The sequence below is a fragment of the Eriocheir sinensis genome, unplaced genomic scaffold, assembly GCF_024679095.1.
Source record: "Eriocheir sinensis breed Jianghai 21 unplaced genomic scaffold, ASM2467909v1 Scaffold584, whole genome shotgun sequence".
In the NCBI taxonomy this organism is placed as follows: Eukaryota; Metazoa; Arthropoda; class Malacostraca; order Decapoda; family Varunidae; genus Eriocheir; species Eriocheir sinensis.
Window position 1 is genome coordinate 152,669 of NW_026111925.1, and position 134,775 is coordinate 287,443.

The 134,775-nt window shown below is 44.5% G+C and overlaps 5 protein-coding genes and 1 pseudogene across 5 annotated transcripts; 1 reads left to right on the top strand and 5 right to left on the bottom strand.

Moving 5' to 3' along the window:
- Positions 1-10,938: 10,938 nt before the first annotated feature.
- LOC126993217 (actin-related protein 8-like) lies at positions 10,939-30,412 on the bottom strand (annotated as a pseudogene).
- Positions 30,413-33,788: 3,376 nt separating this feature from the next.
- On the top strand, positions 33,789-54,100 carry LOC126993214 (zinc finger protein 39-like). The gene is made up of 4 exons (XM_050852086.1): positions 33,789-34,297; positions 40,894-41,217; positions 49,049-50,078; positions 50,576-54,100. The coding sequence occupies exons 3-4, from the start codon at positions 49,408-49,410 to the stop codon at positions 50,877-50,879; spliced, it is 975 nt and encodes a 324-aa protein (XP_050708043.1). The 5' UTR covers positions 33,789-34,297; positions 40,894-41,217; positions 49,049-49,407; the 3' UTR covers positions 50,880-54,100.
- Positions 54,101-63,644: 9,544 nt separating this feature from the next.
- LOC126993219 (bile salt-activated lipase-like) lies at positions 63,645-67,087 on the bottom strand. The gene is made up of 4 exons (XM_050852091.1): positions 66,985-67,087; positions 65,738-65,781; positions 65,573-65,671; positions 63,645-65,539 (listed from the first exon to the last, which is right to left on the bottom strand). The coding sequence occupies exons 1-4, from the start codon at positions 67,085-67,087 to the stop codon at positions 65,054-65,056; spliced, it is 732 nt and encodes a 243-aa protein (XP_050708048.1). The 3' UTR covers positions 63,645-65,053.
- On the bottom strand, positions 63,645-71,465 carry LOC126993212 (zinc finger protein 585B-like). The gene is made up of 3 exons (XM_050852083.1): positions 69,742-71,465; positions 65,996-66,200; positions 63,645-65,783 (listed from the first exon to the last, which is right to left on the bottom strand). The coding sequence occupies exon 1, from the start codon at positions 71,318-71,320 to the stop codon at positions 69,947-69,949; it is 1,374 nt and encodes a 457-aa protein (XP_050708040.1). The 5' UTR covers positions 71,321-71,465; the 3' UTR covers positions 63,645-65,783; positions 65,996-66,200; positions 69,742-69,946.
- Positions 71,466-107,787: 36,322 nt separating this feature from the next.
- On the bottom strand, positions 107,788-128,849 carry LOC126993215 (xanthine dehydrogenase/oxidase-like). The gene is made up of 23 exons (XM_050852087.1): positions 128,635-128,849; positions 128,363-128,465; positions 128,019-128,152; positions 127,763-127,891; positions 127,373-127,540; positions 127,088-127,253; positions 126,587-126,702; positions 125,509-125,610; positions 124,776-124,980; positions 124,525-124,604; positions 124,212-124,321; positions 123,658-123,841; positions 122,753-122,948; positions 120,967-121,131; positions 120,423-120,544; positions 119,203-119,367; positions 116,335-116,463; positions 113,348-113,484; positions 112,530-112,617; positions 110,247-110,408; positions 109,527-109,623; positions 108,568-108,675; positions 107,788-108,254 (listed from the first exon to the last, which is right to left on the bottom strand). The coding sequence occupies exons 1-23, from the start codon at positions 128,800-128,802 to the stop codon at positions 108,184-108,186; spliced, it is 3,105 nt and encodes a 1,034-aa protein (XP_050708044.1). The 5' UTR covers positions 128,803-128,849; the 3' UTR covers positions 107,788-108,183.
- A 67-nt stretch (positions 128,850-128,916) lies between these two features.
- On the bottom strand, positions 128,917-134,459 carry LOC126993220 (xanthine dehydrogenase-like). The gene is made up of 8 exons (XM_050852092.1): positions 134,419-134,459; positions 133,710-133,786; positions 132,664-132,827; positions 131,972-132,132; positions 130,024-130,153; positions 129,858-129,920; positions 129,435-129,518; positions 128,917-129,097 (listed from the first exon to the last, which is right to left on the bottom strand). The coding sequence occupies exons 1-8, from the start codon at positions 134,457-134,459 to the stop codon at positions 128,960-128,962; spliced, it is 858 nt and encodes a 285-aa protein (XP_050708049.1). The 3' UTR covers positions 128,917-128,959.
- Between the last annotated feature and the right edge of the window lie 316 nt (positions 134,460-134,775).

Genomic DNA, 134,775 nt, shown 5'->3' on the forward strand with positions numbered 1-134,775 from the left:
CTATGCCCTCTCTGGCCTCAACTCTCAGAGGGCTTATGGACCTGATGGAGTGCCTCCTATTGTCTTTAAAAACTGTGCTTCCGTGCTGACACCCTGCCTGGTCAAACTCTTTCATCTCTGTCTATCAACATCTACCTTTCCTTCCTGCTGGAAGTATGCCTTTGTACAGCCTGTGCCTAAGAAGGGTGACCGTTCCATTCCCTTAAACTACCGCCCTATAGCTTTACTTTCCTGTCTATCTAAAGCTTTTGAATCAATCACTTAATCCTTAACCGGAAGATTCAAAAGCACCTTTCCACTTCTAACCTTCTACCTGATCGCCAGTATGGGTTCAGCAAGGGGCATTCTACTGGTGATCTTCTTGCCTTCCTAACTAACTCTTGGTCATCCTCTCTTAGCCGTTTCGGTGAAACCTTTGCTATTGCGCTGGACATATCAAAAGCTTTTGATAGGGTCTGGCACAAATCTTTGCTTTCCAAACTACCCTCCTACGGTTTCTATCCTTCTCTCTGTACCTTTATCTCCAGTTTCCTTTCTGACCGTTCTATTTCTGCTGTGGTGGACGGTCACTGTTCTTCCCCTAAACCTACTAACACTGGTGTCCCACAGGGTTCTGTCCTATCTCCCACTCTCTTTCTGTTGTTCACTGATGATCTTCTTTCCAAAACGAACTGTCCTATCCATTCTTACGCCGATGACTCCTCTCTGCATTACTCAACTTCTTTTAATAGAAGACCCACCCTACAGGAACTTAACGATTCAAGGCTGGAGGCAATAGAACGCTTAGGCTCAGACCTTACTATTATTTCCGATTGGGGCAAGAGGAACCTGGTGTCCTTCAACGCCTCAAAAACATAGTTTCTCCACCTATCCACTCGACACAATCTTCCAAACAACTATCCCCTATTCTTTGACAACACACAGCTATCACCTTCTTCAACACTAAACATTCTCGGTCTATCCTTAACTCAAAATCTCAACTGGAAACTTCATATCTCATCTCTTACTAAATCAGCTTCCTCTAGGCTGGGCGTTCTGTACCGTCTCTGCCAGTTCTTCTCCCCCACACAGTTGCTATCCATTTACAGGGGCCTTGTCTGCCCTCGTATGGAGTATGTTTCTCATGTGTGGGGGAGGTCCACTCACACAGCTCTCCTTGACAGAGTGGAGTCAAAGGCTCTTCGTCTCATCAGCTCTCCTCCTCATACTGATAGTCTTCTACCTCTCAAATTCCGCCGCCATGTTGCCTCTCTTTCTATCTTCTATTTATATTTTCATGCTGACTGCTCTTCTGTACTTGTTAACTGCATGCCTCCCCACCTCCCGTGGCCCCGCTGCAAACGACTTTCTACTCATGCTCATCCCTATACTGTCCAAACCCCTTATGCAAGAGTCAACCAGCATCTTCACTCTTTCATCCCTCATGCTGGTACTCTGGAACAATATTCCTTCATCTGTATTTCCTCCTGCCTACGACTTGAACTCTTTCAAGAGGAGGGTATCAGGACACCTCTCCTCCCAAAATTGACCTCTCTTTTTGGACACTCCTTTGACCTCTATTCAGGAACAGTGAGTAGCGGCCTTTTTTTTATATTTTTCTTTGCACCCTTGAGCTGTCTCCTTAGCTGTAAAAACACACACACACACACACACACACATATATATATATATATATATATATATATATATATATATATATATATATATATATATATATATATATATATATATATATATATATATATATATATATATATATATATATATATATATATATATATATATATATATATATATATATATATATATATATATATATATATATATATTTTTTTTTTCGCAGTGGCGGGGGGGGTCCCCCCCTAGGACCTAGATTGCGCCCTTTCAAAGAATCACCGAGATCTTGGGGGGTATCATTCCTGTGAACACTACTACTAGCCTACTAATTATAATGATAATAATAATAACAATACTACTACTACTACTACTACTACTATTACTATTATTACTACTACTACTACTACTACTACTACTACTGCTAATAATAATAATAATAATAATAATAATAATAATAATAATAATAATAAAAACCTTCTATCTGATTGCCAGTATGGGTTCCGCAAGGGGCGTTCTACTGGAGATCTTCTTGCTCTCTTAACTGACTCTTGGTCATACTCTCTTAGCCGTTTCGGTGAAACTTTCTCAGTTGCGCTAGACATATTGAAAGCTTTGGATAGAGTCTGGCACAAGTCTTTACTTTCTAAACTGCCCTCTTTCGGATTCTATCCTTCTCTCTGTTCCTTTATCTCCAGTTTCCTTTCTGGCCGTTCTATCTCTGCGGTGGTAGACGGTCACTGTTCTTCCCCTAAACCTATCAACAGTGGTGTTCCACAGGGCTCTGTCCTATCACCCACTCTCTTCCTGTTATTCATCAATGATCTTCTTCCCATAATAAAACTGTCCAATCCACTCATACGCTGATGACTCCACTCTGCATTATTCAACTTTTTTCAACAGAAGACCCTCTCAACAAGAATTACAAGACTCCAGGCTGGAGGCTGCAGAACGCTTAACCTCAGACCTTGCTATCATTTCTGATTGGGGTAAAAGGTACCTTGCGTCCTTCAATATCTCAAAAACCCAATTTCTCCACCTATCAACTCGACACAATCTTCCAAACAACTATCCCCTATTCTTTGACAACACCCAGCTGTCACCTTCTTCAACACTAAATATCCTCGGTCTATCCTTAGCTCAAAATCTCAAGTGGAAACTTCACATCTCATCTCTTACTAAATCAGCTTCCTCGAGGTTAGGGGTTCTGTATCGTCTCCGCCAGTTCTGCTTCCCCGCACAGATGCTTTCCATATATAGGGACCTTGTTCGCCCTCGTATGGAGTATGCATCTCACGTGTTGGGGGGCTCCACTCACACAGCTCTTCTGGACAGAGTGGAGTTTAACAGCCGTAGTATTAGTCTTCCCCATTCCCTTTCCGTCCCCAACCCCATACGCGGGTCAGGGGTATGTATAAACTGCCCTGTCCCCGGCAGGCCAGACAAGACCAATCTGCACATCATAATAATGTTGGCAGCACTTTCAAACCAATAATTACAGAAAACAAAATAAATAATGCATTTTTCAGACACCATTGTATTCATATACATTATATATCATAAAACAAAACAATAGAGTAGTTGATCTACAGGTAAATAACAAGTAACACGGGCAAGTTAATTTATGAGACAGGTTGGTATCCATGACTGGTCGGTCACACACACCTGGCCAGCCACACTAGGGTTGCCAGGTCATGTCATTTGTAGCATTTTTGTCTTAAATCAAGGTGGTCGCTAAGAAATGCCCTTTATTATGGTATATGTTAAGTATTGCCATAATAATGCCACATTTAGTCATCAATCAGCCGCCTTTTGCCATTCTTGGGGACAATTATAAAGGAATCTTCAGGAATAGCTGTATGTTTACAATCAAATGGAAAGACCAGAGTCTTTACAAACTATAAGAAATATATTAACTTCAGCAAAGTTTGCAATGTAATAACAGTCATAAATATATTCTGATACTTTTCAATATATTTCCTTCAATAATAACAAATAGAACACTATTTATTCATGAAATATACGAAGGGAAAGCCGAAGATGTCTTGCTTCTGACCCAGTGGAGTCAACACTTCGACCCCATCCGCTCTCCCTCGAGGTAGTGTTAATCATTTCCATCTCCACGGGGACGTTTAAAACTGCAGTTTACAGCCAAGAGAAAGGGTAGGGAAGGGAATGGGAATGGGGCAGAATAATACTACGGCCAAAAGGCTCTTCGTCTCATCAGCTCTCCTCCTCTTACTGACAGCCTTCTACCTCTTAAATTCTGCCACCATGTTGCTTCTCTTTCTATCTTCTATCGATATTTTCATGCTGACTGCTCTTCTGAACTTGCTAACTGCATGCCTCCCCCCCTCCCGCGGCCACGCTGCACACGACTTTACTCATGCTCACCCCTATACTGTCCAAACCCCTTATGCAAGAGTTAACCAGCATCTCCATTCTTTCATCCCCTTCACTGGTAAACGCTGGAACAGTCTTCCTTCGTCTGTATTTCCTCCTACCTATGACTTGACCTCTTTCAAGAAGAGTGTATCAGGATACCTCTTCACCCGAAATTGACCTTTCTTTTGGCTACTCTTTACTTTTTACTTTTGTGGGAGCGGCGAGTAGGAGGCTTTTTTTGTACTCTTTTTGTTGCCCTTGAGCCGCATTCTTTGATGTAAAAAAAAATTATAACAATAATAACAATAAAAGAAATAATAAACATACAAAACAAATAAAATAAATTGCGAACATTATTGTACTTGTATTTGTAAAAAAAAAAAAAAAAAATAAAGTAAATAAGTAAAAAATGTGCCAAGCGGCACAGATGGGTTTGGTTGATTCAGATCCGGTAACGGATCCTGCCCACCCCTACTGTACTGTACTCCCAGCGCCCCAGCCACGCAGCACATCACTTGTCGCCTCATGGCCGTTGTGGGCTCTTGGCAGCCTGGGCAGGTCACTGAGGTCAATACACTTCACAAATAGGCAAATATATATATATATATATATATATATATATATATATATATATATATATATATATATATATATATATATATATATATATATATATATATATATATATATATATATATATATAAATATAATGTGGTATGGTATGGCACCCATCTTGTATATCAGCCCCCCCCTTCACCTGGAGCTGGATCCACCACTGGTATTTTGCATAAAAAAATGCCTGAAAGTTTGCCCCTGCGCGTTATATGCTGAAGGTACAAATTTTTATTGATTTTTTTCTTGTTTGGGGTGTTTTAAGGGTCTTTTTTTTTTTTTTGACTCGTCCAATAACAAATGTAAACTTACCTTTATTATTGTTTATGATCCTTCGTAGTCCATAGCTGTCTTATAATATGTTACCCTAGAGTACAGGGAGATCAAATAACTACTATACAAAAATGAAATCGGTGGAGGATCGCCTATGCCTTGTTGTTATCCCGTTTTTCTGTCGGGTGCCGACACGACCCGGCCGCCATTTGCATTGTTTTGTATGATTAAGGAGCACTGTTGCCAATTCGAGCAGTACAAGCTACATAAAAAATCATATTGGAAAAAAATATCCATATGTTCATTATTAATCATTAATATTAGTGAGAATAATGGGGTAAATATGATATCAGAAACTGTACATCATGAGTCTTGTACGAGGAGTTATTTCGCGCAACACCAACCCGGCCGCCATTTGCATTATTTGAAAAACACACAACTACACTCATACGACAAACAGCTGCATACCGCTTGTCACCAGAACCACGTGAATTGTGTCTTGCCTAGTTGTCTGCCATAACCTACGAGTGATGGTGAGAATAATATGCTAATTATGATATCATCAGTATGTACGTGGATGTATTTCTCACAACACCAGCCCGGCCACCATTTTCATTGCTTTACTCAAGGACACTGTTGTCAATTCAAGCAGTACAGGTTACACACACACAAAAAGAAAAAAAAAAAACTGTAGGGGAGAGCAGTGATGATTCGGACAGTGGGATGGTCCGGCCATAGCACTTATTGTATAGTGTATTGGAGTGAGTGCCGCGAGATTTTGTGTGAATGTGCAAAACTTTGTTGCCGTGGCCCACAAAGTGACAACCCCGCCCTCAGAGCTGTTCTTTTCGATGCAAGTCCAATTTTATGTTTTTTTGCATCTCGTATGTAATATTTTCAGGGTGTATCGTAAGCTCTCACTTCAAAACATGGCAATTAGTGAAATGTAAATTATTTCGGTGACCTTGGCGATGCGCACGAAGGTATTGCTGTATAACACAATCACCCAGCTCTCGTGCTGGAAAAGGAGTGTGACCACACATTTGCTTTTTATAGTCGTGATGATTCGGACAGTTGATTTTTTCATGATTTTTATTAAATTTATATCAATTTAAACATTATAGGTGTTGCAACGGTTATAAAAAGGTTAATTTGGTTGATTTATATTCAGATATTATGCTTGTGAGGAGAGAAGGAAGCCATATGGGGAGGCGGTGGCTGAGTCGTCAAAGTAACAGCCTCGTGTTCAGGAGGACGCGAGTTCAATCCCCGCCCGGTGCCACCAAGCTGGGATTTTTCAGCCGCCGCCGAGTGGCTTAAAACTACCCACATGCTGTCCAGAAGACCACCTATCAACCCGGACTCTAGATTCAAGGATCAAAAATGAGCTCTGGGAGGGCAGCATGAGCCAATGCAAGATGGCGCCACTATAAACACTCGCCTGCGCCAGAAAAGGGCTGGGCCGACCATCAGGACCCACCGGAATGAAGCCTTGGACCGACCATCAGGATCCACCGGGAAGAAGCCTACCGGCGCAATAGGCAGCAATGTAAAAAAAAAAAAAAAAAAAAAAAAAAAAATATTACCAAAAATTTTGAGATATTTCTTGTAGTTCTCCTTTTATTTTTTCCCCTATAAATATTGAGAGGATACTTTTGTCCTTATACAAATATTTTGTAGTAGATATAATCTTGTTTATTAGCCAATCAATCTTAAGTTATATTAGCATTATGGCGAGTATTATGAGTGTCCGTATCAACCCACCCCCCTGGCCAAACCATCACCACGGGTGGGGATGGTTCGGACGATTTAGAAACTTTTTTTTCTTTTTTACAACAAAGGAGACAGCTCAAGGGCACAAAAAAAGGAAACAATAATAAAAAAAAAGCCTGCTGCTCGCTGCTCCTAAAAAAGAATCAAAAGAGGTGGCCGAAAGAGAGATCAATTTCGGGAGGAGAGGTGTCCTGATACCCTCCTCTTGAAAGAGTTCAAGTCGTAGGCAGGAGGAAATACAGATGAAGGAAGATTGTTCCAGAGTTTCCCAGCATGAGGGATGAAAGAGTTAAGATGCTGGTTAACTCTTGCATAAGGGGTTTGGACAGTATAGGGATGAGCATGAGTAGAAAGTCGTGTGCAGCGGGGCCGCGGGAGGGGGGGAGGCATGCAGTTAGCAAGTTCAGAAGAGCAGTCAGCGTGGAAATATCGATAGAAGATAGAAAGAGAGGCAACATCGCAACAGAGTTTAAGAGGTAGAAGACTATCAGTAGGAGGAGGAGAGCTGATGAGACGAAAAGCCTTAGACTTCACTCTATCCAGAAGAGCTGTGTGAGTGGAGCCCCCCACACGTGAGATGCATACTCCATACGAGGGCGGCAGAGCTGGGCGCGTTACTGGATATCGGGTAGTCCGGTACCGCTCCTCCGCACCTCGAAACACATATAGTCCGTACCTGTACTTCCGCGCCTAAAATTTTTCACTTTCGTTCGCACCTCCGCACCTCCGGTGCACCCAAAACTATTAAAGCGCCTGAAAAATCTAGTCCATTAAAAAAAAGAAATACAAGGCAATACTGCAGCAGCATTATTATTATCATTATTATTATTATTATTATTACCATTATTTTTGTTATCATTATTGTCATTTTAACGCATAGAATCTCCACCACCTGAAGTAAAGTAACTACTTTTACGCTCATCATAATTATCATACCTCAGTACACATGCAACACAGAAAATTCTGGTTAATATCATTCAAAAGAGGAAGAGAAGATATGGGAATAAGGAAAGATATGTTGCTGATTCAGTTTACTATATGTATCTTTCACAAATGACTAGGTATAAAAATGTGGAATGCGGACTTAAAATACTGCCGTTCCGCACCTGTTACTTCCGCACTTTTGAAAAACTTTCCGCACTTCGGACCTCCGCACCTCGTTTAAAGGTCCGCAGGTCCGGAGGAGCGGAGGTGCGGACAGAGGTACGGAAGTGCCCAGCTCTGGAGGGCGGACAAGGCCCCTGTATATGGATAGCAACTGTGCGGGGGAGAAAAACTGGCGGAGACGATACAAAGCGCCCAACCTCGAGGAAGCTGATTTAGCGAGAGAGGAGATGTGAAGTTTCCAGTTGAGATTTTGAGTTAAGGATAGACCGAGGATGTTGAATGTTGAAGATGGTGATAGCTGAGTGTTGTCGAAGAAAAGGGGATAGGTGTTTGGAAGATTGTGTCGAGTTGAAAGGTAGAGAAATTAAGTTTTTGAGGCATTGAAGGACACAAGGTTCCTTCTGCCCCAATCGGAAATGATAGCAAGGTCTGAGGTTAAGCGTTCTGCAGCCTCCAGTCTGTGTTTCATCACCTACATCTGAAAACTGGAAATAGCTACAAGTGTCATATTAGCAGCCTAAAAGGCCAAATGATGGAGGAACATTTTGAGATCAACAAAATTACACTACTTCTTAAACTTTTTTTTCGAAAAATATTTTTCTAAAAAGTGGCCGAATTATCACCGCTCTCCCCTACATCGTCAATGTTCTTTAATCATACATATTTCTGAGCATTTTAAGAACTATTGTTTTTCCAAAATTGTTGCCTTCCAGTTTGGGGTGCGAGTTATACGCCACGAAATACGGTATACATGTTCATGTTGGCATTATGAAGCCTCAGTGCAACATCCCTTTTGGTTACCTTTGGGACATATCTATTTTCGGCTTCCTTGTATAGCTTTAAAAACTCCTCCCACTTATGCTGTGTACTCTTGGCTTTGTACAGCCCACTCCAATTTGCATATTCAAAAAAAGTTTTCATGCTAACAAAATCTGCCTTACAGTAGTTACTTCTCCCAATTTTGTGATCCTCTTTTCAGTCAATCGTTCTCTTTTCTGTTACTTCAAATTCCACAACCGCATGGTCACTCTTTGCTATTGGACAATCTACTTTAAGACTTTCTATTATTTCCGGCTCCTTGCTAAATACCAAAGGCTAGATTCACAAAGGCTTAGTGCATAGTTTTGGGCCCTTAGTGAGTAGTTTTGAGAACATTGGGATACACAAAGCTCGCACGGTAATAACTACCAACTAATCAATGACGTCACGGGTTAGCGCACCGATTTACAAAGGTTTAACGCGCTCTGTGGACGCTAAATATGTCATTAAATGGAAAAAGAGAATGGGTTCTTTTGAAGCCCTAGCTGGAGGGGCCTCCCTATGATTGGCTACTGGTTTTGTGAACATGCTTGTGATTTGCTGCAAGGCCAATGACGTCATCAACCAGTCAGTAGCCTCGCTGACTTAGTGCGCCTCTAACTACCATCTAAGGTTTGCTTTGTGAATCTGATGCTAACGTCGGTCGCTAAATCAATAGTGCGTAGTTATGTTAGTTCGTAGTTAGTGAGTATGTTTGTGAATTCTGCCCCAGGTCTAGTCTTGATGCCTTGCCTTCTTTCTCGAATCTGGCATGTTCCTTAATCCACTGAGTCAGTACATGTTCCATTGCCAGTTGCAGGAGTCTTCCTCCCCACGACTTTTCTGTTCCCTGCATCTGCCAATCCTCCCATTCTACCTCTTTTCAATTGAAATCACCCATTATAATTATTCTCTCACACTCCCTCAACATTCCATCCAGGCAACTCACCGTGTCTTGTATCATTTGTTCATATTCATGTTGTTGTTCATGTGTGTGTGTGTGTGTGTGTGTGTGTGTGTGTGTGTGTGTGTGTGTGTGTGTGTGTGAGAGAGAGAGAGAGATATAATGCACAAGAAAAAGTGTCATTTTAAGCCTTGAGAAGTGCACAATCAGACATATGTTTCTCGTTCTCATTCGATCGCCCGACTGTTTGCTAAAATAAACTTTGATGTGTTCTACAAATTGAAGAGAGAGAGAGAGAGAGAGAGAGAGAGAGAGAGAGAGAATGCTGTTCTCTCCTTCTCTCTCTCTCTTCGTATCAGTGAGGTGTCAATCTTTTGAACCCCCCCCCCTTCTCTCTCTCTTTCTCTCTCTCTCTCTCTCTACGAAGAAAGGCTTTCCACCCTTAACATGCTCTCTCTTGAGAAACGTCGCCTCCGAGGAAAACTGATGGAATGTTTTAAAATACTTAATGGTTTCACGAATGTAGACAGATCAAAATTGTTTATGATCAATGACACTTTGCGAACGAGGAACAATGGCATAAAACTCAAAAGTAGACAAGTAAATTCAGACTTCACCAAATTTTTCTAAACCAACATTGTAGTGCAAGAATGGAATAAGCTCCCACCTTCAGTGGTCCAATGTAACACGATTGACTTCTTCAAAAACAAGCTCAACCGTCACTTCCTTGAACTTAATATTAACTAGAGTTGAAATGCACTGTTTTGGAGCCATCTGATTAATGTAGAATCACTTAGTTTAAGGACAGACCACCTAGTCTGGACCATGGAGTCTGTGTGGTCTGATTTTCTATGTAAATCTATGTAACTCTCTCTCTCTCTCTCTCTCTCTCTCTCTCTCTCTCTCTCTCTCTCTCTCTCACACACACACATACACACACACACACACAAGACCCACCTCCAGGAGGACGGCCTATCAGCTTTTTATTCTGTGAAATTTGTGAGTATTGCCGGTGAATCAGTGGGATATTTTCCATGATCTTACTTACGTCTGTGTCCTTCCCTTCCCTCTCCTCCACTTTCCTCCACAAATCTATTTCTTTATGACAACTAACATAAGGAAATACAAATCAGCAGATACACGTCATCTACACATAACGCAAATTTCTCTGTATATTTATGCATACATCTCAAAATCATCAATTATGTTTCTTTATGTGCACCATTTAATTTTGCATAATTTTATATATAATTCATGATGATTATGTTGAGTTTATGGCTTAAAACTTGTTATATTCAGCAGCGATGTTTGATTTGGCGCACGCGACCAGCCTGAGTCAATTACCTGTATCCAGTATTCTAACTCTTAGTCTGTCCTGTGATACCCATTTAATTTTTCACAAAAGACATGTTCATATATGATTTGCATGTACCTGGGTATACTGAAGCTATTTTTACCATAAAATCAAAACCTTCATAATGTAACTTATTATTCAGTAAGTAAGTATGAACAGTATAGCAAAGGACCTGCCAAATTATCATCACCTCCAACTTGAAAAACAATATTATTACCGACCACAGGCTTGAGGGCCAATGGGATGGAGATGAGCACTGAGGCCATGTGCAGCTGTAGCACATGCCCCAACTTTACCTTATCACTGAAATAGTAAAGTAATCCCGCTGGTTGTGACTCAACTTGTGGGGGCAATCAGCTAGGGAATAAATTGCTAGGTAACTTAAGTTTTAACACTCAACTTCAAATAATTTTCAAATGACAAATTTGGACTGTGAAATACAATCATGTATAACTTCCAAATAAACAATCAGTCAATCAGTCAAATGGGATATATTCAAGTAGAATTTATATAAAGGTCAATCCCATAAACTTGACCTTATGTTTTTTTTAAATTGTGGCTTTTATGAGTCTTCACAGCATGCACAGCACTTATTTTACTATTGATGCTATAAAAATATTCATAACTTTTCAAGGGTAAAACTTCAAATGCAATTAAGTTTAAAACTTTGGGTTTATTTATAATTTAAGACATGAGATGCTTCCCTTTATCTCTCCTACACAGCCTTTCAGCAACACACACCTACCAAATAAAGGGACACTTTTCCCGCAGTATCTTGACCCCATACTTGTTCCACTCTGACTGCTGGATCCACAGCTCGTTGCTGCCCTCAAGGCAGGTCATGAGAGCCGCGCCCTTCCAGGAGGTCATGCATGGGTCCATGTCTTTGTACAGTGATCACTTCAATTTGTTCTGCAGGAGAAACAAAAGCAGTTTTCATTTATAGTTCCTATTTGTTTAGAAAAAAAAAAGTGTTCTGATAACAGTTGACAAAGATAAATGACATAACCAGAGATGGAGAAAATATGTGAACTACATAATATATATATATATATATATATATATATATATATATATATATATATATATATATATATATATATATATATATATATATATATATATATATATATATATATATATATATATATATATATATATATATATATATATATATATATATATATATATATATATATATATATATATATATATATATATATATTTGTGTGTGTGTGTGTGTGTGTGCAAAATATACTATTTTATGATTTCTTCTGGAAATGTACCTAAAATGATCTAAAATTAATATTTTTTATCAAAGTTATCTTTACAGATAACTTTGCATCCTGTCTGTCTACTGATGGCTCAGACTGACAGTGGTAGTGTTTCAGTTTTCAGATTTTTTACTACTGATTGGAAATCATTTAAAAGTTAAGGATTTTGGTGAATGATGCTGCACAGAATGGCCATATACCTTGTACTGCATCCCTGAGAGGAAAGCAAAATCACCTTTATGCAACCAAATACTGAAATCATTTTTATCTGAAATACATAATACATACATTTCAGAAACTTGGCCCCTCACAAAAAGATTAAGAGAGAAATATAAGAACAATAAGAAGACTGGAGAAAAAAATGCTAGGTATAACATGGAGAGACAAAGCAAGCATAATGACAGGGGTTGAGGATATTTTAATGATGATAAGAATAAGAAATAAATCTGGGCTTGTCATATCCTGAACAATGGCCAAGCCAAGCAAAGTAACAGAGTGGCATCTCATGAACTGTTGAGGTCAGGGCAGACAGAAGACCAGGAGGAGAGATGAGGTCAAAACATTTGCCAGGGAAGGAGGGAGTACACCAACACCACACAGAGAGCACAGGAGTGTTGGGAAAGGCTTCTGTCCTGCAGTGGAGTAGTAATGACTGAAGGAGGTGAGGATCTCACTTTCCATCTGAGAAGGATCTTCAACTTTTTTTTCACCCACTTGAATCTGGCAAACTATTAGTTGCCAGCACTGGATGTGCAAGAAACCTCTTACTTCATATTCACCAACATCCATTTTCTTGTTTTGTTTAGTGTTAGAAAATGGAATTTAGGAGAAGAAATGTCTCAGGAGACCAACACAAATGCTTGCTATATTCTTACCTGGTCTGTAGGCAACTGGGATTTGCAGAGCTAATCGACTTTGCAGCCACTTCCCAAGGCTTTTGAATTTAGCTCCTCCTCCAACAATCAAAATGCTGCTGTACATTTTTCTCTTCATTTCATCATTTTCTGCAAAAGACAAAAACATGCTTGGTGCTGCTTCACTGGAAATCCATCCCGTCTGTTGCATCCTAACACAGCTCTGTAGCTAACATGCCTAACTATGAATCTGTGGGACTTGGTTTGATTCCAGCCTGGGCAGCCACCCCACAGTCCACCCAGCTGTTCAGCTACACTTTCTGGTGCCTGGGGAATCTTTGGGAAGGTAAACTGTGGTAACCCAGATGTCACACTGGGCCTGTGTCATGAGTAATGAGCTCTCACCCAGCACAAGCTCAAGGGCTGAGGCCATGGAGATGAGCTCTATGGCAACACACAGCTAGTCAATGCTACCACCTTCACCTTAAAGCGGGGTCCACATTATGGGTGACCAGGCCTGGAAACAGGCGGACTGATGAGGGGGTGAGCATCCACACTATAACAAGCGACAGGCGAGGCACGACTGGTGAGCAGCCCGCACCCGTCATTCTCCGCCATGAGTGATGGGAAGGCATGACGTGAATGACCCCTCTCACCAGGGCCGGCCCTATGCCAATGCAACCGATGCAACTGCATCGGGGCCTGCACCTTTAAGGGCCCCGCGGGGATGACATCACTCACGTTACGAGGTGAAGTTGCAGGTCAATTGGACTTTAGTCAGCTTATAAATGACTTTGCATTTGCCAAGTCACGTAAGATATTCCTATAAAATTAGCATTTTTCATCAAAACTGTGACAACTACATTGGCAACATTTCTCATTTATATACCTCAGTTTCAATTGTTTGACTGCACTAAATGGCAGTAAGATGGATTTTTGCATTGGGCCCTGCCTCTCGCTATTAATAGACAACTGGGTGTCGCGCGCTGGGTCACCCACCAAATACCTCTCGTTCGACGCTCGCTGCCGCTCCGCATAGCCCCGTCCACTTTACCATATATGGGAGTTATGTGGAGCCAAAGACGGAATTCCGGGCCTGGTCACGCATAGCGTGGACGCTGCTTAACACCATTCACTTACCGGTAACATATGGGTTGAGTTTCTTCCAAGACTCTGTATATCATAGTTTAGCTTACCTCATAAAAACATTTCCTTCTGCATCACATCACATCATTTAATTTTCAAGGTTTTATTTATTTATTCTATCATACCATCTAATATGAAAGGCTCAAATATTTCTTACCACTAAATGATCTATGTCCCTGTCTTGGTTTTAGGGTGTTACGCCTCACAAAAATGATCAATGAAGAGAAATATAACTGACTATAGCTGACTTGAGAACAGTAATCAACTAACCAATTAATGTGGACGCAAGCATTCTCACTTGAATCATACACCAAGAGTGCTGCTTAGTATCTCACTGGTGTCACATGTTTTCATGTATACTTTTACAATCAAAGCTATGACACATATAGTCATATACTGGTTAGGCCACTTTTCTGTCAGTATATTTTACTTTTATTCTGCCTTTCACTTAATGCTGGTGATGAAGATTAGGGTGGCTGGGGAGTTTATCCTCTCAGGGGTTCTGTGTCCCTGCCCACGGCCAGCAGTAAGTCCAACACATGGTCTGGGCTGGGTGGGTTGGGGCATGGTAAAATCACCAAACCAGTTAAAATAAAAATACAGGTAACTCTCGATTTACACGAGTATTGCGTCCTTGAAGAGGTCACGTAAATCAAAAACAATGTAAATCAAACAAGAGGTAGGTTTCTATCGAAAAATAAATATTCATTCAGTGGAGAGAGAGAGAGAGAGAGAATATCCATATCACCGAGATATCCACTCAGGCACTCAGTCTCAGCCTCACTTGTGTGAGGAAGAAATGAGGGACACCATGAGCAATTGGCTAGTATTGATACCGGTATCGAGCAGTCTGGTACCAGTACCGTACCATATAGCTGGTACTGGTACCTGCGCACCCCTATTGTTGAGTAGCGTGGCAGCATGGGTACTGTATTGTTGTTCAAGTGGCGCGCAGGAAGAACTGAGCTCAGCTGTGTGGCCACGGCGCCGTAAGAGTCCAGTTGCATGAGATATCTAGTTGCCACTCCATAAAATATCGTGTATGTGAAAAAAACGTGTAAATTAAACATTTATTTGGATTTTGGACCCCGCGTTATTTCAAAAATGCGTAAACCAAACTCGCATAAATCGAGAGTTACCTGTACAAAGTAGAAGTTAAGGCTCATGCCCCAACCTGGGCCTGGTTCTGCTGGGGTACTTAAGGGTGCCCAACCCCATGGTGGGCTCCCTCAATTCATCTGCAACGGGTGAGCCTACCACCTACAATAGGTGCAGGGCTGTGGAAAGTGACTGCTCACTTTGGAGGTCCACCATGACTTGCAGAGCATGGCCGATGACCAAGAACAAGACTTGGTAGAGGGAGTGTGTGGTTTAACCTCACATTACCAATGGAATATCCTGTATGTATTACCTGTTTTACTACAACCTTTTTTTATTACCACACGAACATGACAAACCATACAAATGACGATATGAATAACACCCAGGAGTTGGTGACTCCCACACCAAGACCAAGAATAAGATCAATACTGAAATAATAACAATAGTTGCTGTCTCATCATCACAGGACATTGCCAGGACAAGTAGGGTCTGCTGGGCCATAACAGCCTGTCAACAACATCTTATCTGATCTCTACACTTCCTACAGGCCAAGGTTACACCTGCAGCTAATGCAACATTCAGCATCCAAGACGCATGATAAAATTTAGTCGTCTTACGTTGAGAAGAAAAGTGCTTCTTCGAAGCCACAAAAAAAGTAATCTCAAGATGATCCAGAGTAACTGATAATGTATGTATAAAGATGTTAAATGAAAAGATAAGTGTGTAGGTTATAAGCAAGTACTTTGCCACTTTATGTATAAAGGACTTGAGCATCTGCAGAGCTTGGTACCTGCAAGGAATCCTTGAACCAATCCCCAACAGATGCTGAGAGTAGACTGCATAGTCAATTTCTGTCAAATTATTAATATGAATGAAAAGTCACAGCCAAGGCAAATAACTCACGACATCTGTCTATGCTGGTAAGAATGGCTTGCTCCAGGGAGAGCAGCTTGTCAGAGCTGGTGAAGGCTGAGTTATCATTTCTTGATGATGGGGCAGGAACAATCTGGGCTGGAGGGAGAGGCTGGTCGTCAACAACAATGTCTTCTTCCCCTCCATCACCTCCTTCCCCTCCTCCCACCTCCATGGCCTCGGCTGCCTCTCGACCACCTCTCCTCTGAAGAGAATGAGGCAGTGCTCATTATATTTAATCATTCATTACATTAAATCATTCATTTGCCAAAGTTTTACATCAGCACAATGTACTCACACTAGTTTCTCTGAGGTAGTTTTCATCAAAGGGATCGTCTGGGTCTCCTGGGTTAGGCTTCTGTGTGATGGTGTTCTTGGGGCCGGTTATCTTGAGAAGGTCGGGGTAGAAGAGGCTGAGAGCTGCTACTATGAGCTCATCCCCCATCTGGATTGTGTAGGTGGAGGATATCTCACCTGGACTATGCACGGTGAAAGTCTTCTCTTGGGCGCCACATTCATTCTGCAAAGTTCAGTTGGTCCGTTGCAGAACAAAATACGTGTAAACTGAGACAAGCTACACGCTGATCATATATACAAATATTTTTTTGTGAACAACACAAAACAAAATTAGATTTTCTTTGTAATTATGGACCAAATCAAGAGACGTTTGTCCTCCTAAATCATTCTATTTCAGGAGAGGTGTCAGGGAATGTCTTGAACCAAAATTCATCTTTGCTGTTTAAAATCCTCCTATGTCTACTTTTTGTTGGGGCAGCATGTAGTAGGCCTATTTCTGGCCCTTAGCCTGCCTCCTATTCCACAGAAAATTTATAAATATGTGAATAAATAAATAGAAAGAGAAACAAGGTGGTAGACATCTTGTTAGTTCTCAAAAAAGGTGGTGAGGGAATGAATGTAGTAAACCATTCTTTGCGCCAGATGAACCTTTGTCCCAGGCCACTGCTTCCCGGCTGGTGGACAGACTGTACACTTCATTCTCAAGCCACTTTGCCTGAGGAGGAAGTTCAGTCCCTGGCCCACACTTCTTCCTATATAATAAAGGCATAGATGCTTCCAGCGAGACATGATGGTGACTTAAGGGGCTATTACACTGGGCAAATTTTCCGTGGACCTTCAGTCAAACCCCGATTTTCGCTGGCGTGGTTCTTATATTTCCGTGGTTTTCTGACTTGTCCACGATCTTCCAAAGCTACGGTAGATTTCACCGAAGGACGACGGTATTACTCACCAACATCACCAGCAGCAATAACAAGAAACAAATGAGAACCACGCCAGCAGAAATCGTGGTACGGAAAATTTGCCCAGTGTAATAGCCCTTTTACTATACCTTGTTCCCAGTTCTAGAAATACTTACCAAGTTAACATGACAAAATTCGTGTTTCAGTTTGTTGAGCAGCATTGCATCAAGCTTCTTGCTGAGGTTTACTGAGTGTGGGAAGCCAGATTTCTTCAGCAGCCAATAGAACACTTGGGTGACATCTCCTCCTCCATAGTCCAATCGCAGCTGCCAGTGTGTCGGAAAAGAAGTAATAATGTCAGACCCTTGGAGAGGAAAATACTGGCAGTACATGTAGGGGTGTGAAGTCGGATGTAAAAAATTCCTACTCTGACTCCAACTCCGACTGCATCCCTCCCCTCCCCATTCCCCTCTTCTGCAGTACAGTGGCAGGCAAATCAAACCTCCCCACACCACGCCCAGCCACACAACATCACACATATCATAAAGGAGTTGGAGTTGGAGATATTTTTACCGACTCCGGCGACTCTGACTCCACACCCCTGGATACACATCAAGTGGTGGGACACGCTGCACATTTCTATAAGGCTAAATCTATGGGGTTAACTTTTAAGAGTATCGGCAAGTCACGCTAGTGCTCGTTGCGAGCGTTTAGCTACGAAAGGGTTAATCAATAAAACACAAAGTAATGCCAGCAACTGTCCATTCGCTTCATGTCATGTATATAATATATATATATATTATATATATATATATATATATATATATATATATATATATATATATATATATATATATATATATATATATATGTATACATACATATATATATATATATATATATATATATATATATATATATATATACACACACACATATATATATATATATATATATATATATATATATATATATATATATATATATATATATATATATATATATATATATATATATATTTATATATATATATATATATATATATATATATATATATATATATATATATATATATATATATATATATATATATATATATATATATATATATATATATATATATCTTTGTCACCAATACCATGGGTAGTCAAAGGAAGAGGAAGGAGGCAAGTGAGGCGGAGTGGCAAAGGTGAAGGGGAGCGGCTGGTGACGGGAACGCTGGGTAAATGTAAGAAGTCTGACAGAGAGAGAACGAAGATGATGCAGGTGTTTCTGAGTGAGATGGGACGTGAGGTGAATGGGAGGACTGGAAGGGAGTGGATGGTGCTGCTGCTGGGGCTTAGTGGAGAGATGAATGGACGAGTGATTGAGGCAGTGAAAGAGTTCCTGGAGAGCATGTGGCGTGCAAGATGTAGGGAATGAATGATACCTTGCCCCAAGTAGAACATAGACTTTCTGCATGTTTTTGTTTTCTTTCACAGGAGCTGCCGATACAAAGGCCTGGCTGGGGAGAAATCCCAAGCCATCTGTGACATCAAGAGCAAGATCGAGGAGGGACGGTGGCCGACGCAGGTGAAGAACAAATTTAAATAAAATGAGAACGTATTTTTGTTGTTTCCGTGACCTACTAATGTATTAATAATGTTTTTTTAAGGTTAAAGTATCAAAATCCCCAAAATAGGCAGACTTTCACTGTGTCCAGGAACGTAACCCCCCCTATTACCATTGTTTCCTATGGGGAAATTATGTTTGAATAACGCGATTTTAACCCTTAGATTACTGTGATCATATATATAAGTGCGCTACCACACGCCCCACCCATACGGGGATCATATATATAATCATCACACTCTACGCTCCCTACGTTTCAAATATACTGCCAGTTCTTGACTCAGAAGAATGGTGGATTCATCTGGCACCCATACACTCTCATTCGTCTCAGTGCGCGCCCTACCGAAGGCCACAGATCATTTTTCACTTTTGTTCAGAATACATCTGGCATGTCTCGTGACGCGTCAAGCAGTTCCTCTGCTCCGGGCGGAAGTAGAGTGTGGGCAAATCAAGGTGACAGTGACTCTGATGACTGATATGGTAGTGACATTGAAAGAGAGAGAGAGAGAGAGAGAGAGAGAGAGAGAGAGAGAGAGAGAGAGTGGGGTGCTTCCACTCAACAGGTCACGGCCATGAGAAAATGCGCAATATTTTCGGCTGTCATAACTTTTTTATTATTATTAGGAGAGAAGTTTTATTACATCGCCATATATACTAGATGATTATACAATTATTGCAAAGACACTATTTCCACCTCTTTTAAATATCTAAATTTTCCCCATGCACAGCATCCAGAGAAATATCTTGCCACCCGTACTTTAAGGGTTAACCCTTAAACTGTGGAGGACTAAATGCCGGATATTTTTCCTTCGCGAGTTAATATTAACACTATAATAAAAAGCAAAAATATAAATCTAATAGTATGTCATGAATGAGAAAAATGTAATTTGATGTATTACAGCAGTTCAGAGTGGTACATGAATAATTAGAGCAAATAATAGGCCATAAAAATTTGCGCGCTTTCCAAAGTGCAGGAAAAATGTGACATGTCGGGTAGAATGAGGTGGAGCGGGTGGAAGCGGTGGACATCTGCCTGCGCGGCTTCTCTCTCTCTCTCTCTGCATTTTTTTTTTCTGCTCAATGTGTTCTCTCTCTCTCTCTCTCTCTCTCTCTCAATGCGTGTGTATACACGCATTGAGAGAGAGTGATTGTGATGGTCTTACACATATAGGACACACACACACACACACACACACACACACACACACACACACACACACACACACTGAGTGTTCGGATGAGTAAAGGAAGGGAGGGAAAGAGGGTGGGATGGAGTGTGTGCGTGTGTGTGTTCCACTACAGGCCTGTCGTATCTTTTGCCAGCTCTCTCTCTCTCTCTCTCTCTCAATCAGGTAATGAACTATAATGATGTAAAAAAAATCTGATTTACACCATGGACCAACACACACACACACACACACACACACACCTGTGTGCAAAGAGGCTTACTGTTACATATTATATCCAAGTTATAATGAATTACACATGACATAATTCCTTCCTCCAAGTTTCAGCTTTAAGTAAACATTAAAAATTTGTAATCTAGTCTGCCTTGACAACCTCCATTTTCTCTTCCACTACCACGTTTTTTATTATGTTAGGGTAGATTAATACCCGGCGGGTCAGGAGAGTTTCCAGGCGCCTCCTACATTTCCACAAACACTCGAATGAGAGCCTTATCGTAGAATTTCAGGCTCTGGTGAAGGTATGACTAAGTTGCCAGCGATCGCAAGAACACATTTGAAAGGAAGCGCGCCAGGAAAATTCAAAACATATGGCGCGAAAATTCATGATTATATAAGCGATCACAGCGTCACGGGATCGGAGAGGCTTGATTATATGAGGGATTGCAGCGATTTAAGGGTTAAATAACACAATCTAAATAACGCAACATCTCCAGGAACGTAACCCTAGCATTAATCGAGAGGTGACTGTACTAGCACCTACTACCCTGTACCTACTACTCTGTATTATGGGGAGGCAGTGGCTGAGTGGTTAGCGTGCTGGTCCCGTATTCACTGCGTTCTGGACGATGTGGGTTCCAATCCACAGCTACTACCTGGGATTTTTCAGTCACCACCAAGTGGCCTAAGACTACCCACATGCTATCCTCAAGACCACTTATCAACCCAGACTTTAGAAGAACTGTCCAAGTAAATCAAGAATGAGCTCCGGGGGGCAGCATGAGCCAAGAATAATATGGCGTCACTATAAACACTTGCCTGTGCCATGACAGGCTTGAGCTGAACACCAGGCCCCTGAAGAAAGCATACCAACACTACAGGCCACAACGAGAAAAAATAAATAAAATAAAATAAAATTAACCAGTCTTCTCAGTCTGAGTAAAGCAAAAAATAGAGCCCTAAGTATATACACAATAGTAGTGAAGGATATTTGTTCAAGTGAGGGAGTAGTTGGTGATGAGAAATTGGTGCATTTACCATTGATGATGAGGTTTCAGGCCCCAGTCCACCGTCGTAGCAACGCTTCACAGGGCAATTAAATCACTGTGGCCTAGCAGAGAGGTGCTATGTGTACTTGGATGCCCAAACTAGGCTTTGCAATACTAAATGTTGAGCCGTACCCTTGTGGCTGTGTGGGAGATGGCATCCTCCACGCACGACACTGAAGTCTTCTGGTCGCCAACATCCACCACACAGGCGTAGCCCAGCCCGGCTCCAAATGTGGCTGCCACATGATCCTGAGAACAATTCAACAAAGCAATATTTTGCAACATTCAACATTAAATTTCCCAAGAAGGCAACATGATTAAAAACATTTATAAACTGTAGGAGAATGAAGAGTTATATGACACAGCATGTCATGAACACGAGTTTACAAGCAGCTACACCATTAATAATCACAAATGACCTTAGAAGAAATTAGTTTGAATGCCACCCTTTACACATCCCAGCTACATAAGACCCACTCAAGCTCATCTCCATGCAAAATTTAACCAGACTTCTTCATTCCGGTAAACTCTGCAGCAGCCTTTGCAGCCCTTCATTGGTAACTCTGCCTGTGCCTAACTAAATCCCCCCGAGGTAATCAATTGTGTTCTTTCATTCATAATCCTGCCATCAAGTTTCCCTGCTACACACAAGAAACTGATCCTGTAATTTTCACACTTAATTGCATGATCTATATCAAGTTGGTTTACACCAAGATTTAAATCAAATTATTTGTTTATAACTCACTGATTTAGGTCTAGCAGTCTGGTGGGCAGTGACTGAGTGATTAAGAACCAACTACTCCACACTAGCACAGTCAGGACATGTCCAAACCTTCAAAAGTGAACATGCCAGTTAACTCCTGTAGCAAGCTCAGAAGAGCACTGCATGAAAAGTGATAAAAGATAGCAAGGGAAGCAAAACTGTGGGGTGATGAGGGTTACCCTGAGCTGTTCACTCACCTGCAGCACAAAGCAACCCCCAAAGCCGAGTCCATTTAGAAGTAAATTGGTTAACTTCTTAAAGTGTTCACGGTTGTATGTCAGGGATGATCACTGCTCGATAAAACTGAAAAAAAAGTATAAAGTCACTTACGGACTGTACACTAATAAATACGATGAGACCCACACACTTGTAAGAAATGATGGGAAAGCCTGATGTTAAACAGAAGATGACCATGATTTTTCATTATTGAAGGAAAGATTGATTACAGACTCTGGAGCTTGGAACAGAATCAAAATATTATTGCCTATTAACCCCTACAGGGCAGGCGACAGGTTTTTCCCGCTGCCAGGTGAAGGGCGGGCGACAGGTTTTTCCAGCTGCCAGGTGAAGGGTGGGCGACAGGTTTTTCCAGCTGCCAGGTGAAGGGTGGGTGACAGGTTTTTCCAGCTGCCAGGTGAAGGGCGGGTGACAGGTTTTTCCAGCTGCCAGGTGAAGGGTGGGTGACAGGTTTTTCCAGCTGCCAGGTGAAGGGTGGGTGACAGGTTTTTCCAGCTGCCAGGTAAATCGGGGGTGACAGGTTTTCCAGCTGCCAGGTGAAGGGTGGGCGACAGGATTCGCCAGCTGCCAGGTGAAGGGTGGGTGACAGGTTTTTCCAGCTGCCAGGTGAAGGGCGGGTGACAGGTTTTTCCAGCTGCCAGGTGAAGGGTGGGTGACAGGTTTTTCCAGCTGCCAGGTGAAGGGCGGGTGACAGGTTTTTCCAGCTGCCAGGTGAAGGGTGGGTGACAGGTTTTTCCAGCTGCCAGGTGAAGGGTGGGTGACAGGTTTTTCCAGCTGCCAGGTGAAGGGCGGGTGACAGGTTTTCCAGCTGCCAGGTGAAGGGTGGGTGACAGGTTTTTCCAGCTGCCAGGTGAAGGGCGGGTGACAGGTTTTCCAGCTGCCAGGTGAAGGCGGGTGACAGGTTTTCCAGCTGCCAGGTGAAGGGTGGGTGACAGGTTTTCCAGCTGCCAGGTGAAGGCGGCGACAGGTTTTCAGCTGCCAGGTGAAGGGCGGGTGACAGGTTTTCCAGCTGCCAGGTGAAGGGTGGGTGACAGGTTTTTCCAGCTGCCAGGTGAAGGGCGGGTGACAGGTTTTTCCAGCTGCCAGGTGAAGGGCGGGTGACAGGTTTTTCCAGCTGCCAGGTGAAGGGCGGGTGACAGGTTTTTCCAGCTGCCAGGTGAAGGGCGGGTGACAGGTTTTTCCAGCTGCCAGGTGAAGGGCGGGTGACAGGTTTTTCCAGCTGCCAGGTGAAGGGCGGGTGACAGGTTTTTCCAGCTGCCAGGTGAAGGGCGGGTGACAGGTTTTTCCAGCTGCCAGGTGAAGGGCGGGTGACAGGTTTTTCCAGCTGCCAGGTGAAGGGCGGGTGACAGGTTTTTCCAGCTGCCAGGTGAAGGGCGGGTGACAGGTTTTTCCGGTCTGCTTTTTTCCGCCACAATTTGCATGGGTAGTTATGGGTCAGCGTGACTCCTAGACTGCCACACAACTCCTCCGTGCCATTCTCAGTGTTTCAGTGACTGTAACAATGGCAGGAGAGTTTTTTGTATCCTCCTTGTCTGATTCCATGCCCGAGTGTCCACAGCCAGCGACCTCGACTCCTCATAAGCCTCCTCTTGCTCCCAAGTGAGCTCTCAGTGTGAGCGCAATTGGGAAAGAGCTGAAAGTGACTCTTGCTTAAAAACCCTGTAATAGTATATTATTACTATTATTTTGACCATTCCCCTCTGTCTGACAATATCTGCTCCTCTTTTCTTTCACTGATTTTGTAACTTCATAATAGAACACGAGCATGTATGGAAAACTTAAGATGCATTGTCATGCAAGGTAAAGGTAAAGTTGGGAGCACATGCTGTGACTGCATGTGGCGGCGGTGCTCATCTCTGTACTATTGTCCCTTTCAGCCTGTGAGGCGAGAGAACCCATCACCTCCAGGACACAGGGCCAGTGTGACATCCAGGTTACTAGGGTTTATCTTCCCCAAGTTTCCTATCCACCATTACCAAAGGAAGGATGAACAGCTGAGTGAGCTGCATGCCACTGCCCAGGCCAGGATTCAAACCCAGCCCTGCAAATTCATCATCAGGGATGCCAACCACTGCACTGCAGATGCCATGTCAAGAAATTAATTCATAGAGTTAGCTTAGCATATCCTAGACAGCATAAAGCAATAGAGGTTAAGCGATAGAGTATCACTTTCAAATTGTACCCAAATCCATCCTATCAATCCTCAGTTAATGGGGCATACGCTGGGGGGCGCGTCGCCTCGCCCACCCTACGACACACAGTCCAGGGGTCCCTAAGGGAGAGTCTCCATGAAGGCCCCATCCCCATCATGAGTACCTCTTGGCGTGATCCATCGACTTGCTCAAGCCATGAACTCCTTAGTCCTTGGGCGTCCCCTTGGCCTCCTTCATTCAGGATTGTCTCTTACAGAAACAACCCGACGAGCAGGATCAGTTTCTGGGTAGTGTGCCACATGCCCGTATAGCCGGAGTTGCCGTTGCCGGACTATGCAAGTAATATATGTTGAGTCAGCCTCATGGAGTAGTCACTTGTTTGACACAGTCATTCCAGCGGTATCACATGATTCTGTGAAGACATTTATTACCAAAGGCATCAATCCACCTCTCCAGGTCCCCATTCAGTGTCCATGTCCCACAGCCATCCATCCTAGACAGGGATATTTTGGGAGGGGATCATCCCCATAACCCACAACTTAAATGCACCCCTGGTCCCCAGCTAAGATGTCTGCTTGTGTAAGGGAATGTAAAACACTAACTACAAACACAAACCTTGAGGTCTTTCAGAGGAACATTCAGAATGGTGGAGATGCAGTGGCCCCAAATGGTTTCCAGGTCAGCCAGCACTGCACTTATTGAGCCCCCCAGCCCATTGTGGAGGTTGAGGTCCCCACGCACCAGAGGAAAGTGCACATTATACTCCAAACTGGGGTGCAGCGACAGGATCTGAAAAATTTATGCATTATGATAGGACAACAATTTAATGTGAGAAACTCTAGTAAATTCACATTGTGCTAAGCCAAGTGTATCTATGATGGAATTTATCAGTATGGTAATGGACAAAAATATACAATACTGAATACACAGTTAACTGATGGCAGAAAGGAGCAGACAAGGGCCTTCAAGACATGAAAGACAGTGGCATGATGGGGCAGGGCTTCTGGGGACAAAGTGCTGCGGCTACATGCTGCGCGGTGGCCTGCGCCGTGCCTGCCAAGTCACTGTTGGATGCTGTTACCTGTGGACTTCTGTGCCAAAAACACTCCCCTAAAAGCTCCCTCACAAAAAATAGAATCAAGGAAAACAATGCCATTATATGACCCACAACTTGTGACTCAAATATTTCCTGAGAAACCTCTAAGATTACCTGACATGGAAAAATACTCAAGTTGTGTCTCAAAGACAAATATTTACGCAAGGCTAATAAGCAGGTCAAGAAATAACATTTGGAGAAAGAACCGAGACATTTCCAAATCCCTGTACATGATGACTACGTTAAAATCAAAATGAATGAATATTAATTTACCTCAGTAGGAAGACCAAGGAGAACATGGAGAGGAACATTGAAACAAAACTTGTAAGCAATATAAATAGAGGAAGACCTAGCACTGGATCCAGCAAGATGAAGGAGGATCATCACATCCAGCCCCAAGAATGGGAGAAGATGGACTAGAAAAGAAGAGGAAAAAAATCATTAATTTACCTCATCACCAACAATATAATCCTTGTCGGTAAACACCCACGGAGGAGATGTTTCCGTGTCCTCCCCTTTGACTGGCTGGATCCTCTTGTTGTACACGGCTATCTGCTGAGGTGGCGTGGCAAACCGTCGCGAGCCGTCCGACATGAGGGAGGACTGCAGGATGTGGCTGACTTTAAGGCGGCACTCTTCCAGCTCCTGCACTGTGTCTCCATCCTGAAACACAAACATTACTGCTGACTCAGAGACATGATTATTTGTTTCACACTGAAGGAAGCAGCTCAAGAGCAAATATAAATGAGAGCAAAAAAGACTGCTACTCACTGCTCCTATAAAAGACAATAAAGATGAGTGGCCAAAAGAGAGGTCCATTTTGGGTGGAGAGATGTCTTGTGGTAGGCAGGAGGAAATACAGACCAAGGACGGCTGTTCCAGAGTTCATCAGTGAAAGGGATGAAGATGCTGCTTAACTCTTGCATAAGGGATTTGGATGGTATAGGGATGAGCTAGAGTAGAAAGTCAAGTGCACCGGGGTCACGGGAGGGGGTGAGGCATACAGTTAACAAGTTCAGAAAAGCAGTCAATATGAAGCTAACACCTAAACCTAATTTGTGCAATAAGAAGTATCACAGAAAATAGGATAATGAAGATGATGATGGTGAGGAGGAGGAAGACTATTTGGGGGAGGAACAGAGAATGCAGAGGAAAAGGAGGAAGAGGAGAAGAACGGGAGAGCAAAACGCATGGAAAATGGAGAGAAAATAGAATAGCTAGTAAGACAAGGGAGGAGGAAGAAGAATCAGAAGAAGACTGTAGCAGGAGTACTCCAAGGAGAGTGGATGATGAGGAGGGGGAGGGAGGAATAAGAAGAGGAGGAGGAGGCGGAGGAGGAGGAGGAGGTCTGTATGTATTAAAAAAAGACACAAGAAAAAAACATCCTTGACTTTGGTTGGCATTTATTTAATCTTGAATATCTGTAAGGTAATGATTGGCAGTGTGGTAATGACACAAAACATGGACTAGCAGGCAGCAGAAAGCCTGTTGGTTCATTACTAGGCTGCCTGCTTTCAGTGATTTAATCAATCCGTTTGGCATAGGAGTGGCTTGCAGGGAAGGATTAAAGCACTTGTGTATCTACTCTTGGATACGTTCAGTTCACTCCTGATGCAACAAAGTGGCGATCAATGCGATTCTTGAATGAGTTGATGCTCTCTGCGCTAACTACTTCTGCAGGGAGGCTGTTCCAGTGGCGAACCACTCTATTCGAGAAATAACTCCTGCCGATGTCAGTATTGCATCGCTTTGCTTGAATTGTTTTACCGTTGTTTCTTGTTCTCAGGTTAGTTTGTAGTGTGAAGAGCTTGGAGTGATCAACGTTGCTGAGCTTGTTCAGGTACTTAAAGACTTGTATCATGTCTCCCAGCAGTCGTCTCTTTTCCAACGTGAAGAGGTTGAGTCGCTCGAGTCGCTCTTCATAGGGCTTGACATGAAGCAGAGATCAAGTGAACTTTGGCCTCAACCTATGAAGAGCAAAATGACCACTGCCTGTCTGGAGAACATCCAATAGAAGAACAAAACTACTGTATATATATCAACCATGTAGCAATCAGCCTCCGAAAACTACCTTAAAAAGTGAGAAAAAAAAACTTACACACAAGGCTAGCACGGTAAAAATAAGATAAAATAGAAGGGAGTCTGCGAGAGAGTGAGGCATTAGCAACATGGCCACATTAGCTTACCAACTTGACATGAGGAATGAGGAAAGGGTCGCTGTGGGCCGGCATGCCACTCCGCCTCCGCCGAGCAATGGCATGGAGAATGGTGTGCGGAACGCTGTCTGAGGGCCGGCCTATGCGCAGGTAGCGGGAGCCTGGATGCAGTATTATGCTTGCTTGAGCCTCCAGGTGCTAGAAAAATAAATACCAAAATCACGGCACAGTTATGAGCATCCAAAAAGCCGGTCAATAAAATTACATGATAAAACGTAATGCATCTAAGCTTGACAAAATTAAAGCAATCTGCAAAGAATGAGCTAGAGCGAGCTGTATCAAAGTTTTATCCCTCACCCCCTACTGGACTGAGGCTGTGCTGGTGAGTGTGTCATGGCCTGTGTACTAGTAATAACAGAATGTGAAGGTTGTGAATGTGAGACGCTACAAGATGTTTCAAGGGCAGAAAAATGTATCAGTGACAGTGGGGTCTTTTACTTTTGGCAGCGTTACAGGAACTGATACAAGTGCAGCGCCAGATCACAACATTAACACTGGCGCTCCATGGAAGACTTATCATGCTAACTACCTAGCTATCTGAAGGCTCAGGGCACACAACAACAACTGTCCACCTATCCAGTACACATGAACAAGACAGACAAGTGGCACAAATGACTGGATGAGAGGAGCTGGAGGAAAGGAAGGAGGGGAGGACAGGGGACTAAAAACTATACTGGGACTGACAGAAGACAAAGACACAATGACTGACAATATAACAGTGAGCCACATGGCCAAATGTTTCCTTTGTTGCCACTTCCTATTTTTGGTGTCATCATTTGTTGTGTAAATGAATAATAACCATAACATAACCATCACAGCTGGGTAAAGATTGGTAGTATTCACCCGCTAATATCTCGGTCCCTACTTAACCTTCTGTTGTCGTGTAGCTATATTTTCTTCCTACCTTCAAACTTCCCAGAAAACCATAGGAAAGAGTGTAGAGATCAAATTAACTATGAAAACCATGAAATGTGTAATCAACCACAGGTGGTATAACCCCGTGGCTCACCACCGTCGCCTACTCCACCACCAGCGACAACAACAGTGTGCCACAAACCACATCACACATATTCATGCTAAAAAGATAACTCAACAAACCTAACTAAACTAAATCTAATCTAACCTAACCTGACCTAACCTAACCAAACCTACCTAACCTTACCTATTTAGAGTAAAAGTTTGACATGATCATATTACCGTTATTATTAGTTTACACAACAAATGATGCCTCAAAACACTCAAAAGAACTTAAAAACTATCAAAGTCAACAGGATATCACCCATATTTTTGGTGTATGTGATATATGTACAGCTAATCACCATGGAAAATATAATACTCATTCAGAAAACCAGATACATGCACCACCACACCATATCACACAGGCAATATATACTCATCACCAGAATTCAAAAATCCTATCACCAAGATGTGCTGAAAGAGAGGATTTGAAGGTCTCCAGAGTAGATACAGGCAATACAGGGCCATGTTCTGTAACCTCTCGGTGTCCGGGCTCTCATATATTTGACGAGGCTTTCCTAGGTGTTTAGAGCACTTCCATGGGTAGTTTAATGAACCTGGTGGTAGACTGACCCTTCTTCTGTACCATGGACCTAAGGGAACACTCACGACAACCTGACCGATCTCCTTTTCGGCCTTTGGAAATGGTTGATGCGAGAGGCAGAAACTCTAAGAATACCAACTATAGTAACAATGACACAATGACACCCCAGTGTTCCCCAAATGGTAGCCCTGTGTACCCAATGGTAGCCCTGTGTACCTCAATGGTAGCCCTGTGTACCCCAATGCTACCCCAGTGTACCCCAAATGGTAGCCCTGTGTACCCAATGGTAGCCTTGTGTGCCCAATGGTAGCCCTGTGTACCCCAATGGTAGCCCTGTGTACCCCAATGCTACCCCAGTGTACCCCAATGGTAGCCCTGTGTACCCCAACGGTAGCCCTGTGTACCCCAATGCTACCCCTGTATACCCCAATGCTACTCCAGTGTACCCCAATGGTAGCCCTGTGTACCCCAATGGTAGCCCTGTGTACCCCAATGGTAGCCCTGTGTACCCCAATGGTAGCCCAGTGTTAAGGCCTATACAAAGCATCAGACAACCACACTGAAGGTCATGCTTGCCCACCTCCGAGAAGGGTTCCGGCATGGTGCACGAGACACTGGCTGTGCTAATGTGTGGCTGCAGGGAAGATGGGGACACTTTTCCTCACGAGTCGACGTTGGTGGAAGCAAACATCTTCCTCGTCCCTGCCTCGGCCGCTGGTGCGAGAAATATCTCCTCCAAGAAATAAGTCGCTCTGCCTCCCACTATGCCTGCACACTAGGGAATACGCAGCAGGAAAACACATTAATTTGCCAGGTTTTGTTCTAGTTTTGTCCACTGGTGATCTCTGTGACGGCTGACATTGCCTGCGAGACACAACACACCAGACCAACAGACTAGACATGCAAGAACAGAGTGCATGTCGACATATGCTAATTCTTTCTAAAATCTGCCCAATTCGTTTGTTATAAAGCCTTGTCTTGATTATAAGTGTTGCTCTGATGCTTTTGCTGTGTATTGGAGCCGAAACAGGACAAGTAAACCATAGCGGGGAGTGAGATGTAGAAAAAGTATTAAGTAAGCAAGTTCAACCTCTCCCTGCGAGGTATTTTGCGGCTGCGAGCTGATTCCTACAACAGCGGCGAGTTGGATCATCGTCGTCAACAGATATTAATGCCTTCTCAACGGCAGACTTACATTCATCCGGCTCTATTATTGAGAATCAGATATATTTTTTTCCCGTTCATGGCTCAGAAACCTTGCAAAACTACCGCCAGACTCATGAAACCACCCCTGGAAAGCCTTACACAGGCCTATGTCGGGGCTCACTCTATCAAGGGACTCTAGACTAGGCTTTCGTAGGCGTTTCCAGGGGTAGCCTTATAACCCTGATTTTCTTACCTAGATTTTTTACCTAGATGGGGAGAACCCCATCTAGAATCAGGTGACGCCTCCAACCAAGACAGCAAGTAGATTGTCCTTTAAGCCCCAAATACACTGCCGAATTTTGGCCACGAACTTGACGCCGAATCAGTTCGTGAAAAAATTCGGCGACCGGTTCACCGACATGACCAAGATTCTTACAGTTCGTGCCCATTCGGCGACATGTCGGCGACATGTCGGCGAATGCTCAAGACAATTCGGGGACAGTTCGGAGACATGTCGCCGACTATTCGGCGTCCATGTCGCCGAGCTCAAAATCTGAAATTTTAAAGTTTCTTTTTTTTTTGTCGCGGAATAACTGGCGACAAGTCTCCGAATTGTCTTCGCATGTCCCCGAAGTGTCGGCGACATGTCGGGGACAATTCTCCGACAGTGCCAAGATTTCTGACAGCTGATCATCTGATGCCCATGTGGCATAAAAAAGCACGGGATTCCGCGCCTACCGACATGGACTACTACAACACCCGGGGAGCAGCTAGTGGCCTGGCAGGACAGAATTGTGGGCGAGTAAATATCATGTGTGGTAATATGTGTGGTAATATGTATGATAGTATGTGTAATAAAATGTATAAATGTGACTTGTTTTTGTTTTGCTCTCCAATAAATATTTTAGAATGAATAAATGTTTACGTAATATCAGTAAACATAACTGAAAGAATAAATAAATCTAAATAACTGAAAATGAAACAAAGGTTAAATAATGGCAGAATAATGATATTAAGAAATAAATAGTAAATTAATTATGAAATAAATGAAAATGTTAGTTCCATAGATCTACCTATTTTATGTATTCATGATTCTTCTTGTTTTTCATATTTTCTTGTTTACTATTTATTATTATAGTATTATTTTATTCCGGATATATATATATATATATATATATATATATATATATATATATATATATATATATATATATATAGATATAGATAGATAGATAGATAGATAGATAGATAGATAGATACAGATATAGATAGATAGATAGATAGAAAGATAATACATAAGTAGATAGATAGATAGATAGATAGACAGACCCCCGCGTACACCTCCCACCAGTGGAACGCCAGCACTCCTCGGGCGAGTAGCCGGGTGGCCACTCTACGGAGGCGAGGTGGACCCGTGGGGTCATCGTTTAGGGCCACCCCTCCGTGGTCAAGTTGACCAGTCGGCTGCTCGCACGTGTCAGCTACGGGTGTCTGCTGGGCGCCTGCCCAGAGACTGGCAGAGAGCCCGTGCCTCCGTCGCTGCTCGCCGGCTACTCGTGGCTGTAGCGGCGGCGGAGGCTTCCCCACACCCGCCGCACGCCAGCGGCGGGTTCCCCCCTGCGACGGGCCGTCGAACCGACAAAGGCCCGTTCCCCCTTTTTTAGGGGGAGAATCCTAAAAGAAGAAGAACCTCCCACCGCGACCCGTTTGCCGTGTCGTGATTAATTCGCCGAATATTCGGGGACATGTCCCCGAATAGTCTTGGCCATTCGGCGACATGTCGGCGACAAATTTGCCAATGAAATTTAAATTTCAATGGTCAAAATTCGGCGACAATTCGCCGAACACCGCGAATCGGACGTCGCATTGTCTGCGACATGTCGGCGACATTTCGGCGACAATTCGGTGTCCATTTTGCATTCATGCACATTCGGTGAACGGCCGCGAATTTTTCATGCAACATGAAACTTTCGTGGCGGTCGTGACCAACTGTCAAAAGTCGCGTGGTGGACGCAGACATGTCCCCGAACGGCCAAGAACAGGCAAGAAAGATGCCGAACTTGTTCGCGACACAGGATGACTTGCATATTCGCGCACATTCGTGAGTCAAAATTCGGCAGTGTATTTGGGTCTTTAGATAGACAGTCACTTTACCAATCAGCCAGCCAATCAACCCACCAGGCAACCATGCAGTCAACCCACCAGTCAACCAGCCAGCCAGCTATAGACAGCCAGTCTACCAGTCTCCTCCTCCAAAAGTGTAATGCCCCGACGAGTTTATTTTCTAGCCTTCCTATTTCTCAACACGGCCTCTGCGTGTATCGAAATAACACGAGAAATTAATCAAGACAAGGAGAGGGTATTCCCCGGCTGCCTGGGATTGAACCCGCGACCAGCGTGACGGGAGAGCTGGACTCCTTACCGAGTCGGCCAAAGAGGTACCCCACTGGCTAAGTGGGTTATGGGAGGCTCGTTCATCAGGCCGTCGCCGCAGTACACGGCTTTCCCCCCTATGTAGATTAATTTATGTGTGTTGACAATGTCCCTTTGAGACATAACTCCACAATGTCCCTTTGAGACATACCTCCAACTCCCATTTTCTATCAACCTCGGAGCATGGGCCATCCTACTTGTTACCCCTTCGGGGAAACTCAACAGAACTGCAGGAGAGGATGCCCACCGCTATGCCACCAGTGTAATGCCCCGCGACAAGCTTATTTTCTATCCTTCCTATTTCTCAACACGGCCTCTGCGTGTATCGAAATAACACGAGAAATTAATCAAGACAAGGAGGGTATTCCCCGGCTGCCTGGGATTGAACCCGCGACCAGCGTGACGGGAGAGCCACTCCTTACCGAGTCGGCCAAAGAGGTACCCCACTGGCTAAGTGGGTTATGGAAGGCTCGTTCATCAGGCCGTCGCCGCACTACAAAAGCACTGATTTTTTCGATGTATTTAGCTTCGCAGCATTCTCAAGCGATCTCGCGTAATCAACACAAATGATGCTGAAGGTCCTGCCATTTGCCCACGGGACTTAGGGATGGGGCACACGTGGTGCGTCTGCTCACTCTGCTGGGTAGGTGACCACCAGCGGGTTTGCAGACGACGCACAAGGTGCAGACGACGCTATTTCGTGACGTCACTGCAAAACCGGTAACGACATCGCCGACGCCGCCGCCAAGATGAGCCTTGCGGAGGTAAACATCACGCCGCTCCCCCTCACACTCCCCACCAAAGAGACTATTCTATAGTCTCCTTGCTCCCCACGGCCAAACGCCTCATCTCCCGCACCTGCCACGCCTCCTGGGACGGCACACTTGTCAACACCCTCCGCATCACCTCCATGGGCCAGTACCGCACGAACTCCTCCCCACAGCCGTGGGTGAGGAAAACGTCCCGCGTCCTAGACGTGGCCTTGACGCGCCTCCGCCTGGGCCACACACGCCTCGGCGCTCACCTCCACCGCCAGCGCCTCGTCCCCGACCCTCACTGCCCTGGTGCAGGACCGTCGAAGACACCATTTAGCACCTGCTGCTGCACTGCCCACGCCACCACTCCCAGCGAGTGCTGCTCCGACACCAACTTCGCACCCTGGACGTGCCCACCTTCGACCTGCCCACTCTGCTGGCGGCGGCAGGCGTCCACCCCTCACGACAGGAAGCTGTCATCCGCCTCACCTGCGCCTTCCTCAGGAAGACGAGGCAGCAGACGCGCCTGTGAAGACCTCACAGGACGACACCACGAAGAAGAACTGAGGTAATAAAAACATAATTTTACCTATTTTGGAAGCGGATTCGGCTGCTTTTTAATGTAACAATGCCTTGCTGCCTAGCCTTCGGCTGTAGCAACATGCCACAGAGGGGATACAAAGTGTATAATTTAACTGCAAGGCCGCTGAGAAGACAGACAGAGGTGTGCTAACAGTCGTCTTGGGAGGAAACCATCGGTTATGACAGCAAGACACACACACTGCCATTGTGTGTGTCTTGCTGTCATAACCTCCCTCCCTTTGTACTGTCTATGGAAATCATTGTGAGAGAGGCACAGCTTCAAGGACTGAAACAATTGTTCACCTCAGATCCAGACATCGAAGCTGATGAGGGAAGCTGTGGCCCGTATGGCCAAAATTATTAGATGTGATCCCTCCCACAGGGCTCTAGCTGTTATTACAGACTCACAATGGATATTTCAGTCTCATGAAAGCCACAGTCTAATAGACTGGACGTGTTACAAGAGTATAATGAACAGAAGCTAGCTTTTGCTGAGCCATACCTGTCTTGGTAAAACTCTAGAATCAGACCCAACTCACCCTAAAAGTTAATACATTATTTTTCTTTATATTGTATTTGCTAATCATCACTCTGGTAGCCGTTTTCATTATTATTACTCGTTTATGAGATTCTAAAATGCAGGGAAATATTACTATTTCAGCGGTGATAGGTTAGGTTACTATTTGCTCATGTGAAGGCTCTTCAGCTAGAAACTCCTTTAGGTTGGGTTATAAAGGTAAAGGTAAAGTTGTGGGTATTATTCTATATTGTCACCACTTTCACACCCATGAACGCCTTGGTGCTCTATGAAGGGTTCAGTGTCCATACAACACATTGCCGTATTGCTTTACCATTGGAAATCACTCGTTCTTGTGATATAAAGGCATATACATACATTTGTTTTGGTGGCGGCGGCAGCCATTGGCAATGGTTCGCTAGGTTAGCAATTAGCCCACACATGTGAGACCAGGTCCACCACGCGTGGTAATTTATTTTTTTAGAACACGCACCTTTACCTAATACTATATCCGGCCCAAACCTTCACAAAACCCTTTGGGTAAAGGTGCGTGTTCTAAAAAAAAAAAATAATAACCACGCGTGGTGGACCTGGTCTCATGCGTGGGCTAAACGCTAACCAAGCGTTGGATCGTTGGCAACACTTCTCACCTCTCAATGGCCGCCGCCGCAACCAAAATAAATGTATGTATATGCCTTTTCACTTCCTTTACCACTTTTTTTTATTTCCGATGGCAAAGCAATACGGCAATGTGTTGTATGGACACTGAACCCTTCATAGAGCACCAAGGCGTTCGTGGGTGTGAAAGTGGTGACAATATAGAATAATACCCTTTGGGGGCAAACGCTGTAGCAGCGCGTGGCCTCGGTGCCCATCTCCGTGACATTGGCCCTTGAGCCTGTGGTGGGAGGGAGCCCATAACCCCAGGACACAGGGCCAGTGTGACATCTGGGTTACCACAGTTTACCTTCCCCAGGTTTCCCCAGGTACCCATTTATCGACCAGCCCGAGAGGGAGGATGCTGGGTGAGCTGCACGCCGACTGCCCGGGCCGGGATTCGAACCTGGGCCCGCGGAGTAAAACCAGGCACACTGACCACTAGACCACGGAGGTGTTGGGTTATAATTAAGTCCATCTTTATTTAATAGCCTAATGTATAAGGTTACAAAGTCTTCATTTTCATTGGTACCAATGTCATTATAATATGTTGAAGACATTTTCCCACAATATTCTCTGAACCTATTTTGACCCTCAAGCAAAATGAAACACATTTACGTGGCCTTAGTATTTTACTGTATTATTTTTCAATCAACAATAAGTATTTCAATAAAATTAAATTTTATTAAATGTTATTGAACTCATTGATAACTTATCTTCACAATACCTTGGAATCGCACAGAAAGTTTATTGCAGCAACTACATCCTAGTGTGTATGTGTGTGTGTGTGTGTGTGTGTGTGTGTGTGTGTGTGTGTGTGTGTGTGTATTTACCTAGTTGTAGTTTTACAGGGCCTGGGCTTTACGCTCGTGTGGTCCCGTCTCCGTATCTGCATTTATCCAAATTTTCTTTAAAACTTTGCACACTCCTCGCCGATACTACATCCTCACTTAGTCTGTTCCAAACTTCTATATTTCTTTGTGGGAAGCTATATTTCTTTATGTCCCTCAAGCGTCTTCCCTTCCTCAATTTTACTATGTCCTCTTGTGTTCCTGGTGGTAATTCCTTCTGTTAGTAGTAACTCCTCGTTGTCTACTTCATCTATTTTGTTCAATAATTTATAGATTTGTATTAGGTTTCCCCTTTCTCTTCTTTGTTCTAGTGTTAGTAAGGCCATTTCCTTAAGTCTTTCCTCATATGTTAATCCCTCCAGCTCTGGAACCATTTTTGTTGCCATCCTTTGTATTCTTTCTAGTTTCTTTATGTGTTTCTTCTTATGGGGAGACCACACTGCCTCCGCATATTCCAATTTTGGTCTGATGATAGTGTTAATTAATTTTTTCATCATATCCTTATCCATGTAGTGGAATGCTATTCCTACATTTCTCACCATGTTATACGTATCACCGAATATCCGATTAACATGACTCTCTGGCTGGTCATTATCTTGCATTATTACTCCCAGATATCTCTCTTCGTGTACTTTCTTTGATATTTCACCATCTCCCATTTTATATGTCCATTTTGGTCTTGCTTCACTTTTTCCCATTTCCATAACATGACATTTCTTCACATTGAATTTCATCCCATTCCATACCCTATTTCCAAATCTTGTTTAGGTCTTCATGCAGAATTTCTGTCTTTACTGTTTCTTATATGTCTTAGCAGTTTTGCATCGTCTGCAAACAGGCTCATATAGCTATTTACTCCCTCAGTCATATCATTAAAATATACTAGGAAAAGTATTGGTGCCAATACCGATCCCTGAGGCACTGCACTTTCTACAGTTCTCAATTCCGATTTTATGTCTTTAACCACTGTTCTCATCTCCCTTCCCCTTAGGTAGCTTTCCATCCAGCTCTTCATTTTCCCTTTCAATCCGCAGTCTTATATGTGGAACTTTGTCGAACGCCTTTTTTAAGGTGGTAGTTCAGGTTTTCCAAGAAATATTTGTCAGAAATAAACTATTGGAAATATAGAGTTCAAACTTTACAGCTAACTTGCACTTTTGGGTATCTTTGTTCCCCCTGGATTAGAATGCTGTCGGTATGTCATGTCATGTCATACTCATGACATGACATGTCAGGCAAAATAATTGTTCTATATAAAATATTTTTCATCTTAGATGTACAAAATTATAGGTGGTAATGGTTTAATGGTTGCCTAAACAAGTTACGGTGTCAGTTTTTAAAAATTATAATTTATCTATTTTTTTTTAAATTATATCTGAACTCAGTATGGTTCCGTATCCACGTTTTACATAATAAATTTATTTTTCTTTATTTTACGTTAAGAGATGTTTCAAATTAAAGACCGTAACTTTCAACAGCATGAAATTATCCATGTATACACACAGTTTCATGGAAATATCATCTGATTTGGAATGTACAAAATTTTTTGAAGCTGAATATTCATGTTTTGAGATATTGGCCATCAAACACTTTGGTTTGTAGTAACTTATTTTTATTCTCTCTGAATTAGCTTTTTCCACTATATAGTGATATTTACACAATAAACAAAAAGTAAACACTTCCTCATAGAAATATAGAAAAATAAATATATCCATTGTAAAAAAAAAAAAAAAAAAACACGGGTCGTGTCGCACGTGTCAGCTACAGGTCACCTCCTCCTGCCTCATAGGTGATGCCTTCTTGTCTTTTCTTGCTCTGCTCTTCTTCTTCTGCCTTCTTTTTTCCTTCTTAGCTTCATACACTTCATAGCCAGCGCCGCGCGACACTTGCACGTCGCTATGTCAGCAAGCACTGGCCTTGAGGAGTGACTGTGTGCCTCCACCCCTCCCCTGTCAACGTGCCATAAGTAGGATAACTTGTAAAAGTTTCACTGTTCAGTTATCACCCTTCTGGAGCGAGTAAATAAGAGCTAAAACGCCTCACACTCTGACATCCAGGGCATACGTCCTTCTCGTATACTGCTGATGTTGCCACCCCAAGATTTTTTTCTACCATTTTCATTACTCATAACATGTTTTTAAGAGTTTATAGAACAACTTTAAATGGTTTTTGAAATTTTTTTTTTGTCATTCCTGAACCCGAACCCTGGCCTCAAGTCTACATAAACGCAGTCAACCCATCTGTCCCTTTCCTGTACTTTATCTGTCACTCTTGAGTAAAAGCTCAGTAAGTTTGTTACACATGAGCGCCCTTTTCTAAATCCATACTGTTTACTTGTGATTAAATTATGCTCTTCTAGAAATCTCGTCCATTGTTTCTTTATCACTTTCTCACTTATTTTACATAGTACGCTGGTCAATGATACAGGTCTGTAGTTCAAGGGTTCTTCTTTCCTTTCACTTTTGTATATTGGGACCACTTCGGCCCTCCGCCACTCCTTAGGCACTGTACCAGTTGTTATTGAGCATCTAATGATGTCATATATCGGTTCAACCAAATCATTTCTACATTCTTTCAATATATACCCTGAGACTCCATCCAGTTCTACCGCTTTCCTCTCTTCCAGCTCCCCCAACAATTTATATATCTCCTCTTTGTTTACTGAGACTGCTTCCATATGAACATTTATCTTGTTTTCTTGTGGCTCTTTAAATATTGATTCTTTTGTAAAAACTTGCTGGAACTCTTTGTTTAGTAACTCTGCCATGCCTTTAGGATCATCGATTATCACATTTCTGTCGCTCAGTCTTTCAATTGTTTCTCTTGGTTTAATCTTTCCATTTATGAATCTGTTTATAGTTTAGGTTACTCCTTGTACTTTTCAACAATGTCCTTTTCATATCACTTTTCTTTTTCCTTTCTTATTTTCACGTATTCGTTTCTCTCTACCTTAAAATCTTATTTGTTTCTTTGGTTTTATTTCTTTTAAATCTTTTCCATGCTTTCTCTTTTTTTTCTTTTGCATCAAACCAGTCCTTTTTTCCCTTTTCTTTTGGTCTGTATTCTGGTACAAATTTTGTAACCCCTGTTTTATACGCCTCCATGAAAATATCATACTTTTCTTGCACTTTACTTGTTCTCATTAGCTCATCCCAGTCCAACTCTCCATAAAATTTCCTAAGGTTTTCCACGTCTGCCTTCATATAGTTTAACCTGTTTCTTTTATATGATTCATCCTCTTCCTTCCTCTTTCGTTTCTATCTCTATGATCACATGGTCACTCTTTCCCAGAGGGCATCCATACCTTAATTCATCCTTCAAGTTTATTCCTTTTGTTAACACCAGGTTCAGTCTCGCCGGTTCGTCATCACTTCTATATCTTGTGTTTTCCTTCACCCTTTGCATCATCAAGTTTTCCATCATCAATCTTAAAAATCTGTTCTCCAATGCCATATCGCCACCACTGCTTTCAAACGTCTCCCAATCTACCTCTTTACAATTAAAATCACCAACTAAAAGTACTGTTTTGTTTGCCTTGAGTATTCTACTTAAGCTCTGTATGATATCTTCAATCACGATTTCATATTCCTCTTTACTCCATGAGTTTGTTCTAGGTGGTACATAGGTTGTTGTAATCATCATCCTTTCTCTGTTTTTGTTCTTCAGATTTACACTCACTATTTCTGCTTTTCCTTCTCCATATACTACTGATTTTACTAATAATTCCTTCTTTGTCATTATCATCACTCCTCCACCTTTGCCCATTCTATCTTTCCTCCATATATTGTGTTCTTTTTATCAAACACTATTTGGATGACTTCATTTAGTTTAGTTTATGTTAGGCATACAATCATGGGCTCCTTCTCTTTTAGATAGTGTTGTAGTTCCAGCTTGCTAGATATTATTCCCTCTACATTTGTATACATCACACTTAATCCCTTAATTATACCGATCTTGTCTAACTTTCGCTTTCCTTCCTCTTCTCCCTTACGTACCACTTTCTGACACGATCTCCCAGAACTCTCTAAAAAAATACCTCTTTTTCCTCTTCCGATCTGGCATTATTCCTTTCTTTTGCCTCTGCTAGAAGTTCATTTTATTTCCTCCTTTCTTCTTCATTTTTATTTATATTGATATGTATTTCTGTACATCTTTCTATTTCCCTTAACTTAGTTGTTCTATACAATATTTCCTCTGTTGCCTTCTGTGATCTTAATCTCAATTTTACTGGACTAATTTTTCTTTCCATGTAGGGGCCCTTCCCATGAATATCCTCCACCTCCTCCTCAAGGTTTTTCACTTCATTTAAGTTCTTAAGTAAATCTTTTACTGATTTCAGTTCTTCCTTTTCCCTTTTTGGTTTATATGTGATGTTCTTTTCCTTCATACCAAATATTACTACACTCTTCTTTTTATCTGCCAGGTCTCTAATTAATTCTTCACTTTTCTTCAAAGCCTTAACCACCTCTTTTTCTACGTTTTCCTTGTCTTGTTTCAACTGTTGCTCGATTATTTCTCTGAGGTTTACATTAGCGTTTTCACTTTCCACTTTCCAAGTCTTCACTTCGCCCATCATCGATAGGGTAAGCGATGGCTGAAGTGGTAGTGTGCTGGGCCCACATTCACCACGTGATGGACGACGCGAGTTCGAATCTCCACGCTACCACCTCGGATTTTTCAGTCACCACCGAGTGGCTTAAAACTACCCACATGCTGTCCTGAAAATCACCCATCAACCCGGACTCTAGGAACGAGTTCCGGGGGGCAGCATGAGACAAGAGAAGATGGCGCCACTATAAACACTTGCCTGCGCCATGATGGGCTGGGGCCGAATACCATCCAGGCCCCTCAAGCAAGCCTATCGGCGCAATAGGCGGAGAGGTAAAAAAAAAAAATAATAATAAATAAATAAATAAATAAAAACTTTAACTCTCTGTTCTTCATTGCTTTCCATTTGTTTCAAATTTTCATTTTTCCTAATTGCCTCTCCCAGTCCTTCCCTTATCGATTTCTCATATTTAGCCAATTTTTCCTTTAGTTACTCATTCTCTTCAATCACCTGTTTTTCCCTGTCCTCCAATTTGCGTACCCTTGCTTTAAGCTCTCTCTGGAATTCTCTGTTCTGTAAATCCTCCTCGTCTCTGCTCTTAACTACTTCGATCCACTTGTCCAGTTTCTTCTCCATAAGCACTATTCTCTTATACATAGCCGAATCTTTGCTGGCAAATATCGAGAAACCTGACAATTCATACCTTCCATCTGTACTCTCTTCTTCACTGCTCCCTATATCCTTCCTTCGTTCTTTTCCTCGCGCTCCATGTCTTCTTCTTGGTGTTTTCCACTCCATGGTCTCCTCCCTTTCACTTATCTTACCCAATTATTCAATACACGAGACAAAAAACAGCACATTTGCGCCGCCCACGCCTATGTAAACACCACTACAATAGATACCGGCGATCAACTGATCCTAGCACAGGGAATGGGGTGGAGACCGCAACTCTGCACGTCTGCTCTGTACAGAGTCTGCCGAGTGTGTATTAACACAAGAGTCCCCTCCACCCCCACATAAGTACAGGTAACTCTCGATTTACACGAGTTTGGTTTACGCGTTTTTGAAATAACGCGGGGTCCATAATCCAAATAAATGTTTAATTTAGGCGTTTTTTTTCACTTATACGCGATATTTTATGGAGTGGCCACCAGATGTCTCACGCAACAATACAGTACCTACGCTGCCACGCTACTCAACAATAGGGGTGGGCAGGTACCGGTACCAGTACCGGTACTAACGGTACCAGCAATACGGTACGGTACTAGTACCAGACTGCTCGGTACCGGTACCAATATTAGCCAGCCCCTCATGGTGTCCTTCATTTCTTCCTCACACGAGAGAGGCTGAGAATGAGTGCCCGAGTGGATATCTCGGTTCTGGTGACACGCGGCATGCAGCTGTTTGATGTGTGGGTGTGGTTGTGTGGTTTGTAAACAATGCAAATGGCAGCAAGCTGGGATTGCGTGAAATAACTCCTCGTTCAAGACTCATGATGTACTGTTTCTGATATCATATTCACCCCATTATTCTCACTAATATTAATAATTAATAATGAACACATGGACATTTTTTCCAATATGATTTTTTATGTAGCTCGTACTGCTCCTTAGTCATACAATCTTAAGCCACCTGTGGCATCAAGATTAAGATCATACAAATGGCGCCCGACGGAAAAACGGGATAACAGCAAGGCATGGACAATCTTCCACCGATTTAGTCTTTGTATAGTAGTTATTAGATCGCCCTGTATTCTATGGTAACATATTATAGGACAGCTACGGACTATGTAGGATTATAAACAATAATAAAGGTAAGTTTGTTTGTTTAGAGGCCAAGGCCTCACAGTGGTGGTCCACTGTGTCCAGTACTGTCCCTTTTCTTGAGGTCCAGCTGGTCCGGGATGGAGTTTGAGCCTGCCCTGTTGAGGTGTGTGTAGCCCTGTACTAAGGGCTCGTCTGGCAGGCTGCTCTGGAAGACGTCCAGCTGATTCATGTACATCGCCATGGGGCAGTTTGGTACTATTCTGGTGTTTGCACATACTCACCTCTCACAACTAAAATTGGCTTGGGGGCCTTTGGGACTGCGGGGAATGCAGTGAAAAACATGAAATGCGTCACAAGCACATAGTTTTTGAGTTATGGGGGTTCAAAAATACCCTAGACGTTGGGAAATTCGTTACATTTACCTAGGTGTAGGGAAATTCCATACATTCAGGGATTTTTTACCATGTATGGAAACCATGCAATTTCACTCAGTCTGCATAGCAGAGGATCGAGGGGCAAAGCCCCCATTAGAAGGTTATTTAAAGTTAGGTTGGAGTAGTTTAACCCAGAACTGCAGGACCCTTTATCTGATCCAGTAAATCTTAAGACTAGCGGCTCCAAGCGGGTGGGCGTTTAGGGCACGGTGTTGGTAATTACAACATTCCTAGCACATCTGACGGGGTTTTGACAAGCGGACAGGTGTTTATGTCACTAGGGTGTATTTTTCTGCGCGGGCTTATCCCTTTCTTCACCCCGGAGCTTGCAGTCTCATCGCCCATTGGCTTAGAAATCGTGAGGCCAGCGTGGGAAAAATACACCCATTGTGGCATAAACACGCCTGTCCGCTTGTCAAAACCCCATCGTACGTGCCAGAAATGTTGTAATTACCACTGCACCGTGCCCTAAATGTGCACCCGCTAGGAGCCGCTATTCTTAAGATTTACCTCTGATCCATGTCTGTCAAGTGGCAGATCCGAGTTTTTTCAACTCTTACAGAAATCAATGAAATGCATATGAGCGTCTTCGTCTCATTCCCCCGCATCTGCCCATATAATTTTTTTATCCCTGTCAACCATCTGGTTACAGCATACAAGCAGGTGAAAGGGACTTCAACGTAGATGGGGTCCATCTGAACCAGTCAGGACTCGATAGGATGGGTAGGAGGCTGAGGGAGTGGAGGAATGCTTGGTCCGTCTAGTGTGTGGATGCTTGAGGCACTAGAGAGCAAGGAAGAGAAACCACCAACCAAGCAGTGAAGTATATGAACTGTATGACACATTGGTTGCATAAATGTGAGAGGATGGGGTACAGGTAAACTGGATAACATATATGAGCAGGAGCTGGATGAGTGGAAGTTTGATCTGATTGGTGTGACTGAGACTCACTTAAGGGATGACGTGGGTGTGGACACACACACACACACACACACACACACGCACACACCAGACTCATCATGAACCATGGCAGATGTTTCTCACAAACAAAAATGGCTTCCCCATTTCCTAGAATGTGTTTGAACTTATTTGGTGAGTGGTTCATACAAACCCAAACAAACATACCCAATGGCAAGAAGAGAGCAGTGTTAAAGACGACTGCTCTCTTCTTGCCAAGAGCAAGGTTTGGTTCATGTGAGCCACTCACCAAATACGTTCTAACACACTCAAGAAATGGTGAAGTCATTTCTGTTTGTCAGAAACATCTGCAATGGTTCCTAATAAGTCTGGTGTGTGTGTGTGTGTTTGTTGTTATTCGATCCATGTGTTTATGTGGTTGGATCAAGATGGGTGGGTTGGCCGTGCACGCGCAGTGGTGACAATGAGAACTGGCATGGAGGAAACACAGGCATGCCACACCCACAACTGTTTCTTCCTTCCATTTAACTGCAGCAACAAGTCCATAACTTGGGTAATGGCAACACAAGCCACAACAGCCCTTACTTTAGCAGATGATGCCATGTTGATACAGGGCAAGTGCTTTGTTTACGTTGTGGATGTGGATACGGGCAACCGACTTTGGCCGTGTGTGACGCACACCAGGAAAAGTTGGAGTTGCCGGTTGCCCTAGGTGGCGTCAACGCGGTGGGAAGAAAAAGCTCTGTGTGACACCAGCTTACGGATAACTGTAAACTCGCTCCTGGTTGGGCGTACGGGCGTTGCCCGTAGCCACAACGGTTAGACGAAAACGGCCATTGTGACACCGCCTTAAGGCAGTGAAGCCACTGATAGGGTGAGTGTTGGTGATGACGTCATCGGACTCATAGCGAATCACAAGCATGTTTTCAGAACTGTCAGCCAATCGTAAGGCAGCCGCCTTCAACTGCGGCTTCAAAACGACCCGTTCTCTCTTCCCGTTTTCTCTCTCTCTCTCTCTCTTGCCATAGCCACAATGTTTGGAGGAAAACGTCCAGTGTGATACTACCTTTAAAGGTAGCGTGTGTGAAACCGATGGTAAGTAGACGTGACCCATATGTGTCAAAGCAGCGCGAAACTCGGGGTGATAATGCGCGGAAGTCGGGATGGTAAGAATTTAGGACTCCGTGAAACCAATGGATCGCGAAACTCGAGAGGGTACTGTATTTCTCAAATCCCTCTTTACCTCTATGCTCACACTTCTGCCATTCATGATTCATCCCAAAGACCCGACCACCCTTCTTCCTTGCAATGCCCTTTCTCTTATCTCTCCCTCCATACCACCATGCTTTCACATAACTGATCCAAGGTACTTAAATTCATTATTATTATTTTGCATTCTTTTTCACATTCAATTCCCATTCTATATGGGCATACAAAATCCACAACCTCACTTCTGCTTCTCTCACAAACCATCACTTTACTTTTGTTGACATTTACTTTCAGCTTCCTCCTTTTACAGACACTATCAAAAACACTGACCAAATTTTGTAAGTCACTTTCATTTTCTGCAATGAGCACTGTGTCATCAGCAAATAGGATTGAATTCATCACCCACTTCCTTCCCTCAGTGTACATTTTTACTCCAACCTCCCCAACTTTGCCCTTCATTTCTCTCATGACACCATCCATATAAATATTGAACAACCATGGTGACATGACACACCCCTGCCTTAAGCCCACTTTTATCTCAAAATGCTCACTTGTTTCTCCACTAATTTTGACACATGCAGATGCATCCCCATAGAAAGACTTTATTGCACTAAGCAGTTTTCCTCCCACACCATATATCTTTATAACATCCCACAATGCAATCTGATCGACTCCGTCATAAGCTTTTTCTAAGTCCATGAAGGCAGCGTATAGTTTCTTTCCTTTTGCTATTATTTTCTCTACTACCATCCTGAAGGAAAATATCTGATCCACACATCCCCTTCCCTGCCTGAAGCCTCCTTGTTCTTCACTGATTTTATCTTCTGTAAGTCTTTGTACCCTCTCTATTATGACTTTTCCATATACCTTCCCAGGTATACTCAGGAGACTTATACCTCTATAGCTCCCACACTCCCCTCTCCTGCCCTTCCCCTTGTAAACTGGGACAATGATGGCTTTTGTCCAGTCTGCTGCCCCCCCCCCCTTCCCGTGCTACTTCACATATCTTGACCATCCATTTAATAACTACATCTCCTCCACACTTCAACATTTCTGCTGTGATTCCATCAATTCCTGCTGCCTTTCCATTTTTAATCTTTTTATTGCCTGATTTGCTTCTTCATATGTTATACTTCTTTCTTTATATACTCCTCCTCTGCCTCCACTCAAAACTGCTGCTGTTACAGCTGCTGAATGTCCACCCTCAAAATTCATTAAGTTTTTGAAATATTCTCTCCATCTGTTTTTCACAGCTTCCCCGTCTTTCAACATTTTTCCATTCTCTTCCATAACTTCATTTATTTATTTTCTTCATTTATTTCATTTTTTACTTCTTCCCATTATGATTTTCTGTTCCCTTTATATTTTTCTCTCAGTCTTTTTCCAAAGTCTTCATCAACTCTCTTCTTACTTTCTTTTATTGCTTGTTTTAATTTCATTTTGTTTTCTCTATATTTCTATTTCCTTTCCCTTTTTACTTGGCGAGCCACATTTCTTTCTTGAGTTTCTTAAAAAGTTCCCTTTTCTCTTTTACTATCCTCCTTATCTCTTCTGTCCACCATGAATTTCCTTCTCTTTTTCCATCCCTCACCACTTTCATCCCTTCCACTTTTTTTGTTGTAGTTGACATTACTTCTTTAAATGTTCCAAAAACTTTTTCAATATCTGTACCATCGTTTACACTTTCCCATTTTTGGGCGCCAGGGGGGTATTTTTTGACGAAATTTTTTTAAACTGACTAAATTAGTTTTTCTCGCCCAACATGTCGGGGATGCTATGTACTACCAGGTAATGAAGCATAATTTTGTAGAATATTAAAAATCAGGGTCCCTTTAAGAGATTTAATTGCCCTGCGCTGTTATATCATAGCGCGCCAGCACACATTGTACTTCTCAGGGCTTGTACGCACATAAAATTCACATTAGAAATAGTCTTTTTCCCTTTAAATTTTGTCATCCGTCATACCTCTATCCATTCGTGACAGCTGGTAAATGTAAAATGCGTGCCCTGCTGCTCAGTTCTCACCCAGACGTTGAAATTTTTCGCGCTTAGAACCCTAAAAACGTCTTTACAATGACGTACAAGCCCAAAGCAACCATGAGCAGATTTATGAACATGAAGAAGGCTTCTGGAACAAAATGGAGACCCAGGAAACATGCAAGAAAGCAACGCTAGAAGCAAGAGTCACGACTCTGTGTTCACACCAACCTCACCACCACCACCACCACCACCACCTTTGAGTGATAATACTTTTTATTATAAAGGGGGACCAGATGCCTTATCCTTCTCCAGTAAGTGAACAAGGTATAAACAATCATATGTGAAGATTTCATGCCAATCAAATGAATACAAATGATAAGACACATGAAATGGAAAAAAAAATCTTTAGGAGCCAAAATCTCGAAAATTTGTTTTTTACACTCCAAAAAATTTCACAAAATCGAAAAAACGTCTGACAGTCTTTTGTTAGGTATCAATATAAACTACAACTAAATGGCAATTTTTCTCATTTTTTATATTTTAAAAAATGTAAAAAGAAAACTGGAGAAAATTATTAATGAAATATTTTTTTTTAAGCCAAAACGAAAAATCTAAAATTTACAAAATGAGAAAATTAGATATATACACAGAGTTTCTTAGGCATTTTTTTTTCAAAACAATTAAATAAAAACTAAAGTCTGAAACAAAAAGATTTTTATGCTTTGTTTGGGTCTCCCCTACATATTCACCCAAATTTCACGAAATTCACAGAATGTCATACATTTACACCAACAAACAACATACTGAAATTTCAAATCCATAGGACGTACAGTGTGCCCAGGAGGGGCCCCCCCTGCTGGTGCCCTCCTTAAGACTTCTGCCATTTCATGTGTATACTCTTTTATTTCTTTTCCTGTAACTTTTCTAACTTCAGTATTTCCTGTTTTACTTCACCTTTCTTTTCAAACACCCATTTTTTCTTCAGCTTTAATTTTGCCAGCACTGCAAGAAGGTCAGAGCCATCAAACATCCCTCTTACTACCTTCGTATCCCAAATATCTTTGCTAAGTCTTCCATCTACTGCCACATAAGCAATCAATCCTTTCTGGTCATAATCTTCTCCCCTCCTCCATGTGTATCAGTGGATTTTTTCTTTCAGGCAATGCAGAATGCTCTTATGTGAGTGAGGGGCTTCGTGGTGCAGTGGTCAGCACACTGCTCACAACCGAGAGAGCCTAGGTTCGATTCGGCGGAGTGGAAACATTTGGGCGGCTTTTCCGATACCCTCGCCCTGTCCACCCAGCAGTGAATGGGTACCAGGTATTAATCGGGGGTTGTGTCCCATCTCCTGGGATCTGTTCCCCTCTATGATTCCTTCCCCTCCTGTCTCTCTCCGGCATATGACGATAGATGTTGCGCTGACTAAACAAAACTTTCCAACTTTCTTATGTGAGTGGTTTATCATATAAATATTATGTACATATTTCTATGATTCATTTCAGGCGCAATGAGGTCACAAAATACTTGTGCTGGTGTTTTGTAGGTCTTGTGGGATTGGCAATATACGTCTGGAGATGAATATTTATCAGTTTTACGCATGTGTATGAACAATTTATGATTTATAATTCTATTTAAATACTCCTCATGGTCACCAGGAACAGTTTTAAAAGAAGAAAATAGATCTGTGTCTGGAGACTACGGATCCCAAGGACAGAGACTGCATGGACAAAGAAACTGAGGGTCTTTGTTTTGCCTCTTAACTCATATATGCAGGACATTTTCACTATGAAGAGTACATAATACTTAATATATGTCGAGTATCGGTGCTGTGCTCACCTCTCACTCTGTCCTTGCAGCTTATGGACTCCCTGGTGCATCCCTCGCCCCATCTCCCCTCTTGGCCCCTGAGTGTGGTGTCGGGGGAACCTTGCTGCCCACCTGGAGGTTCCTGCAAGACCAGCCGACTCCTCACATCAAGAGCAGTGTTGCAGTGGAGGCTGCAAGGCCAGGCAGCACCCTGAGTGGCCGGGACCAGCAGGAGCAGACTGCCACTGGTGTGAGGATCAGGGGTGATCAAAAGAACCACCACCACCACCAACAACAACAACTCTACTACTGACTTGCTGCTGCCATCTCCAGACACAAAGGAAAGGAAAAGTTTGATTATGAGAAGATTTGAGACTGATAGCAAGTTGACTAGACAGCCTTACACACAATGGTGAAGAAAATCATGAGTGCCAAGAGTGTGGGAAAAGACTCCAGTGAGAGACGCCATGAATGCCGTGACTGTGGCAAAAGGTTCAGTAAGAAGCGTGACCTTGACAGACACATCCTTACACACACTGGTGAAAGAAATCATGAATGTGAAGTCTGCAGAAAAAGATTCAACTTGAAGGGTAACCTTGACAAACACATCCGTACACACACTGGTGAAAGGAATTATGAATGTGAAGTTTGTGGTAAAAGATTCGCTCAGAAGAGTACCCTCAACACACACACCCTTACACACGCTGGTGAAAGGAATTATGAATGTGAAGTTTGTGGTAAAAGATTCATTCAGAAGAGTACCCTCAACACACACATCCGTACACACACTGGTGAAAGAAATTATGAATGTGAAGTTTGTGGTAAAAGATTCACTCAGAAGAGTGCCCTCAACACACACATCCTTACACACACTGGTGAAAGAAATCTTGAATGTGAAGTCTGTAGAAAAAGGTTCAGTCATAAGGGTAACCTCAAGAGACACATCCTTTCACACACTGGTGAAAGGAATTATGAATGTGAAGTTTGTGGTAAAAGGTTCATTCAGAAGAGTGACCTCAACAAACACATCCTTACACACACTGGTGAAAGAAATCATGAATGTGAAGTCTGTAGAAAAAGGTTCACACAGAAGAGTACCCTCAACCAACACATCCATACACACACTGGTGAAAGAAATCATGAATGTGAAGTTTGTAGAAAAAGGTTCACACAGAAAAGTACCCTCAACCAACACATCCTTACACACACTGGTGAAAGAAATCATGAATGTGAAGTTTGTAGAAAAAGGTTCACTCAGAAGAGTACCCTCAACCAACACATCCATACACACACTGGTGAAAGAAATCATGAATGTGAAGTTTGTGGCAAGATATTCACTCAGAAGAATAGCCTCAAAAAACACACCCTTACACACGCTAGTGAAAGAAATCATGAATGTGAAGTTTGTAGAAAAAGGTTCAATGTGAAGAGTGCCCTCAACACACACATCCTTACACACACTGGTGAAAGAAATCATGAATGTGAAGTCTGTAGAAAAAGATTCACTCTGAAGGGTGACCTCAACAAACACATCCTTACACACACTGGTGAAAGAAATCATGAATGTGAAGAAAAAGGTTCACTCATAAGGGTGACCTCAACAGACACATCCTTACACACACTGGTGAAAGAAATCATGAATGTGAAGTCTGTAGAAAAAGATTCACTCAGAAGGGTGACCTCAACAAACACATCCTTACACACACTGGTGAAAGAAATCATGAATGTGAAGTTTGTGGCAAGAGATTCATTGTGAAGTCTGAATTAAATAGGCACATCTTCAGACACTCTGGCCATAGAGGGTTCAAGTGTGATGTTTGTGGAAAGCGTTTTATAACAAAGAAGGAGATTGTCAGACACTTGAAGATCCACATGAGGTGATGTGTTGTGCTGTGGTGCTGCTGTATGTGGGTGTGTCTGTGGTGGTGGTGGTGGTGGAAGGCAGTGTGTGGCATGGAGAACAGGAAACAAACATGTATAGTCATAAATAGTTATTGTGTGACAGCATGAACTGTTCACTCTCCTGACTCGGGCTGCATGTGGCTGGTGGATGCCGTGAAAGGTTAAATCTGCTTGTGACTGCTGGGCTGATTGGCGGGGTAAAGGTAAAGACTGGGGCATACGCTATAGCTGTGCATGGCCCCTGTGGTGGTTATGACCCTGGGACACAGGGCAAGTGCAACATCAGGGTTACCAGTTTACCTTAACCAGGTTTCCTCAGGAACCCATTTATCAATCAACCCAAAAGTGATGATGAGCAGCTGGCTGGGCTGTGCCTTGACTGTTCAGGCTGGGATTCAAACCCAGGCCAGCATAATTCGAAGTTAGGGCTGCTAACCCATACACCAAAGAGGCTTCGTTGTGGGCGGGGCTTGTTTGTCTATCTATAGGCCAGTTTGACAGTCCATCAGAGTCATTGGCAGCACCCAAACCAAACTATATTCTCACCAATGATCCATTATCTCTACTCAATACCAGATACTATTTAATGGATTTCCTGTGTAGGTTCCCAAAATTTCCTCCTATTTACATCAATGCCAAACACTAAAGCTACGAGGAATTTTCATCATATTTTGTGTTTGCTTTGGAATCTTACAAACATGCTGTATTGGACTGTAAAACTGGCCCTATATCTACGACGCCCTCTTCCCATACAGGAACTTCCGTCCAGAGACTGCACAAGTGTCTCCATCTCTCCCTGTTCTGGCACTCCCTCTCACCACACTCAGTCCTGCTACTTCCAACTCTCTCACTCCAGTACTCACTCACCCTATTGATCCACTTCACAGGTGGTCTTACCCTGACACCCCCTCCCTTAATGCTTCCCTCATACACTCTCTTCACGAATTCATTCTCCTTTATCCTTGTCACTTGCCAAAACCATCTCAGCATATCATGCTTCACCCATTCAACCACTCCACAATCCACTCCCTTCAGTATCACGCACATACCAAACATCTTACACAGGCTTTTATTACTTTCTCCATCCTCTTATATAACTCATTTCCACTGCATGTATTCTCTATTGCTGTGCTGTACTTCTTGTCCACGTCTGATGCATGACAGAGTTGGCAGGGCAATACTGTTCCTTATGCCCCTCTTTACCCACATGCTCACACTTCTTCATTTCATAACTCTCCAACGCATCCACTCTCAGATTTCTCCTCTTAAACACCCTGTCCAACTCATCAGCTATCCTCTGCAGTGCCCCCTCATTCTCTGCCAACAAGATTTCCATCTGAAAACAGGCTTGCCACCAATGACTCCTCTGTATCTTTCACCCTCAGCCTTGGACCTAGCTCCCCCATTCTTTCATTTCTCTCATACAAGTGTCCATGTTTCCCCAGGTACCCATTTATTGATCCTTATGAAAGGGAGGACAAATAGCTGAGCAACCTGCATGATGACCTTGGAGGAAGAATACAAGAAGGGGGCATGACATCACAGAAGTGAAGCCAGCTTGGCTCTGCCCCCTCCAAGCTGCATTCACCGAACTGGTCCTGCCATCTGGTGGCCGTACTGGAGCCTCTGCCAGAGCCAAACCTGCGGCCAGCTGCGGTCCATCGAGGCTTAATTTAAATTTTTCTGAATCAAACTAGGAAAATATCAGAGTTGTAATTGTCACTATCATATTTATAGCAAAAAATCTGAGTGCTGTATATTATTCATGTCGTTGTAATAACCACTGTTGGCAAAATAAGAGAATTCATGGATGTATCCTACAACACTCCATCCCATGGTTAATGGGAATGCATCAGTGCGACCTCTTGGGTAAATATTTCCGTCATGCAAGAAAAGAGAAGTCAAACAAGTCTGGCATGGTGTCATGCTCTCAAAATCTTATAGTAGTTGTGGAAGGAAGTGTTGAAAATTTTGCCACTCAACATTCCTCCGGCTGGCACGCCACTGCCTCAGCATGATGCATTCCTCTGTCCCTCCAATCAGAGTGCGGGAGGTTGTTTACACTGCTGCTAAACATATCGTACACCACTGGCAGCAGGTATTATACTTATTTCATATTTCTAATTTAAATCATAATACATAAATCTTGAGCATCTTATAATATTACATTAACTTTATGGAAATTTAAAGGAACAACATAGAGCATGTGATGATTGTTTATGTGGGGAAAATATATTAAAATTTCCAATTTTTTGCATTTCCTCATTTCTTAAATACTACTAGTGAATCAAGTGTCTACCGTAGCTATGAGAAAAATATGTGATTTCTAAATAATAGCATGAAACTATAGTAAGAAAAATTATTTGGATGTACGCCACATGCATATATATTTTGGTAGTTCCACCAGGGCTACCAGATGGAAAGAAGAGCTCAGTGAAGGATCTAATTCCATCCAAAACATTGCCCGACTTGCTGAACGTGCAACACCCACACACCTCAACATTTTGTCTCCATGCCGGCTTGCTCTACCTTAAGTCGTACCCACAGAGGCAGGGATGGCCGCATAACATTTCCTCATTAAGATGGAATGATTTTTGTGGCGAAACATAATATTAGAGGCGAGAAAACTGAGCTAGAAAAAGAGCGACGCAAAAATATGTGAATCATCGCCTAGTAGTAATTTCAAGGAAATCATCTGTAATTCCTTTTTTATGGCTTTTACACACAAAAAGATCAAATTAGTTTTGGGTGCTATCAGAAATGCTTTGAACACAAAGTTATTTTCCAAAACATGTGAAATAAGTGCAATAGGCATACCTAACAATCACCAAATGGGGGGGGTACAAACTTGGCAGAGGGACTTTTTTGGCAGCCATAGCCGGTAATGGGCTAAAGAGTAGCCTATCCAGATATTTTGTTTTTATTCATTAATGATCCACGAGACATCCTAGAGTTAAATCAAAGTATGTGCTTATCTTTGTATTCATTTATACACACATTGGTAATATTTCTGTGGTGTCTGATTCACTTGTTTGAGTGAAATTCTATTGTGAAAAAGTCACATATTTGTGTCACTAGTAAATATGAAACTAGTAATGAAAGTTTTGCCACCATGAAATATACACAAATAGATAATTATGAAAGCTCACGAAGTCACAATAAGTGACATCACCTGCTTTGCACAGTAAAAATATGCTATTCATGGTATCTGATAACCCCAAAATGGCATATGGGCTGGCTTGGGCCTCGGAGCTACAGCCTCAACATTGCCAGAGTGTCGTACTCAGCCGATTATATTTCCCGACTTTCTACCCCTAAGCTGTCTTCTGGGCTCCAATAACGAAACTGATTTATAGTTATCGCTAAAAGAGTTAGATCCTGATGTTTCTTGGCAATAGTTAGGCGTCAGAAACCAGTAAAAACTGTGCTCTGAGTACGATGACCTGGCAATAGTGGCTATACGTATTTTCATATTGTTGTTTATTCAATGTTCTGTTCAAGAAAAAGAATACCCATAATTTTAGTTAGTTTTTGGTTATAAGGATTTTTTACGAAATACAATTATAACATTACCTTCTACTAGTTAGGAAACGTACTGAATCCTGGATCAGCTACGGTGATGTTAGGTGCGCCTATTGGCAGGACCAAGTCTCTCTCTCTCTCTCTCTCTCTCTCTCTCTCTCTCTCTCTCTCTCTCTCTCTCTCTCACATTCTCTCATTCTCATTCTCTCAGTCTCATTCTCATTCTCTCTCTCTTCTCATTTCATTATCTCTCTAATTCTCATTCTCATTACCTCTCTAATTCTCATTATCATTCTCCCTCATTTTCATTCTCTCACTCAAATTATAGACCAGTTTCTTTTACAAGTGTAATGTGCAAGATTTGTGAAAGTATAATAAAAACAATGGGTCGTACATTTAGAAAAGGAAAACATGATAAATGAGGGACAGGATGGATTTAGAAAAGGGAAATCGTGTGTCACTAACTTAATATGTTTCTACTCAAGAGCAAAGAGCAATAAATGTGATGCAAGAGAGAAGGATGGGCTGATTGTGTATATCTCTATTTGAAAAAACTTTTGACAAGGCTCCCCACAAAAGGTTAATCTGGAAACTACAGCAGTGGGGAGGAATGGGCGGAAAGGTGTCAGGGGTGGGAAGTCGGTGCTCAGCCAGAAGGATCTTAAAAGAAAGGGCATGAGTCACCTCCCCTGAGATTAAAGTGCTCAGTATGTCAGCAATTAACCCAGTAGCAGCGACAGGCCAAATTTGTGGCTTTACCGTGTAGCAGCAACGGGCCAATTTTGTGCCATGATATAAACCCAAAAAAATAGATGATACATAAACTGATCACAGATGCTTTGATATATACGTATTATGAAATGGTTTGTGTGAGGGATGATTTTTTCTCATTTTTCTCGCTTAGAACAGTGTTTCTTAAAGTGTGGTCCGCGGACCCCCAGGGGTCCGTGGAATGTTCCAAGGGGTCCGCAGGATAATTTTTAATATCGATTTCAGTCAGATTTTCGGCCAAAACGTTGTGGAAATTATGTTAAGCAAAATATAAACATTTATTTTGAAGATAAGCCAGTAATAAATAATTCAGTTGTAATTTCAGTATATTATGACCTGCAAACACTTTCAAACTCAAGAGGAAAATTATAATAATAAAGGGTCTGCTACATGAGTAATTTTAATAAAAGGGGTCCGCTGCACAAAAAAGTTTAAGAAACACTGGCTTAGAAGGACCATTAAGAAACATGATCCCCGCTGCTACCGGGTTAAAGATAATTATTAGTTCCCAATACTACTCTAACCATGCACAGACACATGGGACACCACCGCCAACACAATCACACAGAACACCGCTACCAAAATCAATCACGCACAAGAAACACACATGCAGGAACCATTCGCCAATCACACTACAAAAAGTTGACAAATAGCTGTTCAGGGCTCCTGCACACCACTGCGACACTCCAGGTCGTGTGACATGAGAAGAGGCGCTCAGTGGTTAGTACTCAGACAAGCCACTCCGGACGACAGGTAGGCAGGCCGCTCATGTGAGAGGTAGACAGGCCGCTCCAAACAACAGGTAGACAGGCCGCTCCAGTGACAGGTAGACAAGCCGCTCCAAACAACAGGTAGACAGGCCGCTCCAAACAACAGGTAGACAGGCCGCTCCAAACAACAGGTAGACAGGCTGCTCCAAACAACAGGTAGACAGGCCGCTCCAGTGACAGGTAGACAGGCCACTCCAAACAACAGGTAGACAGGCTGCTCCAAACAACAGGTAGACAGGTCGCTCCAAACAACAGTTAGACAGGTCGCTCCAAACAACAGGTAGACAGGTCGCTCCAAATGACAGGTAGACAGGTCGCTCCAAACGACAGGTAGACAGGTCGCTCCAAACAACAGGTAGACAGGTCGCTCCAAACAACAGGTAGACAGGTCGCTCCAAACAACAGGTAGACAGGTCGCTCCAAACACAGGTAGACAGGTCGCTCCAAACAACAGGTAGACAGGTCCCTCCAAACAACAGGTAGACAGGCTGCTCCAAACAACAGGTAGACAGGACGCTCCAGTGACAGGTAGACAGGCCGCTCCAAACAACAGGTAGACAGGCCGCTCCAGTGACAGGTAGACAGGACGCTCCAAACAACAGGTAGACAGGACGCTCCAAACAACAGGTAGACAGGCCGCTCCAAACAACAGGTAGACAGGACGCTCCAGTGACAGGTAGACAGGTCGCTCCAAACAACAGGTAGATAGGTCGCTCCAAACAACAGGTAGACAGGACGCTCCAGTGACAGGTAGACAGGTCGCTCCAAACAACAGGTAGACAGGCCGCTCCAAACAACAGGTAGACAGGACGCTCCAGTGACAGGTAGACAGGTCGCTCCAAACAACAGGTAGATAGGTCGCTCCAAACAACAGGTACACAGGCCGCTCCAAACAACAGGTAGACAGGCCGCTCCAGTGACAGGTAGACAGGACGCTCCAAACAACAGGTAGACAGGCCGCTCCAGTGACAGGTAGACAGGACGCTCCAAACAACAGGTAGACAGGCCACTCCAGTGACAGGTAGACAGGACGCTCCAAACAACAGGTAGACAGGCCGCTCCAGTGACAGGTAGACAGGCCGCTCCAAACAACAGGTAGACAGGCCGCTCCAGTGACAGGTAGACAGGACGCTCCAAACAACAGGTAGACAGGACGCTCCAGTGACAGGTAGACAGGCCGCTCCAGTGACAGGTAGACAGGCCGCTCCAGTGACAGGTAGACAGGACGCTCCAGTGACAGGTAGACAGGCCGCTCCAGTGACAGGTAGACAGGACGCTCCAAACAACAGGTAGACAGGCCGCTCCAAACAACAGGTAGACAGGCCGCTCCAGTGACAGGTAGACAGGCCGCTCCAAACAACAGGTAGACAGGCTGCTCCAAACAACAGGTAGACAGGTCGCTCCAAACAACAGGTATACAGGTCGCTCCAAACAACAGGTAGACAGGCTGCTCCAAACAACAGGTATACAGGTCGCTCCAAACAACAGGTATACAGATCGCTCCAAACAACAGGTAGACAGGCCGCTCCAAACAACAGGTAGACAGGCCGCTCCAAACAACAGGTAGACAGGCCGCTCCAAACAACAGGTAGACAGGTTGCTCCAAACAACAGGTAGACAGGCTGCTCCAGTGACAGGTAGACAGGCCGCTCCAAACAACAGGTAGACAGGACGCTCCAAACAACAGGTAGACAGGCCGCTCCAGTGACAGGTAGACAGGCTGCTCCAGTGACAGGTAGACAGGTCGCTCCAAACAACAGGTAGACAGGCCGTTCCAAACAACAGGAAGACAGGCCGCTCCAGTGACAGGTAGACACGACGCTCCAAACAACAGGTAGACAGGCAGCTCCAGTGACAGGTAGAAAGGTCGCTCCAAACAACAGGTAGACAGGCCGCTCCAAACAACAGGTAGACAGGCCGCTCCAGTGACAGGTAGACAGGTCGCTCCAAACAACAGGTAGACAGGCCGCTCCAAACAACAGGAAGACAGGCCGCTCCAGTGACAGGTAGACAGGTCGCTCCAAACAACAGGTAGACAGGCCGCTCCAAACAACAGGTAGACAGGCCGCTCCAGTGACAGGTAGACACGACGCTCCAAACAACAGGTAGACAGGCTGCTCCAGTGACAGGTAGACAGGTTGCTCCAAACAACAGGTAGACAGGCCGTTCCAAACAACAGGAAGACAGGCCGCTCCAAACAACAGGTAGACAGGCTGCTCCAGTGACAGGTAGACACGACGCTCCAAACAACAGGTAGACAGGCTGCTCCAAACAACAGGTAGACAGGCTGCTCCAAACAACAGGTAGACAGGCCGCTCCAAACAACAGGTAGACAGGCCGCTCCAAACAACAGGTAGACAGGCCGCTCCAAACAACAGGTAGACAGGACGCTCCAAACAACAGGTAGACAGGCCGCTCCAGTGACAGGTAGACAGGCCGCTCCAGTGACAGGTAGACAGGTCGCTCCAAACAACAGGTAGACAGGTCGCTCCAAACAACAGGTAGACAGGTTGCTCCAAACAAGAGGTAGACAGGCTGCTCCAAACAACAGGTAGACAGGCCGCTCCAGTGACAGGTAGACAGGCCGCTCTAAACAACAGGTAGACAGGCCGCTCCAAACAACAGGTAGACAGGCCGCTCCAAACAACAGGTAGACGGGCCGCTCCAAACAACAGGTATACAGGTTGCTCCAAACAACAGGTATACAGGTCGCTCCAAACAACAGGTAGACAGGCCGCTCCAAACAACAGGTAGACAGGCTGCTCCAAACAACAGGTAGACAGGTCGCTCCAAACAACAGGTAGACAGGTCGCTCCAAACAACAGGTAGACAGGTCGCTCCAAACAACAGGTAGACAGGACGCTCCAAACAACAGGTAGACAGGCCGCTCCAAACAACAGGTAGAGAGGACGCTCCAAACAACAGGTAGAAAGGCCGCTCCAGTGACAGGTAGACAGGCCGCTCCAGTGACAGGTAGACAGGTTGCTCCAAACAACAGGTAGACAGGTCGCTCCAAACAACAGGTAGACAGGTCACTCCAAACAACAGGTAGACAGGTCGCTCCAAACAACAGGTAGACAGGTCGCTCCAAACACAGGTAGACAGGTCGCTCCAAACAACAGGTAGACAGGTCGCTCCAAACAACAGGTAGACAGGTCGCTCCAAACAACAGGTAGACAGGCCGCTCCAAGCAACAGATAGACAGGCCGCTCCAAACAACAGGTAGACAGGTCGCTCCAAACAACAGGTAGACAGGCCGCTCCAAGCAACAGATAGACAGGTCGCTCCAAACAACAGGTAGACAGGTCGCTCCAAACAACAGGTAGACAGGCCGCTCCAAGCAACAGATAGACAGGTCGCTCCAAACAACAGGTAGACAGGTCGCTACAAACAACAGGTAGACAGGCCGCTCCAAACAATAGGTAGACAGGTCGCTCCAAACAACAGGTAGACAGGTCGCTCCAAACAACAGGTAGACAGGCCGCTCCAAACAACAGGTAGACAGGCCGCTCCAAACAACAGGTAGACAGGCCGCTCCAAACAACAGGTAGACAGGCCGCTCCAGTGACAGGTAGACAGGCCGCTCCAAACAACAGGTAGACAGGCCGCTCCAAACAACAGGTAGACAGGCCGCTCCAGTGACAGGTAGACAGGTCGCTCCAAACAACAGGTAGACAGGCCGCTCCAAACAACAGGTAGACAGGCCGCTCCAGTGACAGGTAGACAGGCCGCTCCAAACGACAGGTAGACAGGCCACTCCAAACGACAGGTAGACAGGCCACTCCAAACAACAGGTAGACAGGCCACTCCAAACAACAGGTAGACAGGCCACTCCAAACAACAGGTAGACAGGCCACTCCAAACACAGCAGGTATACAGGCCGCTCCAAACAACAGGTAGACAGGCCGCTCCAAACAACAGTAGACAGGTCGCTCCACACAACAGCAGGTTGACAGGCCTCTCCAAACACAACAGGTAGACAGGAGCATGAAGGAAGCCATGCACTCACATGGTACAAGGACGAGCTGCTCTCGGCGACAGCAAAACCAGACAAGCTGCGCCAGATGTCCAGACGTTCAGCAGCACACTCGTCCCTCGTCAACCAGCTGTCGGGGCACAGGTGAGCCGACGCCACAGTTCTGTTTCACCACCAGCAGAATTACTCCGGCGTATGAAGCGACCCAATGTCATTAACCCTTTCATTGCTAAACGCAAGCAGCAAGCGTTAGGCGTATTTTGCTTGTGGTAAAAGCGGCGCTGAGCTCCACCTGCACTCAAATCTCCCGCATATGAGAGTGTTCCAACACTAATTCTCACAACACAGGATTGCCAATTAAGTGGGTTCTTCACTAAATTTGGTGGAAAATCATATCAGCCCAGTGTGGCAAACCTACGGATGAGTAACTGGTGGATGTTCTTGCCCAATATAGCGGCATTTTTGCATAGCTTCACCTATCACCTGACTGATTCTTTGACCAAATACAGTCGTCCCTCAAATAATACGGGGGTTAGGGACCCAGGATCCTGCACTATTCGAAAATCCATATAAAATTAGTGCCTCCCTTAGAAACACTCCTAAGCTACGTTTGAGAGAGAATCGGGACTCTCGGAACGTCCAGTGATCTCAGACTCGTGACGCTACAGCAGGAGTTGCCAACTTGGAACGTCATCAGGCTCCCTGCTTTGAGAGGTTGAGCGCCTTAGTGCTGTGATGACATCATGCGCACATATGGCGGCCCAAACAAACACATATAAGTGTTTCCATTGCATTTCACCTCTCTGTGCCACCATAACCACTGCAGCTTCCTTTTCATCTTCTGTTGTAAGGAGTTCATCAGTCAGAACAGCTAGTTATGCATGTTAAACGTCGCCAGGAAGATCAGCATACGTCATTTTGCTACGAGTGAGACGCCATTACAATAACAACGATGAGGCTTAGAAAAAGGACAGCCTTTATCTCCACTCTTGCAGCACTCTTGGAGCACTGGTAGTTACTGCGGCAAGAATTTATTTTTGACTATGATTTTCAGGGTGTTTGCCCTGAGGGAGTAAGCCGTCTCAAAGGCTGTAGTTGGGCCCGAAAGGGACAACTACCTCAATTAAGATCAAGACCCAAGATGATAGATACAGCGAACACTGCTCTCATTCACGTGGTATGCTTTCCCTACGGCAACGTAACTTATCCCAAACCGTAACTTCTCCTAAATCTGAATTCTTCTTCAAGGTGAACAACTATCTCAACCGTATTGGGGTGCTTTCAGCAGGTGTTTTGGTAGAGCAGTGTTGCCACTCATGCCAAGGCTACTTGGTGCGACGAGCGGGAAATTTAAAAATCCTAAAAAAAATCTTCCATGACAATCCCTATGAAACCAAATCCGTACTATTGGACACCGTACAATTTGAGGGACGACTAGTTGTAAATATTGCAGTTGGCAATAATCCCTTGCCAGAGTCTGAAGGAGAGATGTCCGCAGTTACATCAATATGGCTGATCATCCCGCACGCACCAACGTAAGTGTTAACATTCAACACTCCCTGAACGTGCATGTAGGTTCGCAAGAGAGGCATACATAACCGACTCCTATAGATCTGGACCTCCTCTTTCCAGTGATGTTTTTGGTTTTTAGCTGTGATGACTAATTTTTGAGATACAGAGGTTAAAAGAAACCCCCCATTGGGCTACCCGACTGCGCCTGAGGGGATAGTCGCGTCCGCACCGCGCGCAAGGAAAGGGTTAACTCAAGACGTGCCCTCCACGGACTCCTTGACCATATAGTCACGCCAGTAAATGTTGAGTGGCCTGCCTGATATATAAGGAGAGAGAAGTGCTTGCCTGAGGAGTGCATGTGGCCAGGATAGAACCCATGCTTGCAAGCACTTTTTTAAGTATGATGTTACTGGTAAAAATAAGCTCATTCATATTTGTATACAAGCATGAGATAATATTGCATCATATGAGGACACACACATACACACACTTTGTGTATTTGGACGAGGAGATGATGAAGAAAATAATAGTTACAATTATAAGGCCAAGGTTGGAGTATGCAGCAGTGGTCTGGTCTCCTCATGAAAAGAACATAAGGAAACTGGAAAGAGTGCAGAGAGTGGCAATTAAGATGGTACCAGAACTTAAAGATTGGACTTATGAGGAGAGACTCAATAGCATGGGGCTCACAACCCTGGAGAGAAGGAGAGAAAGAGGAGACCTGATAGCGGTGTACAGGGTGGTGAGCGGGGTGGAGCATTTGGACTGAGAGGACCTGTATGTGTGGAACGAGAGAAACGAGAGGACATGGAAAAAAGTTGAGGGCGACCACGTGTAGGCGAGATGTGAAAAAGTTTAGCTTCCCAAACAAAAGCATTGAGCTATGGAATAGACTGGAGGAGGAGGTGGTTTGTGCAAGAAACATTCATGATTTTAAGGAAAAGTTGGATAAGAGCGGATATGGAGACAGGACAGTGTGAGCGTAGCTCTTTTCCCATATGTCAACTAGGTAAATACACACACACACACACACACACACGAGGCAGGAAAACTGCGATGGCCGTTTGTCATTGCTGACAAGATAATGGATCGATTATATGTTGAGGGAAGGGGGATGGGAAAGTGCTATTCAAGACACTATATAGTGAAGAGGCCGCGGTTGAAACACTGGCATCGTTATGTGAGGCAGGAACCCTGACAAGATAATTGACCGTCTATATGGTGAGGGAAGGGGGATGGGAAAGTGCTATTCAAGACACTATATAGTGAAGAGGCCGCGGTTGAAACACTGGTATCGTTATGTGAGGCAGGAACCTTGACAAGATAATTAACCGTCTATATGGTGAGGGAAGGGGATGGGAAAAGTGCGGTCAAAGACAATAATCAAGAGGCCGCAGTTGAACGGGGCGAAACAATGGTATCATTATGTGACTATGTGAGGACAAGAACACTGACAAGATAATTGACCATCTATATGGTGAGGGAATGGGAAAGTGCGCTCTAAAGCCCCGTTCACACTGTGCCAACTCTGGACCACGACAACCCAGCGACTTCTGCATTTGACAAGTCGGCTCCCACGCTCCAAGAATGGGGGGAGATTTTTTTTGGCGTCTTGGTGTCGGCTACCATGATTGCCGACTGTCTGGGATATTCGGCCAACTAGTTAGCAGAATGTCTGCGACATGCTGCCAACTAGTCTCAAAGTGAGTCAACGTTCAATTTTTGAAATGGCGCAATGTCTGCAACAACCACGACTCTGTCAACCGATTGGCCGACAGTCGCAGATGGTCTTGACGACAGTCTTCCAGATTGTCTGCCAACTGGTTGGCGGCTGGCCGACTAGCTGGCCGACGTGTAGTTGCCAAGGAGTTGGCCGACGGTCTTCCTGACGGTCTTTGCGACTGTCTTGGCGGCAGCCTTGCCGTTCCTTAAAATACGGAATCGCTCTGTATTCGAGAATAAAATGTATTATTCCGTTTTGAACCAATACGGAATGCCATTTGTTCAGTGGCGCATCCAGGATTTTTCCCAGAGGGGGCAAACACTTGAAAAACTTCGCCAAAACATTTGGCACCAGAAGTAGCGCTCTTTGATGTTAAATTCTACTGGAAATGATTGTACACTTTCTATAGTTGCTTTTGTATTCCATTGATTTTGTAATAAAATAACAAAAGTGAAGTAAAAAAAAAAAAAAGGGGGTGGGGGCTTTTTATTCACTAAAAATCAATGAACAATATTCATACAATATGTGCATAGCAAACCATTATTTTTACAGTTGTTTTTCATAGGTGATAAAAATTAAATAATATGTCAATGTATTGAATTTGTAACTCCTTATCACTAGGCACTGCCACTAGTAACTTAGTAAGAAACTTCTTTAGTTTTATAATACCACAAATTTGCTTAATATATAATATCTAGTTTATATATTAAATGAATTCAAAATCTAACCCATTCATAAATGCTTAACAAAATGTATACAACAATTTAGAATAATACATGTGTGTGATACTCTTCAAAACATGGTTCCATGCAGAGTGGAACACCACATTCTTGGCAGTGGTATCGAGTGTCTGAGCGCTGCTGCATGTATCTGTCCTTCTCCTCTTTGACCGATTCCTGGGAGCATGTAACCAGGCAGTGGGCGATGGAACAAATGAGGCAGCACCAGCTGGGGTGCATGGTGTCGGCGGCAGGCTAGTTCAGCAAACGCTAACTCTTCATCACTTACTTCCTCGCTTTCAGCATCACCCTCTCCACTATACACATAATCTTTATCTATATTACTATCATCTAAGCCTAGGCCTAAGCAAAGAGTTCCTGTTTTTTACATGATAAAGGATATGAGGGATTGATTATAAGGTTTAACCGACTGATTTAAAGAGTACCTAAAGCGTTCGAGCAGGAAGTATCAATCACCTTAAACAGTTAATCCACTCTAATGTACTCCCAAAGCCGAGTAATTCCTGTTCTCATCATAATACAGGATTTGAGGTTGTGTTATGTCTGCCTCTCTCTCACACTACTCTACTAAATGCGATCAAGCCGCAAGTATCATTTAAGGCTTCTAGAGGGTTATCACTATCAGAGCTACCAGAATAATCAACAATTGCTCCATCATCCTCACTGAAAAGTAAAGCTCGCGTCTGCTCTACATTCAGGGAGGCCTGACGTCTACTCGACATGATTACTCATTATGTACTGACTCTGAGAGCATAACCAGGACTCGTATCTTCAAGAGTGATATGCCAGACACTCCCAGAGGAATAGTTATCGCCCATACAAAGCAAGCATGTGGAGCAGAAACAAGATATTTGAAAAACGTCATGTGATGTGAGAAACCTGTCGGCATACCCAACAGAAGCATGTCATGTGACGTGAATCACACCTTATGGATTAATGAAGTCAAACAAAACTATCAGATTAATGTAATGATGAAGTCCAGTATAGAATTTCACTTTCTTGTCATAATCTTTGAAGAAGTTTTCTGTGAATTTCAAACTATCTACTACCTGTCATAAGTTAACTTTCTCCACAGTTGTATGATTGAAATCATCTAGCAATACCCCAATCATATTAGAGGAAAGTTCAGTCTGTGATGCTCACGATATTTTCTGCAGAGTCTCTTCCTGATATTCTTGTAGTTCTTCAGTCAGCACCTCAGGGCAGGCTTGGGCGTCACCAGTCTGCACCTCAGGGCAGGCTTGGGAGTCACCAGTCAGCACCTCAGGGCAGGCTTGGGAGTCACCAGTCAGCACCTCAGGGCAGGCTTGGGCGTCACCAGTCTGCACCTCAGGGCAGGCTTGGGCGTCACCAGTCAGCACCTCAGGGCAGGCTTGGGCGTCACCAGTCAGCACCTCAGGGCAGGCTTGGGCGTCACCAGTCAGCACCTCAGGGCAGGCTTGGGCGTCACCAGTCAGCACCTCAGGGCAGGCTTGGGGGTCATCAGTCAGCACCTCAGGGCAGGCTTGGGCGTCACCAGTCAGCACCTCAGGGCAGGCTTGGGGGTCATCAGTCAGCACCTTAGGGCAGGCTTGGGGGTCATCAGTCAGCACCTCAGGGCAGGCTTGGGGGTCACCAGTCAGCACCTCAGGGCAGGCTTGGGGGTCATCAGTCAGCACCTCAGGGCAGGCTTGGGGGTCACCAGTCAGCACCTCAGGGCAGGCTTGGGGGTCATCAGTCAGCACCTCAGGGCAGGCTTGGGGGTCATCAGTCAGCACCTCAGGGCAGGCTTGGGAGTCACCAGTCAGCACCTCAGGGCAGGCTTGGGCGTCACCAGTCAGCACCTCAGGGCAGGCTTGGGGGTCATCAGTCAGCACCTCAGGACAGGCTCTTGGGAAGCACAAAAGCACACTATTTCAACAGTTGAAACACGTACCTCGGTCAGGATAACAATAATTAGTGTGTGTGCAAAAGAATGAGACACAAAAAGGAAATATACGAAATAATCAGAATGAACAAATATCTTAAAAGTAAATATAAAATAACCGAGTGAATAAAAAAATAAAAGGATGAATAGAAATGTAACTGGATCCAATATTAACCTGCTTGTTTGTGTAAATGTAGAACCCCTCGCGCAGCATCCAAATCTTTAGTTCGGTTCTTCCTTGTCAGGCAATGTCAGCAATCGCTCATACCGTTCCAGTGACTTCATTGCATGGGGCTCATTGGGTATAAAGTTCTTTTGCCCAAGGTTCAGTACAAGTGCCCAGTCAGGATTGTTTTTGACATGAATGGCAGCTGGAGCCCCTGAAAAGATAAACCAATGATTATGAAGACCACTCTGTGCAACATGCTCAAACTTAGTTTATTCAAAGAATCAATGTGAAAGACATGTTATGGAGCCATCCAGTGACTAACAACAAAGCTACCAGCATGGCTGAAAATGACTATCCCTAATAATGATATTAGTTTTATTTAAGCCCATCGGCATATATAAAAAAACAGGACAAGTAAATGAACGAGATCAAAATCGAGATACATATACACTTTAATAGAAGACAGCTTTATGATCATATATGCGTGTGCACGGCACACTTATGCACAATCTACAAGTACAGAAGGCTCAGCCACTCCTGCCACATAGATCCACATACATAGGCCGAGCTCTGTCTGACGGAGGTTATGATGGAGTTCCCAGATTGTTCCACTCTACTTCTCATACTGTACGTGGCGTGGCGACGCAGCTCAGCCAGACAGCTCATCCCGTGCCCGGTGAAGGCCAGGGATGAGCTGGTCCATCTAGGAAGCCCCAGAATCCGCTTGAGGATGTCGTTATGACAGACCCTAAGACAGTTCACGGAGGCAGCCCTATGCCGCAACCACAGCGAGTTGCAGTAGAGAGAGTAGCAGTGGCTCCTGAATAACTCCAACTTCACCCCCGTGCTGCAGAAGGAGAATTTCCTCAGCAGCGTGTTGCCGATGACTGTGAGCTTGGTGGTCTGCTTCTTGATGTCATCATCATCAGTCCGTTCCCTGTTGATGATATGGCCCAGGTATGTGAATCTATCCACAAATGTAAGTGCACTCCCACTTAGCCATCCTGATGTCTGGTAGTCCACCCTGGAGTGTAGCATGGCAGCATACACCTGACACACTCCAATAAGGTCATGCAGAGCCTCCACTGTGGGCGCCATCAGTACCATATCATCAGCATAACTCAGCGAGGTGATGCACCCATCATTAAGTGGCAGCCTGTGCCTGTGTCACGCAGAGTGGCAGTGAGATCATCTGCGTAGACATTGTACAGGTAGGAAGACAGGATTCCTCCCTGGCGAATACCATTGGCTGTCTTAAATGGCAGCAAATTCCTGGGTAGTGTACCAGTACATTAGGAGCTTGACAATGTACCCAGGAGTTCCCTTGATAAGCAGTTTATTAAACAGCTTCCAGTAGTTCACTCTGTCAAAGGCCTTGCTGGCGTCAAGGAAGCAAAGGTAGACAGGTGAGCCCCTGGAAGTGTAGTACTCAGTGATATTCTCAACGTCCACACGCACATCTCAGTGCCGTGCCCTTTCTTGTAACTAAACTGATTGTCCAGCGTGTTCAGGTAGGCCTCTAGGCGGTGCTGCACTGCCTTCTCAATCACTTTTGACAAGGCAGTCGCATTGGCAATGGGCCTATAGTTGCTAGAGAGAGCAGGGTTTTTAACCTTGCTCTTTAGCAAGGGAACTATTTGCACTGCTAAGAGTAGTTGCATTTAGTGATAACCATTTATTTCAAAAAAAAAAAAAAAAAAAAAAAAATGTCTAGGCATGGCACTAGAACTACATAATTAAAAAAAAAAAAAAAAAAAAAAAAAAAAAAAAAAATGGTCACTTGCCCTGTAATGCGGCTGCTTTATGTGGAAACCAAGGCAAGCATTAAAGGAAGAAATGGCTTTCACAAAGATACATACTGTCTACATACCTAATAATAACTACATAGTGATTCAACAGACTTTATCTACATATTTAACAATAATTGATGCTTTGCGCAGTGGCAGTATCGTAACCAATGAGGTTTATCCTAGGTGCGTTGTTGTTTTGGAACATTTAAAGAAGTAATGGTAACTACAACAAAAAAAGTGGTAGGGATGAAAGTGGTGAGAGATGGAAAAAGAAAAGGAAATTCATGGTGGACAGAAGAGATAAGGAGGATAGTAAAAGAGAAAAGGGAACTTTTTAAGAAAACTCAAGAAAGAAATGTGGTTGAACAAGTAAAAGGAAAGGAAAAAAGAAATATAGAGAATGCAAAATGAAATTAAAACAAGCAATAAAAAGAGAAGAGAGTTGATGAAGACTTTGGAAAAAGACTAAGTGAAAATATAAAGGAACAGGAAATCATATTGGAAAGAAGTAAAAAACGAAAGAAATGCAGGAAATATCTCCTCAAGTAAAATAAATGAAGTCATGGATGAGAATGGAAAGATGTTGAAAGACGGGGAAGCTGTGAAAGACAGATGAAGAGAATATTTCAAAAACTTAATGAATTTTGAGGATGGACATTCAGCAGCTGTAACAGCAGCAGTTTTGAGTAGAGGTAGAGGAGGAGTATATAAAGAAAGAAGTATAATATATGAAGAAGTAAATCAAGCAATGAAAAGATTAAAAAATGGAAAGGCAGCAGGAATTGATGGAATCACAGCAGAAATGTTGAAGTGGAAGTGTGAATGGAATTATTCTTTGCGTGTTCTGGATGATTCGTCTTGAGATGACGCTTGAGTTTCAATGGTTTCATTGACTCTGCACTCAGGACAGCATGGCACAAAACACACTGTGGTTTCTCAATAATCGCTAGTACAGAGTCTACAGACAGATACATATACCTGCAGACACACATACACATTCACACAGGCACATACACTCACAGGCACGCATACAGACACCCCCAATTTCATCTAATGACAATGAACCACTGTAACATACAATTTTTTGCACTGAAACATGAAACAAAAAAATATGTAAGAGCATAAAAAATGTAATTGTTTAGTTGAAATTAATATTATCCCAAGCCACTTCTAGCAAGGCTACGCGACCCCCAGGGGGTTGCAACCCAATGGTTGGGAACCCCCGTACTATACTGTCAATTCCATTTACATATGAATTTTATGGGATCAGTAATCACATATCAGTGAGTGCAGAAAAGGATCAGGCACCTTGTCCCCCCTTATAAAGGTATTAATCGCTCAAAGGCGAGGGTGTTAGGTCATAACACGCCCCTCATTGTTGCAAGGTTCTATCAGTACTCTCCAGGTGCACAGCTATCGGTTGGAATTCTTTTTTCTGTCTTCCTCTTCTTCTTTATTGTTTTCTTCGATGTAATTCTTCTCTTTTCTCTCATTTCTAATCCTTTTTCTATGTATTCATTTGTTACAAACAAATTTTTCATATCAATATCCATATCTTCATATCCATATTTGTTCCAAAACTGTTACATGGGTTACAAACTTCACCCTGAAGATTGATGCATGTTTGATTTTCCAACATTTATTCCATACTTTGCCATGCCAGCTAATGCGCCACAGTTACCGTGCCACACCCACGTAGTAGCCATTTAAATCTCCATGCTATTGGCATTTAAAGTTGTCTGACCATTCGAAAACCAAAGGATAGAGGGTTGCCATAGACCATATAACTCAATTTCGTATTTTTGAAAAATTATTTTCATATTTTCATGGTGGACTCTCCCCTTGAGATAGTTTTGTGACTAGAGGTACATCTTATACACCAAAATATGTTGTCCACACCTACTCTCTGTCCTGCAGTATCTTTTTAAATAAATTTAGGCATGCAAAGCAAATCATACTCACTGTGTTGTGTCTGCCATCCTTGTGTTTCCTCTGCTGCCAACACCCAGGAGTCATGTCTTGCGGGGAAAAAGACAGCCTGGCATAACTAGACATCTTGGATGCCATGACTATACAAGATTCAGTCAAGACATCTTGCTCTGTCTTGAATGCAAAGATGCATCTCAACACCCCCACACACAGCAGCACTAGAGCACAATACAGCACCTCAGAAATGGATCTTCATGTGTGCAGAGATATCCCCCTTCGTCTTGAAGTCCTTTCCGCAAACATCACACTTGAACTCTCTCAGGCCAGTGTGTCTGTGGATGTGATTGTTTAATACAAACTTTGAAAAAAATCTCTTGCCACACTCTGGGCACTCATGATTTCTTTCACCAGTGTGTGTTACAATGTGTACATCAAGGTCACTTTTCCGGGTGAATCTCTTACCGCATTCTAGACATTCATGATTTTTTTCACCGGTGTGTGTCAAGATATGTCTGTTGAGAGCACCCTTCTGGGTGAATCTCTTTCCACATTCTAGACATTCATGTTTTCTTTCACCAGTGTGTGTTAGGATGTGTGCCTTAAGGGTACTCTTATGGGCTAATGTCTTCCCACATTCAAGACATACATGTTTTCTTTTAATGTGTGTAAGGGTATGTGAGATGAGGTTACACTTCTGGATAAATCTCTCTCCACATTCTAGACATTCATGACTTTTTTCACCAGCATGTGTAAGAGTATGTATGTTGAGGTCATTCTTCAAGGTGAATTTCTTTCCACAGTCTAGACATTCATGACTTTCAGTAGCGTGTGCCAGGGTGTGTCTTTTGAGATTACTCTTCAGGGTAAACCTCTTTCCACATAAATGGCACACATGATTCTTTTCCCCAGCATGTGTCAGTGTGTGCTTGCGGAGGGCATGCTTATAGGCAAATAACTTTCCACAGTTTAAACATTCATGATTTTCACCAGTGTGTGTGTCAGTGTGTTTGTCTAGGTCATATTTCCGGATGAATCTCTTTCCACATTCTAGACATTCATGATTTTTTTCACCGGTGTGTGAAAAGATGTGTCTGTTGAGGGCACCCTTAAGGGCGAATCTCCTTCCACATTCTAGACATTCATGTTTTCTTTCACCAGTGTGTGTTAGGATGTGTGTGTTAAGGGCACTCGTATAGAAAAATCTCTTTCCACATTCTGGACATTTATGATCTCCTACACCAGTGTGTGTTAGGATGTGATCATTGAGATTACTCTTCCAGGCAAAACTTTTTCCACATTCTAGACATTCATAATTTCTTTCCCCAGTGTGTGTAGGTGTGTGTTTTTTGAGGTTACTCTTCAGGGCAAATCTCTTTCCACAGTCTGGACATTCATGATTCTTTTCCCCAGTGTGTGTGAGGGTGTGGTCCTTGAGGTGACTTCTCTGGGCAAATCTCTTTCCACATTCAAGACATTCATGTTTTCTTTCCCTAGCATGTGTAAGAGTATGTATGTCAAGGTCATTCTTCAAGGTGAATCTCTTTCCACATTCTGGACATTCATGATTCTTTTCTCCAGTGTGTGTAAGGGTGTGCTCCTTTAGGTGACCCATCTGGGTAAATCTCTTTCCACATTCAAGACATTCATGATTTCTTTCACCAGCATGTGTAAGAGTATGAATGTCGAGGTCATTCTTCAAAGTGAATCTCTCTCCGCAATCTAGACATTCATGACTTTCGCTAGTGTGTGTAAGGGTGTGTCTGTTGAGGTGAGACTCACTGGCAAACCTTTTCCAGCATAACTGACATTCGTGTGTTGTTTCATCAATGTGTGTGAGGGTGTGTTTATTGAGGGTCCTCTTCTGGGTGAATCTCTTTTCACAAACTTGGCACACATACTTTTCTCACCAGCATGCATATCCATGTGATTGTTGAGGGAACTCTTCTGGGTGAATCTCTTTTCACAAACTTGGCACACATACTTTCTTTCACCAGTGTGTGTACGCATGTGTCTGTTGAGGGTACTCTTCTGGGTGAATCTCTTCCCACATTCTAGACATGCATGATTTTTTTCTCCGGTGTGTAGTAAGATGTGTTTGTTGAGGTCAGAGTCCCTGGTGAAGCTTTTCCTACATAAGAGACATTCATGATTCTTTTCTCCAGTGTGTGTAAGGATGTGATTGTTGAGGTGACACCTCTGGAGAAATCTCTTTCCACATTCTAGACATTCATGCTTTCTTTCCCCAGTGTGTGTAGGTGTGTGTTTTTTGAGGTTACTCTTCAGGGCAAATCTCTTTCCACAGTCTGGACATTCATGATTCTTTTCCCCAGTGTGTGTGGCGGTGAACCTTGAGGTGACTCCTCTGGGTAAATCTCTTTCCACATTCTAAACATTCAAATTTTTTTTCATCATCTTGTGTATGAGTGTGTTTGTTGAGGTGACTCTTTGTCTTGAACCTTTTTCCAGGCTCATGTCAATCATTAGTTATATCACAAATGTGTGTGGGTATGTTTGTTTATGTTACACTTCTCAAAGAATCTTTTCAACACTCTTTGCACTCATGATTTCTTTCAGCAGTGTGAGCAAGGCTGTGTCTAGTAAGCTTGCTCTCAGTTTTAAATCTCGCACTCCTGACTCTCAGTCTTTCCTTTCCTTTGTGGAAGGAGGTGCCAGCAGCAAGGTGGTGGTGGTGGTGGTGGTGCTTCTGACCACCCCTGATCCTCACAGCAGTTGCAGTCTGCTGCCTAGCCTTGCAACCTTCACTGCTACACTGCTCCTGACATGAGAAGTTGGCTGTTCTTGCAGGAACCTCAGGAAAACAAGGTGAGCGATGAACTAGGGGGTTCTCAGCACACTAACAGGCTCAGATGCCCCCTTCAGCACCAGTAGTGGCATTCAGCACACACAGTCCTGTGTTGTCTCTGTGCAGTGTTCCACCCAGCAAGGCCAACATCCCTTCCTGACGTGAAAGAGATGGTGTTAATCCGTGCATTATTCAATACATACATATACTTGCCTAATAGAAAAGTGTTTACAACATACTTATACATTTGCACTTAAAAACAATTAGCCTAGTAGTATTTGTTTCTATCTATTATCAAGGAGTCATAAAAAGCATTTTGGGAACCCATGCTTTCAATATTTCACAAACAGTAACAACCTGCTTTACCTCATTTCAACATATGCAATATATGACTTTATGCTAAAGTTCTAGAGAACCATATTTGACGGCTTAAAAGACGCACTTTTTTTCCCAAAAATGTCCCAGAAAATCAGCCTGCATCTTATAAGGTCAAGGTTCAGCTTTGGGTTACTGGCTAGTAAAGTTTTAGTGCTGCAGTGACACTTAACCCCTTCAACACGAGGACACGTATACTGCGTCCTGCGTGCTATACCATATCCGAGGGCGCACATACTGCGTCCTGGCTCGCTTTAGCCAATATACAAGTAATTTTTATCTATATTCATGCTTACATCTCAAAATAATCAATTAATTTATGCTTCTGTATGAGCATCATTTAATTCTGCATGTTTTCATATATAATACATGATGATTATGTTGAGTGTATGGCTGAAAACTTGTTATATTCAATAGCAACATTTGAAATTTGATACTGACCAGCCCGGATCTGGCGCCGCTGTTTTGGCCCGGCCGTAGTGAAGGGGTTCAGAGGTCCGTTTCAAGGGTTTATATGTCAAAAAAATCGTTTCCTGCAAAAAACTTCCGTAGAATTATAGAAAGCATGACCTTTTTAATAATATACTATCATATATGTACATAGATAAATTGGGTCGGAAAAATCTTTTATTACTCGTACTCACTGCGCCAACGCGTCTCGGAGGCCTGAACTCTCATGCGCGTGCGTGTGGTATTCTAAGCAGAAAAATTACCAAAAAATGTTTTTTCCCCGTCTTATTTTGAAATTTTCTACACCACTTGCTCATTCCAAGCTGGCAACTCTGGATTGTGAGTCAAGAGCCGTGGGGTGCTCTCTGCTTTCTCACACATCTCAGCTATCAACCCGCCTTTGTCATGTGTGGGTATGTAGCATTTCCCTGCAGAAATCTCGTAGTTTTTATGCTTGAAAACATGCCACGACCCTCTAAGAAGGCCCACAGGAGAGAATGTGCTATAGCTGTCAGGAGGAGGCAGCTAGAGACACAAGAAAGCTCTACAGCCACTACAACATCTGAGCCTGGTGCTGAGGGGGAGTGATTTACAGACCCCCCTCCAGAGAGGGCATCTGTAAATCACAAATCTTAAGACCAGAAGTCAAAATAGCTACAGGTACAGTCGGCTATAGAGTAGTGTCACACTGTCCAGTAAGTATCGTTCAGAAAGCGACATCTGGCAACCTCTCCAAGCGACATGAAAATTATTATATCCTATCGACATCGTACTGTTGTGGTAATTGGTGGTCACAGGTGCACTCTCCATAATTTTAAGATAGATATTTATCAAAAGTGCCCGTCGCTAACGGTTAATAAATATTTTTCTTCGGGCTCTGTCGCTACATTTTGACACGAGCTTTTAGTTTCGGTCAAATTTAGTCAAGAGCAATTCAAGTTGTTTATCAAACTATGATACATTTAAAAATATACTGCACTTATTACGGGAGATTGTTATGCCTTTTAACTTAAAAAATAAATCCCTGACAGCCAAGATCTTGTTCTTTATTAAAAAAAAAATTATACGTAATAATAGGCTATAAACGTTCACATGATGGCATTGTCGACCGCGGGCTTTTCCGGGCTCGCACTCAACACACACACACACACACGTATTTATACTTAGATATTATGTAATCTTCAGGGAGAAATGATTTAGATTTTTGATGATCTGAATTGCCTTTGAGGCTTTATAGTGACGGGAATTAAGGCTGCGAGTTAAAGAGACCCTCAAGCCTATTTGCTGTATGATGGTAAGGAGCATTAGTCACTGCCTGCCTCTGTGAAGGACAGCATTGCACGCGGTATTTTCAGAGTTTAATAATACATTATCATCATCATGTAGAAGACATTCATTATCGCATTTCTAAACTGAATTCATGTAATCTGGTATATTTCTAAATACATTATATTATAATATAAAATTATACAATATTATAATTTCACGGTCACACCCACACTGTACACACTGATACGCGTCACTAACATCACCAGTGAATGCCCCACTGTGGTATAGTTGCCAGATACCGCCACCAGGCTAAACATTCTGAAAACCGTGACACTACTCTCCATCGTCGACTGTACTTAAACTAACAATTATTTAACAGCAAGTTAAATCATTCTTAAGCTGCTGGAGAGCAAAATAAAGCCCTAGGGGAAAAAATACGAAACCTCCCAGCTGTGTTTTGCCTAATTGGGCTGCTCAGGAGACTGCGGCCAGCGGCACATTCGCTCCTCAGTGGTCACACACACCACACACAGACACAAACCTTAAAACCTTACCAGCAAAGGGTAGATTCATTTTTTCCTACCAGCAGGTACCACGTTTGGACATTTGGCTCCAAACGACAACCAGTATTATTCTTTCATGAAATAGGAAAGGGGAACCAAGTCAAAACAGTACATTCTCTGAGCCGCCGCCGGATACCCAATACGGTCCATTTCGAGATGCTGACTGATAGTATTTTTCTTCAGAAATTACTAAATAATAGGCGCACCTAACATCACCACATGTGGGGTACAAACTTGGCGGAGGGACTGTTTTTTGGGGGTCATTGAAGGTAGTGGGCTAAAGAGTAGCCTATCCGGATATTTTGTTTTTATTTATTAATAATCCACGAGACATCCTAGAGTTAAATCATATTATGTGCTTATCTTTGTATTCATTCATACACACACTGGTAATATTTATGTGGGGTCTGATTCACTTATTTGAGTGAAACTCTATTGTAAAAAAGTTACAAATTCGTGTCACTATAGTAGGTTCACTTAACCCGGTAGCAGCAACGGGCCAAATTTGTGGCTTTACCGTGTAGCAGCGATGGGCCAAATTTGTGCCATGATATAAACCCCCGAAAATAGATGATACATAATCTGATCACAAATGCTTTGATATATATTATGAAATGGTTTGTGTGAGGGGTGACTTTTTCTTTTTCCTCACTTGGAGGGATCATTAAGAAATCTGATCCCCGCTGCTACCGGGTTAAGCTAGATTCCTGACGCCTCGGCAGGTTGGTAAACTTGTAGCAGATTGGCTGCACCACTCTCTCGCAGACACTCATGTCAGTGATATGTATTTTCATGCTCTAGAACACTTACATTGAGGAAATCATTGCTCCATTTTGGGTATTTGCAGCGATACTTTCACACATAAAAGGTGTTCAAGAGATAGAGTACTTAGTGTGTCCTTATTTATTTACAAAAAAGGAAAAACAGAGTCACAGTTTCATCATAAGATTCATCATCATAGCAAAATATGCAAGTAATGTCAAATACAAAATAAAAAACAAGTAAGGATAAAGATGTAAGTAGTATTTTGAATAACATGCTATGTAGCAATAACTGTAGCCTGCTCTTGTATATATCTTCCTCTATTCCTTATGATTTTACTCAGGAGATAATGGCGTGTTACATACATTCATCGTCGGTTTCCTCATCATCAATACATACAACAAAACTTTCTAATCAGCAGTTGTTTAGTGTCTTAACTTCACTCTGCCTCCACATGTCGAGTGTCACGCACCGTGATGGTTGCGGCGAGTGACATGTTGCTATAAATAACTCTGTGTTTTCAATATGTGGAGCTTTATCTGTATACAGCAGAGGAGTCAGTTCAAGGGCATAAAAAAAAGAGATAACAAATGTAAAAAAAAAAGCCCAATACTCACTTCTCCAAAAAAGAGTTAGAGGAGTGGGCAAAAGATAGGTCAATTTCGGGAGGAGAGATGTCCTGATACCCTCCTCTTGAAGGAGTTCAAGTCGTAGGCAGGAGTAAATACAGATGAAGGAAGACTGTTCCAGAGTTTACCAGTGCGAGGGATGAAAGAGTGAAGATGCTGGTTAACTCTCGTGTAAGGGATTTGGACAGTAAAAGGATGAGCTTGAGTAGAAAGTCGTGTGTGGCGAGGCCACGGGAGGGGGGGAGGCATGCAGTTAGCAAGTTCAGAAGAGCAGCCAGCATGAAAATATCGATAGAAGATAGAGAAGCAACATGGCAGCGAAATTTAAGAGGTAGAAGACTATTAGTAAGAGGAGGAGAGCTGATGAGACAAAGAACCTTAGACTCCACTCTGTCCAAGAGAGCTGTGTGAGTGGAGCCCCCCCACACATGAGATCCATACTCCATATGAGGGCAGACAAGGCCCCTGTAAATGGATAGCAACTGTGCGGGGAAGAAAAACTGGCGGAGACCGTACAGAACGCCCAGCCTTGAGGAAGCTGATTTAGTAAGAGAAGAGATATGAAGTTTCCAGTTGAGATTTTGAGTTAAGGATAGACTGAGGATGTTTAGTGTTGAAGAAGGTGATAGTTGAGTGTTGTCAAAGAATAGGAGATAGTTGTATGGAAGACTGTGTCGAGTGGATAGGTGGAGAAACTGTGTTTTTGAGGAATTGAAGGACACCAGGTTCCTCTTGCCCCAATCAGAAATAATAGTAAGGTCTGAGGCTAAGCATTCTGCCACTTCAAGCCTGGAATCATTTAGTTCCTGTTGGGTGGGTCTTCTATTAAAAGTTGAATAATGCAGAGTAGTCATCAGCGTAAGAATGGATAGGACAGTTTGTTTTGGAAAGATCATCAATGAACAACAGAAAGAGAGTGGGAGATAGGACAGAACCCTGCAGAACACCACTATTAATAGGTTTAGGGGAAGAACAGTGACTGTCTACCACAGCAGAAATAGAATGGTCAGAAAGGAAACTGGAGATAAAGGTACAGAGAGAAGGATAGAAACCGTAGGAGGGTAGTTTGGAAAACAAAGATTTATGCCAGACCCTATCAAAAGCTTTTGATATGTCCAGCGCAATAGCAAAGGTTTCACCGAAACGGCTAAGAGAGGATGACCAAGAGTCAGTTAGGAAGGCAAGGAGATCACCAGTAGAACGCTCCTTGCGGAGCCCATACTGGCGATCAGATAGAAGGTCAGAAGTGGAAAGGTGCTTTTGAATCTTCCGGTTAAGGATAGATTCAAAAGCTCTAGATAAACAAGAAAGGAAAGCTATAGGACGGTAGTTTGAGGGAATGGTCATCCTTCTTAGGCACAGGCTGTACGAAGGCATACTTCCAGCAGGAAGGAAAGGTAGATGTTGACAGGCAGAGGTGAAAGAGTTTGACCAGGCAGGGTGACAGCACGGAGGCACAGTTTTTAAGGACAATAGGAGGCACTCCATCAGGTCCATAAGCCTTCTGAGGATTGAAGTCAGAGAGGGCATAGAAAACATCACTCTGAAGAATCTTAATAACAGGCATAAAGGAGTCAGAGGGAGGGATGAGGAGGAGGAATATGCCCAGAATCGTCCAGAGTGGAGTTTTTAGAGAAAGTCTGAGAGAAGAGTTCAGCCTTAGAGATAGTTGAGACAGCGCTGCTGCCGTCAGGACTAAGGAGAGGAGGGAAAGATGAAGAAGTGAAGTTGGAGAAGATGTTTTTGGCTAGCTGCCAGAAGTCACAGGATGAGTTAGAAGAAGCAAGGTTTTGGCATTTTCTATCAATGAAAGAGTTTTTGGTAAATCGGAGAATAGATTTGGCACGATTCCGGGCAGAAATGTAAAGGTCATGGCTGGCGGGAGTTCGAAGGCTCTGGTACCTTTTGTGAGCTGCCTCTCTATCTTTGATAGCACGAGGACAAGCGTGATTAAACCAAGGCTTTTTAGCGTGAGAAGTAGAGAAAGTACGTGGAATGTATGCCTCCATTCCAGAAACAATCACCTCTGTGATGCGCTGGGCACACACAGAGGGGTCTGTATCCTGGAAGCAATAATCATTCCACGGGAAATCGGAAAAATACATCCTCAGGTCATCCCACCGAGCTGAAGCAAAATGCCAGAAGCATCGCCTCTTCGGTGGGTCCAGAGGAACGATAGGACAGGATACATAAATAAGGTTGTCATCAGAGGAGCCCAATGGAGAGAACAGTTTGACAGAATAAGCAGAAGGGTTAGAGGAAAGGAAGAGATCTAGTATGTTGGGATGGTCTCCAAGACGGTTGGGAATAAGAGTAGAGTGCTGAACCAACTGCTCTAGATCATTGAGGAGAGCAAAGTTGTAGGCTTGTTCACCAGGCTGGTCAGTGAAAGAGGATGAAAGCCAAAGCTGGTGGTGAACATTGAAATCTCCCAAGATGGAGATTTCAGCGAAAGGAGTGGGTCAAGATGTGCTCCATGGTGTTCCACATCGAAATACCATTTTCTTTTTTGTTTTGTAAAGTTTTTAAAATGCATCTTGATTCTACAGTCACTGCTGAGTCTGATGGTGTCAATCAAAACTGGCTATCTCGTATACAAGGTGAGCTATGGCATATAATAAAGAAACACGTCTCACTCGAGCATACAAGATGTGGTCCGACATGAGTGTCTGCGAGAGAGTGGTGCAGCCAACCAGCTGCAAGCTTACCAACCTTCCTAGATGCCAGAAATCTAGCTTAAGTGAACCTATTTTTTTTTTTTTTTTTTTACAGCAAAGGAGACAGCTCAAGGGCACAAAAAAGTAAACATTAATAAAAAAAAAAGCCCGCTACTCGCTGCTCCTAAAAAGAATCCAAAGAGGTGGCGAAAGATAGGTCAGTTTGGGAGGAGGTGTCCTGATACCCTCCTCTTGAAAGAGTTCAAGTCGTAGGCAGGAGGAAATACAGATGAAGGAAGATTGTTCCAGAGTTTACCAGCGTGAGGGATGAAAGAGTGAAGATGCTGGTTAACTCTTGCATAAGGGGTTTGAACAGTATAGGGATGAGCATGAGTAGAAAGTCGAGTGCAGCGGGGCCAGGGAGGGGGAGGCATGCAGTTAGCAAGTTCAGAAGAGCAGTCAGCGTGGAAATATCGATAGAAGATAGAGAGGCAACATTGCGGCGGAATTTAAGAGGTAGAAGACTATCAGTATGAGGAGGAGAGCTGATGAGACGAAGAGCCTTTGCCTCCACTCTGTCCAGAAGAGCTGTGTGAGTGGAGCCCCCCCACATGAGATGCATACTCCATACGAGGCGGACAAGGCCCCTGTATATGGACAGCAACTGTGCAGGGGAGAAGAACTGGCGGAGACGGTACAGAACGCCCAGCCTCGAGGAAGCTGATTTAGTAAGAGATGAGATATGAAGTTTCCAGTTGAGATTTTGAGTTAAGGATAGACCGAGGATGTTTAGTGTTGAGGAAGGTGATAGCTGGGTGTTGTCAAAGAATAGGGGATAGTTGTTTGGAAGATTGTGTCGAGTGGATAGGTGGAGAAACTGTGTTTTTGAGGCATTGAAGGACACCAGGTTCTTCTTGCCCCAATCGGAAATAATAGTAAGGTCTGAGGCTAAGCGTTCTGCAGCCTCCAGCCTTGAGTCGTTAAGTTCCTGAAGGGTGGGTCTTCTATTAAAAGAAGTTGAATAATGCAGAGTGGAAAGGATAGGACAGTTCGTTTTGGAAAGAAGATCATCAATGAACAACAGAAAAAGAGTGGGAGATAGGACAGAACCCTGTGGGACACCACTGTTAATAGATTTAGGGGAAGAACAGTGACCGTCTACCACGGCAGAAATAGAACAGTCAGAAAGGAAACTGGAGATAAAGGTACAGAGAGAAGGATAGAAACCGTAGGAGGGTAGTTTAGAAAGCAAAGATTTGTGCCAGACCCTATCAAAAGCTTTTGATATGTCCAGCGCAATAGCAAAAGTTTCACCGAAACGGCTAAGAGAGGATGACCAAGAGTCAGTTAAGAAGGCTAGGAGATCACCAGTAGAACGCCCCTTGCGGAACCCATACTGGCGATCAGATAGAAGGTCAGAAGTGGAAAGGTGCTTTTGAATCTTCCGGTTAAGGATTGATTCAAAAGCTTTAGATAGACAAGAAAGTAAAGCAATAGGACGGTAGTTTGAGGGATTGGAGCGGTCACCCTTCTTAGGTACAGGCTGTATGAAGGCATACTTCCAGCAAGAAGGAAAGGTAGATGTTGACAGGCAGAGGCGAAAGAGTTTGACCAGGCAGGGTGACAGCACGGAGGAACAGTTTTTAAGGACAATAGGAGGCACTCCATCAGGTCCATAAGCCTTCTGAGGATTGAGGCCAGAGAGGGCATAGAAAACATCATTTTGAAGAATCTTTATAACAGGCATAAAGGAGTCAGAGGGGGGATGAGTAGGAGGAATATGCCCAGAATCGTCCAGAGTGGAGTTTTTAGAAAAAGTTTGAGAGAAGAGTTCAGCCTTAGAGATAGATGAGACGGCAGTGTTGCCGTCAGGACTGAGGAGTGGAGGGAAAGATGAAGTGAAGTTGGAGGAGATGTTTTTGGCTAGATGCCAGAAGTCACGGGAAGAGTTAGAGAAAGCAAGGTTTTGACATTTTCTATTAGTGAAAGAATTTTTGGCACGATTTCGGGCAGAAATGTAAAGTTCATAATTAGCAATAATTAGCATAATTACAGTACCCTCTCGAGTTTCGTGCTATCCGAGTTTCGCAATCCTCGAGTTTAGCGCTTAGTCCTAAATTCTTACCATCACGACTTTCGAAAATTACCGCCACTAGTTTCGCATTGCTCTTCTTCTCCCTCTTCTTCTTTTAACGTTATACAGGTAACTCTCGATTTACGCGAATATTGTGTCCTTGAAGAGGTCGCGTAAATCAAAAACAATGTAAATCGAACAAGAGGTAGGTTTGTACCTTTATTGCCTACTGTATCACCCTGACTCCTCCCCTTCTTGTGGTTCCTCCTCTGGCTGCCCTTCCCCTCGTGGTAGCACAGCAGCTAGGGTGTTGTTGTTGTTGAGTAGCGTGGCAGCGTGGGTACTGTATTGTTGTTCAAATGGCGCACGGGAAGAACTGACCTCAGCTGTGTGGCCGTGTGAGTCCAGTTGCATGAGACATCTGGTGGCCACTCCATAAAATGTCGCGTATAAGTGAAAAAAACGTGCAAATCAAACATTTATTTGGATTTTGGACCCCGCGTTATTTCAAAAACACGTAAACCAAACTTGTGTAAATCGAGTAACCTGTAGTGAAAAATAGCAAAAGGGCATAGAAAAGCAAACTCAGAGAAAGAAAAGGACAGAAAAACACCTAAGTTCAGGGTGAAATGTATAAGTGCGCACTATTAAGTAACTAAGGGCCGCTTTCTCAGTCATTTTGTTTGTTTTGATCATTACCAATGGCGGCGATCGCCGCTCGCCTTTGCCAGATTGTCGTACTCAGAGCATAGTATTTACCGGTTTCTGACGCCTAACTATTGCCAAGAAACATCAGGATCTAACTCTTTAAACGATAACTATAAATGAGTTTCGTTACTGGAGCCCAGAAGACAGTTTAAGGGTAAGATGTTGGGAAATATAATCGGCTGAGTACGACAATCTGGCAACGCTGTCGCCGCCTAGTATTTCAGGTGAAACTGGCTGATGGGGTAGTGGCGGCTGCAGAGGAAGCGAGAGATGTTGAGAGTGTATGGTAAGTGCAGGGCTAGGCTAACCTCGCAGCCACCACTACCCCATCGGCCAGTTTCACGTGGAAATACTATTGTGGCGATCGCTGCCATTGGTAACAATCAAAACAAACCAAATGACTGAAAGCGGCCCTAAGTGCATGTTGTGAAGCATAAAAGTGTGGAGGAGGACCAAAGAAGCGATACAAAGCGTTACAGGTCAAAAGAAGAAGAAGGTCCACTACACTGGCTGGTGTTGTGAGAAATATCTCCCCGATGCTTATCTTTGCTTATCTATGAATAGATGGTGGGGAATTAAGAGGACTTCTTATAATGTCCCCCACCTCTTAAGACTAGTTAGCCAGTATCTTAGTTAATTATTGAATAACTGAATAATTGAAATTAGTCATTCTGCTGTCCACCACGCATGCGCGCTGTGGGAATACACAGCATTAAATGTATTAATTTGCCTGGTTTTGTTCTAGCTTGTCCGCTTGTGATCTGCGTGAGTGGTGAGGGAAATATGGAAACTGTAAGCAAGTTGAACCTCTCTGCGAGCTATTTTGTGGCGGCAGCAGCGGTTTACGTTCAATAGGCATTGAAAAGTCAATAATGATAGTAGTGATTTAATGATTTATAACAAAGAGTTAGCATATTATTTCATAACAAACAGAAAACTACCAGAAAAATATAGGTTTGTCCAACTGTCCCACGGGTGACCGTGAGCGACCGCCCTTACTTTAGCAGATGATATCATGTGGATCACAAGTATGTATTCAGAATTTCAGAACTGCCAGCCAGTTGTGAGGCAGCTGCCTTCAACTGCGGCTTAAGGGGCACATTTGAGCCAAGAATAAGAAATATCCCCCTAAAATTTGATTTTCTGTTTTTCACATTTCTACTTTGGTCTATGTTCATGGATAACTGTTTTAAAATATCTTAGCGGTACGATGTCTGTTTCCAATGAAAATTAGTCATTATCTGCCACTATCTCAGGCCTGGAGTGGTGCACAACCATGCTCTAGAACAAAGGTATTATGTGTTTATTACGTTATTTATATGATTTTTAGGCAGTTTTTCAATATATGTAGCTGCAAAGCAGCTGACTGATGAAGTTATTGACAAGCTCTCCTCATACTACACAAAGGCTGTCAGAGACAAGCATGAAACTGTTGGTAGCATGAGGTCAGCGATAATGGCCAGCTATTATCACCACACTGCCACCAAAAATTAATAACATCGGCTGTGGCCCAATTGTCAATCCTCATGGTGCTGGGTGCAGAGAAGCCTGGCAAAAGGGGAGAGACCAGCACCACACACTGACAAGAGGATTTACTTGTCCCACATACCATACAACAACCTCAGCCTCACCAGGACGGTGTACCGTGACCTCACAAGACCAGAGCTGCTGGAGAAGTGCCTGAAGGGGAGGACACAGAACAGAAATGAAAGCCTACACGGAAAGGACTGGAGGAAGGCTTCAAAAGACAAATTCTGTGGCCTACATAGGGCAGTCTTTGTGTCCCAGGCATGGCTGGGCGTTATCATGATAAGTTATCGCGATACTTTATCGCTGATAACAAAATCGGGTTATCGGCCATCCGCTACTTATTTAAATATATATCGGTATCTTCGTTACTTATGTAACCAAACTAGCGATAATCGATACTTTTTTCCGCCTCTCAGAAAAAAAATAATGTTGTCTCCTCCCTACTGTGCATGCATAGCCCGGTGTTGTATGAAAAAAACTTCTGGGTATGAAAAAAAAATCTTCGGTGAAGAGATTTCATACTTAGATCATCAACATTCAAACACTAGGTTATTTTTTATTGTAGACTCAAAAATCAATATATCTAAGAGAAAAATCATTTAACTTTGCCCTCAAAATTATTATTCACTGCCTCAAATTTGATATTCCATATTTGTTTGTGAGCATGCCATGGTATTGAAGGCACCCGGTGTTGTATTTGGTGTCCCGTCGTCAAAAAGTGCCAGCTTTTGTTTCCAAACACTGGTCTCTCGTGAACTGCTCGTGTTCAAACCAGTAAGTGTAACCCTGTACAGTCTCACAAAGCTTTTTAACACATTAAGAGTTGCTGGAAGGCTGAATCAGACATACAGTACCACCATCCTCGCTGTTTCTAGAACGACACTCTGTACATATAAATACAACTCGTACAGTATCGTTCTAGAAACAGCGAGGATGGTGGTAGTGGTATTGTATGTCTGATTCAGCATTCCAGCAACTCTTAATTACGGTTAAAAAGCTTTGTGAGACTGTACAGTTCTACACTTGCTGGTCTGAGCATGCAGTTCACGAGACCAATGTTTGTAAACAAAAGCGCCAGCTTTTGACGGGGACGCCAAATAACACAACACCGTTCAGGCGTTCTAGTATTACCGTCCATAGGTACGTCTCAACGTGTGGTTTTCAGGCATTATAAGTTTTTTTTAAAATACAGATAATGAAATTTTTAATTCATCTATGTTTTTTATTTGAAATATCAATATAATATCGTTTTCGCCTATCGGACGTATTGCTAGCTAGTATCGGAATTGTGGATTTATATAGGGTATCGGTTATCGCTATATCTGTGTCTCCAGATAACGAATATCGGTTGTCACTGATAAGGTTTTCATTATCAGTTATCGGTTATCGGAGATAAGGTTTTGTTATCGTGCCCAGCTATGGTCCCAGGTCACAATCCTGGAGCATAACTTTGGGCACAGTGAAATAACCTCCTGACCTCGTTTGGGTTCAAGAGGTCCTCTAACTTCATAGATTCTCTTCAGCGGAAGGAAAAGAGGACAAGCATAACCAAGAAGGAGAAGAGGAATAAGATAAATTAAAGAATACAAGGCAGCAAGGCAACAGAAAAACATTATAAGCCTGGAGGCTTCTGAATAAAAACATGGCTACAATGAGTGGGGTGGTGCCCCATGATACCCACACCATTGAGTGTATAATATTCTTTGAAAAGGAGGGGACCAGGTACCATAACTCAGAAATATCTGTAGAATAAAAATGCATTCCAGAAATAGCATACCAAACATATTATGGTAACGAAATGTAAAACGATGATTTCTAAATGTAAGTTATTGGCATTTTGGTTAAATTTCTGATAACCTATAAAAGACATTTCCAATTGGATAAGTTCATTCAATAGGGTAATGGTAAGACTATTTTTCCATCAAGACAAAATTCTTATAAGCGCCATAGAATATTTTTTTCATTAATATTTTACACCTAAACAGCGAAAATGTTTGGTTACGTAATAAAAAAAAATATTATCATAAATATGAAACAAAACATTGGCAACACATATTGGCCAAATGTTAGCACTGAGGTTACTTGACATTGTCCAATGAACAAAAAAGCTGAAAACACATATATAAAATAATTATTTAGAACTCAAATTCGGTCAAAATTACCCCCCCCTCCGCCCCCCCCCCCCCAAATTTTTTTGTCGTCAATCAAGCTAAAACTTTGCCAGAGATGTTAGATTATATCATTATAGTCTACTTTACAGCCAAAAATATGCAACTTCATATGCTTTCTAAGACTATGCGCCCCTTAAAAACAACCTGTTTTCACTTCCAATTTTCTGCCTAATACCAAGGTACTTATTTTGAGATAACAAGGGAGTAGTTGAAAAAATTGTGATAACAAGGGAGTAAAAAAAAAAAAAAAAACAAAAAAAAATCCACGGGTCAGAACCAATAAGCGCTTTTACATGGCTTTCAATACCTCAAGTTTAGTGCCATACCTTCGGAATTAAGCAAGCACGAAACCTGAGAGGGTACTGTATAGTAAAAATGAAACTAGTAATTTAAGGGAGGCAATGCAAGCAGTTTTGATGAAAAATATCACTTTCTGTGATATATGTATTGTGTTTTTGGAAAACACAAGGTGTGGGCGATGCCTCGGGGGACTATTTAAACTCTGGCAAGAAGTTTAAAGCCCTTTAAATCCGTCAAGTTCTTTAAATATCTGCGCTCCTCTTCACGGTCACTATAACATAGCCCATTATTTTCATCACAATTGTGTTACTACTGAAGATAGAATGATGCAGTAAAAAGCATTGGGATAATACACTCTTAGGCTACTCATGCAGCGATGCCAAGCAAGCAGCGACCTTGAAGCTTCAGTTGTACGCTGGGTTTTGCCGGGGTAGGTGCTGATGAATATTACTGCAAATAAGATGTGTTATTTCCCTTATTTGTTGCATTATTGTTGTGTTACATCTCTTATTTCATTACCATCAAATGCCTCCATCAAAGAAAAGGCAGAAACCGCAGCGGAAGGCAAGGAAAGCAGCAGCGGCGAGGTGGACTAAGGACACCGATGATGGCAACGCTAACAACATCACCTCCTCCCCTTCCCCACCACCTCCTCCTCCTCCATCTACCACTACATCACCAACACTGCCTCCCCTTCCCCACCACCTCCTCCTCCTCCATCTACCACTACATCACCACCACTGCCTCCCCTTCCCCACCTCCTCCTCCTCCTCCATCTACCACTACATCACCACCACTGCCTCCCTTTCCCCACCACCTCCTCCTCCTCCATCTACCACTACAATGGTGGTGATGGTACATTGTATAATTTATATTTGGATGCATAGATATGAATATATGTCTCAAGAGTTGGTCACAGACAATGTTTGAAAAAAATAAAACGGGAAAAAAGTTTACATCGAAATTAAAACAATAAAATTCTAGTGTTTGCCCATAATCACCCCGTACCCCCAAAACAAACTTGGGGACCTGTGGGAATCTTGCGGGTTTCGGTGGGGACACGAAATTGCAGCTGCATTTTTTTTTTTTTTTTGTGTGTGTGTGTGTGTGTGTGGTGGGTGGGTGGGGGAATACCCTAGATCTAAGGAAATTCCCTACATTTAGGGATTTTTTCCCCTCCTACCACCAATAGAATGTGTTTGCGATGAATTTAGAGTTCCCCATACAGAAACAATGCATTCTCACTGGAGGCCAAGCTTGTTTTGGGAGAGAAGTGTAGTGAACCCACCAAACGATGCTCACCTCACCGGTCTGGCGTGGTGCCCTCGGCCAGCTGCGTCCACATGAACCGCCTACACCACACTCATGCCCTCTCGCTACCACTGGTTCTAGTAGGTTGTCACCATCGCAAGGTTTCTGTCCTGCTAGTAGAGTCTGTGGAACCAAACACAGTGTATCTTCATTGTTTATCACTGACTCAAGCAAAATCATTAGCTACCCGTGATCCGTCCAACGTCACGCCCAAGAAATACCGTGGGTTCTAGCACAAATGCAGGCTCTCGAACCTCCTGCCCAAGCTGTTCAAACACGTTAATCCTGACTAACTGCATTTTGAATCTGCTTCAAGGGTTCGTGTTGCCAGTAGTTGAGGGTAATTGTTGAGATTGACTCCGCGCCTCCAAAATACGATAATACGCCTCCATATTATAGTTAAAGAACAAAATACATGTCTCTGAACCATAATATGAGGGCTCACGTACTTAAAAAGTAGAAAAAGGGGGATATTGATTATTTTAGGTGGAGAGCATTTTCCCAGCCAACACAATTATGTATTTACTACGTTGTATAAAGGTAGCGGTTTTGTAACTTTTACATAATTGTGTGGACTCCCAGGTACATCCTTACAACATATTTCACAACGTAACTCACAAACTTTCTGCAACCTAAGGCCATCGTCCATTAGCACATTTTCTAATGTTTCTACTACCTTTTTACCACGTCTCCATCACCATCACCATGACGTAAAACCATTACGTAGTGTATTAGATGTAACACGAATTATAATAATGTCTTAAGGTGCTATCACACGGACATTTTCTAGTGTCTTTTATTGGCATCTAGCTGCTGGTACCGGCGGCAAGGAGCGCTCTTCCTATTACATGCACAACATATGATTTCGGCCTCAGCACAGATCAAAACAAGCAGGATGGACTGTGACTGCAGGAGACGCCTTGCCCGAATTGGACTTAATTTGTGCGTCATGGCTCATGTTGTTGGGATATTGTTGGGAGGCAGTGGCTGAATGATTAGCCACTTTTTTTTATGCATAAGGACTTGCCATCGTTCTTCATGAATGTCATCCATCCAAGGAAGAAGAATTTTAGTTAGAATTTATTTTCGTGTCAAAGGTGTCTCATATATGTATTATATGCGTTACCTATTTGTTTTACATTTTTATTTTTTTTTACTCACAAAAATAAGTGTGCAGAAAAACTTTGATTTAAATACTGTGATTGTATGCAGGAATGTCTATTTTAAGAGATTTGTAGCTTTGGAGGTCAAGAAATATGATTTTTTTATATAATTTCTACAGGCTGGACCCACATTATTGTCTATGTTAGTCAAAATAAATTGTGTGTGATAAATGTTCAGTGAGTTGGAAATAATCATTGGATATTTAATTGTGATACTATTACGAAAATATTAGACATGAAAACTGAACCAATAGATATTTGATATTATTTGTGAAAGCAGTTAAGACACTCACTCACTCACTACAACCTGTCTGAGAAGTGCATCAAAAATTATTATTGAGGCTAACATTGTAATTGTTGACGGCCCTCGAGAGCACTGCATCAGCGGCGGAGCAGGGCCTGAAACCTCATCAACGGTAAACGGTAAATTTGGGGGATGAGTGAGAAATCGGGGGGTTTGGGTGGGGGAGCATATTTAAACTACTCCAACCGAACTTTACATAACCTAACCTCTAACAGGGGGGCTTCGCCCTCAAACCCCCTCCTAGCCAGGCAGGGCTGCGCCCCCCCTGGACCCCCCCCCCAAACAGATGCAACTTACTTCTGCGAGGAGGTAATAGGTGCACCTAACATTACCAAATGTGGGATACAAACTTGGCGGAGGGACTGTTTTTTGGGCGCCATTAAAGGTAATGGACTAAAGAGTAGCTTAGCCGGATATTTTGTTTTTATTTATTAATGATCCACGAGACATCCTAGAGTTAAATCAGAGTATGTGCTTATCTTTGTATTCCTTCATATACACACTGGTAATATTTCTGTGGAGTCTGATTCACTTATTAGAGTGAAATTCTATTGTGATAAACAGTCACATATTCGTGTCATTAGTAAAAATGAAGCTAGTAATTTAAGTTTTGCCACCATGAAATATACACAAATAGATAAATATGATAGCTCACGAAGTCACAATAATTGACATCACCTGCTTTGCGCAGTAAAAGTATGCTATTTTAGGTATCTGATACCATGTCTGACAGGCTGCTGCTGCCTCGGCCACAGATTATTGTCAGATTGTCATACTCAGCCGCTTATATTTCCCGACTTCCTGCCCTAAAACTGTCTTCTGGGCTCCAAAAACGAAACTAATTTATATTTATCGTTAAAAGAGTAAGATCCTGATGTTTCTTGGCAATAGTTAGGCGTCAGAAACCGGTAAATAATGTGCTCTAAGTACAATCTGGCAATGGTCGCTATACGTATTTTCATATTATTGTTCTGTTGTTTATTCAATGTTGTGTTCAAGAAAAAGAATACTCGTAATTTTAGTTAGTTTTTGGTTAAAAGGATTCTTTACGAAATACAAGTATAACATTACCTTCTTTTACTTAGGAAACGTCCTGAATCCTCGATCGACTATGGCAGTTAGGTGCACCCATTCTCGCAACACCGGCTGGATTGCCGCCGCATATGGGTGCTACATTGCTTTAGTTCCGTTAACATTTTTACATCAACATATCAATTTTCTTTCTCTTTTCTGGAAGTCACTTTTTACTGGACTGCATTCAGGAACCAAAAAGAAATCCATGTTTTAAGTATTAACTTTGCCAGAGGTGGCTACGCTTTCGTCAGTATTATCCTAAAGCCTCACACTTTGTCCAGAAATAAGCAGTCAGTGTTTGTAAATGAGTAGGGTGCCTCTCTTCCATTTTCCCCAAAGGCTTACATGGCTAAGGAAGGTGCATGGACGCCTTACAGGAGGAAGGTGTCAAGGCTCCGTCAACAGGCTCACACTCCCTCCTCCTCCCCCTGGTCCAGTGCTCACCCCGTCTCCTGCTGTCCCAGTGTCGCCGGTAGTCCCAGTGTTCCAGCAGGACCGTCAACAGGCTCACACTCCCGCCCCCCCTTGGTCCAGTGGTCACCCCGTCTCCTGCTGTCCCAGTGTCGCCGGTAGTCCCAGTGTTCCAGCAGGACCGTCAACATCCACCCCCCTAGGTCCAGTGCTCACCCCGTCTCCTGCTGTCCCAGTGTCGCCGGTAGTCCCAGTGCTCCAGGATGGTCCGGGACACACGGCGCCACTCCCTCGTCCTTGTGTTTGTAGGGACAGTCTTCCTCTTCTTCTTGGGTTGTTTTATGGGGCTAGTTAGGCAGTCCCAGACACTGAGGAGGCGCCCAACGCTGCCAGATTGTCGCACTTCATCTCAGGTTTCCAAATTTACAACCCCAAAACTGCCTCCTGGGCCATAATAACGAGGTGTACTTGTAGTTGTCGTTACAATGGTTAAGTGTTGTTGTTCCCTGGTGATATTTACGGGTGAGAAGGAGGAAAAGGTGATGCTTCGAGTACGATAATATGGCAAATGGTGACTGACCTCTACCGCACACATGCCAGATTGTCGTTTACCGTTTGCCGTTGATTAGGTTTCAGGCCCCGCTCCACGGCCAGCGCATAGCCTCACTAATGATCCTCTATATGCACTGATTCACAACGTCGTAGTGATCAATAAGCTCTCTCTGATCCCTGGTAGGATAGCCTACTGTTGAGTTGAGTGAGTTGTCGGTCGAGTCTTGCCTTTGTAACGGCACTCCCTGATGTAACTTTTTCTGGGTCTGTGGTGAGTGTGGTCTGTCTTTCTCGGTCTGGGTCTTTTGAGTTTCAAGATTTCTTTACGTCTCCTCTTCCTTTCTCTTCTTTTCTCTTTTTTGCCAAAATTGATATAGTACTGCCTTTACTGTCTCCATTTCATTGTTTTCAAAAAGAGCTCTTCCGGTGGTGTCCTCTTCGTCCTGGTGGTATGGACGCTGTTTCTCTCCTCGTCGTAGGCCGGGCAGTGCAAGATGAAGTCAGGTCCTCCAGCTCGTCTCCACACATGATGCACGCCGTACTCTCGTTGTTAAATCTTTTCCTATCTCTCAGCCTCGGGGGGCTCCCGTGGTCCCGTGGTACTCAGCGCGCTCATGTTATTTGTTCTGCAGTTGAAAAGGATGGCTGATGCTTCACTGTTGTCGTACACTTCCTCTTGTCCTCCCATCTCTTCTCTCCAGGTTCTATATATTTTCAGGGTTGCTTTTTCTTGCATTGCTTGTTTCCACATTTTTGTGTCCCATGCTTTAACTTCTTTTCTTATTTCGTCGTTTGTTATTGTGCCTCCTCTTATTCCCGCCCTTTTTCTGTCTTCTCTTAGTCCTTTCATCCATCCATTCTTCTTGGTCTGTCCTCTTATCTCTTCAACAACACTTTGTAGCAGTTCATTCCCTTCCCCTCTCAAAACATACTGCAAGTATTTTAATTGACCTTCCATAATCCTTCTCCTTTTATAGCATCTTCCATTTAGCATAATCCGTTTCTGGGTCGTGATCTGGCGTGTTCCATTTAGCGGAACCGATCAGCTGACGCCGCAGCCTGCACCCATTTTAGAGGATCTGGGTGACCCGGAGGGACCCCACTGCCGAGCAGGGTTAGCCAGATCACTTTCGACCCAAGACCCAGGCCAGGACCACGACTATCGCCGCCGCCGCCATTTGCATGCCTTATTTCGCATATTTGGGTATTTTTTGCTACAACCACTGCATCCAGGTGGTGCCTGGTGATCCGGAATTGTAGGTACTGTATGCCAGTTACATATTTACCCATAGATATGTGCCGAAAACCATCAATAATAAGTTAAAAGTGGTGCAGTGGGCGGGGCGTTGAAATTTTCATTTCGGGCCCAGCAAGAGGCCTGTAGTGGCTTTAAACGAAAACAGTTGGATGAATAGATGTGTGGAGAGCCATATATGTATGGCGGGGCAAGGGTTTTGTGGCCGGAGGAGGGGAGTGAAACGCGACGGCTGTGTTTTATATAGAATAGCACCCACCCGGGTGTCAAATTGGCGCTGTGTCCAGGGGTAATGGGCTCCCTCCCACCACAGGCTCAAGGGCCAATGCGACGGAGATGAGCACCGAGGCCACGCGCTGCTATAGCATATGCCCCCAACTTTACTTTTACCTTACAGTGACTGACGGGTTTATTGCCGATACATGTTGACTTATTATTTATCATTACCTACCCAGTTAATTTTCATCATCATTGGTAACCCCCATTTATGCATAATGTAAAGATGAATCGTTTGTTTCAGTGACTTTGTGTTATTTGGGTCACTGATATCACAAAAAATACCAGTTAGGTTAGATTATCAATGAGTGAAGCAGTAACAATTCAATATTATATTTAAATGGTAATCAATCGGGCAAAACATAAAAATAACCACTCCAAACCAATATTCGTATTAATTTAGCACGTGAAAGAATTATTATTATAATGCATTTTCGTATACGTTTTACCTTGGGGAGGGGCCAGGGGGGCAAGCCTATTTAATTATAGAGTTAGGTGGCTCGGATTTTCTAAGTCCATTGTTATTGTTTCACAACCGCCTCTATACACAGACTGAGCCTCATACCTGCCTTGCAGTGCGCGCAGGTCGTAAAGTTCGGTTGGAGTAGTTTAAATATATTTGACATGTGGCGTGGCCCATCAAAACTTACGCGCCGCGGGACGGATTGGGAGGGCGGCGGTGGGGGGAGGGGGGAGGGGGGCAGTATGCCCACCATCTGATGAGATGCCTGACACTTTTCAACAGATTGAATGCTAGGTCATATTGGAATAGACTACAAGAGTATGCATTAGGGACTTTCCTTACTTTCGAGACTTGGGAATTTTTCCTGATTTAGGGATTTTTCCAGGGAAATTTTGGAAGGCCATTTTTCAGTGATATGGGCTCCCCCCCCCCCAATACCCCAGTTCCCCACAGGTCCCCAGGTTTGTCTTGGGGGGTAGGGGGGGCTGGGGTGGTGGAGGGGGTGGAGTGGTAATTCTTGAGATTTACCGTGGTTCTCCCGTCACGCTGGTCGCGGGTTCAAGATAAGTACAAGATAGCTAATAATGCAGCTATAGGTCCAAATAGGTTAAGTTTCCTAAATGACAAGTTTTGTTTAAAATTATATTCCATCATATTTTTGTTGCCGAGGTATAATTTGAAGCCATGAATAGTATTTCAATTGTCGTAGAAAGTATCCAATTTGGATTATCAATATACAGTCATCTATCAAAGGTGGCATATGCTGGGGTGTGTGTCGCCTCACCCACCCTACAACGCCAAGTCCGAGGGTCCCTCTGGACAAGTCTCCATGCAGGGCCCCCTTTCATTCTGAGTACCTCCTGGCAGGATTTATCAACTTGCTCAAGTCACAAACTCTGTAGGTGTCATTATTAGTTTCTTCTGATCTTTGAGTGAGTCAAAACTGTAAAGTTAACATGTACCCAGTTATGATAATCATTATTAATAGTTTTGTGTATTTTTTAATTTCGTGTCAACGTGTTCCATCAATGTCCCCAATCACACCTGGGAACCCAGCAATGTCTTGAAATTCAGTTTCTTTCTTGATTAATCTGTGTAATAAGAAAAAAAAAAATTTGTACCTGTTGATAATTGTGCTCAATGTTTTTATTAGTTAAATAAATGCATTTGTACAGTTGTTTTGCTTTATTTTCTTATGCGGAGGATAGAATTGATCTTGATTTTCATGATCCTATTTGTGCTGAGTGAATGAGAGAGTTATAGTTCAGCAGTGTTATCATTAGGTAAGGTTGGAGGCATTTGATAAGCTGTGTGTTGTCTTGATCTTGACAAGTAATGCACAGGGCACCAGTACAGGTGCATAACACGGATATTTGTGTTGGCTGGTGGGGGAACTGGGGTGCCGAGTGTAGGGAAGGAAATGAATAGGTGTACTACTAGTTAGTCTTGGTGTGTTGTGACTAGTGAGTGTGTATTTGTTTTCTGAATGAGTCTATTGTACCACAGTCTAAAGTCTGTAGGGGGAGGCTGTTCCAGTCACGTGTGGTGCGTGGAAAGTATGAGTCCGTACATGTGTCAGTGTTTGTGTGATATGTTTGGTATTTTTGGCTGAGTGTGTTACGAGTACGCTGACTGTTTGCGTCCTGTAAGTATGTGTGTGGGTCAATGTCAATGTAAGTGTATGTGATCTTGTACAGAATTTTAAGTGTGTGCTTGTCTGCACATGTGAAGAGGTTACATATTAATCTGTTGTTTGATCTGTGTTATGATGCCTGGTGTTCAAGTTCATTGTTTATAATGAACCGAGCCACCTTGGTGTTGATTAGTGCTAACTTATAAATGTTTGTGTGTAAGGATTCCACACCGTGGAACAACATGCTAGTGTTGGTCTCACAAGTGTGTTGTTCATCAGCGCTTATTTGTCTCTGGCCCTTAAGCCTGTGTCAAGTGAGAACCTATTACCCTGGGACACAGGCAAGTATCTAATGTCTAAGTTAAAAGTGTTTGCTTTCCCAGAAAACCCATTTATCCATCAGCCTGATAGGGTATCAGGACACCTCTCCCGAAATTGATCTTTCTTTCGGCCACCTCTTTTAATTATTTTTTGGGAGCAGCGAGTAGTGGGCTTTTTTTATTATTGTTTTCTTTTTTGGTGCCCTTGAGCTGCCTTCTTTGTTGTAAAAAAGGGAAGATGAACAGGTGGTGTGCCATCTGCTTAGGCTGGGCCTATGAATTTGAGGGTAAAAGAGTCGACATTAAGATGGTACAGCAAGACACAGAAGCTAGAGGGAGTAGACTGGCATGTAGGAGACTGGGGGAGCAAGCTGATGTTTAAAGCAAGAACGAGAACCCCGCAGCTAAATGGCAGGAATAGGGAAGGGTGAAACCAGAACTGTAGCTGTAGGACAGGGGAGAAAGAATCGGTGGAACACCTAATAGTAGAATGTAGCAACTATGAGAGGCAGAGAGGGGAGTTATTAGTAGCACCAGGGAGGAGTGGGCTAAGAGGCTGGAGGAGGACAACGGGGCCATCGCACGGTACGTGTTGGATGGAGATGCAGTGCTGGGAAAAAAGGGCACAAATGGTTAAGTGCACGGATAAGCAATGTCAGTAAGTTATTCCAGCAACAAACTGAAAAGTAAAGTGTGATAGTATATTGCAGTGAAGAAAAATTAAGCTACACAGCACAATTGAAAGGAAAAGTGTGTGAATAAACAGGAGAGACGCCCGAGAGGAGGAGGACAGGTCAAAAGAAGAAGAGGAATATTTGTTTACATATCCGCCTAAATGCGTTCCATTTACGGCGCGAAAACCCGGACATGGGTCTGGGTTTATCCCCGAACCGGGTTCCGGGTTTTGTGTCAAATGGAAGATGCTATTATAATAAAGCTGCTACCTGGGCATAACTTGGGGCTCCCAGTATCTTCCTGCACACACTGTTCTCTATTCTTTGCAACCTGTCTATCTCTTGCTTTGTGAAATCTATTATGTTGGCCCCATACAATATTGCTGGAAGAGCCACACTTTTCCAATATGTTTTCCCTATCATTATTCTTGAGCAGCTCCTTGCCACAACTGAGTATGTCATATTTGCCATTCTGGTTGCTTTTTGTATCATAATCTCTTTCTGTGCTTTAAATAAATTTCTAGTGTCATTTATTAGTTGTATAATCACACTCTGTCCTGCATGGGGGTTGGGATGGCATGTTCCTCCCTTCTCCCTTGTTGTTTATCTGCAACAATAAACTATCAATCAATCAATAATACGTTAATGTTGAGTTGTATTTCAATTATGGTAATCAATATCTTTCCTTTTTACAGTATCACAAATATCAATTATTTTCATTTTCCATAAATATGATATTTTCTTTATAGTATCACAATAATTAACCGTTTAACCCTAGAAGGGTAACCTAGCTGGGTCCGCGGACCAAGAGGGCCACAGTCGTCCGGTTTAACTACCCCGCCTCAGCCCTTTAATTCCCTAATGCCAAGAAGATACACAAAACTTACCTTTCCTCCATCTCTCCTCTCTTCATTGGTGTCTGTGAGACTTGGCTCACTGAACCCTAGTCGCCGTCATTCCCTGGCTACTTTTCCTATAGGCAGGACCGCCGAGCTGGAGCGGTGGGCGGAGGCCTCCTGCTACTGGTCCGGCGGCCCCTTCCCTCCTGTCAGCTGTCCCTCACCACCCGGGAGGCCACTTAGAGCTCCTGGGAGTTCGGGTCTTCTTCAGCTCGGGTCCCCTTAATTGACGTCCTTATCCTCTACAACCCGTGTCAGGACATCTCAACACTAGAATACCGCCACCTCTTCAAGCAGCTCTCCTCCCCTGCACTTATCATAGGTGACTTTAATGCCCACCACACTCATTGGGAACCGTCCCTCTTCACGGGTCAACAGAACCGTTCCGGACACTCCCTAGTGGATTTCCTCGCCGGCAGTGCCTCCTACTCTCTCCTCACCCCCCCAGATCTTCCCACCCGAATTGACCCCGCCACAGCCAGGGCCTCCACCCTTGACCTATGTCTTGGTAGTGGTCCTTTGCACCTCACCGCCATCACCACCGGGCCACACATCGGCAGCGACCATCTTCCTGTCATCCTTACCTTCCCGTCACTAATCCCCCCCCCCGGTCCCAGGCCGCCCTAGATGGTCTCTTAGGGCTGACAACTGGCACTCGATCCTTCCTAGACCACCTCTCTTCCACACCTCTCCCCCCCAGCCCTCCTCCTGACACAGCCATAGGGGCCCTAGCTGACACCTTGATGGAAGTGGGGTCCCATTCAAGGGCGGATCCAGCCTTGAGTTTTGGGGGGGGCCAACTGTTCATCGACGACGGACTGTACACATGGAATTAAGTCACATCGGATTGCATTGTGCTTTTCAGGGGCATAACAAAAATTTGCAGTATCGCTCGCGCGCTGGGAGAGTGACAATAGACCCCTAGCCCGAGGTTTATGGGCTAAAGATTCGACAGCGCACGCCCTGAGTAAATTCTATATTTAGAAGTCCTTTCTGAAGCTCAACCTTGGTATTTTCCCTAATCGCTGATTGGCCGAAGAGGCCTTCCTTCTCAGCGCTTAATTCCGATTCGCTTGTGCATTGAGGCCATAGAATTGGATTTTGTTTTATGTAGTAGAGCGATGCAGTATCGACTATCGAGTTCTACATGATATGTATATGATTGAGGGAGGCTGACAGTATCTGTAACGAATTTCTTTGGGGGGGGGCCAAAACATACTCTCAGAGCGTTTGGGGGGGGCCATGGCCCCGTGGCCCCCCCCCTGGATCCGCCTATGGTCCCATTGCTTCACCTTTCGTTCCTCTCAGCCCCCACGTCTTCTTCGGACCCCTTGGTGGAACAGACAGTGCGAGGCTGCGGTGAGGGCCAAGCGCGGGGCATTCAATGCCTGGCGCCACAGGCCCATCCCGGAGCTGCGATCTTGTCAGCCAAACGGGCATCTGGTCCGCCTTCTGCGCCTCCCTAGACTTCTCCACTTCACTCACCAAAACATGGCTATTCTTCAGGAAGATGGTCCGGCCCCAGGCCCCTCTCATGTTCCCCCTCCACCACAACGGGGTTCCACTAGCTGGGGATGCCCAGAAGGTGAAACACCTAGCTTCACACTTCCGCACGCGACTGGGCTCCCCGGACCCGGTCCCTCCCCCTATACTACCCCAACAGTCCGCCATCCATCCCATCGCCCAGCCTTTTCTGATCCACGAACTCGCCACAGCCATAGCTGCACTGCCGGTGGGGAAATCCACTGGGGATGACGACATTCCCAATGAATTTCTCAAACACCTCCCTCTTCCTCCTTCAGATCTTTAACCAAAGCTGGCTTTCCGGCACTTTCCCTCAGTGGCGCCACGCCATCACACTTTCACTCCCAAATCCAGGGAAGGACCCCACCTTACCCTCCTCTTACCGACCTATCAGCCTTCTTTCCTGCATCAGCAAACTCTTTGAACACCTCGTGCTAACAAGGTGTTGTGCTGGAAGCTTCCCCCGGCGTCCATGGGGCTCTAGAAGGCTCCGGGAAGAGCGAGCTAGGGGGCGGGGAGCAAAGTCCGCGCCCCGCGGGGCGCGACCAGGCGCCAGGCGGGAAGTGTTGCCAACTCGCACATACTTTTGCTACATGTTCTTGTATGATCTAAAATATACTGTAACATTCTAGACTGTACTGTTCTGGATATATATAGGAGAAGAGGGCGAGAGGAGTCCAGTCCCAGTCATAGTAAGCTAGTGGTAAGTGAAGAGTCAAAGTGAAGTGTACTACTAAGGAAGAATATTAAACTACAGAAGCTGTGCGAAGTGTTTACATATCTCCCTCCCACGGAGTCTCCTGACGGCGACACGGAACCCAAGTAATAAGTCCGGCACAACATTGGCGTCAGGAGTGTAGCCATTTGTTTTTTCGCCATGGAGACTCGTTCCCAAGCTGCCCAGAGGGACGACATGTTGACTGAACTTTTGGAAGCCTTGAGACCACAGGGGGAGAAACAAGAAAGAGCACTCCAAGAACTCAAAGAACAACAAGAAAAAGCACACCAAGAACTCAAAGAACAACAAGAAAGAGCACAGCAACAACAAGAAGGAACACTCCAAGAACTCAAAGAACAACAAGAAAGAGCACAGCAACAACAAGAAGGAACACTCCAAGAACTCAAAGAACAGCTAGAAGATCGCTTCACGGGATTACAGCTACAGCTAAAAGCAGTACAAGATGGAAGTGAGTCAGTGCGAAGAGAAATGACTGATGTGACCACGAGCTTGGGACAACGCCTGATAGAAGTGGAGGAAGAACACACAAATCTTCAACAAGAGATGGAGGTGGTACGGGAGACGACACATAAAGAAATATTAGAAGTAAGTGACAGAGTGAAGGCCCTTGAAGACTGCTTGGCTGGAAACGGACAGCCAGTGCCTGCAGGGGCTAGTTGTACCCAAGATGCTTCTCATACGCAAGTCCGGGGTAGTTTGAGCCCTGTTTCGCCTGAGTTTATCCCCGCAAGAAGTTCCGCCAGCCCCATGAGTCTGCTGGGTTCGCCTGTTAGAAAGAAGCCTCAGGAGTTTGATGGCAAGGTCTCCTGGGAGGCTTACCGCGCTCAGTTTGAGCTGTTGGCAGCTCGGAACGGATGGGATGACCAAGAGTGCGCGGTACAGCTGGCCACTAGCCTGAAAGGGGCGGCGCTGGAGGTCCTTGCTCAGCTCGACAATGCGACAAAGGGCAGCTACAGCGGGCTGGCACAGGCGCTGGAGCAACGATATGGGACCAAGCACCAGAACGAGCTCTTCAGGGTTAGGTTCAGAACCCGCAACAGGAGGCGCGGCGAGTCTCTTCAGGAACTCGCTCAGGACCTTGAGAGCATGGCGCACAAGGCATACCCAGGTGCCACCCCTGACCTGCTGACGGTTTTGCTGCGTGATCAATTCATCGATGCCCTGGACAGCCCTCAGCTGAAGATACAAGTGAACCAAGCTAAGCCAACATCAATGCAGGAAGCTCTGGCACGTGCCATGGAGTTTGAGTCCTTTGTTAGGTCTAGCTTGTCAAGCTTCTGGGACGACTCGACTTCTGGCTTTGGGGCACGAAAGGGCGCTGTCAGCGACACAGACATGTTCCAAGGAACGTGCTGGTACTGCGAGAAGGTTGGGCACAAGGAGAACGAGTGCTATAAGAGGAAGAAGGAATATGGAGGTGGCGCTAGAAGAAGACCTGGGGTGGGTTTCATCATAGTGCTCTCCCAAGCGTGGTGACGTCACGCGCAGTTGGGAGAATTTCTTGAGCGTGTTTCATCACCGCGCCACAAGCACTTCCAAGTAGGATTGGGGGCGGTCTTGGGAGTAACCAGCGTTGCCAATCTTCCGCGTCGCTTTGACGTCTAATATGTCTTCAATTAACCTAAATTACACTTCTTATATATAATTATGGAATTATAAATATAAACAATTGATATTTAGTTGAAATACAGCGATAGTATCTTCATTGTAAGGAATATGTGCACGTATTTTTTTTCCGTCTGCATCTTCAACGGCACCACGGTGTAAACAAACATTTAGTGACTCATAGTGAGTCGTGAGTAGACCCTGGCCACCTCGCCACCATGGCCCGCAGCTTGTACTGTGCATCAAATAACACTTGCACATTGATGCTGTGGTAGTTCTTGCGGTTGACGTACACTTCTTCGTGCTCATGTAAACACTATTCTTACGTGGGTGCCATCAACAGCACCCACCACACCGGGAAAACCAGCAATTTCGGCAAACTCCGCCTTCATTCTCTGCTGCTCCCCCCGGTTTAAAAGGAAGCCCATGAACCGCCTCATATTCTCTTGTGTCACGAGAGCATCCACGGTCTGGGTGATGATTCTGCTGACTGTGGCCCGGGAAACTCCAAAGTCATCTGCGCTGCACTGCTGCATTTTCTCGGTGGCGAGGTATCGCAGAGTCAACGCCACTTTCAGCTCCGCTGTGACCGCACGGCTCCTCTCAGTCCTGTTGCCAATCACGTGTCGCACCAAATCAGTGACGAACAACAGGCCAGCACGATCCACCCTGTACCTCTTCTTGAACTCGGTGTCATTGTACTCGTTAACCCTCTCGCGCACGATGACGCGTTTCGCGTCATCAAAGTAAAAGGTCCTGGCGCACGATGACGCGAAACGAGTCATAAAAGTACAAAAAATGATTAAAAATAAAATTTTCCGGTGAAAGTGCGTAAAATTTGGAGTGTCATTTGTTGGGATAAGTTTCTTAGAGGTAACATATGGCAAGCTTTCTAAGGAACGTAAATGAGGAACGTGGAGCGATTTTTAGTTGTTAGCCTACTCTGACGGGAGGAAAAAATACAGTTTTCTTGGTGTAACTCAGGAACTAATAGGCGTACGAAGATTTTGAGGATACCATAAGAATCCTCACTAAATTCCGCTTCGAAACATATATTCGGCTAAAAAAGTTGGCCCACAAAATTTCGAGATAGCAAGTGGGGAAGAGTTGGTACTTAGGATTTATTGTCTACAATACTCTATACGGAGACTTGAAACGAGTGTCTATTGTTTATATATATTTTTCCTCTATTTTTATTTGCGCATGTTCTAGTATCTTACTGTGCGCGAGAGGGTTAAAGATGTCCCTTCTCGGGCGAAAATTCCTTGGTCGGTGCTGGCGGGGTTGTTCACGGGCTGCCATGTTTACAGCCTGACGCTTGGAACCTTCCTTGGGAGCGCTTGGGAGACCCCACACGGCCTCCCAAGGCGGCGAGCGAGATAGGCAGAGTTCCAAGGCTTGGGAGCTTTCGTGAAACATGCCCAAGGTTTCTCGCACGCTTGGGACTCCTTGAGCACACTTCCAAGGACTTGGGAACTTTGATGAAACCCACCCCAGGGAAGGAATTTTGAGTCAACAGTCCTTGCTGAGTGCTGCAAGCTTCTGGGTATCAAGAAGACCCGGACCACCTCTCTGCACCTACAGTCAGATGGAATGGTGGAGAGGTTTAATTGGACGTTGGGCCAGGAGTTGGCCAAGCAGTGCAACAATGATCAGTCTTCATGGGATCAGAAGCTGCCTGCGCTTCTCATGGCCTACAGGTCTGCCGCCCACGAGACTACGGGGTATTCACCGGCAAAGCTGATGTTTGGACGTGAGCTGCGATTGCCGGTGGACCTACTGACAGGAAGGCCTCCTGGGGAAAGCCTTCCAAGGGACGCCTCTAGTTTTGCCCGTCAACTAGAGGAACGGCTGGAAGAGGTGCACCATCAAGTCCGAGGTGCCTTGAAGTTCTCCGGGGAGGCCATGAAGCGCGGTTACAATATGAGGGCAAGCCACGTTGACTTCAAGGAAGGAGACCAAGTCTGGCTTTACAACCCGCAGAGGAAGAAAGGACAGTCTCCGAAGTTACATAGCCCCTGGGAAGGCCCTTACACTGTGCTAGAACGCCTCTCCGACGTGACTTACCGAATCCGGAGAACGAAAAGGACCAAGCCGAAAGTTGTCCACGTCAACCGCCTATGGAGGTACCACGGTCCGGGAAACTACACCTGGAACAACTACAGACACCCAGCAGCCGAGGAAAACGCAAGGGACGTCCAGGACCGAGAGGAGGTCGACGACGACTGAGAGTTGGCGTTGCCTACTTGACCATGTGACTGCTTGAGAAAAGAAAGAAAGAAAGACGAAACCAAGGGGGGGCCTTTCACCCCAGGGGGCATCTTACTCCACCTTACCCTATCGTTTTCGCCTGTCGGACTTGATCGCTAGCTAGTATCGGAATTGTGGATTTATATCGGTATCGGTTATCGCCTATATTTGTGTCTCCAGTTAACGAATATCGGTTATCACCGATAAGGTTTTTCATTATCAGTTATCGGGTATCGGGAATATGGTTTTCTGTTATCGTGCCCAGCTATGCTCAAGATCCACCTCCGACAGTCCTCCAACGGCCACTGGACCACCAAACTAACGGCAGACCTCAGACAGCTCACCTCGGACATTACAGACACTCCCCGCCCAGCACTGGCGCCTACTCCCCTAGTCGCCCCCTGGACACAGCCATCACCCTTCTGAGGATTGGACACACCCGCCTCAACGCCCACCTGCACAGACTGAACATAGTCCAAGACCCACACTGCCCATGGTGCCCCACACAACCTGACACACCAGAACACCTCATCCTCCACTGCCCAAGATTCCACTCCCTCCGCACCAACCTCAATGCATCCTGTCAGGTGGTTTGTAGAGAGGAAGACACCAACTTCCAGGATTTCCATGTCCCGACGCCCATCTACATTTAATTATTTTTATATAATTTTTTTGCCAAATTATCTTTTTTTGTAGTAAATTTTCACAAATATTTTTTTTTGTAAATTTTTTATAACAATAATAAAGTACATTTTTGCTTCAAACAAAGTTTCAGTCTATTCCTAACATCATATTCTTAATATTGAATAGCATTAACTCTACAGAAAACAGGTATGTATATGTTATTTTTGGTGATTTATAGAGGGGGTCTGGTTGGACCCAGGGTTACCTTCAGAGCCACTGCAAAACAGGGTTACCTTTCTAGGGTTAACACTAGCTATATATGAAGGCAGTTATTGGGGTGGAGGAGGCAGTTTTGGGGTAAAAAATCAGCAAACCTAAGAGGCTCCCACCACAGGCTCAGGGCCAATGACACGGAGATGAGCACCGAGGCCACGCGCAGCTACAGTGTGTGCCCCAACTTTACCTTTATCTGTTTCGCTTCCCGACCTTGATTGGCTCATGTCCTGTAACTGCTGGACCCAGGTTTGGGCTGGGAAATCCAGGGAAACTGAGGGTCAAGAGTATTTTTGAGAAAGTTGACAAAATTCGTTTTTAGCATTGGTTAATGTTTTAGCAATGGTAATTTCCTGAGCATAAGCGATCTCTGACCAAGTTCAGCGTTGGCTGAGAGGCCGCTCTAATTGCCTTCCCAAAGTACAGCAGTGTGCTGCCAGTGCTGACAGACAACAAAAGGCAGGACATGCAAACCATTCCAGAGATGCTGCAGACACAATGCTTTACTATTCCCAAAGTACAGCAGTGTGCTGCCAGAGCTAACAGACAACAAAAGGCAGGGACATGCAAACCATTCCAGAGATGCTGCAGACACAATGCTTTACTAGGAGAATAAAATACTCAATGTTTTTTTTGTAAAGGTAGCTTTTTAATAACATATATAATGTTTGGAGTGATAACAATAATAATGGTAATAATATTGATAATAATAATGTGTCACCAAAGACAATCATAAATGGCACTTGTTATGGCTCACTACCATCTACATCAATTCCAATACACAGAGGTATACAAGTACTACATGCAGCATTAACCAAGGGAAACATACCATACTAATATATCACTAGTTCTATCCTTCATTACAGTCTTATTTTTTTTTATTTTTTTTTTTTTAGGTGGGAGGGCTCAAGAGTACTTTGCAAAGATCAGTTAAGCAACCAAAGATCAAAGATATATTACACTTGAATTCATCTCATACTATATTTTTAGGTAGGAGAGTTCAGAGTACTTTGGAAAGGTCAATTAAGCAACCAAAGACACGTTACACATAAATTAATCAGAGCCTTAAAAGTATGTAATATTTTGGGGCTGTTTTCACCTTCACAAACCCTTCCCTGGACATTGATACGGCCCTCCACCACTAGCGGCTCAATCTATCCCATATAATTGACAATGCTGTTAATTTAAAAGAAGTACATGCTATATAAATCGGAGAAAATGCTGTGTAGATAATATGCAGAAAAATAAACTAACTTGCTAACCCTGCTATGGAAGACTGGATATTGATAGGGAATACATGGCCTTGGATTAGTGTTCTATCATCTACTTAACTATTGCCTTGGTGCTTGGAACTCTGCTCAAAGGGATGAATGGAATAACTTACTATAGTCAGTTCCACCGGACTCGGGCCTAAGCCTTCAAAGGGTGGACTCGCGGACTTGGCATCATTGCTTGGGTGACGGTACTGCGCGCTCATTGGCCAATTCTTAACTTGTTCCAACGCGCATAAAATTGTCTTTGAATTCCTACCAAAACCCTTTTTGAGCAGTAAGGTGACAGATTGTACCGCTAAAAACTAATGCAATAATATCTTTATTCATAAGTGTGTGCCGTTTGAACTATTATAAATAAATCTGAAACGACATTCATAACAAAATTAAGTTGGAGCTGTGTGTAATAGCCTTTTCCATTTAGCGTAACCCGTTTCTGGGTCATGATCTGTAGAGTCCCTTGATAGATAGAGTTCCGACAGCCTAAGATTTGGACGCCATTATTGGCCTGTCTTCTTCGCGAGCCCGTGTGCTAGGGTTTGAAAACCGCGGGTAAACCACAGGGCCAATAATGGCGTCCAAATCTTAGGTTGTCGGGACTCTATGAGGGACTCTACAGATCACGACCCAGAAACGGGTTACGCTAAATGGAAAATGCTATTAAAGTACAATGTCCAGCTGCTGAAGCGACTGTTGAGGATAGACTTTTTTAATACTTTTTACAACTACAAGGTGCTAGGCTACAGTCTACACAATGACATTAATTAAATAACTCATTTATTGTAAGATTTCTTGGTATATTTTTAAGCTTGGCTTAGTCATAATGTGTATTGATGCTATGCAGCCATAACATAAACATTGGCCTCCTAAGGCAAGAACCTTCTTTTTTCTTTCATCGTCCGTCCTATCATTAATCCTGAAATATGTTTCTATTACTTGTGGGTAATAAACTATTAAATAGCCATAAGGAAGAACGATTATAAGAATAACTACATTTATATACCAATAGTGTTGATTTTAAGAGGTAACAGAGCTCGAGAGATAGTAGGCTGTGTCATGGCAAACGAAATTGGTGCAGCTTAGAACTAGTAAACAACAGCCAATGAGCGCGAGACACCTAGTTGTATTGACCTAGTTGTTACCGTCACTCAAGCAATGATGCCAAGCCCGCGAGTCCACCCCTGAAGGAAAATCTCCGCCAGCTCTCGTGGAAGACGAAATATTGATAGGGAAAACATGACCTCGAATTACTGTTCTATCACCTACTTAACTATTGCCTTGGTGGTGGGAACTCTGCTCAAAGGGATGAATGGAATAACTTGCTAACACTGCTTTGGAAGACTGAATATTGATAGGGAATACATGGCCTTGGATTTGTGTTCTATCATCTACTTAACTATTGCCTTGGTGCTGGGAACTCTGCTCAAAGGGGAAAAATAAACTGATAAACTAACTATGGGTATGGGCTTTATGTTTACCCTTGAGCTGTTTCCTTTACTGTAAAAAAAAAAAAAAAAAAAGACTGAATATTGATAGGAAATTATTGTCCAGTGTTCTATCATCTACCCAGAGCTGGGATTCTGTAGAAAAAATCTACCACCGGTATCGGTAGTCGGTAGCGAGCCGCGTCCAATCGGTATCGGTAGATCGGTAGATTTTTCAGAAATCTACCGATCGGTATAGATTCGGTATCGGTAGATTAAAAAACTCTATAATTATATAATAAAAAAATGCTTTTAAAGGCCCATAACACACTTTTTAAGTTATTTCTCTCTTATTTCGGTTAACTTAAGAATAGAAGTAAATTAGAGTCTTTTAATACCTTTTTTAAGTTCAAAAATACATAACTTATTTAATAAATGAATTTCTCCCTCAAAAAATAAACATCAAACTGAAAAAAAGTTCGTAACAATATGATTAAATAGTTCACTGACTTGATCAAAACTTTTTTAATGTAAAATAAAGTTTAAAAAAGGAAAATCACTTGAAAAGTTAAAAGCACAAAACGATTAAGTGCTGCTGCCAAGGGTGGACTTAAAAACACTGCCACTTAAAACACTAGGCGATGAGGCTGAGCACGTTGTCGAGAGCGTGGGAGCTAGAGCGTAGGTGTAGGCTACTCGCGTCGGCAGGCCAAACAGAGGGGGCTCCGCCAAAACTTTTGGCGGAGCGTGAATCTGCTAGGTCGTGGCTGCCTCTGATTGGCTGAGAACGCCCAGAACGGCCGGTGATTGGCTAAGCGTGATGACGTCAAAGTAATACATGGAATTTCCTGCTAACTGCTTCCCATAGATGCGCTCGAACGTGTTGAAACTTGTCCGTTTCATTTTGCCGGGGTCGTCTTCTCTTAAGTCTTAACAAAAAAGTCCCGCGCTCGCTTTTTCAATCTACCGATACCGATTGACTGCCAATCATGCGATCGGTAGCGGTATTCGGTAGTTTCTTCAAAATACCGAATGATCGGTATCGGTAGCAGTAATCTACCGCCGGTAGTACCGATCCCAAATGTCAATCGGTAGTCCCAGCTCTGCATCTACCTATCTATTGCCTTGGTGCTGGGAACTCTGCTCAAAGGGGAAAAATAAACTGATAAACTAACTATGGGTATGGGCTTTATGTTTACCCTTGAGTTGTTTCCTTTACTGTAAAAATAAGGAGACTGAATATTGATAGGAAATTACTGTCCTAAGTGTTCTATCTATTGCCTTGGTGCTGGGAACTCTGCTCAAAGGGATGGCTGTGGCAGAAGTGTCTCCAGTTCTCTTTGCTAATAGATTCCCTTTCTTCAACATTCTCGCCCCTTCATGTATTCCTCAACCCCATCACTACCTTACTGACGGTCTCCCTTCCCTAAGATTTGCACTGTCCCTGTCCTGTCCTCATCCCCTTAACACTGCAATTAATCAACTAAACCTCAAAATTTACCGAGAACATCCTGAATTTTCATAGCAGCCTCTCTCCTTTTTGTATTGTTCCATTCCTGTCCTTCTCATCCCCTTCACACTGCACCCAAATAAACCTTTAAATGTACTAAGTTGTTACTTTTAAATGTACTAAGAACATCCTGAGCTGTCCCAATAGCTTCTGCCCTTCTATCTCAGACTCAAAAGCCCTTCACAAAATCCTCCTTCTGTACTCTCATGACATTTCCAAGTCACCTCAATGAACTCTGCTTTAACATTTTCTAATCCAGTCTGCACTTTCCTCTCTCACATGGATAACCTTCTCCTGTTTCACCATTTCCTAATCCAGTCTGTATTTCCAATTCTCACATGCATAACCCGTCTCATGCACAGCTCTTTCTTTCTCTGTTCTACTATTTCCTATTCCAGTCTGCACTTTCCTCTCTCACATGCAAAACCTTCTCCTGTTTTACCATTTCCTAATCCAGTTTGCACTCCCACTGTTACATACATAACCCATTTCATGTGCAGTTCTTCCTTTTTTTTGTTTTACCATTTCCCAATCCAGTCTGCATCTCCCACTCTTGCATGCATAACCCATCTCCTGCACAGCTCTTCCTTTCTCACAGCCTCCGATGCATGCAGGGGTGGAGGAGGGTGTTAGGCAAGGGTGAGGCGAGCAGCATCCACAAGACACAGCTGCTGCAGGCTCTCGGTGGTCATTGGAGTGTCTATACACAGAACATCATCATTAGAGTGCTTATCAGTGTGGGGGAGAGGAGGGATCAGGCAACCCAACCCCTCACTGGCTGTTTATCATAAGGAAATCTGCCAGTGTTGTCTAAAAGTGAAGGTTTACAATAACAAAAATACTTTAAGGTATGACTGATCACAAAACCATGATACTAGACCTAAGAAGTGAGAGGTTAGATATCTAGAACCAGCCAAAAGCAGTAAGGTCAAGATACAAGGAACTGAGCAAACAAGAGGAGTAAGCACATACAAACACATTAAAACACACAACAGACACAGGCCAGCACTCACCCATCTGGAACCAGCCGGTGGTGCCTGCGTCCTGCCTGGCGCTGGTCACGGCCTGACGCAGCGCTGCTAGAACTGAGTAGGACAGGCACAGCGGCGGCTCAGATGTCACTGCAGAATAAACAGAATTATGCATCGCTAAATAGTGCTTCTTAGATAATCACCAACATAAACAGTGATGGAGTGGATAGCCAGGGAGGCAACTCAAATGTTACGGTAAAATAGACAGAAATATGTGAAGCTGAACATTACTTTTTGAGAACTGCTAACACTAATACACAAAATAAGCAGCAGGACAGGGCTTTCTACTAATGCTCATCCCTATGCTGTCCAGTTTCCTAATGCAAGAGTTAACCAGTAGCTTCACTTTTTCGTCTTTTTCCCTGACAAACTAAACAATGGCACATAACTTTCTATTGATGCTCATCCCTATGCTGTCCAGTTTCCTAATGCAAGAGTTAACCAGTTGCTTCACTCTTTCATCTCTTTCCCTGACAAACTAAACAATGACACATAACTTTCTATTGATGCTCATCCCTATGCTGTCCAGTTTCCTAATGCAAGAGTTAACCAGTTGCTTCACTCTTTCATCTCTTTCCCTGACAAATTGAACAACGGCACATGACTTTCTACTAATGGTCATGCCTATGCTGTCCAGTTTCCTAATGCAAGAGTTAACCAGTAGCTTCACTCTTTCATCTCTTTCCGTGACAAATTGAACAATGGCACATGACTTTCTATTTTTGGTCATCCCTATGCTGTCCAGTTTCCTAATGCAAGAGTTAACCAGTAGCTCCACTCTTTCGTCTCTTTCCCTGACAAACTAAACAATGGCACATGACTTTCTATTGTTTGTCATCCCTTTGCTCCCCAGTTCTGAAATGTGAGTAAGTGGGCCTCAGTATCAACAAGCAGACACCCGCTACATCTGTGACCATGGGCGGGGAGATGACCAGACTCACCCTTGGAGGACTGCACGCCGACAGGGTTGGGAGCATCCTGAAGGAGAGTCACGCGGAAGTCTGCCGGGATGTCTAGGGCATAGGGGAGGTGGTAGGTCTGTGGGGAGGAACATGAGGAGAGGGGTAGAGACAGGGGTGGTGGTGGTGGTAGGGTATAGGCAGGGGTGGTGGTGGTAGTGGTGGTAGATTTTTTTCTTATTCTCTTTTTTTTACAGCAAGGGAGGCAGGTTTAAGGGCAAAAATCAAAAACAATAACAACAATGCCCGCTAGATGCTGCTCCAAGAAAAGAAAAAAAGAATGAGAGGCCGGAACAGAGGTCAATTTTGGACTGATGATAGAATTAAGTGGCAGCAACAGTAGTAGTAATAGTAGTAGTAGTAGTAGTAGTAGTAGTAGTAGTAGTAGTAGTAGCAGTAGTAATTGTAGTTGTAATAGTAGTAGTAGCAGTAATAGTAGTAGTAGTAGTAGTAGTAGTAGTAGTAGTAGTAGTAGTAGTAGTAGTAGTAGTAGTAGTAGTAGTAGTAGTAGTAGTGGTAGTAGTAGTAGTAGTAGTAGTAGTAGTAGTAGTAGTAGTAGTAGTGGTAGTAGTAGTGGTAGTAGTAGTGGTAGTAGTAGTAGTAGTAGTAGTAGTAGTAGTAGTATTCAGTGTACAAAACAGGCCTTATAAATCAATGCAAACACACATCTTCTCCAGTCTTACACATCTTGCCAAGACTCACCCACACACTGTCAGTCAGCCTCTTGCCGCTGGTGGCATCAAAGACAACCTTCTCGGTGGTGAAGAGTCCCTGCCCCATCACAAAGGCTCCCTCGATCTGCCCGATGTCCACCAGGGGACTGAGGGCACGGCCGGCGTCCTCCAGGATGTCAGTGCGCTTCACCTGGGATGGAAATAAGGCTCAGACCTGTATTCCAAGGCATTCACCTCCGCACCAACTATTTCTAAAGGCCACAAAGGAGATAAGTTGGGTTCTTATGCGACACAAGACTTGGAAGTGTTAGAAATAGAGAAAGGATTTGCACTGGACTGAGCAAGATGGAGATCAGCGCAAGTCCCACTGCAAGAATGGAAGAAGGTGGACCATAAACGAAGAAGATTTATACGACCAAAATTACTGCTTTGAATATCCTGCAGCAAAGTAATTCATCAGGGTAATATTTAAGGTTTACATTTTTCAGTAACATTTTCACATAAGAGAGATACCAGCTGGAGACCATAAGCTTGTTTTTCCTCTTGAAAGTGCTCATGGATTTCACTTAAGTTCATTTAATTTTGTATACTCATTTAGTTTATTCTTTCATGAGGCCATTGTGAGTACTGGAGGACACTTGGCACACAGTATTAGCATCTCCTGGTACAATTGTTTTCTATATATTTGCATAACACCTCTATTATCCTTTCCTCCCCCCCATCTGTCACTCTTTCTTTCCTTCCTTCCTTCCTTCATTCCATCATTTCTTCCTTTGTCCAATTGTGACCTCCTCCTCTTCCTCCTCCATAGTTTCATCATCTCCCCAGCCTGGCACACTTAGTTTCAGCATCTCCTGGTTAGTGTGCTGGGCTCATATTCATGGTGCAGAAGCCTTGCCAAACTATCACTAGGCTCATGAAACTACCCATAGAAATACTAACATTTTGGCTCCAATGATAAATATTTCCGGTCCAAAGAGGCAATGAATTGGGTTCTCATGTGTGGTTTTCACATTCCTGGTGCAGAGGCCTCATCAAACTATCTCTAGGCTCATGAAACTACCCACAGAATTACTAATATTTCTGGCTCCAATGATAAATATTTCTGGTCCAAAGAGGAGATGAATTGGGTTGTCACGAGTGTTTTCCACATTCATGGTGCAGAAGCCTCGTCAAACTATCTCTAGGCTCATGCAACTACCCATAGAAATACTAACATTAATTTTGGCTCCAATGATAAATATTTCCAGTCCAGAGAGGAGATGAATTGGGTTCTCATGAGTGTTTTTCACATTCATGGTGCAGAAGCCTCGTCAAACTATCTCTAGGCTCATGAATCTACCCATGGAAACACTCGTCCAACTTCCACCAGTCTTACCAAATCCAGATATGTGTGTCTTGATATGTTTGAGAATATGGACCTCTGTATTTATGATCTGCTCAAGACAAATGACATCTGACAACTATATTTGATTCTATATACAACACCTACAACTAATTTACTGAGGCCAATGCCATTATTCTTAAACATAGTCACATCAGAAAGCCTGTTTGAAAAGCTACTTGTAAATGCTGCTGGGATTTTCATAGACTGCTTTGTGATCCTATTGAAAGTTTTACATGGCTTCTGCACCATGATCAGGAAAAAAGCAAACAAGAAAACCCTGTCAATCTTCTCTGGGGCCATGGAAAACAGTCGTAGTGGGAGCCAGATGTTTAACCCGTCCGCTGTGATTGGCACGGGTTTTGCCTTCACTGGTAGCCTGGTAACATACGCTCCCAGGTCTTTCTCTGTCTCTGTGGTGGATAGTGGAGTGTTTCCCATGTGGTATTCGTATGCTGGATTTCCCCTCCCAAGGTGCAGGACTTTACGTTTTTCTTCATTGAATTGTATAGCAGCCACTTATTGCTCCACTCCTGTACCTTGGTGATGTCTTCTTGTAGGAAATTCACAGCCATGGGGTTAAAATTTCCTGGCGTCGGAGTAGGACTCAAATTTTCTATATCCGACTCCACACCCCTGCTTAACCTGGTAGCAGTGACGGGCCAAATTTGTGGCTTTCCCATGAAGCAGAGATGGGCCAAATTTGTGCCATGATATAAACCCCCCAAAATAGATGATATATAATCTGATCACAAATGCTTTGATATATATTATAAAATGGTTTGTGTAAGGGGTGATTTTTTCTCATTTTTTTATTTGGAGGGACCATTAAGAAACATGATCTCCGCTGATACCAGGTTAAAGGAAATTGTTAGTCAGCATCACATCATCTCCTCACCAGACAAAGGAAGGCCGCCTTAGACTCACCAGGAACTGCCCCGTGAGGACGTCCAGCTCCACCTCAGAGCAGGCCACGCCAAACACCGCGTAGCTCTCCACCTCACCGCTGCCATTCCTGGAGGCACAAGAGGCAGCTGCTACACATGATGCTCCTCAATATGTGAGGTACCCAGATGAGAAGGGGCATTAGGGACAGAGCCATTTCCTCTCTAGTTTGCACTGGGAAAGACAGACTACACATCCCAGGAAGAACAAGGTATAAGTTGCAAGGGAAAAGTGCATGACTTGTGGTAGTTTGCACTGGGAAAGACAGACTACACATCCCAGGAAGAACAAGGTATAAGTTGCAAGGGAAAAGTGACTTGTGGTAGTTTGCACTGGGAAAGGCAGACTACACATCCCAGGAAGAACAAGGTATAAGTTGCAAGGGAAAAGCAACTCATGGTATACCGCATACAAGGTTGCTTTTCCCCTGCAACTAGTGTAGCCTGCCTTTCCCAGTGCAAACTAGGAAAAAATGGCTCTGCACTCTATACCCCTTCTTCTCTGGTCACCATTACAAGCTACTGGCAGAGAGAGGTTGTGACAATAACACTGAAGATTAGCTTAAGAAGAGTCTCTAGAATGCTAGTGTGAGCAGTGTGTTTGCTATGCCAGACACATGACAGACAAGGAGAGCATCAGGACATCTCTCCTCCCGCTACTGACCTCTCTTTCGACCACTCCTCTTTACTCTTTTTTATAGGAGCAGTGATTTGCAGCCTTTTTTTCATTATTATTTTCTTTTTTTTGTCCTTGAACTGCTTCCTCTACTCTAAAAAAAACAAAAAAGCATAGTTACTTACACATATCGCTCGGAGATGTCAACGCCACTGAAGTAAGCGTCAGAGACCAGCTTCTGCCACGTGGGGTCCACCAGGCCGGCCTCTATCTGGTAGGCGTCCAGACGAGCCTTGATCATCTTGCACGCCTCCCCGACGCACTGCACGGGGAGGGAGAGGCAAGCACTTCAAAATATGTAGTGTTAGGCAGTTTATGTTGCATGGTATTCCCTTGACACCATATCTTGTAGGCTGTCATGTGGTAACTGATGAGGATGTTTGGCTTCATCACTGTAACGTATGGAATGTTATATGTTCAGTGAGGAAGTGGCTAAGAGAGGAGGTTTGAAAGAGATACAGAGGAGAGTGAGACGGAGAAGATTGCAAAGGTTTGGACATGTGAGAAGAGAGACAGAGGGTGGAGTGCTGATGTATGGAAGGTTATGTGTCTGCTGAGGAAGTGGCTAAGAGAGGAGGTTTGAAAGAGATACAGAGGAGAGTGAGACGGAGAAGATTGCAAAGGTTCGGACATGTGAGAAGAGAGACAGAGGGTGGAGTGCTGATGATGGATTGTGATGTATGGAATGTTATGTGTTCCGTGAGGAAGTGGCTAAGAGAGGAGGTTTGAAAGAGATACAGAGGAGAGTGAGACAGAGAAGGTTGCAATGGTTTGGACATGTGAGAATAGAGACAGAGGGTGGAGTGCTGAGGATGGATTGTGACTTATGGAATATGCTATATGTTCAGTGAGGAAGCCTGATACACACAGTTTCATCATCTCCCCAGCCTGGTACACACACAGTTTCATCATCTCCCCAGCCTGGTACACACACAGTTTCATCATCTCCCCAGCCTGGTACACACACTCAGTTTCATCATCTCCCCAGCCTGGTACACACACTCAGTTTCATCATCTCCCCAGCCTGGTACACACACTCAGTTTCATCATCTCCCCAGCCTGGTACACACACTCAGTTTCATCATCTCCCCAGCCTGGTACACACACTTAGTTTCAGCATCTCCCAGCCTGGTACACACACTCAGTTTCATCATCTCCCCAGCCTGGTACACACACTCAGTTTCATCATCTCCCCAGCCTGGTACACACACTCAGTTTCATCATCTCCCCAGCCTGGTACACACACTCAGTTTCAGCATCTCCCCAGCCTGATACACACAGTTTCATCATCTCCCCAGCCTGGTACACACACTCAGTTTCATCATCTCCCCAGCCTGGTACACACACACAGTTTCATCATCTCCCCAGCCTGGTACACACACTCAGTTTCATCATCTCCCCAGCCTGGTACACACACTCAGTTTCAGCATCTCCCAGCCAGGTACACACACACTCAGTTTCATCATCTCCCCAGCCTGGTACACACACTTAGTTTCAGCATCTCCCCAGCCTGGTACACACACTCAGTTTCATCATCTCCCCAGCCTGGTACACACACTTAGTTTCAGCATCTCCCAGCCTGGTACACACACTCAGTTTCATCATCTCCCCAGCCTGGTACACACACTCAGTTTCATCATCTCCCCAGCCTGGTACACACACTCAGTTTCATCATCTCCCAGCCTGGTACACACACCAGTTTCATCATCGCCCCAGCCTGGTAAACACACTCATTTTCATCATCTCCCCAGCCTGGTACACACACTCAGTTTCAGCATCTCCCCAGCCTGGTACACACACTTAGTTTCAACATCTCCCAGCCTGGTACACACACTCAGTTTCATCATCTCCCCAGCCTGGTACACACACTTAGTTTCAGCATCTCCCCAGCCTGGTACACACACTCAGTTTCATCATCTCCCCAGCTTGGTAAACACACTCATTTTCATCATCTCCCCAGCCTGGTACACACACTCAGTTTCATCATCTCCCCAGCCTGGTACACACACAGTTTCATCATCTCCCCAGCCTGGTACACACTCAGTTTCATCATCTCCCCAGCCTGGTACACACACTCAGTTTCATCATCTCCCCAGCCTGGTACACACACTCAGTTTCATCATCTCCCCAGCCTGGTACACACTCAGTTTCAGCATCTCCCCAGCCTGGTACACACACAGTTTCATCATCTCCCCAGCCTGGTACACACACTTAGTTTCAGCATCTCCCCAGCCTGGTACATACACAGTTTCATCATCTCCCCAGCCTGGTACACACACAGTTTCATCATCTCCCCAGCCTGGTACACACACTCAGTTTCATCATCTCCCCAGCCTGGTACACACACTCAGTTTCATCATCTCCCCAGCCTGGTACACACTCAGTTTCAGCATCTCCCCAGCCTGGTACACACACAGTTTCATCATCTCCCCAGCCTGGTACACACACTTAGTTTCAGCATCTCCCCAGCCTGGTACACACACAGTTTCATCATCTCCCCAGCCTGGTACACACACAGTTTCATCATCTCCCCAGCCTGGTACACACACTCAGTTTCATCATCTCCCCAGCCTGGTACACACACAGTTTCATCATCTCCCCAGCCTGGTACACACACAGTTTCATCATCTCCCCAGCCTGGTACACACACAGTTTCATCATCTCCCCAGCCTGGTACACACACAGTTTCATCATCTCCCCAGCCTGGTACACACACTCAGTTTCATCATCTCCCCAGCCTGGTACACACACAGTTTCATCATCTCCCCAGCCTGGTACACACACAGTTTCATCATCTCCCCAGCCTGGTACACACACAGTTTCATCATCTCCCCAGCCTGGTACACACACTCAGTTTCATCATCTCCCCAGCCTGGTACACACACTCAGTTTCATCATCTCCCCAGCCTGGTACACACTCAGTTTCATCATCTCCCCAGCCTGGTACACACACTTAGTTTCAGCATCTCCCCAGCCTGGTACACAGACTTAGTTTCAGCATCTCCCCAGCCTGGTACACATGCTCAGTTTCATCATCCCAGAGTGGTACACTTAAGTTTCATCATCTCCCTAGCCTGGTACCCTAACACGTACAGCTTGGTGGCACACTTACGTAAGAGCAGATGTCCGAGCCGAGGGAGCCGCCAGTGACGGAACTGTTGGCGTTGCTGTGCGTGTTGGACGGCAGGAAGTTGATGGTGTTCAGAGGGATGCCAAGCTCGTAGGCCGCCACCTGCGCCACCTGTGACAACATACACAAAACAATGCCATCTAGATCACTGGCTAAAAGTTAAAAGGAGGGTCATAGATACCAGACAGGAGAGGTGAATACGGACAAAGTTAATGCCCTTTATATTTGATTCAATGTGTCTTAGCTGTGCTGGGTAAAAAGAATTGTAACATCGGAATTAAGAACACTGGCCATAGGAGTAAAAAGAAGTCATAGTGTGAAGACAAGAAAGGTGAATACAGGCAAGTTCATGCCCTTTATATTTGATTCTGTGTCTTAGGTGTGCTGGGTTAAAAAAATTGTAACATCGCCATTAACAACACTAGCTATAGGAGTAAAAAGAAGTCATATTGTAACGTACCTGCCGGCATACCAACACCGCAGAAGCCATTTAAAAGCCAACTGGGAAAATTGGGAATAATCCCTTGTACATGGCCATGGTTATTTACCGGATCCAGTTTCTCCTCAGCCGAAACAATACCCGTAGAGGTTAATATGTCATAAGTAGATAAGGGAAGAGAGCGAGAAATACGAACCACAGCTTGGGTTGGCACCCCTGATATAAATCCAGCCGGATCCATATATATATATATATATATATATATATATATATATATATATATATATATATATATATATATATATATATATATATATATATATATATATATTTATATATTTATACGTTAGGACTTAGAAATTAAGGGAAAATTAAGTTTAGAATTAACATACAAAAAGACAACCTCAGAAAGGCAGAGGAGGGATAGATTAATGTACCAAGCTGAAAGGCGAGAAGGAAAAGTGTTGGAACCTTGAGGTGGCCATGTCAGGGGAAAGGTCACGAGTTAATCGCTCGGCCTGACGAGATTCATTCGGGACTTAACCTTTCCACGGCACAGGTAAGCTCACCGCTCGCTAGAGTCCTGAGTGTCTGGGAGTGAGAGATAGCCCTACCCGGCGTTCATTAGTGATTCATTTGGGACTTAACCTTTCCACGGCACAGGTGAGGGCGCAAGACAGCTGAAGGCCGGTGTCCCGGGGTTAGGCCAGGCGAGTGGCCCGCCATCTTGAAGCCGCCCCCATTGAGAGTCGAGAATGGACCCAGACGCCAGTGGTGAACAAGGGTCATGCCCTCAGTCATGAGTGCCTGAACTGAGCCTAGGTAAGGGTGAGCCAGTCCAGTCCCTGCCGCCCCCGAGATCAGCAGGCTGGTGATGGGAGTAGTAACGGCTCTGAAACCCCCCCTTAGGCACGGCACACCAGCATATAGTGTAGCTCTCAGGCCTCCACCAAGCCAAGGAAATTGTGTCAAACGGGTAAGGGGCATCCGCTTGGTGGACGAGGGGCAAACAGTGACCTCACCCCCCCTTTAGCTGTAACAGTCTGATCTTTCTCTCATACTTACCCTTCTCTTCCTATTTTTGTCATGAGTGGTTTTTTTTTGTGTGTGTGCACGCCGGTGCAGGAAGTTGAAATCGGAGTGTCTAGCCAATCGGGCGGTAGCCCTGTGATATATCCCGACATGGGTTCATCTATCTCGTGTGTAGCATTTATCGATAAGAATATTAGGGATTAGAAGAAAGGTTTTCACGTTTGTAAACAAAACATGCTACACTTCCTTCGTCTAGTGAGGATATGGTTAGAACCAGAGACCCACAGACGACTTTTTCTGGAAGAGGCTTACGCCTGTGACTCCAACTCCATAGCCTCAGTCATACTATTAGGTAGGGTTTTCTTTTTTTTGGTGGATATTTTGAACTGTGTATTTAAATGCAATTTTGTATTAACCAAAACATGCTACACTCCCATCGGGAGTGAGGATTATTGTTAGGGGGAAGGGAACTTGGGAAGCAAATCAATACATTGTCTTCTGACTATGTCCTGTATTAATGCATACAGCCTTCCTAGCCTAAGGTGCAGTCTCGCAATCTCCCCCGCCACGACCTCCGAAGGTAACCACGACCCCACACTACCAAACTTGGGACTGAGGATACCATCTACCTCAAGGAACAACCCATAGTAAGCTGGGGAGCGACGGACACTATCTACCAGGTGGGACAGTTGTTAAAGTCAAGTGTTGCCAGGCCTGCCAGGGCAGGGAAAGTCTGGGGACTAAACAGTTAGTTTAGTTCCGCCCCACCTGGTTCATAGAACTGCCGTTCCTCACGTACAGGCTTTGGGGGTTGTGCCATACTACAACCTCCTGGTGGCAGCTTACAGAGAGGGAACAGCAGGGAATCGAACCCAGCCGTACACTCTCTGTGAGGTTGAGGAATCTTAGCGTCACTATTTTTCCTCTTCCTCCCCTTTTTTTATTTTTCAACCTGTGATGGCCAGGGGTCGAACCCGGGGCTGTTATAATAGAGTGAAGACAAGAGAGGTGAATACAAAGTTCATGCCCTCTATACTTGATTTTCTGTGTCTTAGGTGTGCTGGGCTCAAAGTTTTGTAACATCATCAAGAACACTGGTGGAACATCCAGGTTAATAGTTTACCTTTCCCAGGTTTCCCCAGGTACCCATTTATCGACCAGACCCAAAGAATGTCGAACAGCTGGGTGGGCTGCACACTGACTACCCAGGCTGGGATTCGAACCCACGCACGTAGATTCATAGTCAGGGATGCTAACCACTGTACCTAGGAGGCATGTACTTCAGAGAGGCAAGGTAATGGCAAGGTAATGATGACAAGGTAATGATAACTGGGGGGCTGACAATACGTACATATAAACGATTCAACATATAAACAGACCTTGGTGTTGAGTCCCTGGCCCATCTCCGCCCCGCCGTGAGTGATGGTTACGGAGCCGTCCCGAGCGCTGAGGGTGACTAGCACACTGAAGGGGTACACTGGGCTCACCATGTACGGCCACAGCATTGGCGTCACATGCAGGCCGCGCTTCTTCCACAAGTTGTCCTGGAGAATTTGTATGTAATGAGTTCTCTCTTGGGTAGGCTCAGGCACCTCTTACTCGTGATGTGTGAGTATCAGACACCTCTCCAAATGTTTCTGAACCGTTATAAATGCTGCCCTAGATGGTTTGTAAGGCTGTGGTGTGTTGCAGTGTGGCTGTGTTGCTTAAGGCAGCAGAAAACCTGGTTGGTGGTAGCAAGTGTGTCAGGCTGTGGTGTGTGTTGCAGTGTGTCTGTGTTGCCAAAGACTGATGGAGTAGGTGGTCAGTGGTTGCCAGTGTGTCAGGCTGTGGTGTGTGTTACAGTGTGTCTGTGTTGCCTAAGACTGATGGAGGAGGTGGTCAGTGGTTGCCAGTGTGTCAGGCTGTGGTGTGTGTTACAGTGTGTCTGTGTTGCCAAAGACTGATGGAGTAGGTGGTCAGTGGTTGCCAGTGTGTCAGGCTGTGGTGTGTGTTACAGTGTGTCTGTGTTGCCAAAGACTGATGGAGGAGGTGGTCAGTGGTTGCCAGTGTGTCAGGCTGTGGTGTGTGTTACAGTGTGTCTGTGTTGCCAAAGACTGATGGAGGAGGTGGTCAGTGGTTGCCAGTGTGTCAGGCTGTGGTGTGTGTTGCAGTGTGTCTGTGTTGCCAAAGACTGATGGAGGAGGTGGTCAGTGGTTGCCAGTGTGTCAGGCTGTGGTGTGTGTTACAGTGTGTCTGTGTTGCCAAAGACTGATGGAGGAGGTGGTCAGTGGTTGCCAGTGTGTCAGGCTGTGGTGTGTGTTACAGTGTGTCTGTGTTGCCAAAGACTGATGGAGGAGGTGGTCAGTGGTTGCCAGTGTGTCAGGCTGTGGTGTGTGTTACAGTGTGTCTGTGTTGCCAAAGACTGATGGAGGAGGTGGTCAGTGGTTGCCAGTGCGTCAGGCTGTGGTGTGTGTTACAGTGTGTCTGTGTTGCCAAAGACTGATGGAGGAGGTGGTCAGTGGTTGCCAGTGTGTCAGGCTGTGGTGTGTGTTGCAGTATGTCTGTGGTGTTCAGGACTGTTGGAGGAGGTGGTCTGTGGTGTCATGCTGTCACCCACCTGGTTGAACTGAGCCACCTCTGCACTGCGCTGCTCCACCTCCGCAGTGGTCAGTAACTGGGTGATCATGTCTGAGATGAGGTTCCTGGGAATGGTCACCTTTTCTGGCACATCCTCCAGGTCTGGGAAATGAACAAGTCATCTTCAGCTGCTGCTCCTTTGGTACAACGTTAGACAAGTCAACAAGCAGTCCCTTTGTTCCTATAGGAAAGCCTTGTGTGAGAAAGTCTGGCAATGTAATATTTTACTGAATGAAATTTCAGGTCTTTGAAACCAAAACATCATCTTCATCTGTTGTTACCAAACAACATAATAGTTAACTGGTGGTCCTGGTGCCCCCTTACTGTATGAGGAAGTTTATCACAGGATCTGTAACTGTATCCCTCTCAGAATGCTTATACTACTGCAGTCCATGACATCTTTTTGATACTAAACAGTTCTTGTAATTAAGATGAAGAAATAGCTTCTTTCGTTGCCAGCCCACAAAAGTTTGAGTCCAGAAAACATATAAAAAATCCTTGTTCCCTGGGCAGCTGCACCTCACCTTTGATAGCCATGCGGGAGCGGATTTGGATGACCTGCTTGTTGATGTGCCTTGTGCTGCCATCGGGCATGAGATTTTTCTGCCGCACCTCCAGCGGGTCGAGGCCCAGCTGTGCCGCCACGTGGTCCATCATGTTCTCCATAAAGGTGATGCCCTCCACTGTGCCTGAGGGGAGACACCCACGCTGGGTTATGATGGGGAGTGGAGACAGAGCCGAGCACAGTGAGTCAGGCCCTGCAGCAGCAGTCTTAACCTGGGGGACTGAGGCCATCCCAGGAGTGCTACACAGATCTTGTGTGCTGCTGGGAATGTGCTTCAATCAAGTACAGAGTAATGAGTAATGACAGATAGGCAACACTTGTGGCGCTGCTTCAGGAAGAATGAAGAACATGCACCCAATATGTTACCAAATTTCTGCCTGCTTATTAACATGAATGACATCTCATCATCATCATCATTTTTGACACCTGCTCCTAGGAGCTCCCACCAGGGGATGGCCACGACAGAAGAGTTTCCATCTTTCTCTATCCAGACACTCCCTCCTTGCCTGCTCAAAGTTTCTCAAAGATCTTTCCCCCCTCTCCCCAACGTACTCCTGCACCCTATCTCTACATTTCACTGGAGGTCGTCCTCTAACATTTCCTCCCTCTATCTCACTCACATACACCCTTCTGGTCATCTTACTCTCCTCCATTCACTCCATGTGGCCAAACCACTTTAAAGTCTGTCGCTTCACTTCTTCCACCACTCCACACTTCTTCCCTTCACCTCCATAACACATTCCAAAACGCTCATACACACTTTCATTACTGATTCCATCCATTCTACTCACACCACAAGCACTCCTCAAATAACTCATTTCCACTGCCTGCACTCTAGACCTCTGACTTTCATTCCAGGCCCATGTTTCACTTGCATATGTGAGGGTTGGTACTATTATTGTATTTCTTAAATCCCTCTTTACCTCCATGCTCACACTTCTGCCATTCATGATTCATCCCAAAGACCCGACCACCCTTCTTCCTTGCGATGCCCTTTCTCTTATCTCTCCCTCCATACCACCATGCTTTCACATAACTGATCCAAGGTACTTAAATTCATTATTATTATTTTGCATTCTTTTTCACATTCAATTCCCACTCTATATGGGCATACAAAATCTACAACCTCACGTATACTTCGCTCACAAACCATCACTTTACTTTTGTTGACATTTACTTTCAGCTTCCTGCTTTTACAGACACTATCAAAAACACTGACCAAATTTTGTAAGTCACTTTCATTTTCTGCAATGAGCACTGTGTCATCAGCAAACAGTATTGAATTCATCACCCACTTCCTTCCCTCAGCGTACATTTTTACTCCAACCTCCCCAACTTTGCCCTTCATTTCTCTCATGACACCATCCATATAAATATTGAACAACCACGGTGACATGACACACCCCTGCCTTAAGCCCACTTTTATCTCAAAATGTTCACTTGTTTCTCCATTAATTTTGACACATGCAGATGCATGCATCCTTAAGATGTAAACAGGATTTTGTATTTCCTCTGTGGTGTTGTAGCACATGCAATGTTTGACCAAACTATAGTGTGTGGTAGGAACACTAAGCCTGCCAGTACTAAGCAGAACAGTGTTAAACTCTTAAAAAGTATAGAAACTCTGCCCTCAAGGAAGGAGTCACACCTTGATTGTCACACACAGGAGGACACAGCTGAACAACAGAGGACGTAACAGGGGAGAGGCAGAGGCTGGGGATAATGAGTGGGAGTCCGGGACTAACCAGGGGTGCGGCACCAGGTGGTGATCGGGGTGTTGGTGAGGACATACTGGGGTGTGAGCTCCCAGTTGGGGCAGGCATAGCAGGAGGGCAGGGTGACCACCGCCCCAGGACTGCTCACATCCACACCCAGGTAGCCAGAGTCTGCGGTCAGGGTCGCCTGGATGGCCTGCAGCACCCCAGCATCATCAACCCCGACCTGGAGGAAGAGGTAGAGGAGGAGGAGGAAGGGGAGGAGGAGTTATGGACAGGAAAGACATTGCACACATTAACACTAAAAGTGAATGGGGCAACTTTGACAATGTGGTTCAGCAGTAACCAGGACATGAGTTTATGGGCAGGAAGATGGTGCAAACCTTGATCTGCTGCCTTACAACTCTGTTTGTAAGAAGTTGATGAGTAGCCACAGATCTGAGTGTCTATCTCTGTCTTTTGTCTTGTGTTGCATCTTACGCACAAGGATATAAAGAGACTACAAGAAGCCAGTTAATCTACATGCATAGAGCTATTCCCACTCTGCACTCCCCACTCATAAATCTATCTAACCTCTACTTAAAACCTTCACTTCTGTTTGTACTGACTACACGGCTGCCCGCTTGATATGTTGCATTCATCCCCTACTCTTTTCATAACTAACTTCTGGTCTGACTTCTTTCTCACATATTCAATTTCTAACTGTTGCTGTTGATTCTAGAATATATTTTCAGCATATCTGCTTCATCAACACCACCTCTTGTCAAGCCCTCAACCCATCTGGATACTTCAATTAGATCACCAAGAGAATCTAGGCATTTCCAAAGAATGTAAAGCAAATTATTTAATATCTGTGTATGATGAGATTCAAATTCTTGCATATTATAGATAACCTTTTAAGATCCAGGCAAGCTCTGAAGTGAGTGAGTGAGTACCTTGTATGTGCAGAAGTAAGGTTCCCTGCCGCCAATGATGGTCATGTTGTCACTCAGGCTCAGCTGGAGGCGCACCGGCTGGCGTGTCTTGTAGGCGGCCACAGCGGCAGCCGTAGACACAATGTTACACTGGTCAATCTTGGCCCCAAAGGCTCCACCCAGGCGCTTGCAGGACACATTCACCCTGGAAGACCACGAAGGGGTGATACAACTGCTCAAATGTGGCAAGAAGACTCAACCAAGGTACAGCAAGCACTGGAAGGTTTGGGCAATACCAGAGATGACCTCAGCCAGGCCTCCCTCACCAACCTCTGGACCACAATGCTGCAGGTAATTAAGTCATCCAAATACAACAAAAAACTCTCCCCATGTACTTCATAAAAAGCTTGCTCCATCTATTGACCTGAGTGATGACTCCAAATTTGTCAAATGTGTCTAACCATGTCTGCCATTCCCTCTGTAACCCTGTAAGTGCTGCTACAAGTAAATGGCTGGCTGAGGCCTACAACTTGATGCAGCCCCTCGGCAGGTGCTGGCTGCCCTCCGCTACTCACTTGTTGTCTGGGATGCCCAGCACCTGGGCGATGGCTTGCTGGGTCTCCGACAACCACTGGCTGGAGCTGTGCACATCAAAGCCGATGTCGGTCGGGTTCACCACTGTCACCTGCAGGGCAAGACACACCACTGAGGGACTGTTGTGCCTCTGCAACACAGGCTGTGTCACTGTGTCAAGCTGTGCTTATGTGTATCCTACACACACACACACACACACACACACACATTGAACACCCTTATCAATATGTACAGTTAAGGCCTAAAATATGCTCTAGCTCAGTGATGCTGTGATATACAGCCTCGCCAGCCAACCTGAGTCTCCATGTGGAAGTGGAACTGTCCGCCCCTCTCCATGGCTCCCTCAATGATGTGGGTGGAGGCAGCAAACCCAGCTGAGAGAGGAGATAGGTAAGTATATCATTTAAGAAATGATCATGTGTGGCTTCACAACACATCTGACTGGGTCACCATGAGCCAGAATATCAGTCCCTAAAACCCATGTGACACAAGGTCAACCCAAACCCTACATGCTACAACCAAGTAAGCACAGTGGAAGTGTTCACCTGCCACGTCACCCACAACAACTGGAGAGTACTGGTTGGGTGGGAGAGGCTGGGCGAGCGCCTCTTGGACGGTCAGGACGGGGGGCTGGATGTCATCGTAGGTGACTTGCACGGCCGCCCTGCCAGCATATGCTGCACTTCGGCCGGTAGCCACAATCAGGCCCAGCGGCTGGCCATAGTAGCCGACGCGGTCACTGGCAAACACCTGTGGAGGCAGTGGCTGTGAAATAGGCAGAAGGAATGGCAGAAGAAATGGACAAGTTATATAAAAGCCAATGTCTGTTTGTATTAAAGAAAAGGATGAAGTGAAGACTGTGTAGATGAATTCAACACTGCAGCCTGCACCTACTGGCCATTTTGCAACCAGCACCATTAAAAGACTGAGAGAAGAAGCCAAGAAGTGCACAAAGAGCAAGGTGGAGAACAATATGCTGGGTGCATCAGAGGGACAGAAAGCAAGCATCAGGGATCAGGAAACAGACACAGGTTGAAGATAGTCTAACAGTTAAGAATAAGAAATGGACATGGGCAGGTCACAGTACATTCATGTAAAACTGGCAACAGATGGGTGACCAAAGACAAAGAGTGACAACCCTCCCATCTTTAAATAATCCTGGCTGGCAGCAAGAGAAAATGTGTGATGTAGCAGCCTGGGAGGTGGAACAAATCATTTAGGGCAACATGTGATACAGAAGCCAGATGAGAGGCAAAAAAACTGTTGCAATGAACTCACAGGTTGAGTGGTATCAGGCCCAGAGAAAGCAGCAAAGGACAGGAGGTTGTTGACGCCGGGAATGTCGACAGCACTCACGAAGGCCACAACCCCTGAGATGGCCTAAGGAGAACAGAAACTTAAGTGCATGGCCGGGATACACATGCAGGTTTTTCTTTCCTCTTGCATGCCCGTACATTATCATCCCTGGCTTAACACCCACCGTTGCCAGATTATCGTACTCAGAGCATAGCATTTTCCGATTTCTGACGCCTAACTATTGCTAAGAAACATCAGGAGTCAACTATTTTAACGATATTTACAAGTGAATCTCCTTATTGGGGTCCACGAGGCAGTTTTTGGGTCGGAAGTCGGTAAATATAAGAGGCTGAGTGAGACAATCTGGCAATGTTGTTAACACCTGTTCTTCTTTAACAACAAGAGAGGCAGCTAAAACAAAAAAAAAAAAAAAAAAAAAAAAAAGGCGTGCACAACACAGCTTCGGGAAAAAAAAGCCAGAGGAGAGGTCAATTTCAGGTGGAGAGGTGTTTTGATACTCTCATGATTCATATTTCTGAATCTGTTGGTGGGAATGATGCATGCCCCCCCCCCCCCTTTTTTTTACAACTGAGACAGCTCAAGGGCACAAAAAAAGGAAACAATAATAAAAAAGCCCGCTACTCGCTGCTCCTAAAAAGAATCCAAAGAGGTGGCCGAAAAGAGGGGTCAATTTTGGGAGGATGTTTTGAATGCACAAATGACCAAAGGAAAGCTCTCTTTAACCTGTCTGCTGCGATTGGCACGGAATTGGCTTTCACTGGTAGCCTGGTAACATATACTCCCAGGTCTTTCTCTGGCTCTGTGGTGGATAGTGGAGTATTTCCCATGCGGTATTGGTGTGCTGGATATTCCCTCCCAAGGTGCAGGACTTTACATTTTTCTTCATTGAATTGTAGCAGCCACTTTTTGTTCCATTCCTGTAGCTTGGTGAGGTCTGACTGTAGGAAATCCGCAGTCAAGGGGTTAAATTATCCCTGTAATATTTGAACTAAAAAAAGTTGAGGTTTCTGTGCCTATCTATTCTGTTCAAGTTCCTCACCAGGGCAGCCGAGGCATCGATGGAGGCAATGTGTGCGTTGGCCTGTGTGGAGGTGACAAAGAGGCCATAGAGCTCTCCGGGCAGGGCAGGGAACTGTTGGGTGTACTCTGCCTCGCCTGTTGTGGATAAAGGAAGGTCCATGAGAGGCTGTGTGTTGTGGAGGAGGGAAGCCATGCAGGGTAGAGAGGAGACTAGTGGGAAGTGTACTGCTAGGATGGAGGAATACAGGAAGGAGGTGGAATGGTGATGTGAAGAATGCAACAGTGGAGTGAAGAAGGAAGTGAATGAACAGGGAAGACTGGAGACTTTTCTGCCTTGGATGTCCACAAAGGAAACAGGGCATCAGAGCTACACACGGATGAATGTTTAAGATAGAGAATAGCTTTTGATCAAGACTCACAGCCTAGAATACATTTGTACATACAATGCATTTACAATGGCCCCCTTCCCTCAACCCCTACTCATGCACACACACACACACACACACACACACACACTCACCACTGCACTGGATGGGTGCCTCAATCTTGGGCACGGGTTCTCCCACGGGCCATGTGTCTGCGTTCGGTGGGAAGATCTGCTGTGCACTGGACACGGGGCGCTGCAGGTCGCTGCCGCCACTCAGCACTGCACTGCTGGCCGTGTCACCGAGGATGCCCAGCACCGTCTGGAAGAAACAGGGAGTTAGGATGGAGTGCATGATTACTATGCTGCACTCCAACATGCTGCCCCAGCATAATTATGGTCAGTGTGTGAACAGGGTGTATTCACTGCTTGCTGACTCACCCTGTACAGCAGTGTCTGGGTGAGGGACACCTTGTACTCTGGTGTGGTCCCAGCCGGCTGGCTGTCAGGCACAACCTCGGAGGCCAACGCTGCCAGGGCCTCCTGCAGCACAGCCTCGTCCTCCAGGCTCTTCCCTGCCAGGGCCGCCTCCGTGGCTGTGGCCCGAACCTGAACACAAGGAAGCACCAGCTCCAGTAAATTAAGTCAGTCTGTGATGATCACAGTGATTCTTTTAACCTTTCTTTTACTTCTCAAGGGAGCTAAATGTCAGCCATCAGCTCCTCCTCCTTGGCAAAACATACAACACACAGACTCTCATTCCTGTGGCCCTGAGAGGCAGCAGGATGGAGATGCCACTGCCTGAGCCACCACACTCCACCATCAACTTACAAAGGTTGGACTGATGCCGCCGTAAACAATGACGGGCGTGTCCAGCACGGTGTGAGCAGCAGCTGTGTCTACTCTCAGCTTGAAGCCGGCAGTGACGTCAGCCAGGGCAGTGGTGGTCCTTGGCCGCACCTGTGGTGGTAACACTGGGTCATGCAGTGCCAACCTGAACTGTCCAGCTATTGAAATGAGTGTGTGACCTGCTTCCCAGACTGTGCCTAATGTTTACAGACTAGAACCTCTCCTTCCCCTTGCTGACCTTGATGGTCCTGAAGATAACATCATCACCCAGCGGCGGCAGACGCAGCTCCAGGATGACCTGACGGCTGCCCACCAGGTCCAGCGCCAGCAGCTGCTCCAGGGTGTGCTGGCTGCTGCTGCCGTCGGTGCTCACTGTGCAGGGAAGCCGTCAATCAGTGTGTGGAAAATGGGTAAAAAAATTTGCTGTTACGCTGCACTCTTGAGTGCTTTCAACTCTCAAAGGAATTTCCTGCTCCAAATACTGGACAAACATTTGCAACAACATGAGTAAGAGTGACATCCCTGGATGACTTAGCACACCCTGGAACCATTGAGACAGTAACTCAGCAGCCTTGAGCGCACCTGTTGTGACGGTGGCACCGGCGGCCAGCAAACCCACAAAGAGGTCAGATGGGAAATCAGGGTGATTCACTTTGGTGGCAAGGTTTCCTGCCCAGCTGCCCAGCTGCAGACAAGTTGGAGAACACATTGTAAATCATTGAATAAATGTGCACCTATCATGCAAGACAAGACATTATTACTATTATACTTAAATCACAACTAAACAGGTTATGCCTTTTTATTTCCTAGCTTTTAAAAATTCTTTGAGGCCAGCACACACTGTCCAGCCTTACATTCCTGACGGAGGTGTTGGCAAGGTACTTCCAGGTCTCTGCCAGCTGGCTGACATAGCTGAACCCTGCCAGGGAGGCACTGGCACTGGCGAACTGTTCCATGAGGCGAGTGATGGAGACATTGGCACCAAACACAAGAGCCTCGGTAGACGGCTGCACAACACTCATCTCTGGGATGTCGCCCGTGTAGATGTACTCAGTGTATGACCCACCGTACAGGGGTGGGTTGTGGAGAGTCAGATATAGTACACACACACACACACACACACACACACACACACACACACACACACACACACACACTGTATGCTTACTCTGAGGTCTCTTAGGACATGGCAACAAGACAGATGAACATAACACAGCCAGGACAGGGACAGATGGGCCACTCACCCTGGGCAGTGTTGCCACAGACCAGCGTGTAGCTTGTCCCGTCAGGAAGGCCACCCAGGATGTCAAGCAGCTCCTTCAGGAGAGCAACATTAGGCTAAACTACTCCATAACATTACCTTATTCCCTTTCCTTTCATCTTGACTCCAATGGTAGAGCCAAAGAGGGACTTGAGCCTCTAAAAGTTCTACCAGCCTCTTCTATTCTTCTCAAACTGAATTGTTCATTTCATTTAACACAACTTCTGCTCCTCCTGAAACCCAAAAGTCTCCCCCTCCTGTGCCTCCCTCATGAAATCTATATGTCAGGCAGCAATTCTTGAATTATCAAGTGTTGAACTATCTTTCATGGACATGGCAAAGTTTATGTTAGATCTGTGATAGTGAGACAGGAGCAGTGAGTGTGAGAGTGACCTGCAGTGTGGTAGGTTGGTGCCAGGTGGACGCCTTGAGCTGCAGGGAGCGGGGAACACGCTGTTGCTTCTTGGCTGCCTTCCTCTGCAAGTAAGTCAGGTTCAGCACTGGTCAGTAAAGTAACCTTTCAGTCTTATGCATCTTGTACATTACTTTGCTCTAATAAGACATGTAATAAATACTTTCCTCCACCATGAGTTACAACTATCATCAATACTGTGATTTATGCCAGTTTATAGACTTGCTTTATTATATGAGCTTTGTCTGCTGCAAGAGGTGGAGGGACTGAAAGTGTGAGTGGTGTCTGTGAACCAAGTTATATACATCAATACAGAATAAGGATCAGACTCAGACTCTGTGGAGGCTTAAATCTATTAGGTACAATGGCATCATGAAACATGGAAGCAGCCTTGCCCCTCTCACCTCCTGTTGCTTCTTCCTGCAGCATTCCTTGCCGGCAGAGGAGCACCTTGTCTTGTGGGCATCCTGCAACAGACAGTAGAACTCAAAACTGTGACTCCCAACACTTCGTAATAAAACAGTTTAAGAGCACACTGCCTGCCAGCCACCCTGAAGGGGAGCTACCCACCTCAATATCCGTCGGCGTGATGGACTTGAAGGCCTCCAGGATGGGGCGGTAGCCAGTGCAGCGACACATCGTCCCGTCCAGCTGGTGCTCCACCTCCTCGGACGTCCACTGGGCCTTGCTCTGGGACAGCCTGCAGACACACACACATTGGTTTGGACACACCTGTCAGTAGAGAGCTGTAGGGTGCCATGCCCACAGTAGCAAGGGGGCCTCTTTCTACCCTTGCTTGGAGTGGGTATATACCTACACGTGGAGTCAAGGCCCGCAGTCACCCAAGTCTCCTGTCATAAGTGCATGGGCTCAGTGTGCTCTGTTATCACTGCCAAGATATGACAACCCTAATAATAATGACATGAATGATACAACTGCCTGTCTCATTGTTCATCTGACGGCAGGCCACATCCCACGTGGGTATACACACCAACCAAACAATATAGCTACAGTCCCCTTGCTTCACACACACAGAGTACACAAACTTATGACTTCAATCCTACTGTTGAAAAGGGGAAGTGAAGTCGCTGAGTTAAGTGGATGCAAGAAAAAAAATCAGCGCGGTTCACATGGGCAAATTTTCCTCTGTGCCGGCATCTCGTGTTCCCGTTTTCTCGGCATCTTATTCCTTCTTTGCTGGACCACTTGTTCACACGATACCTGGAGTTTGTTTCTGCGACCGGCAGCGCACCTTGCGGCCAGTCTCGCACTATCTAGTGTTTACAAACACCACCTGTGACACCAAGTCCACGGCTGAATTTTGGCGCGTTTTTTTGTTTTTTGACGTGTCTGATGTATAATTTTAGACCTCCTTTCAATAGAGACCTGTGTTCATGAATATGCCAGGAGTACGTTGATAGGGTATTGAGTACTGAAATATATTGTGTTGTAATGAATTAAATTGGTAAAATCGTTTTCCATCCACCAAAAGCGATCGTTCTGGTTGTTTATATTTATGTAGAGTAAAAAAAATGGACTCCGGACAAAGTGCCCATTATTTGGTACTGAGTCTTGATTTCACTGGGCTATATTGGAGAAGAGCTTTGCACGAAGCTTGTGTTTGGAGTAATCAGCATCTCTCGGGTCCCAAATCGAGGCATCTATGCTCTACTGGTAACTCGCACAGGGATTTTACTACACTTCTAAGCCACACCAACTCGTCTGACACTGTATATGACTGTAATTTTGAACTGAGAAGGTCACAAGAGTTTCCCAAAACAGGAGCAAGATGACCGTCTTCACGGAACCACGGGAACACGGGAATTTGTTTACAAGGGTGCCGGAGTTTCGGCGCAACCTTGTGCCGAAACATAGGGAAACTTTGCTCGTGTGAACCGGGAACATGTCTTACCGACACAAAAAAATAGTTTTCCTCCATAGAAATACAAATACTTGGAATGATTTAGCTTATGTGGCGAAGGGAAAAAAGTGGACCAATGGACCGTATTGGCTATACAGGCAGCGCCACATGTGGCCACTCAACTCCAAGCTGAATTTTCCATAGAGTTCAAATTATAGAATAGATCTCGAGTGCGTCTGAGGCTGTCTCAGGGATACACGGCCATGATGTCGCCGTCGCCCCAAGCCGATGATTTCACACACTTCACTCCTACTCGATATCAGTTGTTCTCCATGTCAAATAGTAGAGTCAGGAAATGGGGTAGGAGTAAAGTGTGTGTAGTCGTTGGCTTGGAGCGGTGGCGGCACCAAGGCCTTGTATCTTGGAGGCAGCCTCAGACGCACTCTAGTACCAAACTTGAGTTCTATGGAAAGTACTGCTTTGACAGTTCACTGAGTGGCCGCGTGTGGCGCTGCCTGTATAGCCAATACGGTCCATTATAAATACGGGTATGGCGACAGGACCACGTAGGTACGCGATTAATTGTAGCTCAGGAGGCCCTGTATGCTACAACAAGGGAAATACGTACAATAGGTAAAAACATTCACACACACTCACCCATACATGTTCATGACCATGCCGGGGGTGCACCAGCCACACTGCGTCCCCGAGTACTCGGTGAGGCGCTTCTCAATGGCGTGGTAGCCGTCATACTTGTTGCCCAGCCCCTCGATGGTGGTCAGCTCCCAGCCCACGCACGCCAGCACCGGCACAAGGCACTGCAACACAACGCAACACACTCAACCACCAACACAATGAAAAAAGAGAACAAACAAGAACTACCGGTATAGCGAAACCTGATTGGCGAGTCCATTTTGGCGTTGGCTCCCTCGGGTCCTTTCCTCCCCTCGATCTGCTCTGCCACACAGTCCCAACACCTATATCTCTTCCTCTCATATGTTAGTTATAGGTGACATAGGAGAGGAAAATTAGGTGCTGGGACTGTGTGACAGAGCAGAGGGGAGGAAAGGAGAAAAGACCCGCGAGAGCCAACGCCAAAATGGACTCACCAGTCTGGTTTCCCTATAGGTCAATGGTAAGTTAATAACACACTTCAGCAAGAACCACCGCTGCAAAGGCACACCCTCTGTGGACTGTGGGGAGAGCCATGGCCAAGGATAAGTGAAAGGCTGATTTGGTATCCCGGAACAGGTCATCCCAGGCACACACACTTTCCCTTATCCTTGGTCATGACCCCTGTGACCTCGTCCCCCGGAGTTGCCCCTCACTCTCAGTCCGGCGGTACTCACGGCGTTGATAGTCATGGTCCTGGAGGCCCCGGTGTTGGGGTCCGTGACCGTGGCCACCACGGTGCAGGCGCCGCACACCCCGGAGTAGCAGGTGGTGCGAGTCCCCAGCAGCCCCTGGTCACGCAGGAACGAGGCCAGCCGTGTGGTGGGCGAGGCGTCCCCGACTGCAAAGGTAATAACGGCAGTAGCAGATGGTAGTAGTAATAATGATAGTAGAATATAGTGGTAGTAATGACGGTGGTGCGAGTGCCCATAGCAGCCCTTGGTCGAGCAAGACCCTCTCTCGGCCTGGGGGGCGAGGTGGGCGATCGAGGCGTCCCCTACTGCAATAAGGGTAGTGATAGATGATAGTAGTAGCAGACAGTATTAGTAATAATGGTAGTAACAGATAGTAATAGTAATGATGGTGGTACGAGTGCCCATAGCAGCCCTTGGTCGCGAAGGAATGAGGGGCGAGCAAGACCTTCTCACGGCCTTGGGGGCGAGGTGGGCGCGGCGTCCCCTACTGCAATAAGGGTAGTGATGGTGGTAGCAGATATAGTGGTAGTAATAATGGTAGTAGCAGATAGTAGTAGAAATAATAGTAGTAGCAGATCGTAGTAATAATATGGTAGTAGCAAATAGCAATAATAGTAGTGGTATGCTGTAATAGTGATAGTATCTGCAGCTGACTTGCCTGATGATGGGCGAGCCTCCCATAACTCATTCTGCGAGAGGGGTTCCTCTTTGGCCGACTGGTTAAGGAGTGGCACTTCCGTCTCCCTGGTCGCGGGTTCGATCCCCCGGCGTCGGCAAAACCTTTCCTCGTCTAGATTAATTTCTCGTGTTTCGTTATACGCAGTGGTCGTGAGGGAGTGTAGTAAAGAGAAAAGTCTGGCGTTTCAGCAAATTGTTTGTATACCTAGCAGCTGCATGATGGTCATGCAGGAACGACGCGAAACGTCCCCGACTGTAAGGGTAAAACGTGGTAGTAACAGTTCCAGTACGTAATAGCGGTAGTAGTAGTGATAGTAGCGTCATGCTATTGTTATTGCTAGTAATATTACCCCCGTATGCTCGGTGGATGACAGGGGAGACAGGCTGGCTTACGTGCTGCACTGATGCAGGTAATATAGAGGGGGGACTGTAATATAAGGGCAGATTAGGAGTAGCGTGAAATAAATTTGATATGTCTGTCGTCAGGAGTCGCTCTGAACTCTCTAGCTAGATTCCTTTGTCGTCCCCTTCCAATATAAAAAAAAGTCTTTGTAAAACAGTCGCTGGGGGGCTCCCGTGGTCCAGTGGTAGAGTCTCCGCCTTGCGCTCCGGCAGGGTGCTGGAGCGTACAAGTTCGAATCCTTTCCGGTGCCAGTGGAAGTGGAAAGGTGGGCTCTTTCCGACACCCCCAGCCCCGTTGTTGGGGCTCCCCCACTTGAAAGAATTGGTCATCTCTCTACCCGCCGTCTGGGTTGTTGCGCGGCATGCACCGCCTTCCTCCCTTGGGGTATTGCCCCTACGGAAAAAAAAAAAAAAAAAAAATCGCCGCTCGCCATAACGTCCAGCTTTTGTTTCTGCTCGTGAGTTTTTGGGAAAGCAGGGCGGCCGGTGTCAGTGATAATCCTCGTCATACGGTCGCAGTCACTACTCGGGAGCTTTAATTTGCGGTGCTTCTGGTGGGAGATTAGCCTGTCCTTTAACCCTGGTGCGGGAAAGGTCTGCTGATCACCGTACGTCGCCAGTCTCCACCGCCACGAAGGGCAGGTGAGCCGGGAGGGCCCTCGCAGGGAGCCCAGAGTCAACATGGCCGTGGCGTGCATTGTGTTTCAGCTGTATTCGCCCCTCTTAGTCCCCACCCACTTATCCTGTCACTTTCAGAACGCACTGGGTGAAGAATAAGCGTGTGTGTGTGTGTGTGTGTGTGTGTGTGTGTGTGTGTGTGCTTACCTAATCATGTGTTTACAGGTGAGTCAAGCTCTTAGTGCCCCGTCTCTTGAAGCATCCTATTTTTATTTTGAACTGTGAGTGTTTTGGCGCACACGTCCTCTTCCAGTAGTGTATTCCACTGAGTTATTGCTGCCCGGTAATCTGACTTTTCCTGGCTTAAGATTAATGAATTAGTCTGACAGCCTCACA

Bases quoted from the DNA above. Each gene is read 5' to 3' on its own strand.
- LOC126993214 (XM_050852086.1), top strand. From the start codon at position 49,408: ATGGTGAAGAAAATCATGAGTGCCAAGAGTGTGGGAAAAGACTCCAGT. The intron at 50,079-50,575 runs GTTCACACAGAA...GTGAAGAAAAAG, and splicing joins TGTGAAGTCTGTAGAAAAAG to GTTCACTCATAAGGGTGACC.
- LOC126993219 (XM_050852091.1), bottom strand. From the start codon at position 67,087: ATGGCGCCCACAGTGGAGGCTCTGCATGACCTTATTGGAGTGTGTCAG. The intron at 65,672-65,737 runs GTGCTGACTGGT...GCCTGCCCTGAG, and splicing joins ACCCCCAAGCCTGCCCTGAG to GTGCTGACTGATGACCCCCA. The intron at 65,540-65,572 runs GTGCTGACTGAT...GCCTGCCCTGAG, and splicing joins ACCCCCAAGCCTGCCCTGAG to GTGCTGACTGGTGACCCCCA.
- LOC126993212 (XM_050852083.1), bottom strand. From the start codon at position 71,320: ATGGGTCACCTAAAGGAGCACACCCTTACACACACTGGAGAAAAGAAT.
- LOC126993215 (XM_050852087.1), bottom strand. From the start codon at position 128,802: ATGAGTGTTGTGCAGCCGTCTACCGAGGCTCTTGTGTTTGGTGCCAAT. The intron at 127,254-127,372 runs GTGAGTCAGCAA...TGTTTCTTCCAG, and splicing joins CCCAGACACTGCTGTACAGG to ACGGTGCTGGGCATCCTCGG. The intron at 110,409-112,529 runs GTGAGTCTAAGG...TTTCCATCCCAG, and splicing joins TCCTCACGGGGCAGTTCCTG to GTGAAGCGCACTGACATCCT.
- LOC126993220 (XM_050852092.1), bottom strand. From the start codon at position 134,459: ATGCACGCCACGGCCATGTTGACTCTGGGCTCCCTGCGAGG. The intron at 132,828-133,709 runs GTAATATTACTA...TTACCTTTGCAG, and splicing joins CATCCACCGAGCATACGGGG to TCGGGGACGCCTCGCCCACC. The intron at 132,133-132,663 runs GTGAGTACCGCC...GTTGTGTTGCAG, and splicing joins GGACCATGACTATCAACGCC to TGCCTTGTGCCGGTGCTGGC.